The sequence below is a fragment of the Lonchura striata genome, chromosome 6 (genome assembly GCF_046129695.1).
Source record: "Lonchura striata isolate bLonStr1 chromosome 6, bLonStr1.mat, whole genome shotgun sequence".
Lineage (NCBI taxonomy): Eukaryota > Metazoa > Chordata > Aves > Passeriformes > Estrildidae > Lonchura > Lonchura striata.
Genome location: NC_134608.1, coordinates 16322604 through 16461209, shown reverse-complemented (window position 1 = coordinate 16461209; position 138606 = coordinate 16322604). Strand labels below are relative to the sequence as shown.

Here is a 138606-nt window from a genome sequence, read left to right as displayed (position 1 = left end):
TTATTTCACTGTTCGCAGAAGTGTGTTGTTTAATTACTGATAAGGCCCCTGTATGCAGCTTGCTGCTATCAAGTTACCCCGGCATTGCCATGCTCAAAGGTTTTTCAGGCTCTCATGGACTTCCAGTCCTGCCTGAATGGCTCTCCAGCTGCTGGAGTTGCAGTGCAGTAGCAGCCATCCACTGGGACTGCAGGTTGCCTCTCTGATGAAGGAAAAGACATTAAAAACAGTATTTTTGACAAGGCAGTTAGAGGAAAAAAACCAGTTTGCAATATGACCTTCCTTCTTGATCCAGGCAAGACTGTGCCCTGTAATTTGAGAGGGCCTATTAACACATCTCTGTGGCTCTTTTGACGGTTTGGGACACCTTTCAGTCTTTTCAGCTGCTTGAAAATTGGGGTTTTGTTTCAATAAGCAAAGAATTCAGCTGTGCATGGTAAGGGATGTGGACAATCTGATCCTGTGTGGATGGGGAGAGCATTACCGTCCTGTGATGTTTTTAGCTGGGATGGGAGACAAACCTCCCTCCTTCCTTAAAAGATTTTTGTTGCAAACAAACCTAGTCGAAAGATCAGCAGTGAAACCAATTTACCTCTTTTCTTGTCAGCTGCAAATATGATCTTCCTTCCCTGCCAGCCTCCAGGCAGCACCCAGAGTGCTCCATGCTCTGCTGTATCTCTCTGTAACTAAACCTTGCTTCAGAAATCTGGTGATGTTCCCTTGCCTCACTGACTCCTGCTGTTGGCTCCCCTCTCCTCTGGTGACCATTCCAGACCTGTCATTGCATCCACTCATCCTCACTCATTCCTGGTTCTCTGCAGCTGCTCTTGCTCCTCATGCTGCCTCCACTCCAGGCACCCCAGTACTCAGAGCAAGCTAATAAACTGGGCTGTTTTTGGCTGGCTCTGCCAAACCACAGCACTCTCAGCTCCAGAAATGCAGGGCTGAAATACTTAAGCAGACCCATGCAGGGCCAATAGAAGAGAATTTATTAGTCTGGGCTACGCTTCACCTCTCATATTCCCCAGTGAAGCCTGTCTCATCTGTTTTGAACCTCTGCACCACAGACTTTTTCACTTGCTGCCGAGCCTGTTTATGCTATTGGATTACAACTTCCCAGTATTTTTCTTGTTGAAAGAGAAGTAGCCAGAAGACTATAGAAAGCAGCTACAAGCAGGAGTCTGTATTATCATCTCTGGGCCTCAAGCCTTTAGGAACTGGACCCAAAGTAATAAAAACCCCATGTATAAATACTGACACAAATCTTGAGTAATTATTTACATCTGCAAACACTTTCAAACAGATTAAGACCCTTTTTCTTCACTCTGCAAATGCTCCAGTGAACAAAGTTTTCAGCAGGAATGCTGATGGAGGCTGCAGCTTTGTATAAATTCAGACTGAATTCTCCCACGTGATCTTTTGCATCAGAAACCTGATCCCACCACCTGTGCACACTTACTGACATGCCAATTTCCATGTTAAAAATCAAGATCAGAGGTTGAATCAATGTTTGCACAGAGTACACTTAAATTATTTAAGCACAAAAGTGGAAAACATAATTGCTTAGAAGTTCTTGCCTAGTTTATGAAGAATTACATTAAATTAAGCAGCTGATGACTCCAAATAGCTTTCCCAGCTCTCTCCCAGCTGAGAATCCTTCAGAGCAAGCAAGCATTTAACACTACTACTTATGAAATATTTTAGTTTCAGAAACTAACATCAAGTGATATACTTATGATCAGAGTTAAATTCCAGTGTATATTACAATAGCCAAGTGATGAGCTCAGCCATCAGGACCTAAAAGCAGGGTGTTATCAGGACAAGTCCAGCACATAGCCTACAACACCTCATAGCCAAACCCCGTGTGTAACCACTAAATAAGTTTTCTGAGGCAGAGACCTTTTGAGAGGAAAAAAAAAGGGTTTCGCAACTTAGATTTCAGTGAAATAGGGAGTAGTTTTCAGCTAAAGCCTCTAAGAAGTTAATACACCTTCGTTACAAACAAGTTTTGCAGCCAAAGGATTTTACTACCATTAAAGTTTTTTCAGCAGTAATCTTTGTCCCCTGAGGGTTTTTTGGGAGAAACATGAAACTGTTTCCTCATCCTCCTTGTCCTGCTCTCAGCTGGAGCCTGTTTTTCTTCCATTCCCATCATAACCTTTGGGTTTAGCTGACACCTTCCCTCCTCTGCTACAGATGATGGGTGTGGTCCACACACTTCATTATAGAAAGCTGCTATAATTCAGTCTGTGACTATTATTTTTTATTTTCTCCTTTTATCAAATGTATGTTTAACCTCACACTTTCTTAACATTACCTGCTGTAATTCTGTCCACCATCTGAGACTGCAGCCAGTTGCCTTCTCCCACAGAGCTGCAGAAGGACAGCTTTATTGCACAATGTCCAGTACCATTTGAAAAGGTTGATACAATGCCTAGACAAGCAATTACATGGAGATACTCTGCTGTTCAAATTAGACACTCTCTTAATCTCATTCAGATTTGATGCACTATGAATTTGAAAATAGATTTTCTGGTTTATTATGTTTTGCCTTATGCTGTAAGGCAGATATTCTTTGCACACACGCACACCGTTAATACATTATGATAATAAATCCAAGGAGGGCTCATCCTTTGTGCATGAGAACACTTTGGTCCTGTCTCTCCACAGCCAGTCCCACATCTGTGTGAGGTGCAGCAGTTGCTTCTGCACTATACAGTGGCCTTTAACATTGCCAGTGGCTGCTAGCCCCAAACTGTCCAAAGGTGGGGAAAGGTTCCAGGGTGGATAATCACTGAGGCACAAGGGTGCTGCTCTGGATAGGCCATCAGCTTCAGCCCAGAGTGATGAACAGAAGTGACTCTGAGTGCAGGAGCAAATAGTTCTCTTTTCTCCTCAGGAGACATTTCTTTCTGCTGATGATGTCTAGGGATCCAAGATGATGAATCCAATAAACTCAGGAGGGGTTATAAACCTCTATGAGTAGTTGCAAAAAGTAAGTAACAGAGCCAAGGCATGCTCCTTGCAGTGTTTTCTAATCTTATCCTTTTCTTGTCTGACTTCATTAAGAGCCAGATGCTCTTAATCTGGCACAGGTTTGGGAGGACATTGTCACACCTACTGAAAAAAGACAAGACTAAATGTTATCAACATACTGACATCCATCCTCAGTTATTTTCTATAGGTCTTATACCTGGAAGATTGTGGATAGGTGGTTCTAGTCCAGCTTTAAAATGAGCTTGCTACATTAAAAATCAGTTGGCATATCGAATGTATCATTTAGATCCAAACAATTCCAGTAGTTTCCTCATTGATTTGATGCTGAAAAACAATATTTTTATACAGTCTGCAGTTTAAAAATTAAATTTTTCAGGGTTCAGGATAAAAGAGAAAGTTAGAACCTTATCTGCCACTGATTTCAGGAAAGATGCAAAAGATGAATTATCTTAAATGTTACTGTCTACCTTTCAGTGCAATAGTTGGACTTAGTTCAATAACAGGGTTTCAGACTGTTCCCAAACCTTCATTGTTAAGGGAAAAAAACCCCTACAACAAAACAGGAAAGACCTGTTTCAGGAAAGGCTCTTGTATCACTGAAAAAGGGCCCATGGAACACCTGACTCTGAAATATGCTTATTTATTATAAATAATTTCCATGGCGTCACATTAACAAACATAAAAGGTCACGAACTCCTGTATTTGAAGAAAATGTGTTTGACATCTGGGATCTGGCAGAAGTTCCTCCTATGGGATAGATTGTTTGCGGAGAGCTTTATTGAAGAGTAATATTAAGAATGAATTACGAAATATTAGTGTAACCTAGTAAGAAATTATTGTATTTTACAAGCCAGAGACATAAGAGATCTAACAGAACTATTTCAGTTACATCTGATGTAAAAGCACATCAAGGAATCCTAGCTGTGACCAGTTAGCAGTGAGAATCTGTGGGGCTTAAGCACTGTGGTTAGAAATGGGCTGAAGGGAGAAGTCCAAATGCAGGCAATGGCTTGAGCGTTTGTCTGTGTTTTTGTAGGGCCCTGCTCTATGAAGGGAGCGAGGAGGGAATTGGCAGTGAGCCTCAGTAGCTGGAGAAGCTGAGGGCTGAGTGGGAAGCCAGGGCACCCCCTGCAGCCCCAGGCAGTGAGCTGGGCAGCATCCCCAGCCCAAGGCATCAGACACCTGCAGGGACATCAGGGCTGTGTGGAGCTGGCCACTGTCACTCCTACACTTTATCCTCTCTCCCCTCTCTTACCCGTGCCAGTGACAATCTCATAGGCACAGCCCGTTCCCTGCCTGGGGAGTGCTCCCTGGGCTGTTTGTTCCCAAGAATTTGCTCTCCCACTGGGCTGGGATCATGCCACCTCGTGGGGTACTTCTGGGATATCTTCCCAAACACTGTTACAGCCCCACTTGCTCGTGATGCTGCCCAGAAATGCCTTTCAGTGTGGAAGAGGGGATAGGAGGCAGCTCGCCCTGTCCTCCCAGCCTGCTCAGGGCCTGGGTCCCTGCCTATCCAAGCAAAGGGCAAACACCTGCCTGGGCCCTTTCCTCCCTTCTCTCTTTCTGGGACCTGCCCTGTATTTTCACACCATCCTTTCTCTAGAGCCTGCTCAGAGCCTCAGGGCTGGCCCATCTCCCAAGAGCAGACACAAGCCTGCCCGAGGAGGAGCAGATGTTCCTATCCCCAGGAAGGAGAGGCTAGCCAGGTGTCACCCGCACACAGAACAAGGGCAGCACACAAAAGATCCTTTCTGAAAGGGACTGAGTCAATTAAAAGGCCCAAAAGCACAAAAATATTTTACCGTTTCCAGTTGTAAAAACCTTTTTATTTGTCTTCTATTTTCAGGTGAAAGCAAAGCTCATTTACCTTGCTGAGAGGGGATGATGACAAAAAGCCATTTCAGAAATCACTGCAGTTTAAAGCCTCCTCGTGCCATTGAAGTGAGTGAGATGGGAATAAGATCAATGGAGGCCAGTGACTGGTTGCTCACAGAAGCTGGAATGTTATTCCATCAAAAATTGCTTGGTTCAAAAGGAGAACACACACTGACATCCTAACTAGAGCTTTGGGCATATCCCCCTGGGAAAGGCAAGGTACTTAAAACCATTCAAGAAATGACATAACTAGAAACAGAAGTTACCAGCCCACTCTACCCTAATTTTAACACTTTAACCCAGCTGCAGGTTGCTCTGCTCTGTTCCCGGGCAAACACACCAGAATACATCACACTTAAGGTACAGGAAATTAGGGAAAACCAACCTGCTGCCCACATTCCCAGCCTTCCTTGTGCTGCAGCACTGGCTGCTTCTCAGCCTTGCACCCAGAATCACTGTGATGTGAATGTGCCACAGCCCTTGCTGGTACCACTAGGGATTGTAGGGCAGGAGTAAGGATGAACTCTCACTGCAAAGGCGAGGATTTGCATGTTGAACTTCTGTTTGGCTGCGTACAAAAATGTTCAGAGAGGAGAGAACATAGAGCCCTTGAGAGACTGCTCTTCCAAACAGGCTGAAATGGGTTACATCTTGGTATAATTCATTGATACATCTGAATGGAGGGGTGCAGGTGTAACAAACCAGTGTTTTACCAGGAAGTTTAACATCTAAAAGCTGCAGGTTATTTATTGTTGGCAGTATTTTCTTCAGAGATTATTTTCAAGAATAATTATTTTCAGCATCAATAACTGTAGATACAAATGTTTGTTTGTGGGACACAGTATCTTTGCTATGCTACTTACCTGTATTCCCCAAGCCCAAAAGATTATATATGTATGACAAAGGCTGGCTTTCCATGGTGACCAAATACCCACTTCCTTCAAGTATTTTCAGTTGTCACTGTTGCTTTAACTCTTAGCTCTATTAAAAACTAGATTGTATGGTAGCAAGGAATTCAAGGGCAAAGGTAATTATTTCACTGCAGCTCAACGATTTAACTTCACATTAAAACCACATGTATTTGTATCCAAGCGACATAATGAAAAGCGTGGTGGTAGATGGAAGATGCAGTCATACAAGCAAGCAAGGATTTATTAAATTAGTTTTTCAAGATGTTAGAAAACCTGACCAAACACTTCTCAGCCAAAGCTGTGGCTGTTCCTTTGCTTAAACTGACATGGTGATCCCATGAGTGACAAGGATTTTCATTAGCAGGCAGATGGAGGACAGGAGGCCTTGATGATGATTTTGGGATGATATGGTGACTTAAGTGTGCCAGAGCCCAAGAAGGAGAAATAAAACAGGCTAGAAAAAGTAAAAATGGGAGTGCAGAAATGCTGTTAAAGGTCAGCAGCCAGCTACCATTCAGAACAGTCCTTACAAACAGTGGCACAGACTATAAACATCATTGTGAAAGAGCTGAGATCACACTTGCTGTCCTAATGAGTTACTGGCGTGAGAAAGTGTTCACCTGCATGAGACAGGGAACTGCTGTCTGACTTCCTGGAAAAAAACATGTAAGCTCATTTTTTCCATCACTGATTTGGGTATGTGCAGGCTGACACTGAGGACAGGTTAACAACATTCAGCAGTACTTGCAGGCCTGAGGAGGAACTGGTGCCACCAAAAACAGAGAGGGAGGAAAAAGCAGGAGTTCTGGTACACAGAATACAGCCCATGGGACTTCTCAAGGAAATACAATTCAGAGTTTACCCTTAGGGAAGGGCAGCAGGAGGTTAAAGCCCTGCAGGGTGTCAGCAAAACCCCATCTCTCCAGCAATGCAGTGTCCTTTACCAGCTGGTTGGATAGCACTGACACAAGTTTAAGTACAACCTATTTCAGGTTTGTCCACATTCGTGAGTCAGCTTTGGAGAGGCAATTTCCTTATCCACAGAGCTCTACTCCCTTGGCTGGGAGGACACTGTCAGAACAGGTTGGTCCTGCATAGTGAAAAGAGCAACAAACCGGGGGGCATCACACTATTCAGTCCCCTGTGCAACCCCATGTCAGACAGACATGGTAGCATGCATAATAACAATATAAAATGCAAATTCTAAACAACTAGAGAAAGAAGGATAAAGTGACTCAGGTGTGGAAAACCTGTATTGGGCTACTTCAGCTGTATGTCAACAGCAAAGTCAGAGCAGCTGTGTTTTCTGAAGTGTCCATTCTCTGCATTCAGTGGAAAACCAGCCCCTTGTTACCTGCACTTATCAGGCCACTTCAACCAGAGTGGACTGTAGAACCATAAGTCTTTGATCAAAGGTTACACCTACTTTCTCATTTTCTTTGAGTAGTTCTAGAGAGTTGTTTTCTACTTTTGAAGAGAAATTTTGTAACTCAGCATTCTGGCACTTGGCCTCTCCTCTTTCAGTTTGCATGTGTGCTCATTTCAGTGTAATTTCTCTTGAGCATGTGATTCAGAATTAATGTGTTTGCAGCGTAGTGAAGGGAAATGACGCGTTCTCGTGACACTGGAAATGAGCGGCGGCGCTTCCTTTGAGTGCGTATCAGCTTTCAGAGTGCCTTGTAAATCATCACAAGCCAGGGAATGGCGTATCACCTACCTCACTTTGCAGTGAGTTATTTGAGTGATAAGAATGTGAGAGAGCAACTGTGTGACATAAATTCCTTCGCTTTCCACGAAGCAAACCAGAGCCAGTTTTGGCTGTCCTTGCAAATTGCTGAAATAAGAACATTCCACCTGCAAAACACAAACCCAACCAATAAACTCAAACCTCATTAGGCATGGGTCATTGAGTATCATGTGGGTGGAAAAGCCTTTGTCATACTGAAGTCATAAGAAACGTAGTGGAGGTGGGAGTGAGAACTAGCCACTGGTTAATGATTTATATATGAGGAAACCAGTTCAGTCTAAATTATCTTATATTAACACTACTTGTTACAGAGACAAGTTTATTCTGCCAGTTGGTAGCCAAGTTCTGGCCATAGCTTCACGGTCACTGTACAAACCCCTGCCTTCACTGGTTCCAAAGACCAAGGACAACTGGGAGAGGGGTATGGCACCATGTCAGGCTGGGAGGAGAGAGCTCATTTCCTGGGATTCTCTGGGAATACTTCAAGGCATAAAGCCTGTACACCCTCCTGTACACCCTCCAAATGTGCTGGACAAAGCATGGCTGCTTCTTGAGGGTGAGCTGGCCAAGGGAGCCATCCCCACCCTCAGAAGCAGTGACCTTCTCCATCCTTCAGTGAAATTGCAGGGGAAAGAAATGTCTCAGATATGTCAAGCTGCTAGTACAGATAAAGTAGGATTACACAAAATGTTAATTTGAGCCTTACCACGCATAAACCCACCAGGAAATGAAGGTACACACAGGTACCTCCAAGTATGGGCAACTGTACAACATAAAAACTGTGAAAGAAAATTAGCCTCTGGAAAATTAATGGTGTTTTGCTTTGAAGTTTTTTCTACTATTACCTGTATGTCACTAGTATTTATGACCAGTAGGTGTACCAGTATCATTGATCCTCCTTCTCCTTGCTTTCCAAACAAGTTACATAATTGTCATGCATACTTGCAGTGATCTTGTATGAACACCACTAAAACTGTTAATGATCAAAATAAACAAGAATTAAATTATAATTTTTGTTTAACAACATATTTATTTTAAAAAACCCCTTTAAAATTGTCCCTATTGGTGCATTCAATGCAAAGTGTTCACAGGCTGTAGAACAATGCAAGACTTAAAAGCTCTTTTTCTACTAGAAATTAAGTAATGGTTATATGCTAAAGGGCCATTTAAACTATACTTTTCACATTACAGTACAAAATTATTATTTAAAAAAAAAGAAAAAAAGACTCAAAATATAACATGTTTATTAATCCAGACAAGCTGCAAGTAACAGGGAAATTACTGTTTCAGCAGCAACACTAAAGAGCATCCTTTGAGCTGGGCAGTGAGTTCTCCTCCTTCCATCTCTACTGACTGCAGGATAAACTCTTGGTATAAGGTGATACTAAATGTGCTATACCTAAAATTGTCCTTAGAGGTTTCTGGTATCTGTCATCTCATTAGGTGACAGATTAGCCAGGGCATAATTTTTTTGTCAACTGATTCTGCATTCAAACACATGAATGCTGCTGTCCTTCCCAGTGCCCTGCCACCCCTTTTTATTGAAGTGACTGTTCCGTATTTTCCAAGCAGAGCTAAAATGCTTCATACATCAAGAGAGATCTGTCTCAGAGATCCTGCACATTCTTTAGGACTTTTATATTATCTTGGTGTGTCTCTCCCTTGCCTCTGGCCATGCCTGCCTCTTTCTTGGCTCGACCATCAAACAGCCATTGAGTCTGTATCCTGATATGGATCAACTATGCTTAATCCTGCTGTGGGAGACAAGGATGCTGGAGGTCAAGGAGTGAATTCTTCCTTTTACAGATGTCGTCTGGGATGCCTTAATTTCAGAGCTATTTATAGGCTAAATGAGTACTTATCTTTCTAAGGAGATAATCTCCTTTTTAATATTTTGTTTCTAGTTAAATTTTTTTTCCTTGTCAATGACATCATAACGAAAGCACTGAAGGTTAACTAATCAGTAAGCTCTTTTTTATTACCTTTCTGGTTCAATTGTAATTGTATTCCTCTAATTCTCTTGCATCCATGGATATGACTACACTGCTGTCAACCAAATGCTGTCACTTACACCATTGTTAACTTGCATCAAATCAGGCTGGGTAATTCCAAGTGAGCACAACCCTGAGGGATACACTAAAGCTTCCTGCAGGCATTATGTGTGTGGTAGGTAACAGCTTGGACCTTTTAATTTTGGTAAATTTAAATTTTCTGTTTATACAGATGTATAAATGTGGTGAGAAATTTTATAGACATTATGATATAAATCTCCACTTGATATTATTCAGAAGTCAGTGAAATTACATCTCCTTCAACTCTGTGTCTCTATGAGCTTTGTTTCTTCCTCACTGACCTGGTGTGTAGACTTGTGCTAGCAGGTGTTTCTGGTCACTGTAGGAGCCCAGGGATCTCTGTTGAGCAGCTGCTATTGTTTTGGAAGCAGTCAGTTTTTCTGTCCTCCTACTCTACTTGAATGGCATCAGATGTCAGGGTCCAAAGGAATATTTTTAAATTATTAATTATATTTCAGTATTCTTAGGGATACTGATTTGAATAACAAATCTGTGTCATCTTGGCAGGCCTTCTTCCTCTTTGTTTGCTTTTCACGAGATCTACAAAGCAAGTTTACTCACCAGAATGTTTCTGAAGAACAGGAATTTCTCATGAAGACTGGGAATGCTGGTCCTGGATTTCTGAACTGTCTTTGCATTATGTGTAGGCAGCCAAGAAACACCATGCTTTAAAGATTTTTGTCAAAAACAAACCTTTGTAGCTATGGTTTCACATGTTGGTTGGAGAACATGTGCAGAAAGTTGCTGATGAACAATCTGCAGACTAAGGTCCCAGTCTGCACAAACACATGCACAGAACGCTGCAGAATCTCAAGGAAGTCAACATAATCCCTCATAGGTTATAGAGAGAAACAATTCCTATGAATGATGTAACTATGCAGAGGCTTGGGTGTAGCTTCATGTTTTAACAAAACAGAATCTAGTGCCTGGGCAGGCCTTTGAAGAGCAGGAGTGAGGAATCATTCATGGAAACACATCAATGAATGTCTTGAAATACCAGAAGAAATTTTGAAATGCTAAAGGTTATCTCAGGAAATCTCAAAAAACACAAATATAGTGCCCACAAAGAAAGAGATACTGCAATCATGCTATTATTTATTTACAGGAAAGAAGCTTTCAGCTCTACTCTAAAAATAATACATATCTGCTTACATTTATACCACTGACACTGAGATTTGAGACTTAAAATAAAACTGGACTAAATCCAGACTTGAGATGTGGTGTTTAGTGGTCACTGACTTCAGTATAGTGATGAACACATTTAACTCTCTCTGGCTTGGGCCACATACTCTGTTTGCAAATTGGAAGAGCCTTATCCAAGGTTTGTACAGCCTAAGGGTGTATTGCATAAACATGTCCTTATCAGACTTCTTAAAAAGCCTTGAGACTATCAAGCCAATATAATAACAGATGCCATTTCCAGAGAAAATCTGTAACTAGAAGAGCATCTTTCACCTTCAAAACTGAGGAGTTGTGGGGTTTTTAAAATCCATAAAATTCATAAAGCCAGGCTCAATCAGCAGGCTGGGCAATCCCTTTGGCCATTCATAACTAATACTTTGCTGTAAGAGTGCTTAGACTATGGCCTGCATCTCCAGTGAAACACATGAAAAGCTTGAACAGGTGGTGGCTGCAGAATAACATGGTGGGGAAATAATGGATCTTCCCTGAATGTGAGAAGTGTAATTGAGGTCAGTCAGGCCCTAGAAAAGACAAATAGCCTACAAGTGATCTCCAAACAGCAAGTGTTAAGTAGTGCCAGAAAAGAAGTGGAGCTCACTCAGCATGTGCTTGCAGTGCATGAGCATAAATGAGATCATTTGTATAGGGCAAACCACAAAAGGAAAATGAGTGACCTCAGTGATATGGGAAAGGGAATTGAAAGAGATTGATTATTTCAGGAGTTATTAATTGCTGTAGTGTTTCCTATAGATCCCTCTGATACTCAATACAGTCCTCAATTCTTACAATGAGGTTACTGCATCATTGTTTACTTCCTGGTGTAAAAGCAGTACCCAAACTCTCCCTGTGCCTTCAACAGTATTTTTTGAGTTACTCAGGGGAATCAGTTTGCAAACCACTAGAGGGATCTCAGAAGTTTGAGCTAAGAATGGGAATAGGTGGGATTTCCACAGCTGATGTGCACAGTTAAAAACTTTAGTTACACTCTGCGCTGAGACAGGTGAGGAAAGGGGCAGGTGCAGAGAGCAGTCAGCTATCACTGACATCCCCAGACAAATGTCTCTGGACCATTACACTCCCTGTGGCACTGCCCCTTTGGCACATGTCACCTTTCTGAGGCAGGCTTTCTGCAGAACTCCAAAAATCTACTTATGGCCATCATCCTCAATCTTCATTCATAGCACCTGCTTTGGGGTTGAGCTATTCAAAATTGGTTTAAAAACGTACAACAAAATGTAACAGGTGTAAATCACTTGTCTGGACTTGTGTCAGATGAGGATACAGAATTTGCTTGTGCTATGTTGCCTTACAGCTCTTTGACTTCCAAATGCAGAGCCACACCAACACTTCTGTAGCTTCTGTAAATTCTCCTGTATACAGATACAGACATGTGTGCAGTGCTTTACACAAATACAGGGAAGAGTCTAAGGACGCTTGTTCTCTTTTAATTGAAAAGCATCATTAACACCAGCTGGAGGGTTTGTCCATACAAGGATAGAGATTTATTTTGACAATAATGCCTGTCAGGATTGAATAACGTTAGGGCATACTTTTGTTCCTTTTTTTTTAAAACATCTTTATGTTATATTTTCCTTGTGCTCTCATACACCTACATGCTGTGAAAGATATTCAGTAGCATATTCTGTGGATAAGCCAGACTGGAGAACTTGCATGACCAGAAATTGTACTGATTGTATTTTTGTGCCAGCTCTAGACAGAGAAAAATTATTATACAACTTTTGCTGATGCTGATACCATGTTTATGAGAGAATAAAAGTTGGCCTTCTGAAGGCCAAGTAAAAAATAGGTAAATATGAATACAGGACCCCAACTGAAGAGAAGAGAGCTCGTTTGAATGACCCTGGACACTACACTCAGTGATGGTGAGTGACCAGGTTCTCAAAAAAAGTTGAGTTTTTTAACAAAGGTATTGTAGTCAGCACCAGTTGAAAAGCGATTCTGTGGGATCCAGGAAACTCTTGGGTGAAATGACATTTTGTTGTCTATGTCAAAAAAGTCAATTCCCTAAGAATATCTCAAAGTCAAATAAGGCACCTCTCTCTGGCACCTAACCCAACTAGCATGAACCAATTTTTTTATTTATCAAAATAGCTTCTCCTTCCCAATTACTGTGATCTGTATCAAAGATTACTGCCATGTCTGCTTTCTTTTACCTTTATTCCATAAATACCTTTTACCATATCTTATTTCTTTTACCTTATGGCAATAGATGTTGTACAAACACGAGAACCTGTGTTCAAACAGACATGACAGCTGACAGGCAGGAGAGACAAAGAGCTGTCCCTTCCCTGCTTGGCAAGGGAACAGCTCTGCCAGCCTGAGCAAGCAGAGCCAGAGGGAAGCCCCAAACACCCAGACAGGGTCTGTGCTCTCTGCTGGTGCTGCTCAGAATACTGGCCATTAACCATGGCAAAACTCTTCATGTTAGAAATCATCAGCAGTGGGTTAGAATAAAGAATCATTTTCTGAGCAGACCTGGAATTCTGTCTGCTATTGAGGAGTCCTGGCCTCAAAGAGGAACATGAATATATGCAGCAGTTGCATGTTTACATTTTAAACTTTTGTGCTGTAAAAACTTGACATGCGTAGTCTGTTTTTTTAATTTGGTGAGAATTGCTGTAATATTTGAGTATGCAATGGTCTATTGAAAACAGACCCCTGACTAGGAAATACAGAGGTTAGATGTTATAAACTGCTAGTAATTTATTATTTTGAGATTGGCATATATTTTGGCAAAGTTTAAGTTGGCTGGAGTGATAGTGAGTGATGAAAGATGTTATGGCGGTTGAGAGGTGGCTGAATTCCTTTGTTTCCAGACTTTTCACTTTTTGTTTAAGGCGTAGAATATTTATATAGAAAGTGTAATATTGTTTTATGAGTATTTGCTGGACCCTGCTAAAACCAAGCACTCAAACTTTACTCTTTTAACAAAGTGTTTTGTTATGGAATTCCTCTGGGTTTTGATGTTTCTAAATTAGGGTTAAATCAGGTTGGTATGTGGGGGCCATGTGAGAACAGGCCAGAAGTGACAAACTGTCTGATGTCTAACAGGGTGTACTTCCACTCCAGGAGGTGATGTGGTGGCAAGAAGAGAGGACTCCTCAACTGGACATGAAGAAGCTATAACACAAGGGCACAGAAAGTGGGGAAGAGGGGATTTTAAGCACTGGGAAAGCTGTCAGCATTTTAAGAGTTGGACATTTTCAGTGCAAGACCCTGCCTGCCTCACGACTGCTATCTGGTCCACCAGAGCCTGCATGCTTCCCATGTTTTATTTCCATCATCTGGAACAGGAGCACTTTTAGTCCCATGGTTATAAATTATCATTCTTCCTTCCTGATCATCTCTATTTTTTTCTCCAAGACTGTGGTACTTGATGAGCCATGATACACTCAGAAAACAAATTCTTGTTTCTGATATTTCTCTGCCCATTTCCTCTGCATTTATCTTCTCCAAGTCGGCTGCTCATAAAACTCATTGGCTTTCTGCCTTCAGCTTGGCTCACTAAACCCTGGAGTCAGTCTCCAGCCTTTTTGTTTTTACAATAAAGGACAGAGCTCTGAGACACAGCATCCTGGGATGTTGTAGCAGCAGAAAGAAAACTTTTAAACCATTAAGAAACGGAAGCTGCTAAACTCAGTGTTTCATTGCTGAGAGCATCAGGGCTTCCTTCAAGCTGAGTACAAGGAAAAAGAGCAGAATTTCTACTAATTCACAAATCTTACTAGGAACAAGAGGCATTTTTCTGATTTTATCATGCAGTCTATGTTGTAATAACTTTCCAAGTCTGTATTCTCCCATTTAATACTCCACTTTAATGAAGACCTTGCATTGCTACTCTACTTTTTGTTGCTCACATAATCTTTGTAAACCTCTCTCAAGTAGCACTGAGCACTTCCAGTTCTCAAAAGACAAGCAAAGGTTATCCTTCCTGTCCTAGAAATGCTAGAGAGCCAAAAAGCCAGTAAGGAAAAAACAAAGTAAAAGAGCTTGTTTCAAACAGATTTAAGAACAAGACGTATAAACCCTCATCCCTATTAAAATAAAAGACCAAAGTGCCGGTGGCTTCAACACACATTATACCTTCCAACTATATAATTTTAATTTTTTTTTTAAGCTATTAAACATATGTATAGATTTAGCTTAGCACTGAGAGGGCTCAGCTGGAATACTTTTCACAGTTTTGGGCACTGTGCTTCAAAAAAGATGTGAACCAACTGGAGAGAATCCAGATGAGAGCAACAAGAATGATCAAAGGTCCAGAAAATGTGATGTATGAGGAAAGACCAAAAGAACTGGGTTTGTTTAGACTACAGAAGAACAGTCTGAGGGGAGACATGACAACAGTCTTCAGACATGTTAGAGTGATGCAAAGGGGAAGATAAACTATTCTCAATTTCTACTGGAAGTAGGCTAAAAAGCAACAGATTACAATGGAGATTCAGATTAGACTTTAGAAGAAACTTTTTTTTGGTTACAGCAGTTATACCTGAGAAGACAATGCCCATGAAAACTGTGGGATCCCACTGTTTGAGACTGGGGTACTGGTATACTCTGGTCTGCTTTGTGGTAGAAGCATAAGACTGGTCCTACTCCTTTTCAGCTATTTCACCCCATGTTAGGAGTGTAGGAGAGAGACTGCAAATGAAAAAAAAAAAAAGATATTTTCTGAAGGAATTTGGACAGGTCTGACCTGAGTGGTCTTTCAACAGGAGATTAATTGCAGCCATAACTACAGAGTTAGTATTACTACCTTGTAGCCATTAGAAACTGTAACTATTATACTCAGGAAAACAGGGAAAAATAAAATTCTGATTTTTATCTGCTTTAAAGTTATGCTGCTCTAAACTTATGCTGGACACTATTCTGGCAGTGGAGGTCTGTGTCAAAGATCTTGAGTGTAAATAAGGATAAAATCCTAAATGTTGTAAAACACACCACCCAGTGATAGATTTCTATGAACTCTGTTATATAGGAAGATTTAATACAGAAAGGAACCCAAACATGTGACACTTTGTCAGAAAGCAAAAGATTACATAGTACAACACGTTTTTTGGAATGAATTTACAATTAATTTTAACTATAAAATAGAATGATAAAAACCAGGTGAAAGAAACTAAGACAAATGTAGGGTGAATTGAAACAAAGTGCCTGACTGATAATTCCAGAGATAATGGGGAATGCAAATTGGGACTTCTGAGGTCCCTTGTTTCAATGGGTGGTTCTTTTTGTTTCTGTTTCTGCTTGTTTGTCTGCTTTTCATTTACAATGAAAAAAAAATTTTAAAAAGGCAAGATTGCAAAAGCCAGCTTTTTCCTCAGTTTTTTTTTTGGTGCTTTCTGCTAAGCAGCCTTAGAGCTACAAAGGTTCACAGTCTTTCACGTAGATTCATGCCCTAGAAGTGTTTACAGTGAGAAGAAGAGTCCTTAAAATACATGACCACACAGACAATCATTGGGATCTTCAGATGTTTGCATCCTGGTTGGGACTGTGCATGAAGAGGCCTCTAGACAGACATAGGTCACCGGGTCTGTGGAAATGGTGATTTGGTCTGGAGCTGCTATAGGTACTGGCTTTTGAGGAGAGAGTTCTGCAGAGGAGGAACTGTCTCTTTTGGCTTAATGTTTCCAGGGCATAAACTCGAGGTTTAGAAGGAGTACTGTGATACAAATATCCTCAGCCGGATGACAGAGCTTCCTCTGAAGTTGATGACGGTGTTAACAGTGATCATTTCCAAGTCCAACTCGATAGTGCGGGGCCCCTTCACAGGCCGGGTCATCACCAGAGTAGCACTGATTGGTCCCGTTTGCTGTGCATAGAACAAGAGAAAGCAAGTGAGATTGCCAAAACTAGTTCTTCAAAACTACTGTCTCACTACAATCTTAGAGCAGCCAAAATAGGTGTTTTCTGTTTCATCATTTGAAACCACTACAACCGATGGGACAGAGTTTCATTTCAGCATTTGGCTTCTTTTCAGTGTGAGCTGTCACCTTCTACAGTTTGTAGAGCCTTTGGGAGCCCTGCACATTAAAGTAGCTACTGAGCATAGACACTTGCTATTGCCCAAAGAATTAAAAAATGAAAACATGGATTAAGGGTATAAACATATTGATACCTTTTTGTTTGTTTGTTTGTTTGAAGTACTCTTTAGTTTGATGTAAAGTTACTGTGAAGCAGCAGACACCCAGAAGGGCTTTTCTTAAAGAACCTGGAGAACAGGTGTTCCCATGTGAATGGGGTCTGGGTTTGTGGTATATTGTGAATGTTAATGGTACAAACCTTATGCTCCAAAGAGAGCTTTGAATATTCAATGGCACTTCAGAAAACCAGTCCTTTATTAAATGGAAGCAGATCTTTGCAATATCTGACCAGACCAGTGGATTACATGCATCTAAAAATCAGAGCTGCTGATGTTAAAACCAATTGCATTTTGTTTTCCATCGGGAGCTTACATAGGCACAGTGGATCCTGCTTTACCTATCCAGTTCTACCTCAAAACTGGGTGTTTGTTACCTTTGATCAGAGAAGGCTGACACAGCCATGAGGAGGTGCTAGGCATGTTGCCTGGTCCGTGCCAGGCCGGGTCCTGGTGCCTCAGCAAGTGCACAGTGTCCCTCCCAGCTGGCCATGCCCTCCCACTGCCCAGAGAATGGCTGCGTGGTGAATCACTGGAACATTGCTCGGGCAATGGGGATGATGCTGGGACCACCTGCTAGATCGGCCCAGATGAGGGCAAAAGGTCAGTGGGATCAGTAATGAATGACTTTGCAACAAGAAAGCTCTTGTGAGATATAAATGATTGTAATGGGACCTCTTGTCAATTCAGGATTTTGAAACATTTTCCTTTTCTTACAGTGGGCATCCGAGGTTCTTGTGAGAAATATGTCCTGGAATCTATCCCAGTACCCGTGTCCGTGAGGGATGGGAACCTTCAGTAGCCACAGAACAGGACTCAATGTGGATGTCAGAGCTAGGTTTTGTGTGGGGCTGAAAATCAACCTCCTGAGAGTCACATCCCTTGTGCATGTGCCCCATTCTCTGCAGACACCCCTGTAATCTCTACATGTTGGTGGTGTGCCAAAGATGACTGGGGAACACAGAGATCTTCTGAGGAGAACAAATTTTAAAATCTCAGGTAATTACGTTTTCTCTAAGATTGTTTACATAATATGTATGTTCTCAGTGAAAAAAAAATCATAACAAATGAAAGCAAAGAACCCAGAAACCTTTATGTTGGCATAAAGGGGTGGGGTTTTTGATTACTTTTTTGATTTTTGTGTTTTTCAATTTCCAATGAAAAGGTTTAATAAAACAGACAAGAAAGATTGAGTCTTTTGGTGAGAGTTGTTGATTGTCCATCAAACAGTTTGGCACAATAGTTTCTCTTGAGCTGAGGAAACCTGAGCTATTAGACATGGGTACAGCTCTGGGCTTTCCTAAACCTACTGTCTCATAGGAGAGGCATGTTTGCTTTGGGTAGGTTACTCTCCTGAGAGATCCAGCAGTTCCTGCAGATCAGCACACTGCTCTGCACATCTGTGTGTAAAAAAAAAAAACCCATACTGAAGGTTTAAGTGATAGTCACTAAAAGCTCAGTTGTGCTATCACACATTCAGCTAAGGACAAGATACTCCATGTTTTCCCCCAGTCAGCACTAGACTTACCCGCATGTAGAATTCCCTGCCCTCGTTCCCCGACTTGATTTGGAAGATGTAATAGGCTCCAGGGTAGCGAGTTGTTGCTTGCATCTGAAAAATATCCGAAGGCACAGACCTCCCAGACACCATCTCCATCACTCTGTACAGGATGGTGAACGGCTGATCTCGGCACCCAGGGTTTTCAGCTGGACACATGCAGCGGCTGGTTGTCAGAGATAGAATTGTCAGCAAGGTTTTTTTTTAATATTAAATATAAATGTTTATATTTAATATTGAATATTACATATTTTAAATATTAATGCTGTAATATTTGATTCTTTATATGCTAATATAGGTGCATAAATAAATAAACAAATAATGTTGTTGATCAGCTAAAAGAATCAATGAAACTTGTAATGCATTTTCTATATTGTTGTTCTGGCCTATATCCTGCCTCCTTTTTCTTGTCTTCTCGGCCAAAATACCTTGGCGTTCTCCTTAGATCACTCAAAAATGTGAACTTTCTTTGAAGCAGCCCTGCAGGTGTAGAATAGCCTGTACATGTTTGGTCTGATAGTAATTTAAACTGAACTGTCCTCAGAATATTATTAGATCATTTCACTGATAGTATTACATAAACAGTAGTGATTTTTGTTTCACTATATTTTGTATACCACATGAAAACATGCAGTAGACATCCTGGATCAAACCAAAGCTCTAACATCAAATGCAGAGCCTTAAGGAAGAAGAGGATACAACAAACATATGACACTTCTACCAACAGTCTCCAATTCATTGTGACTTAGGGAATCCTTGAAACAAAAATTTCTTCTTTCTATTTGTCAGCAAATAATGCATTTCTTATCCATTAGCTTTCCCAGCTTCCCACATGAATGTTTGGCATCCACAGCTCCCTGTGGCCAGGAGCCCCACAGCCCCCTTAATCTCTCTTTGCATGGACTCTTTCTGGCTTTATCTGATGCTCCAGCTGTTCACCTGGAAGGAGAGCAGTCAGCCCCTGCTCACCCTCCTCACCCATCTCAGAGCTTCATATTTGACCCTGTTCATGGCTCAGCTTTTCTAATTTGGCTGTTATCCACAAGGAAGATATTCCATACTTTTGATCATCCTCACTGCTTCTTATGAACCTTTATCCAGTTGTATTTCTTTTGACAGGAGGGGAAGGAACTGCACAGTCACAAAGATGTGGTACACAATAGCATGTGCTCCAAGGATATTCTCTACCTATTAACATTTGAAATTCAGATTGCTTTTCTGACCTCTAGTGAGTACTGCAGGTCATGGAACTAGAACCCTCAAATCTCAGTTTGCATGGATTATGATCAAATCAATGGTTCTTATTTAATTTGTGAATTTGTGATTTTATTTTTACTTTAAATTCATCAACACCAATTTTCATCATTTTTATTGTACAGTGCCTTATTCTGTAATATTTCTCTACCCACTCTTTTATCTACTGTCTTCAGATATTGTTGCAGACTTTGCCCATCTCATGGTTTATTCTTTTCCCCAGGTTGTTTATGATGGACCAAGTAGGTCTAGCTCAGATCTCTGCAGAAATTCAGCATTAAAGTTGACAATTCAACACTATCCTATGTTTAATTTTTATTTCTTAGCTTCTTATTCTTCTATTCCAGGGACTTTTCTCTGTTACTTATGACTGCCTAATTTCCATAATAACTTTGTGAGGGTCTTTTCAGAAGCCTTTAGAAATTCAAACAGACTGCATCAGTCCATGTGCCCTAGCCACAGGCTGGCAATTTCTTCAGAGAACTCTAAGGAAGTTGTAAAGCAGGATATCCCTTTATAAAAGCCATGTTGGGGGAATTTGCTGGGCAAGGGTCTTTTTCACTATTTTTTTCTATAACCTCCACTGCTGACATCAATTTCAGACAGTGCATCTGGCATGTCCCCATCAAGAGACTCCTGGCATTATGAACACTCAATTCCTTCCACAGAAAACATAGATGCAAGGAATTCACTTGGCTTTTATACTGATCACTTCTGGACATATGTCACAAATTAAGTGCAGGCCCATCTAGACATGAGCCGAAGCCACCAAACACAAAGCTCAGAGATCACGTTCTGGTGCAAGCTGCTCTGCAAGGACTCTGTAGCTGGGCTCTGGGGAATTTAGATACAGAGGATTCAGTTATTTCAAATTCCAGTCTGACTCTATCACCAAGGTAGGAAAACCCAGAACTAGAGAGATACTATGTGTCCACGCTTCAGCTGCCCTAGTTCAGAAAACAATGTAAATAGACTCATAAATTCTAAATGAAATAAGATAATTATTAATCTCCTGCCTTTCTATAAAATATATGAGGCTACCAAGCAATTATTTGGTTTAGTGCAAACATTGTGGATTAAATAATGAGGACTGCAGTATACTGTCTGGAACTGAAATATTTTGAGCTCCTGCAAATACATATAGATGTAATAGAAACAGGCTGTTTTTAGAAATGTAAGGTTATTGTTTGCTTGCTCAAATGAGTCCCAGTTGAGACAGTAACAGTACTAACAACTCCATCCAGACATACCCAGTTTCTGGGCAAGGTGGATCAGTCTGTGAACTATTCAGAACTTTTAACCTTTAAGCAATAAGATGTATCCTGCTCTAACTATCATCTAATATTTTAAAGTACTTGCTAGGCTAAACTAGTTGTGATTTTCAGGAAATATCACTACTAATAAACTGGCTGCATTTAAACATATATGAAGTCAGTTAGTAATGCATGTAAATGTCTCTTATTGCATCACAAGCCTTGCTGTTTTCTCAACTAACTGATAGCTGTTTTTCCAGTCTAACTTCACATACATCTGAGTATGATATATCATATCATATCATATCATATCATATCATATCATATCATATCATATCATATCATATTATATCATATCATATCATATCATATCAATAATATAATATCATATCATATATCATATCATATATCATAGCATATATCATATAATATAATATCATATATCATATAATATCAAATCATATCACATCACACCTGGTAACCTGGTAAGGAATTGCAATTTATTATTTTTATACAGCTTACCAGTAGTAAATTTAGCAATAGAATGTATGTATAGTAGACAGACTTCATGGCTGTAGTGTAAAATTGCAGCTTCTTTGGTTTACCTTAGATACAACTTTCACAGATAGAATTTGCTTTTGTGGCTGTGGGTATGTTACTCACTTCTCATTAATCTGGAGATAAGGCTCCTCACATCGTACTGGGTCTAAACATTTATATTCTCCTGGGATATTGAAACATGTTTGCTGTGAAGTGCAGGTGAAGTTTCTGATTTCACATTCATTGATATCTAAAACACAAGGAAGGAGAGAATGGCTAAAGCAGGGAAATATGTACAGGACATCACTCCTACAAGCTGGTTTCCATCTCAAAGAATTGCCCCAAAATTCATAAAACTCTTGCACTGTGAGAGATGACCTTTTTTTACTGTCCTCTCTTTTAAGATCAGTTTTTACTCCATTCACTTCTGCTAATTAGAGTGCTCCCACATGGTAAATGCTGCAAAAAGAAAAAAAAAAACAAAGGAAAGGAATTGGTTGCTCAAAATCTCTGACCTTATAGAATGGGAAAAGTAGAGGTGTACAGCAGAGGGGAGAACATTTAAGGTCTTTCCTGTGTAGCTGCTTCCTAGCCAATAAAATCTTACTTAAAACAACACACCAGTTCACCTCAGCAGGAATATTCATGTGGTGACATTCTTACCAGAATGTCATAATTGGCCCCTACAAGTATTTCACTGTGCAAGGCCAAGACCAAGCATCTCAATTCTTGAAAACCTTTCTAGACACAGGATCTACTTTCTGGTCCCCATGGGTTTTAATCAGCGCAGAAATGTTACCTTGGCAGCTTCTACTGTCGTCAAGCAAGTTATAGCCCGAAGGACAGGTGCAGTAGTAAGAACCAGGCCCGTTCACACATTCGTGCTGGCAGAGGAACTCTGAGAAGCTGCACTCGTCCATGTCTGCAGTGGTAAAACAAAAGCCAAAGTTCAGTAAAGCCTTTGGCTTCACTGGCAGAAGAGCAGTCCTGCAGGCATGTGGCCACCCAGACTACCTGCTCATTACCTCAGCTAGGCTGGCGCTCTCCAGCTCCCTAGAACTCTGCAGCAACCTGACAAAATGCTATACAACAAGTTCTGCATTGAACACTTTTTTTCTAAGGAAACCAAAGCTGCTGCTGAACACAATGTATGGCTTTTAATTATTTATTTTTCTTTTCTAATACCTGTCACCAGTTGGACATGTTTTCATTTCTGTTTTACGTCAGCGATAGAGATACTCTGACAACAAAGCTGCAACTGTAATTTAAAAGGAAAGACTTGGCAGCAGTTTTATTTTATTTTTTTCCCTTCTCTCAGAGAGCAAGCTTCACATTCCCAGGGCCATATGAGTTCCAGCAGAACTCCTGCAGCCAGCCCTGTTTGTTTCATGTTTTTTAGCCTCTAGTCAGTTACTTCCAAGTCATTCCACATCCCAGCCTGGGTCAGACACACTGGAAGGTCCGGCCCCCTCCCAGATACCTAGGAAGCTAAGCAGTCTGTCAAAGATCTGATTGTGCTCTTTCCCCCTTGCACTCATGAATTGACCAGTCATTGTGTTCTGCAGAGCTGTGCTCAAGTGAGAAAGACAAACTTCAGAGGTGCACATGGAGGCATGGCTGACTGAGGGGAAAACACATGCAAAGGCACTAGGCCGAGGGAGGCTGCCACTAATCATTTCCTTATTTCCCTGTTCAGGGGAAGAAAGAAACAAAGGCCAGAGCCCCAGCCAGGAACTCCCAAGTTCTTACTCCCAGCTCTGACATGTTGACTCTCCCAGGCAAACCACTTTTACTCTTCAGACTGAATTTCCCTTTCTTCTAAATTGGGCTCAGTCTATTTATCCACTTCTGGTGTTTTGTGCAGATGGATTGGAAAGTATTTGAAGTCCAAATATATCCAGGCAGCTTTAGGGCTGAAATCAGCTTCTCAAAAGGGAGATGAAAGGAACTCTACACCTATATAGTCCTTTTACTGTGTGAGTTTGTCCCTAATGAGTTCACTGAAACAAACACCTTCCTGAAACTACATGGACTGAGGGCTGACTCCATAAAGTGGCCGAGATATCAGCCACCCTCTGGCATCCTAGCCCAGAGCTCCAGCATGTTGGTGTTTGGCTGCTGTCAGGTGCTGAGGGACACTGAGCCCATGGTGTTCCTAAACATTCCTAGCATTCTCCTGACTGACTGTGTGCAGACAACAGGGTGGTTGTAATTTCAGAGCACATCTAATGCACTTGGAAGACCTCTGTGATTAGAAAATAATGATGATGTTGGGAAAGCCAGGTTGAAATCTCTGCCTCTCTCCTTGAATTGGGGCAAGAATGTCTCTCAGCTTCAAGGTAAGTTGGCTGCTAGACCATGGACTATCCCCACTCCTGTTGAAGTAAATCTGAATCCTGGGTGTCTCTTAAGAGTGTCCTCCTAACCAGGCATTCCCTTTTGAGACTCAGATGTCCAGTGATTGTGGTGAAGTGGAAGAAGCTCATACAGAGAAACTTGACCTGCTTTGTCAAACATTTCTTGCACAAGAATTGTCTGGAAAAGATTTTCTGGTCTATATCTGGCTGGTGGAAAGACCATTTTGCTGGCTTAGCTCTCAGACATGGATGAGGCTCAAGCACCACCTTATTGCGCATTGCAATGAACTTACTGGTTCAGACCTCTACGTAGCTCAGGAGGTGAACACATATAAAACATTCAGGAGTCTAACTTAGAAGAAGAAAATCCATCAGGATGCAGAACACTAAGTTAGGTGTTTAATTTTTAAGACCCTTTAGATATGTAATATTTGTTCTTCCCCTTATAACAAGAAGATTAGCAGGAAAAATATTTTGGGAAACACTAATTATGTACACTGCATCTCACATGTCTTCTGTCTCAGAAACAGCATATTACATCTGTTTACTGTAAATTAAAACTCAGATATCTTCCAGTGCATTTTTCCTTCCAAGAAATATTGGCTGAATTTTCTAATTTTATCAGGCTGATGGTACCATAAGCAAAAAAAATAAGTTTTTCCTTCAGTTAAAATAAAATAATAAAGTAAAAACAAAAACCAAAGAGGAAAAATTACAGTGACATAAGCACAATTTATTCTGCTGTGTGATGAACAGGTCAGCAATAACTGTACTAAGAAATCATATATTACTGCCTTGAAGTGAAGCCAGAGACATACAGGGGAAACTGAGGAAATTTTCAGGCAGAAGTGAGCAATCATTAAGAACAAGGGAAATACATGCATTCAACAGACAAATGGAAAAGTGCTTTATATAAACTATTTCTTTAATCATGGAAGAATGTCCTCAGACTATCTCTACTAGCTGTAATAAAGCTTCCTGTTCAGCATTACAAAGTGCTTTCTTATGTTTTGCTGTTACCTTGGAGCTTTTGAATATTTAGCTTATTTCTTTAAAACCATTTGTGGCTCTCCTCCATGGAGCTTTCCTGGGCATTTGCTGAGTGCTTTATCTGAAAAGACGATCATATGAGTTGCAGCTATCCTGATGCTACCGTGGACCAAGGCAAAAAACTTTTAAAAAAGTTTGTAAAAACAATGCCTTTAAAAAAGTAAACATAATAGGATTAAAGAAAGCAAAACAGTAAATAAGAGTTACCACTGCAGTTAACTCCATCAGCTTCCAGTTCATAGCCAGGTTCACAGCGGCAGAGAAAAGAGCCATAGGTGTTGACACAGGTCTGAGTGCAAGGGTTTTCACTTGTACATTCATTCACATCTATGGGAAACCAATGCCAAATTCATCAGTGACTTCTCCCCAAACTCCATTTTCATTTTTTCTGCAGAGCATTTCAAAGAGATTAGCTGTACAGACAGAACAATTTGTTGTGAAAAAATATAACCAAGTCAGTGTTGTTTGTTTGGATTCAGGTTGATGACTGGGAATAGCATGTTGGAAACACATGTGTGGAAGTGAAGCATTTTGGGAATGACTTCAATTAAAAAAATAACATGGAAGATCGGGATGAAATTTTTATTACAAATGTTTCTGTCCTTATCCTGCAATTTGAAAACCATTGAACCAATGTTATCATAACAGATCTGAGAAAAAATACAGCAGGATTTTCCTGAGAAAGATAATGCAATGATGAGGGGTCCTTGTGGAAACCTCAGGCTAAAGCAAAAGCAACATTTTTTCCTTGTAGGACATTAACAACTTCTGGTCATCATGAGCACAGACCTTCTCCTGCAGAATGTGGGAAGATGCTCTTTGCTTTGCTAGGGAGACTATGAAGAGGTTGTGTTGACTTTGAGGTAGCATATCACAGGAAAAGGTGGTCTAATGCTTAGGACTCCAGTCAGGATCTTGGGAGATGATGATTTACTGATCTGACAAAGGTTTCTTGTCTCAGTTGGGTCAAACAACCTCAGATTTTAATAATAAATTCAGTGCCTGAACACTTGGTAATTCCACTGAATTGAGTGAACTGAGGTTTGGGCCTCTGTGCATATTTCTCCTGATACACCAGTCATGTTGCACCTGAACCCCTTCAAGGTACTGTGAAACCACAGAAATATCTGACAAACCTGTGAGCATTTTCAAAACAATGCTGGGAAGGTTACTTCTGTTCTAAAAACCAAGCAAGTTTTAAGTTTTGAGGGGGGACCAAAGATTTCAGCCATGGTTTACCATACTCGTACCTTGGCACGATCTCCCGTCGTCGTTGAGGGTGAAGCCTGGGTTGCACGTGCAGGAGTAGGAACCGGGCACGTTGGCACACAGTTGCTGGCAGTAGCCGTAGCGACATTCGTCTATGTCTGTGCGTGGGAAGCACGGAAAGTGAAGTGGTCTGCATTTTCTCATGAGGTACAAAGCAGCAAGCACACTGAGCCAACAGCACTGATAACACAGAAATACCCCAGCACACTGGTCATGGATGTCACAGCCAAACTTCCAGGCATTCAGACATGGAGTTAGAATTAAAATATACCTCTCCCCAGCAGAATGTAGTAATGTGGTTTTATCCACATCTGGCATCTACCAATGTATCTGATGAATTGATTGGCATTGCTGTAACCTTCAGTTTAAATCAGGCAGCTTGGTTTGTTCCTTTAAGCAGGTCCCTCAAAGGATACCTGACAGCTGGCACAGGCTGCCAGCACAACCACAGCCAACATTGCAGCGAAATTTTGGCAAAATCAAAATAGAAACCTTCTTTGCCTCCACATATACCAAAGCTGCTCACTGGAACAGCAGTGTTTGTTACTACAGGCTTCTTTTTTGAGTGAGGATATTTTTGAAAGATATTTTTCCAAATAGTCACATTCCCTTTTTATATGTATTTTTAACTGACAAATTACAAATGACTGTATAAACAGTTAATTCAATGCCAAAATAGCAGTTTGGGCTGAACTGCAGCATTGTCAATGCATGCAACTGAGTGCTATGAGCACAAGAAAATGTGTGTAAGATGGTAAGTGCTAAAAGATTTTTGCCTCAGAATTAAAAACTAAAATTAAACACCTTGAATAGCTGTCCTTTCAAAGTCTTAACATTTCCTTTGGTATCAACTGGGTTTTGATTTATGGAGATTTTTTTAAAATGGCTGTGTTAAAGCTTTGAAGCCAAATTCATGCAATAGAAAACCCAGTATATTATATGCAGTCAGCAAGATAACCTAAAGGGCAGGTCAGTGGTGATGAGTACACCAGCAGCAGGCTTCACCAAATCCTGCAAAAATAACATGGGTTTTAAGTAAATGAATACCAAATTCACTGACACAATGCATTACATTAAGTACATTAAGTCTTTTGCAGGACTGTTATCTCAAGAGTGCTACATTTTGAGGATAAGGACTTCTACAGGGTTGCTTCTCTTGTGGGTTGGTCATGTCGATACTGCTGCACTGGCTTCTCTGTGTAAACTTCGAAGGATAATTACAACAGATAGAAGTGTAGGTTTTTGTAGTGGTGATTTACTAACAGTAATTGGTAATTCTACTGAATTCCACTGCACTACTAACAGTGCACCGAAAAAATCTGTATCTAAACCCCAACTTGGCCCTCTGATTACAGTAAGTATTGCTTTACTGTTTTATGGCAGGAAAAATCACTTTTCCAAAGCAAGTATAAAGTATGGAAAACTGGGATTTCTTTTAAATGTAGGGAAAAATATAGCAATTCTAAACACAATTTGTTTTTCCTTTTTCACATTACCTTGCAATAATCCACCCCATGATTACTTAAATAGGGAAATACTCTGATGTTATTCCCTATATTAGATAGCATAAGTGGGTACTCAATTCATCAATGCAGCCATTTCAGTTCTCTGCTATAGCCATCAAGCAGAAGAGTCTTTTAGATGTGTGTTGAAATCCTGAATGCTGCACACAACCCTTTCACTTGGCCTGTAACTGGGAGAAGTAAATGGATAATAGAACGCATGATACAGAGCCGGATCTGCCTTCCTTCCCTCCTTCATCACCACCCTATCACAAAGCTTGTACATTCCCCAGCACAAGCTTTGAGAAGTTGATTTATCATAGATTAAGGAGCAGGGGCCTTGGACACTTGTTATCCCAGGGGAAGTACAAGACAGCGAGTCCCTGAAGTGGCTATGGCTGCACAGACCCCAGCTTGGACGGGCTCAGCCTGGTGCCTGCCCGGTGAATTACACAGCAGCTGTCAGCAGCAGTTAGGAAAACAGCCATGAACTCATGGAATTGGTACTTGGGAGGAGAAAGATGGAAAGTAACTGGAGATGCTCCAGGGACAAATGGGCAGGGAAAGCCCATTCTCCTTCCAGTGGAGGTGTGACAGGATGGTCCAGCTCTGCAGAGCTGGCACCAAACAGCCTGCACTACAGGGAAAAAACTAATAATGGGAAAATTTTCTTTAAAAATAGTTGTATGCTGGTTCCTAGGTCCTACCTGTGTACCGAAAATTAACGTCTACATCATCATCCCAAGAACATGTCAAGTGAGGGGAAAGGGGTGGAGGAGAGGAGGGATGGAAGGTTTGTTTTGCTGTGCTGTTTGTTGAGCAATTGTTTTTCAACAGGACTGAGCTAAAAGGATGAACTGGACATTGTTGCAAGGAGAATAATAAAATTGAAATAAAGCTGCATGGAAGATCGTGAAATGGCACCCAGTTCAGAGGTAATTTTTTCTCACCCCCAAACAAAAGAATTGGTTGACTTAGGATTTACTGTCATTCCCATTTCTTGGTATCAAATATGGATCCCTTCAGGTCCATGCTGTCACAGTAAGGAAAGCACAAGTCTGTTTGGGCAAAAATCTTTTTGCACACATGCTTGCAATTGATCTTACATGGAAGGGAATCCTTCAGACTGGGAATATGAAAAGCCCAGTTATGATACTATTATGATGCTAGTCATATGGCATTTACATCTACAGTTTTGTTCCATGAGGGAGTCTCTCTGCCAAACCCCTCACTGGCATTTACAGAGACAAAAGACAGTTTCCACATAGCTGAAGGTTTAACCGTGTACTTGGCAAAAGTGCTTAGTGACATTAATTCAGGGAGTCACAGGTACACATACACAGATCAGATACTATAGCAATTGAAGATTTTACCTAAACACTGGCCTTCTAACAGCCAGTAGCCTTCAGTGCATGAACAGGTATAGCCCCCTTCAGTATTTATGCAGATCTGGGTGGGGTTACACTGGTGAGAGTCTGAAGCGCATTCATCCACATCTGCAACACACAAATACAGAAGGAAAATGTTAGAAATAACAGCAACAAAAGATTGTTCATATTGTACTGTCTCTTTGCAAGGAATCAGAGTTTGGAGTAGTAGGTAAAATGACCATAACCTGAAGAAAAATTCACAATAATAAATATCTGAGGGCAGTGAGAACTGAGGTTGCACATCAAATCTCTCAGTTTTGCAGGTGACCCAGTGTTTCAGTTTTTCTCCTCAAGGAAAGTCTCTCATTATCTTGAACTTTTTGTGATTTCTACATTTGCTATGTCACTGAGCTTGGATTTCTATAGGGCAGTGGTCAGTCCTAGGGACAGGCCGTTGAAAGGGTTGTGCAACCCCATTGAAAAGTAAGAGATGAAGGGGAGTTCGAGAGATGTACAAACACAACTCAGAGACATAAAAATAAAATTTCCTACCCCCACCAATGCAGACCATCTCACTGTAATTTTTCAGACAGAAAGTTCAACCAAAAATCAACCTTTACCTGACCAAAAAATGTATACTTCCCTGGAATCAATTTCCTGACAATAACACTATTTTATTTTAATTTCCACTTCCTCCCACCCTCCCATCTTTATTTGGTTTAATGTATTTGGGTTTTTATTGCAATTCCTTAGGGTGTTTTTGTTGTGGGCTTTTCCCCCCCCCCTCTTTTTTTTTTCTTTTTTTTTTTTTTCTGCAAAGGAGGTAGATAGCATTTTTACATTTATATAAGCCAGGACCCTGGAACCTAACTGATTAAAAATGCCTTTCAGAGTCAGAATTTCATTTTGAATCACGCCTTGCTCAATATCTTTCCTGATGTTTCAGGCATCAGGTTTGCTTCTAGATGTCAGAAATGGAAATGCCAAAAGATAAATTGTGTCATTTTTCCAGCCAACCTAAATTTCTATGTTTTACTTATTGATACCTAAACTATTTTTCATTCCAGCATACTGTGCACTGGCCTTTGCTGAAGCACTATATCATTCTAGCAATGCTACTCCCTTGATCCTCCCCAGACTTTGTTAGGTCATGACTGAAAGTGTCTCACCAATGCCCTGGGCTGGGGTAGGCAGCAGAGGGCAGGAATTAATCTCTGTATCTGCCCCCAAGGCAGCAAGCACAGCCTGTCAGCTGTACAATCCTAGCAGTCATGAAATAACTGATCCGGTCTACCACAGCAGCATGTCTAACATGTTCAGATATATAAATAAATACATACATATTATACATATGGAGGGAGTCTAGAGTTCTTATCTTGCCAACATCTCTACCGGGGCAATTTATGGTGAGTCAAAGCTGGTAAGATAACAAGAGGGGCACAATTAGAGGTAATTGACTCTGTCAGAAATAGGTTCCCATGTATTTATTGGCCAGATGAGGATTGACAAAATGGTTGGGGAAGTGGGAAATGGGTAAGATAACAAGTCTAGACTATATAAGTCATAAATATGTTGTTCAGTTCAGCTATTGCTTCTGTGATTGAGCTAAAAAATTTGGGTCCTCCCTTCATAGCGTATCACACATAATTGGTAGTATATGAACAGAGATTTTATCTAACCATAAATGTAATAACAATGACATTAATGTTTTCTAAATGAAAAAGCTTTCTATTTGTCATGCTTGCTTATTGTTTTAGGAGTGGTACATTGGGATCTGGCCAATTCTACTTTTTCTAGTCTGCGCTAAACTTAAAAAGGAGATTTTAATTTTCCATGTTCTCTGCTTCCAGTAATTTTAATAGGTGAAGCAAAGTGAAAACAAAATTAGGGTCATGGTCACGCCACATATGGTAGCAAGACAGTTTGAAGACAACAGATCCTCCACTCTTCTGTGGGGCATTTTCTTGCAGGGGTACAATGTCTTTCACGTAAAGCAACAGGTGGCTATGGGATTGATTTTGTTCCCAAGTCATCCTTGTAGCTGTTGCTTGTGCTCCACTCCAGAGAAGTAAGATGTTGATCCTCTTCCATTTGCTTTATAACAAACAGATTTATTTGCTTAGCTCCAGCCTTCGCCTTTTGTGGTGGTATTTGGAAGCATATTTCCATTTGAATGCAACATTTTTTACTATGGAGGCCTCCTGTGGAGTTTCTGCCAGAAAACCTGATGATCCTGAAGTTGTCTATGCAGAACACCTTGACTTCTGAATTTTGCACTGAACAGTACTTCAGTGACTTCACTAAAGAAGTTTTATGCAACCAACAGGTGTAAACAGCTTTAGTGGTAGCAGCAAGTCTTTTTTGTTGGGCCTGAGCGCACACACCCAGTTCTGTATTTCATGTCTGGCATTCTCTAAGATTTCCCCTTACCATGAGGTGCCATTAAACTCTTACTGACACAGCCAATACAATCAAATAAAGTGTTATTGCAAAGCAGCCTTCACAGTTGAACCAGGTAGTGTAATCCCAGGCTATCTGCCCTGGATTATCCACATTATATGGGCTCGCTAAATGGGAGCAGATATTTGTGCTCTGAAAAAACTATTGGTGCAATATTTGCCCAGACATTAAATATCTTCTTGAAGGATATCAGACCTGGGAGACATAGGGTGTCTTGCCCAGCCCATTTACACAATGCAGCATACAGTAAGAGCAGATGCAGTTGGTAAAGTCAAAACTAGACATTTGGCAGGGAAAACAATTAAAAAAAAAAAAAATCCCAAGCAATAGAACTACAAGAGATTGCCTATAATGGATAGACATAGAAGTTATATCAAAACACTTCCAGCGCATTTTTCTTTGAATGGAAAATTGCAAAAGGTTGCAAGTGGAACGTGACAATTTGTCAATAAGGTGTGAATAATTCCTTTGTCTGATTGCAAGCTTATTTCTGTCCCATTCAAGCATAAATTTTAGGTGTCTTCATGCTCTGGGACTTCAAAGCCCATTTGTACTACCTCTGCCTCTGTGACGGATCATACACAATACTTGAACAAAACTGTGATGCTAATTGTACATGGTAATAGATTTTCATTAGTTTTGTAGATTCAAATCAGATAACACAAATTCAGAGAATAAAAAACTGTAAGGCCTACTCAATGCAAGGACAGCACATGTGGCTAAGAAATCCCTGAGGTGCATTTTTACGAAGTTTGGAAGAGTGTGTCTGACACAGCACAACTTATGTCACAGTCTTCACCATGGACAGAAGTACTGCAATGAGTTGTCATCTGAGCCCCAAAGTAAAGTCTAATCAGCTGGGGAGCAGAAGAGTTATTAAAGGAGAGCATGCTAGCAAGAAACCCTAGAAACCCCACTGTCCTCCATGAGAGATGTTAACAAATTGTGCTAATGGATGATCTCAGCATCAGGGCCATGAAAGCATCAGATGCTGTCACCCATCAGTGATAATCCAAGGATGGTTTTCATTATACCAAATCTGCTTTTAGTATATTTCATCACCAAGATCCCTAGAAAATCTTACCTGCATCCAAACAACAAGTCTAGTCTGTAATAATAGCTACTGTTAAAGGATACCTTGTGTGATTTTGGCTAGCTGAATCAGTATATGGCAACAAAGAATTGCCGTGAGGTGTACTGGGAAGGAAATACAAATTAGATCTGTCCTCAGTGAAGATAGATTAAAGTACCTGGTGGTTACTGTGCAGGACAAGGAGCCAGCACAGATACACTGACCACATTGTGGTTCATGGACTGAGAATTTATCTTTTGGGAACTCTTCCTTGCTTTTCATCTTCCATCAACCTGCTTCCTATTTGAAAACAAGGATTACAAAATCCATAAAAATCCATTATTTCTGCCATAGTCCAGTCTCCCTCATTGTTTAATACCTAAAACTCTTCAGAACAGGGCTTGCCCTCTTATGTACAAAACCTGTTCACAATGAGTCTATTTTTATTTGATGCCTTCCAATTCTAATACAAATCAAACTGGACTACAAAACCCTGCAGTATCCCACTTGGTGATAAATTTCAGTGCACCTGGATTTTAACAAGGAAATTCAAGATTAAGGAATTAAAGGACAAGCCTGTGACCATTTAGCAAATGAAACAGGAGCAGGTGACAGACCTTTCTGTCTTGTAGTCTCTCATGCCCAACCTGCCCCTCTTATATGAACATTTCAAGATACCACTTTTTCAGAAATGTTATGGAGACTCTACATTGGCTAGTGAGATCTAAAATAAAAGATTAACCATCATTCTGAAAGCATTATGTTCTACTAGAGGACCTCGGAAGCATCAAAGTTTCTTTTAGGTAAAGTCTATGATACTTAGAATGTTGCTGTTCTACCCTAATGTTGCATGGAACCTCAAAGATGCCAGTAGTTACTGAAGCAGGAAGAGAATTATTGAAAATTGAAAGAGTTATCTGGCTTTCACACTTCTTACCCTGACAGACAGGACTGTGAGTGTTGCTGTGAAATTACATATGAAAAATGTGAGGATGTTAAAGGTCATACCTAATAAGTTTAAACAAATTCAGATATTCCCAAATAACTAGGCACTCTGGGTGACTCCTTTGAGAGAGCAGTTGTTCAGCACTTTGTAACAACACTAGAGAACCAAAGCAGGATAGATGGATAACTGTTCAAAACTTCTCTGGCCAAAACTGGTTCTAGTTGTTTCAGCATTTGAGAATCCTACTGTGTGCTATTAAATTAGTGGTCATCTATAGTCTCTCACCCATCCTTCCAGTTGCTGTAGTCACTTCTCTTATCCATCTTTCTAGTTGCTGTATTCATATTACTGCTCCCACAGCTAATTCCAAAGGCAGAAGTTCGGGCAGCACTCCAGACAAATTAAAATCTGACTTGAAGTGGGAAAGATTTACTTTGTTACTTCCCAGATGAACACTGAGAGCAACCACATGGCCTGTCCAGACCACTGCTCTCTGCCTCCTAAGAAATACCACCCACAATGAACAAAGCCTCATGGCTCCGAGCCATGAGATTTAAAGATCTCTGACAGAAGAAGAGAATAGGTACATGGCATCTCCATATCCATTTGTAAGGAAACGTGTGCTGCAAGAGCCAAAGCCTGAACACTCCAAAATTAACCACATCCCTTTCTCTTAGATCAGTGTGTTTGCCTTAAAAAAATTATGGCTGTGGTGGTTTGGTTTAGCAGCTCTGGGGTGTGATGTTGTCTTTACTTGACATTTTGACAAGGCGTGAGGTGGCTGGGGCAATGGGATTTCATTTGGGGATTGCAAGGGTGGAGAAAGTTTTTTTTTTTTTTAAATTTCTGGCTGGCTGCCTGCCTTTTGTAGGATGTGATGTGCTGATGCTTTGTTTTCATTGGTACAGACTGTATTTTTAATGGATGGCAGGATGCCTGGTGACTGGATAGATATCATTTACAATGTCAAAATAAATATGTGAACTAATGGTGTTTAGCATGCAAATTACTGGCTTTGTGTTTTATTATCTGTAAAAGCTAATATTAATAGATATTAGTAGATTCTTTAGAATTTAGCCATGTCATAGAACAATTAATTAAATTTTTAATTCAGGGCTCATAAATTAAAGAAAAAATAATTAAAAAGCCATCCATGCACAAAAAATGGGGCAATATATTAATATAGAAAGGAAACCTAGATGTGAAACTGCAGCACAACACTACATCTCACTAATTCATATTCATGTTCTCACTGACCCATGTTCACCAAGAATACAGGACTGAGACCACTCTTACTTTTATTAATAAATTGCAAGAACTGACAGCATAAAAAGAAAATCAGCACTCTAACCCTTTGAATTAAGACCAGATATATTCTGTACTTTTCAAACCAAAGAGACTAAGACTAGGAGTTCAATAATCTCAAGAGAGAATCATAAATGTAGAATTCTGTGGATCTAGTTTTGGTCACTGTTTTATCACATTTGTGATAATATACAGAGGATCACTGGTGCTGATGCAGTCAAGAACTAAAATGTGAAATGAAGTCTTATATGAAAGTATTTCACTGGGTATGGTGGGCACATTTGAAAGTGCTTTTCAAGACAGACAAATGCAAGGTCATATATCAAGAGTAAAAAATGTAGGTCAAAAAACCCCTCTGAGGTTGTTACAATAATCACTTGAACATGAACTTTTCCTGACATCATGTTTCTGAAAAGACAAGCATTACCATGAGAACACTGAGTAGACACAGGAAATAATTCTTACCACTGTACATTGCATTAGTGCAATAATTACTGAAATGTATTTTTGGTGTCAACACTTCAAAAATTATATTGCAAAGAGATACCAAGAGATTCCAAACAGTTATTCCAGGCCACAAAAATTTATCTTACAGCAAGATAATGCTCCATTTAGTAATCTATTTAAGAAAAGATTCAAGGTATATATGCCTGTGATCTGTAAGCATCTTCATGGAAACTGTGTTCTTATCTGGAGATGGTCATTACAGCTAAAGCAAAAGGCAATGAGATATAATTCAGTGTTTAGAAGACAAACTCAAAATGAAAACAAGACACATGCTTTAGGGCTTCAGATTAAGCATTTGAAAAACATAATAAAACATATGCTAGATGGTGCATGGAACCTCAAAGTTTCCAGTAGTTACTGAAGTAGAAAGAGAATTATTAATGTAGTCTCTGGCAAATTAAAAGAGTTATCTGGCTTTCACACCTCTTCTTACTCTTACAGATAGGACTGTGAGTATTGCTGTGAAATTAAATGTTCCTGTATTTTAGGGTCTTATATTTATTCTTTCAGACTAGTTGTAGTGAAAAACTGTGTCTTCAAAACACTATTTGATGGGTAAGGTTCTGTGTCCTGGGTCACAAAAATACAGATTATGTGGTCAAAGTGGTGTCTTAAAGTAGTCACTGAATTATTTAACACCTTTCAATGTTTAGTTATTTTTTTTTCTATATTCATAACCATCATACCTGAGATTTTATCTTTGTCTTACCTCATTTCCATTAGGAAATCTAACAGGCCAGTGAAAGTACTGAAAATTAGGATAGGAAATTGAAAAGTTCTTCCAAATTATCTTTCCTTTGCAAATATTTAAATATATGCATATGCACTTTTTTGTTTTTTATTTGTACTTTAATCAATAAAACTGATTTTTAGTGAGATAAATTGTACCTCTAATGCTTTTAGTAACTTCAGAAATATGTGGAAAACATAGAAAATGTTAATAACATTTTTTATGCTAGAAGATGTTAAGTCATCAGCCTAAATATGTTGGGCATACCAGCCACCTTCCTTTCAGTACACACAGCGTGATTGCTTCTTTATGAAGAGTGAACCAAGTAAAAAAGGAAGAATCCAAGTTATTACCACAGATAATTCATAGAATCAAGAGCCTCAAGAAGACTAAACAATAGGTTAGAGGATGTGGTCATGCAGGAAGTAGTAAATTTTTCAGCAATCTAAGTAACTTTACAAGTTGGCTAGCCAGGGAAAGAAGCCAGCAGACAAGAGGAGAAGGAGCAGAGGTGTTTGGGAACTGGGAGCACCTGCGCTCTGGAAGGTGTGGTTCAAAAACTTGGTAAGCAAAGACACTGCCTTTTTTCTGCTCAGAAAAAAAGAGGATTGTGCATGAACAAGACTTCATGCACTAAAGAATACAGAAGGAAACAAAGTCCTTAAGATCAACTCATCAGTTGGAGACTTTTCAGAGCCCTTCAAGTAGGAAAATATTTTCTTGACAAAAAGCTATTTCTAAAGGATAAAAAATAATCCTAGTACTTATGGGCATGTGGTTAAATGCCACATGACAGAGTGACAAGTTTACCAAGGCAGTCCCATCCCAAGGAGATGATTTGCACCTGCCCAAAAGGAACAAGGGAGACTATTGTCCTTCAGTGCATCCACTGGTGTTGAGTGGTGGGATCTGTGAGTGTGCTCATCCCTCCACAGGCATAGTCTGTGCTTGGGGCACTGTGACCATCCCACTCTTCCATGGCAGCTCCTTTCCCAGCTGGCTGACAATGGAATCACAGCACTAGAAGAGAGCTGTCATGGAAGGATGTGGGCTTATCATCTCTGAGCTAGAACCATGCTCTTGGAGACCATGACAATTAGAAGTGAAACTTTGCTTGGACTCTGTGATGAAGGGGGAAGCCAATGTGGACAGCAAATTTCCAAGACAATATGCTTTTGGCAATGTGTGCTGTTTCACAGATGGACTGTTACATTTTGTTCTCTTTGGAACATATTTAGCATGCATGACTTCCTTTCTTAAGTAATGAATTTTGATAATCATGCTACAAATTTCTATGGGTCACAGTAGTAGCTAAGGCTGCATTTCCTTCTTTTGGTCAGCCATTGACAAAAGTGAGTATGCTTTTGCCATCATGATTGTTTGAGAGCCACTAGCACCATGGGGTTCAACACACTAATACTGGAGATGAATTTGACAGTTGTGAGAGCACAGGTTTGCAGACTGGAAAACATTTACCATGGAAAATCTTCTTCCCCCTTTTACAGGGAGGTGTGGGGGATTTTGGGGCCCTATGTCTTTATTTTATTCTGTCTGTCTTTTAGTCCCACTGTTTTACTGTCACAACCCCGGGAGCTAACCTGGCTCTTAAGATGCAATGATCTGGAAGAGAGGCTCAAAGCTGACAGCTCGTTCCAGAATCTCTGTCTGCTCAAACACTAAAGCTCATTCAATCATTTATAGCCCTCAGGGCTCCATTTTAAAATAATACAAAGATTGGATGTCTGTTTTTTATAGGCATAATTGCAGGCCAGGACTAAACATCCGAGCTCAGTAACATGGGTATCAGGTCCAAGATTACTTGGAACAGAGCACTTTCCCCAAACTTCTCCCCCACTCCTTATTTGGACACTGAAAAATAATTTCCTCAGTAGTAGATTTTTACTCAGTGAAATCACATGTTTTCTCAAAACTTTTTTTTTTCTCAAGATAATTACGTTTGATAAGAAAAGGGAAGAAATAACAATGCCACATTCCTAAAGTGCAGACTGAAGCCAAATTCAAACTGCTGCTGTGTGGGGTCAGTGTTTTTTCCAAGGACAACTGACCCTGCTGAGCTTGGACACAATCCAAGATCAACTCCCTGAACACCTGTTTAATTGCATATTTCACTGTCTGAGGACTGGCCATTGATTGCTGAATTAATTTTCTATCTGCATCCCATATGCATTAGGTTATTGGCTGATGACTAAACAAGGATTAAAGTGGTTTTTTTTCACACAGAGGGTCAGTCTGGAAATGGATGCTAAGTAAGTGTAAGGCATGAATCTAATTCTGCTCCCTTTGCCTGGTATGAAAATTGCTCAACATGTGTCACAGGTTCTAGGTCTCCTGCCAGCTAGCTGAGCCTTTCCTTAGTGAGCACACTTTTCACATTACTCAAAGATGATAAACAACAGCTAAACTGTGAAGGACTTTGCTCTTTGAACACTGTTCTAGTCCCACTTTTGTGGCTGAGATTTACAGCACAGCCATGAAAAGAAGTGCATAGCAAGGGGACTAAAGGGCCCACAGCCTCTCCCCTCTCTGCTCAGCACAGACTTGTCTGTGGTTCATACACTAAGCATCACCTGCATGACCACAGATCCTCACTCCCACCAATTCCCAGGGCTCTCTCTTGGTACAAGACCACAGACACTTGAGTGGACTATTCCTGGTGTCCCACGAGAGCTTTTGCACGAATGCACAGTCAGTATGCTGACTCTGGGATCAAAAATAAGACAAGTTACTAATTTCAACCAAGAGCTTTGCTTAAAGATGGAAACTCCATGGGCTGGAACATAACTATTCCCTTGATTCATGATTTCCTGCTGCAGGTTCTGCACATGCATGATCAGTGCATGTGATTTGGGAACCTCAGCTATTTCTCTGCTGCATTTATTCTATGTCAAATAGCTGCAGTATGGCAGAACAAGAGTGACACAAATACCCCGTGGAAGTGTGGTAGACACATTGCCATTCACTGATGACACTGAACCTGCTGAATTAGAAGGTACAAAGGTTTTGCTCAACATGGTTTTATCTTCATCATAAGGAAATATATTTTTCAGCTGAATAAATGAAGTGTTATTGTGGTTTCTCAAAATTACTTATTTTGTATGACCACATGCTACACTGTGATCTGCTGGTAGAGTAGTAAGAGGAGTCAGCGAGTTTTTATTGAGAATACTCACAGCTGCTGGGAGGTTATCTAAGTAGCACTTTCTATTGCAATGGAAACAAAAAATATGCAGTCAGAGCCAGCAAATGCATGCTCAGAAATAAAAAAAAGATACTTACAATCATCAATTTGCTGCATAATATGAAATATCTCAGGCAAGAATCTCTAGAGAATCCTATAAAATTTTACAGAAGAGGAGTGGAACTATTAATAGTGAAGAAGTGAATTTTCTATGGCTGAATTGTATATCTTTTCTGCATTACTATGGCTTAGTTTAAAAAGACCCTGAAAGAAAGAATATATAAAAATATAGGTGTTTAAAGCATTACTTATAAAGCTTTTAAACATGTCAGCTAAATGTAATTGGCTTCTCCTCCAACAAAATTTTTCAAAGACTTTTCTGTTAGGGTACGGAACATGAGAGAACTAAAAGCAGAGAACTGCTATTCCCACTTTTGTTCCCTGGGGAACTTTGAGAAATCTCAAGCACAAATAGTCCAGCCAGCTGGTTTAGCCAATTGGTGGTCAGTTTACATTTCCTCTAATAAGTGAACCTCTTGACCGTACATTTTAACTGAGTCATTAAGAGCTCCTTTTCCAAGTGTTTTGGCAAGCTAGAGAGGTCTGGGACTGTGAATAAACTATAATAACTAGTAAAGAAGAGAACAGTCTGACTTTTAATATGGCAGAAGGAATTGATCAAAATGGATCCAGAAATTAAAGCTACAGTGAAAACAATGGGATACAAATATCCACCTGCAGTTTATAATAGAAACTTTTATTGGAAGGACTGCTTCTTTCACTAAAATGCAGCCACTTTGGATGTGCAACATCAAGTGTTGTGCAAAGAACTGAAAAAACAAGTGAGATTCTAGGTGAGAAATATATACATACCCACAGAGAAAATTCAGTATGAATGCTGCAGTCACTCTGACAGGATAACTTGAAATCTTCAATATATATGAAAAGAAGACAACAAGGGATCTCTACCATTGGATATCATGATAGGGATCCCTTGTATGGGATTTTTCACTAACTGATCTCTCACAAAAGCTTCAGCAATAATCATCAGCATCTCATTCAGTAAAGGACTGGATTTAAAACTGCTTGGCTTGAGCTGATGCAAGGAGGCACCAGCTGGAGGTGGCATGGCTGTAGGTTGCCTCATGTACTGTGTGAGTCAAACACACATATAATGGTCACTTTGACTTTCTCCATGAGGCTAACACCTTACTCCCTTAACACAGGCATTAAACCAGGGAAAAGAGCCTGGCTTGCAGAATGTGTGTCTGGAAAGTTCCTATAGTGAAGTAGAAACAATTACCAGAAATGTAGGAATTTTTTCTCAGTTTTTCAGTGAAATGAATCTTCAGTTTCATGGAGAGAAAATTCATTCAAGACCATCCAGATCAGAACTTCTGTTTTATGCTAGGATCAATACAGAGGAAGAATATCTTAATTATCTCGATTTATTGATTGACAGGTAGGGGACAGGACTCCTGCAAATGTTAGATAACTTCTATTAGAAATTTTCTTTGATGCAGTTTCAGCCTCACATCTTGTCCTGATTGTCTAGAACCTGGTCATGGTCCTGTTCAAAACTGGCAGTTCTTGGGGCTAAACAAAACACAACTTTCTGCCTCTAAAGGCTCAGCACATCTCCTTTGATAGCTTGCTATATCAGAATTTCCCAAATATAGAAATTTTCTGTCTTAATTTAGGCCCTACAGGTAACTGAAAGGGATTACTGAGAGAGAGAGAGAGAGAGGAAGAGAGTGAAAAAGCACTCTGAGATGAAACACCTCTTTTTCCAGGGAGCCATGAACTGAGAGTAAGGAAAGCAGGAAAACTGCCAGTAGACATCCACATCACACACTAACTGGAGCAAAGTAAACCTCCCATATCCCCACAGTTTTCATTTATCCAGGACAGTTTGCAACTCAGTTGGCTGGCGGTAATTTTTGGAACATTGCAAGAAAATGTGATTCAAGCATTATAAAGCAGTGAATGCCAAATCTGAGTTAAAGCCAGTTATTTGAGCAGGGCTTATAGGCATTTTCCAATGATCACCACCACTGAAATAAATAAATAGATGGCTTGCTATGTATACACTCAGGGGGGAATGTTGCCCAACATTCATAGCTCTTTGCTATTAAGAGTAATGAGGACACAGCTGTCTGAGTCTGGAAGCCAGTATTTGCAGAGATTTTTCTTCTCCACTGGCTTTATTCCACTACCCATTTTTTGCTTATAAAAGAGCCCAAAAGGTCCTAACATTTATACAAGAATTACCTTAGATTTGTGGCACTTTTGAGATTGTTATAAAACATGCTGACACATGGACAGACTTGAAACTGAGGTGAAATATGGAAAACAATTTTCTCCCCTGATAAGGTTCCCAGTGCCCCAATGCCAAGCATAACACTCTCTTTAGTCAATCATGACAGCTTCTGCTGGAGTTGGCAGGAGTTGCTGCCATGGGCAGAGATCTGAAGGTCTCCCTTCTTAAAAGGACCTCTAGTTCTCACTACAGACTCTGAGGTTGTGATGTGAGTTTTGAGTCACACTTAACTGGTTGGCTCTACACAACCTTGAAAGCAAATATAAAACCACCCCACTCCATTCAAAGATCTTACAGCACTTTAAAATCAGTGCTAAAACTCATAATCCATGTGACAAAGAGAATATCACTTTAATTTTATGGCAGCCTTCAATATATTAAAGACTTGAACCGGAATCAGACACAGGCTACTGCACTTCAGTCACTGCAGTTGCAGAACCATGGCACAAGGCATGTTGAAGTTGGCTTCTGTAAGTCATCTGGTCTCAGCCTCCACTCAAATCAGGGACAATTCAGTCAGGCTGCTCAGGGCCTTTTCCAGTTGAGGCTTGAAATTCTCCAAGGGCACAACCTTTAGCTGCAAAGTTTTTGAACCCCTGTTCCAGTGTTTGACCACCTTCACTGTGATAACATTTCTCATGATAGGTAATAAGAATTTCCCATGTTGCAACTTTTGCCCATTCCTGTCCACATGCACCTCTGAGATGGATCTGGCTTCATCTTCTCTACACACCCACATTATAGAGTGGAAGGCAGCAAGCAGTACAATTCCCTCATAAGCCTTATGTTTTTAAGACAGGTTAAATCAGTTCTCTCAACCTCTCCTTGTATGACATGTGCTGCCACCCTCTAACCACCAAGCACTCCTTTGCTGCATATCTTCAGTGTGCCCAGGTCTTTTTTATGCCAGGAAATCAGAATGATTGGGAGAATTGGGTGCCTTGAAGGCAACAGAAACTGAATTCTCCCCTGGAGGTAGTTAAGAGAAAATAATGCAAATGTGAATCTTTGCTTAATTTAGTAGCAATTGTTGAGGTTGGTGAACCATTTCATTGGATGCTGAACAAACACAGAACCAGACTGCATTACTCACATGTTCAGACCTGTACACATTTGTCCCAGGATCTCCAAGGTAAGCCTACCTTCCTTACACCAGATCTCAGAAATTCCTGACTAGTGATACAAACTGACAGGACTGGCCACATGGCTAGTGCCAGTGTCATAGGCAGTCCCACCAGCTCTCACACTATACATGAAAGCTCAGAAAGACACATGTCCACACTGAGCATTCCAAAGCCAAATAGCTCATTTTTAAGTGGCCTGGCCTGAAAAAAACCTCTCTGTTCTCTTTGAGTAATTAAAAAAATGAAAAATAAATAAATAAACAAACAGAAGAGACAATGTTCCCAACCAGCAGGAACATTTAATCTCTGTGATTATTCCTGGAGCAAACTCCTGTTTTTACTCTCTAGAAGGTACATCCCAGAGAATTTTCCGTCATGTGGGCCTGCTGAACTGGAAAGTTAATTTACATATTTTACTTTATCATACTACATTCTCTTATTAACTCTTATTGCCACAGGGTCTCAGGTCATACTGAGTCATTCAAGGGAGCAGTTCCATTTTAGAAGGCACAGTCTCAAGGACAGAAGAGGGCCTAGCAAATTCTTAGCATGATTAGCATTCAACAATTCATAGTCTTTCTAATCATCTCCAATCAGATACTTTAGACAGTACTTAGTTTAGCATTTCTGGTCACTCCCCAGGTCAAAGGGAATGAATGAATACATGGATGGATCATGTATTTCTGAAACAGTTTCATGTCCCAAGCTGTCCAAAGATGTCAGCTTGTGATTTCTGTGGAGCAGAATATAATAGTATTTTGTATCTAGAAGATTAACATCACTTACTGACATTCCCCCCCTTGCACAGCCCCCTGAATATCAGGATAGCCCAGAGGTCTGAGGCTGTGAGGGGAGGAATATCAGGAGATGGCAAAGATTTCCAAAAGAGGCTCTTACTCCAGATATGTGTTGGTGCAGCTCTCTTTATTCTGTGGTGTTTAAGGGGAGAGCGGGGCAAAAGAGCACAAACAGGAAATGTCAGGGGTCTATATAGACTTTGGACAGGGTGGGCTTCCCTGGCTCTCCGCCAACCCCGTTGGGACAGGAAGGAGGGTCCAGGGTTATCTTGATCAGAGTCACAGGGTCCCGGGGAAGGGAGCACAGAGTGCCCATGAGCTCACTGTAACAACTTACCAGCTCCAGAATGCATGTGACCTGCTGAGCCATAGATATACTGCAAATTGTCAGCTACTCATTATCTTTAGAGGTATTCTCTAGTCTTTGTAGGACACACCTATGCCATAATTCTCTGGATTCAAATCTCTATGTAGGCTTATTGCCTGAGAAACATGGAAATAAATATTTTATTTACTTTGATTAATTTCATGGACAGTGTTTGAAGTCTTGTGTTCAAACATGTAAAGTTCTCTATGTGCAACCCTGTAAAGTTCTCTTATACCGCTTTTCATCTATAACTAGTTAAACCTCTTGAAATGTTAACTAGAAAAAATTTTGTCCCAAAATGCAATGCAACACCTGAAAAATACAATACAGGTTTTACAGAGCTGTATCTGCAAACAACACTGATTTAGTGGGGAAAAGCACCTCCTTTCCAAAGTTGGCATGCTACAGTCTTTTGGGATGAGTGCATGAAATCAACTGATAGCTGTCAATGCACAGGTCTGGGCTATTCCATCACAAAGTCAGCCCTGCTTTTAATTAAAATAATTTCAATCTGCTTCTGAAATAAAGCTCCAGATGCAGTGCTTAGTGAATTGCTGGCAATGAGTGTTGTACATATTGCTGCAGTCTACCTCTGAAGAACAGGAGCATGATCCAAGGCTGCTCCAGCCTATGCTGGGTTTGGGATTCCCCACAGGGTTTGCAATAGCAGGAAATTAGCAGCATGCTATGGCTTTCAGATCACATCTCCTCTCCCTGGCCTGGTTCCTGCTGCAGGATTAAGGAGTGGCAGTCTGGCAAACAGACTCTGCACTGCTCCAAGATTCCTCCTCTGGAAAGGGGATGTCAGGCTACTCGTTCAGGCTCTCTCAGCTTTGCGCTGCTCAGCCGCAGTGACAATTACTGTTGTTTAATGGGTGGAGGCTTTTAGCCATGCTATGAGCTTTTCTCTGCAGAGTTAGGTAAAGCATGCTGTTTTCTTTTGTGCCTTTGCACACTGGAAGCTGGGGATATATCAAAGGACTCAAAAGCACAGCAAACTACACCTGACAATATCTATTGCACCCCCAACCTGTGTGAGACTCTTTCTTCTTAAAAATTTTTTCCATGCAGCTTTTAAATGACTCTACTGTTACATTTTGTACTATTCCTCCACTACAACATACCTAGTGTGTTCATGTATAACCTGATACACTGCAGCTCCATAAAGGGCTTTATTATGTTCAGTCTGAAAGTAATTTTCCTTCCTTTCAGCAAATTATACCCTATTCAGCAATAATCTTTCTTTTGTACCACCCACCATACAAACTTTTATTTCTGTCATTTACAGTTCCAATTACTGTCATCTTACCCTAAGTTTTACAATACACTCTACTCTTTTAATCAAAGTCAGCCTCAATAATGGCCCCAACTTGCTGCTGCTCTATACTGAAATTTCCATAAACTTGTCTACATTTATCTGGTAGTAAAATACTTACACCGAATGTCAGTAGGTTGGAGCCATTCTCAACAGAACATTCTGAAGTACTATTTGCTCTCTGTTCTGGAATGAGAAGTCTTAGTAACACGGCCAGAAACTGCCTAATGCTACACTGCTCTTGATATCACTGCCTTCTGTTGATCATCTTCCACCAGATGACCCTGTGTTAGGTTATCTTTTCACTTATTGCTGGGTTCCAGACCCTTAATTTCCTGATCACAATTGTAGCTTTCCTCGACTTCTGTTTATTACTGTTTATACAATCTTCCCATTCAGTGTTACCTCCAGATATGTGGGTTGTACCACAAAGCCAATTAATGCCTTTAATCCAACCAGCAATTTACTGACTCAGAAGTTAATGCTTCATTTACTTAGGGGGCTGAATGGAAAACAAGAATTTTCCTCTCAAAAAAAAAAAAAAAAAAAAAGGGCAAAACCCAAGAAAATTTTCCAGACAGAGTTATGTAGTTGTATGTTCAAACTTGCAGATGCTCAAGAGAAGACACCATTCACACCTCAATTTTCAGTAAATGCTAAAGGTCTCTTCCTGAAAATCCTGACCCTTCAAGGGTTTCCAGATGATTGCTTGAGATTCCTCAGAGAAGTAGTCAGCTCTGGAAGCAATAGTGAGCAAAGAAGTCTGAGGTTGTACTGCCAGCCCATGACAAAGGCTGAAGACCAGACCAATGGGCATTTATACACTAAACTCCCATGGAGGATGTAGGTCAGTGAAAGGAGGGGACTTAACCAAGCATCAGCGACCTGGGTCTGCATTTCAGCTGTCCTGACACATATTCTACTGCCTATCCTGTGCACCATCCTTCTCCTCACACTGCAGTGTGGTCTTATACCACAGAGCACCTGCAACCATGAGTTACAGCTGAAAGAAGAGAAGATTTTGCTGGTGTTAAAAATGAAGATGGATTTCAGCACATCTTGTCATCCCCAAGGGGCAGAACATCCCAGAAAAGAGGCAGAAAGCTGAAAAAATTGCCCTGAATTGGGCTGGTTGTAACTCACATTTATCTTCTAGTAGCTTTATTTGAAAAATTCTTTAATGTCATTGTAGTAGTAAAATAGGAAGGCAGAGAACTAGCAGATTAAGAGGTCAGAGTATGTTAAACTCCATGCAACATCTTACTCCAGGCAGCTCTTCTGTTTCTGTGTGGCAGCTCTGTCATGGGTCTGGTGTTTTAGGGACAGGACAAAGGAACAGTGCCAGCACATTATCACTTTCTATAGAGTCTGGCAAAACATATGGTCCATTTGGCTGATTTATACTGGCAAAGAAGATAATTCATATTTTCTATATATTTTGGCTTAACATCTATATTGTGACATATAACCATGGCCAATTTCAGGCTGGAACCAAATTAAAAGAAACAAGACTGACCCAAAACATATAAGGGAGAAGCCAAGAAAAATAGTGACCTTTAAGTCATTGAGAACACTGCCATCTCTAGGCATTGTGGGTGATGCAAATATATGCAAAAATTGACAGAGGCCTGAGTAGAGTGCTGGTGCTATGTAGGGCACTGAAATAAATCTGCCTTCCAGGTGAGGAGAGACTATCACATACTGAACTCTGCACATCAAGCCACAGGAAGGTAGAGAAAGTGCCACTCATGGGAAAATGAGAGAGAAACAAGCCAAAGAGCTGACAGACTGGGGCAGGGTACTCATGACACCTGTCAGTTTTCCAGCACTGTTAAGTGACTTGATGTTCTTTTAAGTCCTGGAATTATCTAGTTGGTGGGACTGTCTTGCATGACAGCTATTCCATAAAGGAAAGCTCATGAAATCTACCCCAGAGCAGACAGAGCTAATCAGTACATAGTGGCCTTAACTGATTTGGCACTGCTGAAATCCCTGGAAGCAAGACATAATAAAGGCAAGGCGACAACAAAGGCCCACATATCAAACCACTGCTGGCAGTGAGTCTAAGGAATCACTCTGAGATGAATGGCAGGGTGTGAGCCCCGCCCTGGCCAGCACAGGGCAGAGGATATGGCAGGCTGGGCATGATTACTGCTCCACTGAATTGAGTCAGATGTAACCTCCTGCCAGCCAGCTCTGGGTGACAGCTGAAGTCTTTGTATTGTTTGGCTCAGAGCCCAGTGACCAATAACCCCCATTTCAGAGACCAAGCATAATGGAGGTCATTAAACCAGAGTATCACTTGAACTTCTTTTCCTTGCATACCTTTCCCTCTGTAGTCTGCAGATCTCAAGGGAGATGAGATTCTTGGGTTCTTGCCACTTTGTATACCAAAGTATCATACAGTTCCAAGAAAGAGGGAAAATTGAAACACATCATGTGATAGCGAGGTCACAGTCTAGAAAGATTTCAACTTTCCTGTGTCTGGACTGTAGCCTGCACAGCTAACAAGACATGAACATTGTCCCTTCTGTGCTTATGCCCCTTCTCTGCACACAAACACATTATGGTTTTTTTTGTAACATGACCTGTTCTCATTCAGCTATTCCCTCAGTATACCACGGTCCTTCTCTCCTGGCTCACAGCTCAGTAAAAAAGAAACTAGAAAACATTCAATCACTCCCAAACAGCAGATGCACATTTCCACAGGCAGAATCAGTTTAGCTCAAGGTAAAGTTGAAACCAAATTCAAACATTCCTGGTGGTCACAATTTTTAATCATAAGATGATGATCTGACAACCTGTCTATCCTGACCTTGAAATGTCAAGGAATGCCACAAAATCTAGGAGGTATCAGTATTTTAGCAGGAGAAAAATATGGTACCCTACTGATCTTATGGTACCTGACTGACCATAAGATAATTAAGGTTAGGTTCAAGACAACTTAAGTTAAACCTAATAAATTCACTTCAAGAAGTGCTGCTTTAAGATCTTCACCAAAGTCGATAGGGACTCTAATAATGGGTCTAAGTGTTTTTGTCTCCAGTTGTTGTCCAGCTACTTACCCAGTATGACTGTAGTTTATTCAAGTTCAGTTGTGGCTATACTGTAGTTATATTTGTTGTGTTTTCACTTTTCACATCGTCACACATAAATACAGTCAGTAAGTGGTGCTTGAAAGGCACTGACATGCAGAATGATGGGCTTGCTGCTGCTGTTACACTTTGGATACTGAGGAGCCTACTAGTTTTCACTCCAGTGAAGAGTGCCTGTTTGCTTAATAGCATACCAGCATTATTGGCTTGCATGTTATATTTCTTGGTTCAGTTCTACTCATTCCTTTGTTAGTAGTAGAAGTTTCAGAAATAAATGAAGCACTTGCCTGTGCTTTAACCACTAGACTGTGTTCCTCCCACACTGCACTTAGAGAGGAATGAAAGCAGGAACAAGCCAAGCCACAGAAGGCTCAGTTTACTGTGCTACAGATCGATATGTACAGCAGCTTTTTCTATCAAGCTGACTTGTCTACTACAAATGGATTAACTTCAGTGAAAAGCAGCATTTCGACCCCCATTCCCCATGGTAAGATGGACAGGATATTTTATCTGATGGTCAGATTTTTGTAGGAATGATTCTACTGATGGACCCTACTGTAGTGGCTGGATGAGTCTTGCCTTTCTTCAGCCCCTGCCCATTCTCTGTGCTGGTGCAATGGTTTCCTGAAGGAGGAAGGAGCTCTGACTGTTTTCAGATGTACCTTTTAACCTGTGATTATAGTTAACTCGTGATTACTTTTATGAAGATTGTTGGGATTGTAAATAGATCAGACCATCAGATCTGAAGCACAGAAGCTGGATCTGAAAGTTTTATGGTTATGTTTGTCTGGAGCTGTATAAAGTGGGTTTATCCAATGGGGCAGGATTATGTTAAGTATGTCTGTACTCCAGGATGTGAATGATCCTTCTTTTGTTACGCTCCTGACTTATGGTCTTGAACCTCTGTATATATAGTTTACATTTTCCACATATTTCTTTTACCTGGCTTGTCTAGTCTCATTACATTAAATAATCAAGGGGAAACCAACTTGAGTTGTGCTAAATCATGAAACAAGTACAGCATAAGTAAAAGACAACTGAAAAACTCCAGGATCAAACAGATACAAAAAGATTTTGTAGCACAGATGTTCTTTGAAGCAAATTGGAGATACAGACAAAGGGCTTCCTCTCTTCTCTGATCTATGCAGAAACATAGACAAAGCTGGCCACTGAATTCCAGCCAGGTTAGTGCACTGGTGTCGTGGCTTAGGAATGGTACTTTCCAATTTAGTACTTCCACTAAAAAAACCACAAGCTGCTCTCCCTCCCCTACTCCTGCTGGAGGAGTAAAAGGCATCACAGGTTGAGATAAGAACAATTTACTGGAAACAGCAATGAGATAAGAAAATTAACAATAACAGCACTAATATTAATGACAGAAGTGTACAGAAGAGAGTGATTCACATGCAAAAATTTGCATTGCAGCCTGGATGAATTTTCTCAGCTGGAAGGAATCCCTTCTTCCTGGAAGACACAGTCCCTTTGCCCACCCCCAGCAATGACATGAAGGGGTATGGAATGACTTCTGGGTCCTGGCCATGCCCCCTCCAGCTATTACAAAAAATTAGCCCTGTCCTGGCTGGAACCAGGACAGCTGGGGAAGTAGCTGTGTTCCACATATGTCACCTTGAGCTTCACTGCTGTAGAATTATTAAAATGGACCTTTTTCTCCTTTTTGTGTATCTTTACATGATACTTGCCTGGAAGTCACTTCCTCACCCATCATTCCATTGTGAAATTAATCTTGGTATCATCCTGAAAATTAATATTATTTCACTTTAGCTTCAAAATATCCAGTACAAAATCACAGAATCACAGAATCATTTGTTGGAAAGGATCACTGAGACCATCAAGTCCAACTTTTGACTATGTTGTCCCCTAGACCATGGTACTGAGTGCCATGTCCAGGTATTTCTTGAGCACTTCCAGGGATGGTGACTCCAGGAATAGCATGCTTTATGGCAAAGCTGGGAACTGAACACAAACTCCTCCAACCCAAGCCTTAGCCACCAGCTATAAACTCTTGAGATGTTTGAGAGGAAACTTTTCTGTTGCTATGGCAGCATGAGGTCACAATTCACATTTCCTCCTACAAAGCCCATCAGGAAAACCATACTATAAATAAAAGCTACATATCATGACCCTTAATTTAATCAGGAGCTGTCAGCAATTACCTGTACTATCAGAAGTCTGAGCTCGGCCTCTCACAGAATCTGTTCTCATGTAATCTTTCCTTCTTTTTCTGGTTAATTTGGACATGATGGCAATCATTCCCTAACAGGGATCATGCATAACCTTGAGGAACTGGCCATCTGGACCAGCAAAAGATATTGTCTCACAGACCAAGAGGAAAAGTGAAAGACACAGAGCTGAACCAAATAGGGTTAAAAAAGGAAATAGTGGGAGTGGATTCAATTTTTATTTACTTTATACAAACCCTTGTAAGGCATAATCTCCTTGCTGCATTTCTCCACTTTTCTTCCTCCTGTTTCTGTATGCACAGAGAGGCCACTAGGAAAGTCATTAGGAGGAGGCAGCCTGGCTTGATGGCTAAGCCATTGGATAAGGAGCTCTGGGCTCTATCCCAGCACAGCCATGAGCCTGATGCAAGACCTGGGCACCTCCTTTCAGTTCTCTGTCTCTTCATTTCCCTCCCCTTTCCCCACACAGGAACATCTGGTTCCTTCATTTTACTTGAAAACTCATCTAGACTTAGGCTGCTCTAAATGAGGTTGGGCACAAGGCAGGGCAGCACAATTGCAGGCTTGGATGTGGGATTTAGGTATGCTTGCAATATAAATGATAGTGATCTAAAACCCATCTGTGCAAAGGTAATCTTTTGAAGGAAGGAGTTTCACTCCACAAATGTAGAACTGGGGACCCATAGGTGAGGAATGTAGGAGGTCGTGCCAATCTCTGAGAAATGGGGAAAGCTGAAGCAATAACTGCTGCACAAATGGGGCACGAAAAACAATTCTCTCTTGCACTTGGGGACAGCATCCTTCCATTTCCTTCTTCCTTTACCTTTTGCTTTAAAAATAACAGTTATGTTTTGTTGGTTTTTTAAAAATTACCTCCTATGCCCTCCTCCCTTCTCTCTGTATCTAGGTCATACTCATCTCACCTTGTGCTTGTACTTTTCCTAGCATTTACCTCTCTGTCTTTGAGGTCTGCTTTCTCTGAACTCCCTATTCAATCCTCTCCACCTCCATCATCTCCTCACATTGTGAGTTTGCACTAATTGGAGAGAAAGCAATAATAAGAGCCCACCCAGTACAGTTCTTTCCACAATGCCCAGAAGGATCTGTGTTTGAAGCATGTTTTGAAGATCATTGTAAATCAGGAAACAGCAAGGTGGAGTGAAAGGAAACTGGAAAGAGCTCTCAGCATATGAATGTATAATGCAAGAACACAGGTCCTCACTCCAGTAATCTGGAGCCAACAGTCACTAGACCAAGTTCCTTGTGCAAAAAGTCATTATTATGACTAACCCATTCTGTATTTATAGAGAAGTAATGTTAGAAGACAAACACTTCAAGCAGTGCTTTTGCACTAGATGTTCTTTGCTTTTTCTGTATGTGGTCTTTTATTCCAACATTAATTGAGTTATAAATCATTCCCAACCTGCTTTGGAATGATTTACAAAAAGTCTGTGCCGTTGAAAACACAGACCACTTACGTATACAAAATATAAAGCACTCAGCAACTCCAGGGGTAAAAAATACCATGTATTAGGAATCAAACCCACAGAAGACTTAAGAAGCAATTATCATTAAAACATTTCTCTGTCTGCTACCACAAATGGCTCCAGGTACTTCTGCAGTACACAGAGGACACTGGACTGAGCAAAGCCATCACAGACAGGTGCCTTTGAGAGGTACTTGACCCAGGAAAAGTTTTGTTTTCATAAAGGACAAGATCTGGAGATGAAAGAATCTTGGCAAGACTGAGTGGTGACCAGGACAGGGAAGGATTGTGGGCACTTTGCCACTGTCTATGACCATCCAGGCCAGAAAGAATGAGGCCAAAAAGCTTGAAAGGGAGAAGAATGGATAATATATCTTTTTTTGCTGCATGGAAACATGTCAGCCCCATGAGGGGGAAAGTTATGTGAACAGCCAGGGGTGCACATTCCCTTGAGAGCCAAAGAATGTGGGGCCTTGGCAGGCAGGCCAGGTGCCAGACTGGGACAGAGCAACCTTCTTGCAGCCTCCCTACATTTTGTGGAGTGGTAGAAAAAAAATAGAAAGAGCTTGTTAAAACTCACACAACTTTCAGATCAAATTTTTGTCCTGTTTCACTTTGGAAGTCTCTTGAACAACCTCAGTGCTTCAAATCTCCCAGTCTCACAGAAAACGCTTCTGTATTTAATAAGCTGTTTTGACTGAAATTCAAAGTGAAAGTAGATTTCTGCTGTCCTAGCAGTAGAAAATGTGACCCTGACCTGTAACTCCATATCTGACCAGACAAAAATGTGTACTCTGTTAAAATCTGCAGATTGCTTAGAGTTCACATTGGCATGAGAACTCTGGTTCTCCTGCTGTCCATAGCAGAAAATATTGTTATCTCTAATGGAAATACCTTTGACTAATTTTATTTGGAAAGAAGGTGCTAGAGGGTGGTGTCTGAACACCACATAACAAACATGTTACATAGTGGCTCAGCTACAGGGCAAAATTACTTCTAGTTCATTCTTTTCAACCATTCCACCACAAAATTAGCCCTTGGAGTGATTAGTAGCCCAAGAACATGCTGAATATGGACAAGGAGGTAAGCACAGAGCAACTGAAATAGCATTAACATGAGTGATGCTTATTGGCTTATGGGTGCCATAATCCTGTGGGTCAGACTTTCTTGAATGACCTGGATAAAATTTTGGTTGCTCATGAGGACCCTGTCAAGGCTCCCTGATGTCTTGCCTCCAAGGACTTCAAGCATGGCACTGCACATAACCCTGTTAACTGCTCCAGGAATCCTGACACACACAGATACAACAATAAATATTGCATCAAGATAGTGAATGTCTCCAGAGAATTTCATTGAATAAAAAATGAAATCTAACCCAGCAGAGACCCCTGACAGGTCTTGTTTTCTTTTAGTTTTGTTTTTCTTCCTTTGTCACATCATCTACACAAATTCAAATCTGATATAGACTTATACAACTGCTCCCAGCTTGCTGTGGTGCTCAAATGGTAGCCTGTCCTTTCCCATGCATTCTCATTAATATTTCTCATCACTAAACTTTTTTTACAATTAAATCCAAAATATTTGAAAGTTAAAATGACAGAAGTGAACAGCCCTGACTGAAAAAAAATATTAGTCCTCCCATTTCTGTCAGCATAGATAGGAACACATGTGCCCTTTGGAGGCTGGAAAGTTCACTGTAAATGTTTCCTAAATTTTCCTGTTTTGATTGTTCTGGTTTGCATGGAACAGACCAGACAGTATAATTCAGAGGTTTCATTTCCACTTTCATCTCAGCACTTCTTTTCTACTAACTACCCTATTTACTGAATCAACTACAGCAGAGTGAGCAAAATTGAAAACACTCCTGGAAATCTACAAATCAGTAGGTAAAATAACAAGTTGATCAATTTGCTAAGATGAAAAGGACTAGAGGTCATTTTCAAAGAATCAGATAGTAAAAATGCCTATTTTTACAACAAACTCTTCAGTGATCCTATGATTAAAAATCTCCTCAGAAATACTCCAGGGTTTATAATTTTCCTTTTTTTTTTTTTTTTTTTTTTTTTAATTTTCCAGTCAGTATTATTGTGAGTACTGGTTAGAAAACATATTTTTCCCACCTTGGAAAAGACAGTGATTCAAATACAAAAAATGTGTGCCAAATTTTATCTGAATTCAACTCTAGACTTTCAAAGCTCCTGTGAAGCTCGTGTGGTCTCCTCAGCAGGGCAACAAAGGAAGTGCCTCATCTGCAACCAAGTCCCCCAGAAATTTCAGACAATAGGGCAGAATAAGCCCAAAAGACAAGTCAGTTTTAGCTCTTGTGGTTTTCTGCAGCAGTTTTGAAGTAAGTGCTGTTCCTTAGTCTAAAGAGAGGCAAAATTTTCTGTTGAAAGCTCATGGCTTCTCTGGATTTGGCTTTTTTTCTTGTCAAAAACCAGCTCACACACAGCCAAGAGATGAATGAAGTTTCCCCAGGCCCCACCTAACACTTCAAATGAAGGGCCACCTTCTCTCTCATGGACAGAATCATAAAAGGCATGCTTTTGATGAACTGAAAAATCACCTGCCATCAGATGGTTGCTTATCTCATAAAAACATTACTTCTTTCATGAAAGTGGCTTTCCTGCTTAAATAATAGGACTGAATCATATCTTAGTTTGCATTGAATAATGATATGAAACATACAGATCATATTCTTAAAAAATGTTTGACTCCAAAATACTGGGCTTGACCGCAGCATTAACTGAAAGACAACTGCAGGACAGTGTCAGACAAGCTTTAATATAAATGAAAATCTGGAAGAAGGATCAGTACCACTTACCAGCACACTGATTGTTTTCATCCAGCTGGAAGCCGAAGCGGCAGATGAGGGGCCGGGTGACAGTGGGGTAGTTGGGGACGGGGCCGGGCGCGGGGGGCGGGGGGTAAACGTTGGAGTAGGGGCTCAGGTAGGGCGAGCGGTACACCGGGTTGGTTCGGGGCACGCACAGGTAGCCGCCGTTCTGGTTCACACACACCATGTCTCCCCTGCAGGCCTCAGGAATTGTCCGACATTCATCGATGTCTGCAATGAAATTGCAAAGGTTTAAAGAGTGATTGCTTCTTAATGGGACCTACAAAAAAAAACAGCCAGCATGATTTTTGCAAACATTGCAAATATTCCCCATCAAAAAGGCTAATCCTTCCTTGTGGAGCCTCACTTTGAATTTGGATTGTACTAAAACAGGAAACATCCCTTATATTCAACATACCCTGTGATCTACTGGTTTTACTCCACTATGAGAGGATAGAGGGAGAGGACAAGGCCTGCTTCGGTCTTCCATAGAAGTTTGGTTTAAACACTGATTTACACATGGCTGCAGTGTGCTACTGCCCGCTCCTGCTGGAGGGTCCTTTCAAACCACAACATGCAGATCAGGATTTCAGAAACTGATGGTTTGCTCTGCCCAGCTGTGAAATTTGGATCCTGCTTTGGAAGTCTCGAGTTCTGTCCCTCTGAGTTAAGGATGCTTGGATCTGGGGACACAGTTCAGGCCTCTTTCTTGCTTTGATCAAGATTGTTGCTGAATTAAATTTAGAAAGATACAACTGGTTTAGCCAAATTGAACATTCCCCTGGTTCTTGGGCCACAGAAACAGTAGGTTATAGCAGGGAAAACAATCTCCTGCAGGTGTTTCCCTTTCTGTTTGGGTGATTTTATTGCATGTAGAAGATGCTGCCCTGGAGACTTACTACCATTGACAAAAAGATGCTACTGGGCAAAGTGCACATTTCCTTACACTACCTCAACTCAGTTTACTTGGAGTTTCTGAGAATGGAAGACTTTATTTGAGCCTACAGGTGGAGACAGGCAACAAAGACAATAAATCCTGAGCTTGAAGGAGAAAGAGAGGAGGGTGAACAGCCCTTGTCCTTTGGCAGCTACCCTGAGCTCCTATCAAAATGCATAATTGTTGTTTGAGTAGCCCTGACAGCCTGTTAGTATCTCAACAATGTCAAAGATCAGTGCTATGTAAAGGCAAACACACACACACACACACACGTATTTATATATACACATATTTTTTGTATATACATGTATACAAACACACATATTTGTCACACAGTAAGAACTTTTCATCTAAAGCACAGTAAGAGCACCACACTGTTAACTCAATAAATTCAGGATTTCTGAACCCAAATTTAAATACATTGATTTAATTGAAGTCCTACCTAAGCATTGCCCAGAGGCACGGTCCAGGTCAAACCCATTAGTGCATTGCTGCTAAAATGAGAGAAAAAAGGACACTCAGTGATGGTGAAATAAGAGGTTTGCAGAATCAAATGCTCGTCTGGATTATTATGATTAGTACAATTGTTCAGCACGATATTTTACATCAAAATAAAGTCCCTTCCCAGAGGACAGCCAGCGAGCCGCGCACCCGAGGCCTCAGCGCCGGTTCCAGCCCCTCAGCTCAGGAGTGGCACCCTCGGGCGATGGCAGGGTCAGGCTGCTCCTCTGCCCAGGGGTCACCAGTGTGTTACGAGTACAGGGCTACAACGTGCTATGAGTTGTTAGCACAGAATTACAGTCTTCTAGTTTGGGGGTCTTCTTTTTGCCAGAACAGGGGGGTTCATCTCAAGGTACTTGTTACACCTCTCACAGGCTCTAAAGCTCCCACACAGCCCATTCAGCACACAACACGTCAGGCATTGACTGATCCGAAGCCACAGTGGAGACATAACAAGCTTAAAAAAATAAGGCTCATCTTGTCCACCAGACTTGTAATTTTTAGAGGATAGATCTTTATACTGTATGTTATAGGCTTTCAAGGTTACTGGAAGCCTTGTTCCTTCCTGTTCTCTGGTGTTAGTCATTATCAGGGCTGCGGCCTTGTGTCTTCAGTACCTCCTCAGTGACCTCAGCATCTCTAAATTGGTGAAAGTCCTGGTGATAATGGTTTCAAAGCCTGTTAAAATGATTCCCTGCTGCTCCTGGTTTTTGACTGGGCCTCCAGCTATTTAGCAAGGAGCCAAGCAATTGGCACAAGCACAAGATCTTCCAGTAAATAGGCAATGTAAGCAAGAGATATCCAGGAAACAGGAATCACTGAAGCTACCAGAGGGCAGAGGGATGGAGTGTGTTCAAGATTCTTCCTCTTTTTTTGTATCTTAAGGATAAAGACACTTATTTTTGGACTTTATGAAAGAAATGAGTGGAAGATCAAAGTACTTAATTGATGTTTGGAAAAGTAGTGAGTTGTAAATGGGAGACAAAGGGTTAGAGGGGTGAGTCAGTGGAAGTGGGTCATTGCAGGAACCAAGGACAGGACATGAAGGGAAACACATGGCACTATTTGGACTGCACCTGCCACTTGCACATATGAATACACAAAATCACTGCTAGAAGAGTCAGACACGTATGGAGGAATTCTGCTTTCATTTGGTTTGGCATTCCAAGATGTTTTGGTATCATGGAAAGCCAAGATAGTCTAATGGGAGAATGTGTAATCACCCTCATGTTTTGAAGAATGTATGTAGTCTACCTTTTGCTCTCCTTTTTGTGTACATATACTACACCTAGGTTAGCTGGAAAAGCTCAAATAATTGTTAACAAAATAATTTTGTTTTGGTCAAAAAATGATGATTCAGAAACATTGAAACTGCTGTAGAACTGGTTTCAACAAATTTCTAGAACTTTATTCTAGAAAAGATTTCAATATTGTCCAAATTACCAGTTTCAGTATCTTCAGAAAGAACTCACTGCTGTCGTTTCAGTTTCAAGTTGCTTTTTCAAAGCAACTTCAAAAATTAATTTATGCTACAAGATGTTTTTATAAAAATTCTAATGTAAACAATATTTTTTAAAGTATAAAAACAAACCCTTAAAGACATTTCAAAAATTTTCCAGGGGCATGAAAAGCATTTCCCATACAGATCCAATAATCACAAGAATATCAATAAGCATGACTTGTGCAGGAAATTTTCAATGTAATAGAAGAAAAACAACTACATTTCAGAGGCTTTTGGCAAAGGTATTTAGAAACACAGCTCTGGAGACTGAATCTATCTGGACTATCAACTAGAAATCCAAACAACATGCCTTTAGTAACAGTTTTTCCTGATTTAAAGTTACTTGGAGCCGAGCACACAAAGAACTAATGATTCTGCTATTTCAAGAACTGGACTGCTTTACTTCCATCCACCCTCTTGAACAGAAATGGGTTTGGACATAAGTGAAAATGAAAACTGGGATACAGTCATTCAGGATCACAGGCCAAAATTAAATAGTCTTGAGACTTGATCCTGCTATACACAGAAAAGATGTATTTAAATGAATGAATTTTCCAAATATGGATGTTTCTCACAAGAGAACTAAGCAGTCTCTGGTTTCATGGGATAGTTTTTCATATTTATTTTTCCAGAAGTGTTTAGTTTAGAGGCAGAATCAGATTTTCGGCGAGGTCCAGGTTTCTACAGGGATATTTTGCTGAGCTGGCAAGGATGAGTCAATAACCTCAATCCATGTTCAACTCCAGAATCCTGCTGGCTCCAAGTTCTCCCCTCTAAACCCTTAGACCACACAACTTCCTTTCCATGTAAACCCCAGACCACAGAGCTTCCTATCCACCTGCTAGCCAGTGAAGTTTCATGCCATACAGCACTTCGTACAAACCAGTACACACATCTCTGCATGCACCTCTCACCTGTGCTTTTCCAGGGCTTGAAAGGCAGACAGCCAGTGTGAAAGCAGTCAGTATCCTGTAATGCATGTAGAAAATAGGCTGAAAACCTTCTGATATCCAGGCTTATTACATAGAATTAAATACACATGGACAAATGAATTTCTAGTGACACTTCAGTGTATCCCACAGTTTTGCTAACACGAATTTGGCCTTTGGAGAAGGAGTAATATAACTCCAGATAAAGGCCAGATAAATCTCAGAGCCAGTGACTCTGATGCTACTATGGTTTTATCCAACTGGGATTGAAACCAGACTGTACATGTCTATGGACTAATTTAATTTTTATGACACCTCATGCAGCGGCTGTTAAATGAACAAGTGTGCAATATTCAATAAAGCAGTTTTTCCCCTCTATGACACCTTTCTTTTGCAAAAATGAAATCTTCTCTTGCACACTGTGCACGTTTTACAGATGGGTAAACCCAAGCAAGGGCCTGCCTAAGCTCACAGCGTGAAGTGTTGGCAGGGCTGCAGACGTGTCACGCAGGAGGTCCTGAACCCGAGCCAGCTGCTCCAACCGCTAAACCGCCTTTCATCCCCAGGAGATCTATCTGAGATGAATCCATTTTCCCGGGGCCAGATTCTGTCCCTTTACTCAGTCTTGAAGGAGACACAGTGTGCCAGGTCACCAGCTACCAGAAGTTGTTATCTTCAGTGGAGCCTTCCCCAGGTATATCATCTTCACATCTAGTGCTCCACTGCAACTGAAAGATGAGGATCCCTCTCTCAAAGAGACCCATGCCTGTTTTTGGAGCTCCTTACCTGGGGCATAAAAATTATGGTCAAGTAACCTCCCACCTCCAAATATTTACTAACAAATAGAAAACCATGAAAGCACAGTCAGAAACTACTTTTTTCTAGGTCCTGTGGATTTCAGTATTTTGCTGCTGATTTACATAAAACTTCCTAGTACCATTAGATCAATACCTTGCTTATCTTGGATTGTAATCCTAAATGGCAATTGTATACAATACATTCCCACAAAACCAGCACAGGAAGCAGGGGATATTTTAGGTAGCCTTAGTTCTGCTACGCATGTGAGCTGCCAACTTTCTCTCTTAGAGCTGTCCCTGATTTCCAGAGTGCAAACTGAGCTGCTGAGCAAGACCTACAAATGCATCAGACAAAACCACACACAATGACTGACACATTACAGCAAAGATAAGCTCTGAAAAGCAAACATAAACCCTAAAGAATGGTTGTTCATAGTGGTATGGAGACAGATTGTGCCTGTTGGCAACTTTTGAGTGACAAGGAAAGGCAAATTCTGCACAGAGTTTCCTTACAGTCCAATGTAAAGCATTCAAACTACAATTTTATCCATTTAGGCTTACACTTAATTTATTGATTCCTCAGATCTTTCTGAAGATATTTTAAAGTGTACACTTCTATAAAGACTGAATATTCATTTTGCATAGAGTGAGAAAAGCATTGGGAGGGAATACAACAGGTTATAGCAGAATACTGACATATGCAGCAACTGGGCTGTGCTGCACATTGCTTCAGGTCAGTGCACAATAACAAAATCCCCCACAAAACAGTGAGACAAAATGTAAGCGTTTTTAGACAGTCTTTAGTTTCCTTTGCTACAAGATGATATATTCTTTTCTCTTGGTGGGGGAGTGACCTTACTGTCTCATATGTGTTCTGTCTGCACCCATGATCTCAATTTGCTTGTTACTTGAGATCTAAAATCCCCTCAAGAATTATTAACAGACATGCAGCACAACCTATCAACACTACATGCAGCTGGTCACAGTAGCTTGCCCAGCAGGCAAAATATTTTAAACTAGTGATTAACTTCTGCAATAGTAACTAATTAACTTCAATCAATCACTGTAGCCAGTGGGATCGGTGCTGCTGCCGTTCAGCACTCCTGCAGATGTGCAGAGTATAAGCACAGAGCAAGAGGGAACTTGTCAGAGACAGTGCAGCTTTAATAACAGGCAGATCATCTTTCCCCACCTCTGACCACTGAGATCCCATCTCTTTGCAAATGGCTTTTGCAAGTGGATTGGCATAACATGTCCCTGCCACAGCTATTTTCCACAAGTAGGTTTCCCGTCAGTAAGCAAAGAAGTTTCATGCATACCACTTACCTTCTTAATCCTTGCATGTCCAAAACCGTTGGGGAAAGGTGGAAAAAAACCAGAGTCTGTGCTGATGAATAACTAGAAAGTTTTCCAAACATTACCCTCTGCTAGCACTTCAGTTCCTCTGTCATTTATAGTCCAAAGAATGAAATGGCAAGTAATGGAGAAGATCGGGAGCCGTCTGTACCTCCTCAGACACTGGAGAGAATACAGAGAAAGCACCTGGTTTTGCTTAGTTCTCTTCTGTAATTCAGCATTAAACCAATTGGAGGAGGAATGTTAAAAATGAACACTTCATTTTCTAAGTATGTTAAACAATGCAAATGGGGGCCTCAGCCTGGGACAGCTGGTTTAGATTACAAAGCTCACCAACTGGCTAGACTCCTCACAACAACCTCGAGGAGCCTGCCAGGATAAAACACTAACAGCTTGAAGGAAAGCCTCTCCCGCTGCAAACTTCACAGTTAAATGTGCCTCAGAGCAGAGAGCACCGTTATTGGACAGAAACCCTTATCAAGGGACTGGAGAAGGGAAGGGATTGTTTTCCTTGCTCTGAGAACAAAAAAAAACGTCAGGCTTTTTTGGAGGCCCTCTAGCTGGTGTCCTGGACAATGAATATGCAACACTCTCAGCTCTGTGCCAATGGCATACTGATGAAAGGTCTGACCCTCTGGGAGGTGAATAACTCGAATTCATGATGATCACAGCTACAGGAACTATATTGCTTGGGGATTATTTGAAAACAGGAATAAACAAATTAAACATTCAAAGGAAAACAAATGGCTCGTCTGCAAACACTGGCTCTTTTTAAACTGACCCCATGCTTAAGGGAGTAGTTTATGATATGAAATATTTCTTCAGGAAAAGCATAACTTGCAGATCTTCAGCAATGACTGAAGAGGAAGGAAATAAATTACTTTTTCAGGTGTTTTGTAACTTTGCCACGGGCAGAGCTTTAGTAGGTCAAGAAGAACATTTATGGGATGTCAAAGGTAAGCAATCAGATGCAGAAAAGATTATAGTAGATCCAAAGATGAACACTGAAAGTAAAGACAGACATGGACATTAAACAAGTACTTTGAATTTCTGTTGAGTGTCCCATTTGAAAAAACCCTTTATTTCTAAGGAACCTGAAATTATTATCATACATCTCTATGTAACAGATTGAGAAACAGAAGTACAGTTGCTAGAACAGATAATAATAAATTTTGCCTCTAAGCATTGATATCTAGCTTGAGATACAAGGACTGAGCTGCTTTAGAGGCGCTGAGCCCCCACAGGCTGTATTGGAGCCAAAGGAAAGCTCAAAGACCTCTGTATCTTGTTAACTGGCTGTAATTGTCCAAATTACCTTTCAAAAATGACAGCACCAGAGGCTCCAAGGCCATTTCTGACAGTTTGTCTCTCAGTGATTTTCTTGCATCATTTGCACTGCATCAAAAATTAAACACTCCCCTGGAATCATTCAAACATTGTCTATACATTTGCAGATAAACAAGAACCAACTTACTTACTTTAAATAAAGTTCCCAAAAGCCTAACAAAAACTCACACAAGGGACTTCTGAAGAAGCTGCTGGGCTTGCTGTGAAGTTTTGCCATGGTTCAGGAAACAGGCAAGAGAGGATAGAGAGCAAAGACCAGGAAAATTTTCATTGTGGCAAATGTTTAACAGTGAGTATTCTCACTGCTCCATACCACCTGAGTTTCTCAATACACTCAATAACCTGGAGAGCTTACAGATCTAAGAGTAACAGTGCTTACTGTATGTTGGAAGTGTGAAAAATCTACTGAAACAATGAGAAACAGCTTTACAGGAAAGAAAATGCTCTGTGCATCCAGCTGTGTGGATGACGAGCTTGCTTCATCTGATAATATTTCACTTGCTAATCCACTGAATTTTTCTACAATCACATGGCAAAATCATTGCATGCATGCCAGAATCACTGTATGAGTGCAGCACCAGTCTGCTCCCACATAGTTGCCTCAGAGTTCTGATCCATCAGCCAACTGGCAGAGGTGCTCCAGCCCTGGAGACAGAAGGTGAATCCAGGGGCTCCTTTAAGAAGAAATACTGTGCAAATGTTTTGATTTTTCCTGTCTCCATCTGACAGCTGGAGTGGATAAAAACCAGAGTATAAAAAGTGTACCAAACCACAACCTGGGCTAGTTTGCAGCTTGGTGACTGTTTTTTTGGGGTTTTTGGTGTTTTTTTTTTTTTCCCCAAAATAAAAGGACTTGATGTTGTGGCTAAGTGGAATTTCTGCAGTACCTTTCTGTAACTACTATTAGTCACAAGACAATGAGGTGCAGCCACAGCCTTTTCATAACTCTGTTTGGTATGAAGGGTTGTATAAAGGAAGGATTTTGTGGTGCATAAGCCCCCTTTTGTTCACCCTATAAAAATTAACAATTTGATGCATCTTTCAACACCCTGTGCTGACACCTGCAGCATTTATGCTTAAGATGGTGGCTAAACTTAATGTGGAATGGTGGTCTCATTTCAATGGTCTCAAATATCCCTCCGAGTTATAAAATCCATTACTTTATTTAGATTACCTTGACATTGCCTTTGTCTTCACGAAAGGTGCAGAACTGTCCCCAGTATAAAATGGGGCTCTGTTAAATAACTATATTCTCAAAGTTTGCTTTGTGCATAGCTAAGGTTGAAACCATATCTCCAGTTAAGACTTGGATTTTGAAAATTGTGTTACATATAATAAGGGGCACATAAAATGTGTTGTATAACTTTACTCTCTTTGGATGAGACAGCTGCACATATGAATTGAGCTATGCTCCTGCAGATAAAGTACAGCATTGGATTAACAGGAGCCCTCAGCACTGGAGAACATAATCTAACAGATTCTAAATGATAAGACAAAAGCTACAAATAGGTCAGGGAACTTAAGAATAGTTAATTACACTTAGCACCCCTGAATGGAAAATCTTCCTCACAGAAACAAGTAACTCTCTAAGTTTCACAACATTTCATCCCCCTTTTTAACTCTGATTTTTGTTCTTACATTTCTCCAGAACCATATCTGTCCCTTCTTGGATGTTCTTGTCATTTTTTTAAATTCTCCCACTCTGAACATTTTCAAGAAAATTTCAAATGCTGAGAAGAGTCAAAGCATACAGGTCTGTAGGTGAGCCCAAAGTCTTTCTACGTGACAAGTCATAGACATCTTTTAACCAGCCCCATAGACTTAAATTCATTAAAGGAATTTTCCAATAACTGACACTTTAGGCCCTACATGTCCAAGCTTTAGATACTAAAAACATTCATTTTGCTCCTACCAAATCTTATGGAACCAATGTTTTTACCAGCAAAAATGGTAAAACAGCAAAACTGCTGGGCACTTGCAGAAACAACTGCATTTTGATAGCATCTAAGCTTCATAAGATTCACAAGTGGAGCTTTTGCCTGACTGTGGAGATTGATTTAAGTATTCTTGGAGACTGCCAAGTAAGCAGGCTTTTGATATTGTCACATGTTAGTGTTACAACTCAGGCAGTGATTTGACATACATCTCACCCTACTTCCCCTTGAATAGCAGCACATGGGAAACATGGTCTCAAACCCTAATTCTGCTCAAGAAAGAGTAGGGCTCATTTCTTCCACCTCCCAAGAGAGAATCTAAGTTGCAAAATCCAGGTGTTTGGGGAGGGTTGCCTATAATTTTTCAAAGACTACCTTAGATTATCAGCTGAGGTCTGCTTTGTTCACTGTCTGAATTATAATTGCCATCTCATAACATGACTGATGAAATAACCTGTTCCAGATGGCTCAGGCCAGAAGCTCAAAGGCACAGTGCTACGTATATTTTCTTTTCCTAGCCAAACATAACACAAGCTAGAATCAACAGGGAAAATTAACATAGTATGTATTTGTAAAGACATCAGTAGTGCTAATTAAAATGTACTGGGAATGTAGGATCCCTGAGATGTTGTGGTGTTATGATCTGTAGCTCGCAGTACAAATTTTAGGAAGGAGAAAACATAACAGTTCCTGTTGTGCTGCCATCTCTTGGGGCTCAGCTGCCTCAACAGTTCCCACCTGCACAAGATATCCATGCAAACCAGAGCCAATACAGCACCCCTTCCTTTCTCCTGTACAGAGATGTCACTTGTCTGTCTGAGGCACGTGCTCCTTTGGGCAGAGCATACTCCTGATATCACTGCTTCCAAAGAGCAGCGTGCTGAGCCCCACTGCAGTGTTGTACCAGGTGGTCTCACAGTGCCCAAACACATGGAATAAACACTTAAAGTCCTTGGTTTACTCTACATCTCTGTCCTGGTTTCAGCTGGTTAAACCACACCACTCCATAGCTGTAGTCTCTTTACAGGTCTTTGGTCACTCTGATGCCAGTTTCTAACTGGCTACTCCTTTTAGGACAGAAATTACCAGTGGAAAGCCCAGGCATCACTGTATCCATTCTTAAATGCAACAACTCTAAACATAAACTCTAATATCTGACTCCACTTTACTGCTCTGAAAACATTACTTGTCCTTTTGGATAAGGAGTATTAGGATCTAGCAGGTACATACCAAAACCCAAACAATTTAAAACAGCCCAGTGAACTGCATCTACTGTAAGACAGAACAATTTCAGGAATATTCCCTCTAGTGAGATCAGGTTTGTTGTTCATGATCACCTGTTTAGGTTTAGTACTTTCTAGGAAGTACAAAAAGATGCCCGAGGCAAAAAGAGTAATATTCTTGGAAGAATTCTCTAGTATTGTTCAAGCTCCTTTTAACCCAATAAAAGTAAGGTAAACAAGCAAAATAAATGATTACTGTAACTTTCTCAGGAAAAAAACAGCCTTTCACAGCATTTTTGGTGTATGTGACAACTCTCAGCAGAGAGGAATAATTATTTGTGGTAGTAGTTTGCAACAGCCTGCACCATTCTTCTTGAGTTTTCAATCCTTAGATGACTGACATTTCTACTTTTAAAATATTTTCCTATAAAACATGTATGGAACATCATCCTCTACCTAAAGACAACAGATGTACTTGAGAACTCCGATCTCCCCCTTGGTTGCTCTGTAGTCAAGAACAAGATGCCCAGCCCATAGTTCATATTTTACTTCTTTTTCTGTTGAATCTCAACACAGTTCTGGTAATTACAGTTCAAATTTTGCCTGAAACAAGACAGATATTTTCGTTTGTTTCTGTTTATTTTATAGGATTGACATGTATATAAACTGGGCTGTAGCCTTCACTGCATTTTTGTCAAATGGTCTAGACAATGTGGTTGAAAACAATGCTCTTTAATCTTGTGACAAAATGTTTACCAGCCCCTTTTAACAGCAAGCATAAATTCTTTATGGCCTGTTTCTGCTAATAATGACCTTCCATAAATAAAGAACTAAACCTCTTAATACTTCTGGACCAAGACTAAAGTCTGTTTCACTGTTGGAGCAAGCCAACATTCAGTCTTCACAAGTGCCTGGGATACATAAACCATTGGGCTCCAATTACGACCAGACAGTTAGAACTATGCACTAAAACCCTCCTTAGAAATATTCAGGACTGATTTATTTTATGCTAAAATGCCTCAAGACTGCTGAGTCTTTTGCAGTTTCCCAAGCCCTTTACTAACACAAGCATCACACTGGGCACGTCTGGCAGGATCAGGCGGCACCTTAGAGCAGCTGACTGGAGACAGTGGTTCACCTTTACTGGTTAATCTGGCAGATTTCCCTGGCTGCTGGGCATCAGTGCCAGTAAAAAATCAGCTTCATCTGTGCTTTCTCAGCTCCCAGGTACTTTAATTCCACCACATGGAACTTATATTTTAGGTGGGTTTTATGTCTGGGGTTGTTTGGTGTTTTTTTTTCCCAGATTGAGTTGGGCATCCTTTCTCCTTTTTATTCTGCTTTGGCAATTCACTTTGTTTTTATCCAGAGCAAAAGATCAGCCACTGTAGCATTGAGCACATTCTGTGTTTTCCATTAAAACACTTCAGGTTCTGAATAAACCCAAACAAGTCTGTGGAAATGCCATCTCTCAACAGGGGTGTTTGAATGTTCACAAGTATGTGCACTATTTTTGTAAGGGCACCTGCCAGAACCCTGGTGATGAAACCAGAGTAGAAAATATTTGACATCAACTCTCTCTTCCAGAGCTTCTATTCTTCCAAGTGGTGGAAAACATTCCCTTTTTAAACATGCTTCATTCTCATAGGTGAATGAATACAATATAAGCAATGACTCCTGGCTTCTTTTTCCAATAAGACACTTGGCACATTCTTGGGTCTTTTCCGTATCTTAAGATTCTTGGGGTTATATGTTATATGTTAATTAAATACAGGAATGTCAGAAAGTTTCCCTATAAGGAGAGAAATAATTTTGACTGTTTTGTACTTTCTCAACTGCTTTCCTAACCCCAGAAGATATTTATAAACTTTTCTTTGATTTAAGAACTGCTATATTTAATTTACTTATTCCCACAGCAGGGATGACACCATTTCACAAATTACCTGTTTACTTCTGTGACCTAACCATGCCATTCAGAAGAATTGGCTGGGAAACTGGGTGGTAAACATGATGTATGTTGTCTGTTTGTTTTCAGACTTATTATTCACTTCTCTGCAGCAACAAGTGCTGCTGTAAGGCAGCAAATTAGCATGCTCAATGTAGAAATTCCACTGAACAGGGATGTACTCCCATTTCCTAGTTGTGCTGTATGTGCTGCAGAGCTTACAAAGAATGCAGTTTCTAACACAGTCTTTTTTTTTTTTTTTTTTTTTTTTTTAATCTGCTGGCCTTTGCCTTGAGTTACGCACTGGTTGCCACAGCAGAAGGAGATGAGCAGTACCAGGAGTTCCCCATTCAGAAGCAGCCTGGCCATGCCCAGGGCTCCCATCCATCAGGAATTGTGGGGTACCAGAACCTCAAGCAGCCATGTGAAAAGTCAGTGGATGGGTGTAGTTCCAACAGAGGCACTTGCACTGGAAACGGAGTCTGTTGCCAGAGCCTGATAAATCAATCAGTCCCCATTTTGTCCACAGTTCCATAACAAAATTCTAGAAGTTGAAGTTGTGCCAGATAAAGAAAATAGAAAAGAACAAAACTCTGACAGGTTAAATGTGAAAAACAGAAAGTCAGACCAAGAAGGTTTGAGAAACAAATCATAAGAAGCATAAAAGCTAATAATAAATTATTTTTCAGACACACCAAGAGCAGAAAAACTGCCAAACAGTCTGCAAAGCCAACAGATGAACAAAGTATAAAAATAGTGCTTAAAAAAGATAAAACCACTGTAGAAAGTGAAATATTTCTTCTTCATCTGCATTTGCTAGAGAAACTTCAAGAGAGTACCATGGTGGAATAAAAGGAAAAAAAAAAGGAGAAAAAGAAGTAAAATCAAATCCACTTTGGGAGAATATGTCTTAATTGAAATGCCAGCAGGAGAGGTTGTAGAACAAATCAAGAAAATAAAGAAAAACCATTAATCAGAACTCACTTGACATTTAGAAAATAAGTGTCGTTAACGGAATTAAATAAGACCATTTGCAACAGCTGAATTGCTTATCTGAATTGCAATCTCTCACAAAATTGTCTTGGTTCTAGAAGAAAAGTACCAAATACAATCCTGTATTTCATAGGTTTATATATAATGGTTATAATGGTTAATAAAATACAGAACAGTGAACCCAAAATATCCGGAAATCAGTAGCACAGGACAGGAGAAAGTGAAATTCAGGAAGAATTTAATCATGGAAAGGGTTGTTAAGGGTTTTTAAATCCTCAGTAAAACTTCCACAGCATTGAAATGGACTGCCTAGGGAGAAGGTGGAGTCACCATCCCTGGAGGTGTTCAAGAAATGACTGGATGTGTTAGAGCTATGGTCTAGTTGATGTGGTGATGATCCATCAAAGGTTGGACTCAGTGGTCTTAAGGGTCTTTTCCAACCTTAATGATTGGGTAATCTTTTAGGCAGAGGTTTTCTTGGAGACTGTCCTTAAGAACTACATCTCAGAAAAATAGCTCTGCTCCATAAAGAGGAATAGAGGTTTATTTTTGCATTTACTCTAGCTCCGTGCATTTGAAACTGGCTCTAGCCAACTCCATTTGAGTTTCTAGTGAAATCTTCCCTTTCATGAACTAGATTGCCTAGTCCCATTTGGCCAGAGCAGTGGAGGCTTCAGGTAGCCAGCAAAGCATGAAGCTCTTTAGTATCTGTACAAGGCAGTTGGAACATGATTCAGTGTAGAAGAACATCAGAGTGCAGCAGGCTCCTGGAATCTCCAGCCCTGCCTACTTGGCAGGTTCTGGGAAGCACACCATAGTTGCTGTTCTGTTCAGAGTCCAGTAAGGACAGGGGGACTACCAGCAACCCCTCTGCCTGCAGTGGTGCTCTGCAGGTCATCCAGAGCACTCTGCAGACAATGTGCTATTCAGTCTGCAATTGGGTCCAGACAGATCTGGCAATCCTAGCTATGACTCATTCATTTTCTTTAGAATCCTGTACTTCTCAAATTTTCGTAGTTTCATAAAGCCTTCTCTAAGTTAGCTGAAAACTGTTACATCTGTTACTGCTCCTATTGTCAAAAATAAGGCAGTGTTCTGTTTGCCTTCATTTTATTGGCACCCACTACTTAAGCATAGAGCGACGTGCAGTCTAAATATTTTCCTAATCTATTTCCAGAAAAGGTTTCAGTTTTAATTACTATTTTTCAATGCTCCAGTCTACCATTCAAACTACTTTCTTTACAATAGTTTTAGTTTTACAATTTGCATTGTATCCATGGTATGGCATGTAAACCAAAACATACAGGTGAACCAGAATCAACTCAGTAATTTACTTGTATTTCTGAAAATACCCTTTTATTACAGACAAAAGCATCACTCAAATACATTAATACTTTATAACAATAAAGAAAAATACTGCAGGAGATAAGAAAACACTTTTACATAAAGGTTAATTTTACAATCTGTGGTTTTCTCCATGACTAGCTGAAACCTAAATCCTGTATTTCCCTTTCTCTATGCAGCTTCTTGGACACCTGTCCCCAAACAGTGTCTGGAATCACTCTCATGGATCTCTATTCTCCTAAGGAAGTGACCTTATCACTCTCCAAAACTACCCCAAAGGAGGAGATAGCCAGGTGGGAGTCAGCATCTTCTCTTCCAGGTAACCAGATGAGAGGACAGGAGTCCCAAGCTGCACCAGGGCAGGTTCAGGTTGGACATCAGGAGGAATTTCTTTACAGAAAAGGGCTGTCAAGCAATGACATTGTGCCATGGTATGTTTGGTCAAAGCTTGGACTCGATCTCAGAAGTCTTTTCCAACCTAACCGATTATGTGAAAGAATGTTTGCAGCTTGACTCTCTTATACTTGTTCCCATTTAGAAACTAATATTCTTATCCAGATTTTTATTCCTGATTTACTCAACACTGCTACTACCTCCAACTGTTGCTCTATTTACATGCAGTTGCCACTTTGTTGCTTAGGCTAAATATATTCTTTTAGTCATGCTACACTAACTGTTCAGGAAACTCATGGATTCAGGCAACCTAAGTTGTACAAATGAGGGTAGCTTTATTTAGTTCTAAAACTCCAGCTGCCTCTGCTAAACTTAATGTGGGCTTCTGTCTTTCTCTGCAGCCTTGAAAAGGTCAAAATAATTTTCAAAACCATAGAATAACCTTAGCTCCCTACTCCCTAATTTACAAAAAGTTAGATTTGAAGTGTTGTAACTCTGAGCTTTCTGTTCTCAGAGGGTTGTGTCTAACAGTGCTTGACATTCTAGAGAGTCAGGAGATGCCACTGGTCAGCTTTTACTACCTCAAAATCAATCATCTGACTTTGCTCACCTTGTAGGAGAGCCTTGGCAGAAAGCTGCCAAATGACAAAATACGCAGTACTTGGAGTGTTACACACTCCTTTTTCTAACCCGTTGGACTATTCCATCAACAATTAGATACTAAGTGGCTGTACTATAGTGCTGGCTGGTAGCTACTATTTTGTAAGTGACATGAAATAAGTCATTCCTAGCTGCCTCAAATCTGTAAAATCTCCTTGGTCTGTACTCCCATACCTGATCATGCTGCCATTCGATCCACCTTGCATGACCATCTGGAAATTCACTGGGGGGAAATGCAGGCAGCATCTGATATCAAAAATGAAAACCTTGGGGTTAACCACACGGTACTGACGAGATTCCCTTTACCTTTGTGATACTGGCTGATATTCAAACAATATCCAGGCAGCTCTCTGAAGAGTTAAGATGTCCTTTCAACTAAGAGAGATAAAACATTCCAGGTTATTGGTACAAGGGTCAGCTCACTCATTTTGTTAACAAACACAAAACATGGGTATAAATAACTTGTTTCCCTGATACCATTGGTCTATGGCCTGTCAGTGTTTGTTGCAATGCCACATGTCACAGGGCTTCTAAACTCTATCAATAACTGGCAAAACCTTCTAATAATAGTTGACCATAATTCAAATATTATAATACTTTTTTCACTTTTCTCATGGACTATAGATTGAAAAAGGGTAGAGTTTCATTACATAGATTGAAAGAGGGCAGGGTTTGATTAGATATTAAAAATAAATTCTTCCCTGTTAGGGTAGTGAGACAATGGAACAGGTTATTCAGAGAAGCTGTGGATCCCCCTGCTGAAGTGTTCAAGGCCAGGTTGGATGGGGCTTTGAAAAACCTGGTCTAGTGAAAGGTGTCCCTGCCTATGACAGCAGAGTTGGAACTGATGATCTTGAAGGTCCCTCCCAAACCAGACCATTTCATGATTCTATGAAAATACCAAAAACCCAGCAGTATATCAACATAAGCAATAAGAAGACATTAATTAACTGTAAAGTCTTCAACAGATATAGTGTGAAATACTTACAAGGCAAGCATCTTCTATTCTGTCTCTTCTACTTTAGCCATCAATCACTCCAATACGCATTCCAGATTGCCTGCCTTATTGGTAACTACTTACACAAAACAGTCAAGAATGGCAAAAAAGAAACAAAAATAAAATGCAGGGGACTGGCACTTGGTAAAGAACCCAGTTATTTACACTGTCACTATAATGTGTGCAATTATATTGCTGTGACTAGCTGGTGTAATGCAGGAAAGTTTAAAAACTCCCAAACACCACACTATGCATTCCTTTACAGTGGCAATTAGAAACATCAACCAGTTACTTCCTTCTCTTTGCATGGAATGCAGGATAACCAAAGAACAGCAAAAAAATTAGAAGATCTAAAGAGTAGAAGAGAAAACTCTAACCTTCATTTTCCCCCACTTACATCAAGCTTGCAAAATGAATCTGTTAATAGAATTCTGTTACCTTACAACTAAAGATAACTGACAGGTTGTTAGATCAAAACTAGGAGAATCAGATACCATTTTTTCCTCACAAAAGCCACAGAAAACAATTATGTTAAATGAAAGAATGAAAAATTTCTGCTGCACCTTGTTCATAAATTCCAGAGATTTTTTTCCTCATGTTGCTGTGTGAAAGACCTACACAATCAACAGGACAGACTACATGAGTCACGTATGTACATGTGGGAAACTGGAAAGGCAACTATATATGGAATGGTTATCAAGAACAAAGTACATACTGAAGAAAAATTGGAGGAAAAATATATCTACTAATCACTCAATGAAAACAAAGCTTGAATGTTTCTAATGGTCTGTGAAACATTCAAAGAAGGAAGAAAGAAACAAAGTAATGAAGTTGCTCTATACTTTTCTGCAGGAAAGTACTGCCTGGAACACAGAGGCCAGTTGATTTCTAACAAAGCATCAAACCTCACCAATGTACCTGTAGAATAAGTCTTAGGAAAAGAAACCTCTAAGCCATGAGGATTTTCTCCATAGTTCAACAGAGCTCACCTTTGAGGACTTAAGGACTGAAGCCGTTTGTATCTCTGCTGTAGAAGATTTTTGTCTCCATCAAGGATCTTAATGAGGAACTCTGAAGTTCTTCAGTACCTCTGCCTGGTATTAGATTTCCCTCTTCAAACTCATAGCTTAGTGCAAAAACAGAACTGACTTACAGCATGCAGAAATAAATGGTCTTACTATGTTTTCTTTATTGGAATTTAGAAAGCTTCCTGAAAGAGAAATGTGTACATATTAAGTCCTCTGCAGTTCAAGAAGAAAAAAATGCATTAAAAAAGAACTGTTCAGTTAGTATCTTCAGAGAATTGTGAGCAGCATGACTCCATTTGTAATTTACAACACACAAGTCACATAATTTTTAAAAACTATTTCCTTCTGCTTTGGCTCATCACAAGGCAATTTCATTGCAAAGCGGTTATATACCATTAAACAGACATGACCACAAGACCACGAGAGATTGCACAGAAGCCATCTGATTTCACTTTTCCTTATAATTGCTATATAGAAAAAAAAAGGTAGCTGTTCCAGTCCAGTTTAAATGAAGATGTACATTTGAAGTATCTAACTGCAATATTCTCAGCTGAGGTAATTTGAGATTCTCATTACATTTACTACATAACACAGAATTTACTTTGGTAAATATGTGGCTGCTATCTTTTCAGAAATCAAACTGCCAAACTGTCCATAATTGGGTAAAAAATTTAAAAATCAAAATCCAATATGGTAGGTCAATCCAGTTACAAATTTGCTAAGTCTTCCATGAAACATTACTATACTGGACAAAAGGGTTTCAAACAGCTCTTAAAGTAAGTACAGCAAATAAAAAAACCTTTGCTAGGTTTCAAGGCAATAAACGGAATTCACTATATGACCTCTATATAAATAAATGCAAAGACTTCTTGCATTATTTTGGTTGATTCTGTACAAGTTCACTAATTAATTTTATTTAAATATAACTCTTACAACAATTTTATCCAGAACCTTAATGAAAATGAAGAAGATTGACAGTTCTAATATAGAACTTGCACAACAGTTATCTTAACACTGACTTAATAAGGAGAGGCATATAAAAAGACTTAGAAATTACACATTTTAAATTGAAGATGTTTTATCTCAGATTCACTATGAGGATGACACTTATTCTTTAGTATGCAACTTCATTTTTTACCTGTTAAAGTTATCACAGCAAAATTTACAGAATAATTGACTTTGGCCTTGGTTGTACAAAGACCTATTTACACATTTGAGATAAGCAAGCACCTTCCTCCCTTTTAATTCTATACATGTGTTCAAGCTTTAAGTTTATATTTGGATCTACAAAATCTTGCAAGATAAAAAGTCTCTCATATATACACCTTGGACCATTAGACATTTATATATGTGAATGTATCATCTGCTAAATTACCCATTCTTCACACGGAGGTGAAGCCTCACTTCCATAGTCAACTCCTTGGTGGTGATGGGTTTGACTGCTGAAAACAGCTGTTAGTCTGGGGAGGGTACCTTAAATCATTGTGCAAAGAGATTAACGTGCCTCAAATTGTCCCCAAATGCAATCAAACTTGTAAGTAAGAGCTACATGTCCAAAAGTACATTAAATAAACACCATTAATTGGGTGTTTGTTTTTTAGTTCTGTTTCTTGAAGGTAGGTGGCAAATCATTTTAATGGAAAAACAAATCTCAACACCAAAGAGTTAATGCTGTCTATTCATATCTGAGATAACCCAGTATACCTAAGGTTTAAAAATTATTTTATTTGTCTTGAGACAATCTAGCAACAAGATAGATTTTTTTTCTCAGATAAATATTTAACCCACACCCAAAATGAATGCCTGCTATACAGAAGGCAATTATTCATTCCACCATTAGAATTTCTGAAGCACTGATAGGTTTGTAAGTACAAGAAAAGCAAGGTACAATTGCAATCAAATACATGACTTTTTACAGAAGGCCTCATTGTGGTAAATTATATACAACATAGTGTTCTCATTTCCTTAAAGTGCTACCATCATTGTCCTGATACAAGATCATCTATTGTTTTAGGAGGTCTTTTAATACAGCACCAGCACTGGCATCAGGGGACACTGGCAGTGGTGTAAAAGTAGGCAATGCATCAGAAATAGGTTTCATAAGCAGATGTCCAGAACTACTAGCTGGAGTTATGAGAGGCACTGCTGCAGATCGAGGTGCTAAAAATGGATTTGCATCTGGTCTTCTACCCACTCCCGAGACTGGAGAATCTGGAATATAGAAAAACCCAAACCAACAATGAGAACACTTTTTAAAAAACATTTCTTAATCTATCCAAATTTTCAGCATTTGTTCAGAGAGATGTTCTAAAACTGCCTATTACTTACTTCTGCAACATTTAAGTCCTTGAAAACCTCCTTGACATGGACTGTAGACACCTTCAAAGAATTTCATTGTCTCTGACTACTCTCATAGAACCATAGAATCCTTTAGGTTGGAAAAGACTCCTAAAGTCAAGTCAAACTGTTAATCCAACAATGCAAAGTCCACCACTAAAACCCTGTAACAGCTCAAGCTGTGCACATGACCACCCTTTGCAGTTCACTTCACCTTTGCAATGCCAGACATGAAGTATGTCACACTGACTCCAACACTGTGCAGAGGTGTAAGGGCACATGCACTACAGTGCAGAGCACATGAAGGTTTCCCAACACATGGCACAGCTTCCCTAGGGTCAACCCCAAGAAAACCCCCATAAATAAACAGCACTTTGTAACATCTAACTATTTTAGTTTAATTGAAAGAGGGGTTTTTAGCATCTCTAGCTCTGTACTTACATATAATATGTAGGGGTTTGGTGTTCAGCGCTTTTTGTTTTAATTTTCTTTTGAGTTTACAGCTAAGTTTCAAACAAAACAAGCTTCTGCAAACCAGCAGGCCTATATTAAGGTGAAGTCTTAAATACATGTGAAAAAAATTAACAACAAACTGGACCAGCTAAATTGAAGATTTGAATTTTGAATTATTTGAGACAAAAGTACATCAATTTAACATGCATAATATAAGCTGAACTGTTCTCTGTCTTAGAAAAAGTCAACACTCAAAGTCAATGCTCCTGCACAGCTTACAGGGATTTCACACCAGGCCATACACTTAGCTGATTTTATTTTGGTCCTCTCTGAGCAATCAAGTTCTACACACCAGAGACACTGCAAAGTTGTATTACTTACATTCTTCACTCACTTCAACACAAGCTGATCAACAGGGATGCTGAAAATCAGGACTGGGCTCACTGCTACACCATATGAAGTTGTCTACACAGCAACTGTTTGGCTCTAACAGGTGCTGTTAAATCCTTCCTATATTAAAGAGAATTTGATCCCTCTAATCTTCTGTATCAAGAGTTTAGAAAGTAAGGTATAGATGCAGTGGGAAGGAGAGATAGGAGAAGAATTAAAATAAAAAAAGACAAGGGCATGGCTGGGGAGAAGAAATCAAGTTCATAATTTACAAGTGAGGAAGCACAGAAGCATTAAAATCCTCTTGAAAACTCTGCCTTTAGTTATTTATGTTCTGTGTAAATATTAGAATGTTACCTTGCATTTGACTGCTGGGTGGAGTACTGCTAGTTTTACCAGTTCCTGCTGCTCCTAAAGGTTTCATGTGATGAACAGGGAGTTTGGGTGGGGGAAGGCTTGGGCAAGATTCAGTTTCAAGGAATTTCACGAACAGTTCTGAAAAAGACTATAAGAAGCTACTAGTTATTATATTTCACTGATGCTCTGGTGAAAAGCTAAGTCAAAAATAAGTCAAAAACTAAGTCAAAAATACATATATACATAAAATAAAAAACTGTCAATGGCCTGCGTTTTTTTACTTGTACTTAGTACTAAGCAGTCCTCAGTGAGTGACAATGAAATTTATTTTCAAAAATACACTCTTAGTGTTGTCTTACTAAGAGGCATTTATATAAAATTGATAAACTCTAAAGATAACACGCATACTTCTACCATGGTTTCCATTATTGATTTAAGCCAGTTATTTCAAGAATTCTATACTATTACTGACATCACAGTAATATGATGACAGTATTTCCTTAGTCTTTGCTCAACCAATCTCTCCTCCAGAAACATATAAAACCCAATCTTTTCTCTTAAAGCCCATGTATGCTTTATTTCATGAAGAATCTAAAATAAAGGAAGCATGGAATGATTAAAGTGTCAGCAGCATGACAAGATAAAATTTGGCTTATAAAAGTGTGTACTATTCACACAAAAGCATTAATTTTTCTCTTTTACTTCTACAGCTAATCAGACCACAGACCTTCAGTGGCTTATGTGCCTGCACTATTTTAGGGAGAAAAAACCAATCCCTACACTTCAAGATGATTTACAGGGTTCCATTCTCGATATTTTTAGCTCAACTGAGCAAAAAACCAGTCAATGCAAAAACCCTAATCCCCCTTGGTCCTTGAGTACATTATTTACTGGTCTGCAAAATGGAAAGCTCCATAGATAAACTCATAGCATGATCCATAGCTGCCATGGATCATGCTATGAGATCTGTTGCTTTACACTATTTGAAAACTTAAAATTTCAGTTTTATATGCTGTACATAACAGGAACTAGCTGCAGCAGCTGAAAAAGCTTTTCAATTTAAATTTAAAGGACATATGGGAACAGTAATGAAAACACAATGTGATGGTATTCTATATTGTTGAAAATTGTGTAATTCCATACTCCCACATACATTTAACTTTCAGCATTTGTAGTTTTCAAGATGAAATCCATACTTTAAGAGTGATGCCAGGAACCAGTGGAACAGTAATTGTCTTCTGCATTAAAAGACAAGATTTATCACTGTGTAATTTTTAATGTCTAAATAATTCCTTAGTGCAGGAAAAAAATCTTTTGCCAAAGCAATTGCACAAAACAACACAAGATACAGAAGCACCAGTAAATGTAGCTCAATATACTGATGAACCAAACATGAGCATTAATATGCAACTTCCCCATTCTTCCACTCAAACCAAAAGAATGAATGATTAATTCTTACACTATTAAAAATGTTCTGATGATTTGGTCTCAAAGGTGTGCTAGGAACACTCTTTGACCCAGCTCCTCCACCAAGCCAGCCAGTCACCCATCTTGTAACTCCTCTTTGCTCTTCAGATAGTAACTAGAGAAATATTTAAAAAAAACCAAAGTTAGGAAACAAAAAAATAAAGCAGCACATAAAAGAAAGTGAATAATTATATGCTGCAATGCCACAATGTGGCATCTTAAGAGATAAATACAAATCTTTATTATTGTCAAAAGCATTTTCTCCACCTCCCAAAGAGGTGACAGTCTAAAAAATTGCCTCTTTATTTAAAAACATAAGCCTCACATTTTTCACAATAACTACTAGTACATATGTAACACGCTTACTTTTCTGTAACTGATATATTATAGCCACTCTACACAACAGCACAAAATCCTTTTCCTTCTGCATTAGCATTTCTCAGCAAAATGAAATCTACCCTATTAAAACAACAATATCAAAATATTAGGATCCTCATATAAAAAACATTTAAAAGTCCCACATAAAAAAAAAAGGTGAGATGAAAGAAGAAAAAACACACTTTCCCCAAAAAATGTGCAGGAACATTCAGTTCAGCAAGTTGTTCTGTTTTCAGGTAAGGATACTGAAAAAAGAAAGAAAGAAAAAGAAAGAAAAAAGAAAGCAAAAGCAAAGCAAGAAAGCAAGCAAGAAAGCAAGCAAGAAAGCAAGCAAGCAAGCAAGCAAGCAAGCAAGCAAGCAAGCAAGCAAGCAAGAAAGCAAGAAGAAAAAAGACAGAAAAAGAGAAAGAAACCAACTAGTTTTCTGCAAAGTATTACCTGATCAAGTTCCTCCTTTTTCAGTCCCAAGATACTGCCCATTAACCTTAACACTTCAAGACGTTTATTTTTTGGAGTATGAAAGTGTCCAATAAAGAGATTTCTCATCAACAATCTGCAGGATAAAAGAAGATAGTTATACAAGTTGCTATTGGGTAACAGCTGACACCACAATATTGATGCATTTATTCCTCATACTCTTGCCTAATTTACAGTAATACAAATAAACACATCAAATACAAATAACTAATGCGTACTTCACCAATTTCCTCTAAGTTGCTGCATGTCTTACACAGTGTGGATTTGGACAGTATTAGCAATATTGGAGGCAGTGAGGTGAAACTGAATGGAACATGAGCAAATCCGGATGTACATACTACTCTCAGGGAAAATGCTCATTCTAAGATCTTGATTCAGCAGAGCATTTAAAAATAAAGCTCTGTGTAGTCCCACACCAAGACATAATGAAGGGGGTAAGGGAGCCCATCTGCCTATTCCTGTTTCAGTTCTGTTGGGTAGAAAAGAAAAAAAAAGGACCAAGGAAGAGATTTACATGACATCCAGGTGATGCAGATACATGAAAAGGCTTTCTGTTCACACCCTGAACATTACAAAATATGTTCATTAAGAACTCTTATCTCCATTTGCAGAGCTCATGCTAGGGAAGTGCACTTCTACTTAAGAAACACATCAGTGAGCTGAAGTCACATATCTATTGGCTTTACTAATCAAAATGACTATGTACAACCACCAAACAATTGAAAAATAACAAAATTATAGTGTAATTACAAGGCAACATATAGAAGTACTACTACACCAGTGAGTGCCACATCTGTACATTGCGAGGAATAAACCCAAAAACTTAGACCAAATCTTTCATTAAAGACTTACTTGTCCACTTTTCCTTCTGTGCTGTTCATAAGGTTCATTAGTTTATTTTGCACATCTTCTAACATTTCTCTTTTGATCTCACCTATAAATATAATGTCACAGCAAAAGAAACAAAACCTTTGAAACATTGTTGCAAAATTGATCATGAATGCATACTTTCATAAATATTGCTATAGTGCTTTTAAGTAAAAAACAAAACCATAAAATCAATGTGATTTTTTTAAAAGGTGTCAACTTAGTAAGTCATTGCTGTTCAAAACCACAAGCTGAAATTTCATGAATGATACTCAAAGCTCAGGTACAGGACCACACATTAAATAAATCCATTGCAGAAATTCTGATGAACTGCTCTTTTCTATCTAAATAACACAGAACTAGAAAGTAACTCTTCAGCAAGGCCTGTGGTGGCAATCTTTTTCATAATGACCAAATTCCATGTTGGCATCAGGTCTTTTGGATCTCTGCCCATAACCTCCAGTATTATCCAAGCCCAGGTAATCTGTGTACCTACTATCAGGTTGCTACAGCCCTTGAAGCACCAAGGAGTTCTCAAGTTTCCTAGATGAATTACTGGCTAGCACAGCAACATCAGGAGCTTGTTGAGGGTCTGTTCTGTTTGGACCCTTCCCACTCCTGTGGCTGATGCAAGCCCTGGAAACAGCATGCTGGGAACACATGAATGCATCGTAGAAACACGTTGTGTTCTAGCAAGAGAGGCAGACACATGCAAGATTACCCACACTTTTGGGAACAAAAACATGAATGGAAAAGATGAAATGCCACAGCTACCACGAACCAAAAACAAGACTGAGAGAAAAATGGCAAGCACTTCAGTCAGGCATCATGGCCTGAAAGGTGAATAAATAGGCCAGAATTCTAAGTCAGTGAATGTGAGGTGGCCTAAGACCATAAAGACTGCAAAAGTGTCATCTCTCACCAAACAGGGGTTCTGCAACATACTACCTCTGAAGCCTAATAAAAGTACAATTAAGCCTTATTCACACACAAAGACTTGATAAATATACTATAACATGGACAGTCCATGTGAAGACCAAGTCTACCTTACAGATATAAGCAGACAGGAAGAACTTTTTCTCTTCTCTCCCTATGAGGTATAATGCTTACCTCCAAATCCTTTGGAAAAAATGCTGATCAACTTAGTTCTTAACAATTTTTGGCTCATGTTAACTAAAAATGTTTCATTAAAAAGCCACAAAAGATACACTTTTGTTTATCAATCTCGTAGTTAATTTTTAAAAAAGCTTCAACATCTTTGTAAGAAAAAATACTTCTAAGGATTTTTACAACCTTCAAATAATCTGTGGTACACAGAAAGGATTCCACTCATTTCCAAAACTTTCAGTCTTTAATAAATGCATGCCACAACTATGTTGACAAAACATGGTTCTCAATTAACACTAATTAATTCACTCCTTGAGAATTCACACAGAGATTTCACATATATACACATCAAAGAGCCAGTCTGTGAAATGGATACAACTTAATACGCCCTGTTCAAATACTCCACATCTTTATACAAACATTTTACTTTACAAATATGAATTCTAAGGAGTACAGAATAGAACAAACTAATGTCATGCTGGGAAAGTTCTTATTCACGGAACACACAGAGTAAGCTCCTAATTCAAAGCAAGTTAAAAACTAAAGCAAAATATGTATTATACAATAATGTATCCTGTAACAACTACATGCATATGCATCAAAATCCATTCCAATAATGTGTCTGCTCTTCAGCACTCCTCTCTCAACACACCAGGGTGAAGCAAAGGACAATTAATCCATGGTTTCAAAGTTTACATTTACCTAAAATTATGCTACTTTGTAAATATAGTTAAATAGAACACCAGTACTCAAAGGAAAACATAGGTAATATAACTGTAGAATGATACAGCTGCAGGAGCATACATAAGTAAGTTGTTATTTGGATGTCCACAGAAGGGAATAAAGAGTTAAACTACTAATGCCACAAAAAGATAAACAAGCAGCATTTGAAAACAAATTTCACTTAAATGTTACACTGTTGTTATTTCTCTACAAAGCAAGACAATTGTGAATTGCTTTTTCAATTTTTATTAATTTAATTTATTCATTTATGATGGATTTTAAAATAAAAGTATTAAAAACTTAAATGAAATTAAAAGTATTAATAATTTAAGTGAAAAAAACATTTTGTATCAAAGCGGATCAACTTTTCAGGAACACTACACAGCTATATTCCATCCACAATGATTATGCAACTTTATCCTTAAAAATATTTTTTAAATGGAACATTTCTCTCTAAAATATAACCTGACAGCTGAAAAGGACTTAAACATGTACTTTGGGTGTATGAAAAGACTAAGTAACAAAAAGGTCCTGAGCCAAAATACAGCATGAACTGCTGTAAACCAGACATTTACAGTCTCCAATAATTTGTTAACCATTTATGGCAACCCAAAAAACTTCATCTGGTACATCTTATACTTTTCCATTAAAATCACTTCTTCTGCCAAAAAAATCCATTAAGAAATCCTTCAAAAGATTTGGCTAACAAAACTGTGTCTGGGAATGTATTTGGCAAATTTGCACTAAGACATTTTATGTTTTCTTGTATAAACAGAGAATATGAAGTGTTATTTTTTTCTATAAAAATAATTATTTACTGTACATACAACATTAAAATGCTGTTTCCTTTATGCAACAATTCAATTTTATCAAGTAAAATGCTTGCCAATACAACACTGCTTGATACTCTGCTTTCTTATGCAAGGGTTTAACATCAAAATTAAACAGTAATGAAGAACTTCCCATTTAAGAATGCAGTATTTGCCTATGCCAAAGTTAGTTTCAACCCAGCATATTTGTGAACTTTTGCTGTGAATGTCAGTAGTGAGACATAGGTATACAGATCAGTCAATTCAAAAACAGATCAGTAGTTGTACATTATGCAGCAGTCTGCAATTAAATTTAGCTTATAAAATTAATATGTGAACTCAGGGACCACTTCTGTGATGCCCATCTGGATGCCAAATTGCACTTAAAGAGATTTAAATTTATGTATGCATTCAAACATGTAGCAGAAAAGAAATACACTCTTTTCTAGAGTTCTTGCTGGAATCTTGAAGACTTTCAAATGAGATCTCATACCACCTATCGGTCATAAGCAAGAATGCTTCAAGAAAACATCACTTATTACAAGAGTAAGACTTATTATCATTTATAAAGGTGTAGCAATAATTAGTTGCATATGTTCAAAGCATGAGTTACCACTGCATCTAGCAGAGATGGCAGTCACATCTGTGCAAGAGCTGCTGCCTCTATGTCTCTTACCAACTGCACACCTTTATCTCTACCTCACTGTACTCCTGTATCTATGTCAAATATGGTAGCTACTGTGGAAAATTTGACAACATTTGGTATTTCACCACCTTTTTTAAAAGACACTTACAGAGCTAAATCAAGTGTCTTGGTGTTTACACAGGGAAAAAAAAACAAACCCCAAAAAACTTCTACAGGTCTTTCTTTTGAGAAAGATCTCTAACAGAAGGTAAACATACTTTTTCATATTTCCTTTATAAACAAGAAGTCCTCAGAATATGGCACAGAATTAGTCTCTCATAGGATATGAATTTAGCTAAATTTCTAGGAATACTACATTGCCTCCTCAGCTGCTTGAAATATTTTAAGCAGAAATGAAAGAAATGTAGTTACCTTCTTTCTTAAGCTCTTCAATCTGCTCCTCTTTGATGTCAAGCTGCTCAGTAAGCCTGGATGCTGCATCCAGAGCAGCATTTGCCTCTTCTAAACTCATCTAAATAGAGGGTAGGAAAGGGACAAAAAGAGAAGCAGGGAAATCACTATCACAATTACCCTAATACCACACACATCAGACATAACAGAGATTGCAATTACTTGTTCTTTCCAGAAACTGGATTGTAAACACCCTCAAAAAATAGAGGGTCAGCAGAGAGTCAGGTACTTTGCTTGCTCAGTGAAAAATCACAATTTAGTTTCACATGGTTCAATTTTATTACTCGGCCCACCTGCAGTGATGCAACTTTTTCTTCTAGATTTTCTGCTTTCTTCTTCCATTCTGCACTCTGTTTTTGGTGTCTCTCCAGCTCAGCTGAATACATAGCTTTTTCTTCTAAAGAATTAAAAATTAGAGACAAAACAAAACTATCTTAATTTACAACATATAACTCTTCTTGGGACATGCAAAACCTCAGCATTATCGTATCTGGTCTTCATGAGGTAGAGATGGAATTTAAATTTCATAAATGCAATATTGATCAACAGTTTTCACATAATTGTTTTATAATAGTCAACAGATTCTGAAGTTCAGGCTATCAAAAAGGAAACTAGGTACTTCAGAAGCACCAAAATCTGGTAAATATTCCTGTTGCAAAATACTTGTTGCAATCTTTGCTACTTCTTGACAAACCTTACCCTGTTGGAACTGCTCTAGTACCATCTGCAGGTTGGCCAGAGACAGTGCATACTGCTTCACTTGGTCCTGGGAGATGGTCAGCTGCAGCACGGTTTCATCTCTCTGCTTGGAAACTAGGTTTAACTGCTCTTGCAAAGATTCCACTTGCAGACTAGCCTGATGACTAAATGAAAACAAGATACATTATTAAATAACAGAAGTTATCACAGTGAAAATTAAATCCCACCAAAAAAAGCTTACCAAGATTTTTGAGCTCAGTTTACAAAAATGATGGCATTCCTCTCACCCTGCCCTATTCCTCTTTAAAAACAAACAAAACCAACCTAGAAGGGGATTTAGAAGAAGTCTGGCAACAAAATTTTGGCAATCAAAAAAAAAATCCCAATTTACTTCTTTTGTTTGAAATGCGTTAGAAAAAAAATCCTAGTTTTTGTTCATTATTGTAACAGTATCTTCAAAAAACAAATCCCCATTTTCCTGATTGTTTGTTTCAATTACTATGAATCAAAAGGTCTTTCTACCAGTTTTTACTTTTAACCCCAGTCTCCCAAGAAATCATCATATCTTGCTACTTACTAACAACTGAATGCTCCACTTAATTTCCCATTGTGCAAAAATATTCTAGCCTCCCAGATTCTGCTACCCCGAGAAATTCAGTGCATCTTCGTCTATATGTTTATACTATCAAGAAGGAAGGTCTCAGCAGTGTGTCCTTCCCATGGTATCAGGCACAAAGTACAAATGTGTATGTGTCTCAAAAGCAATTCACAAGGCATGACAGTCACAAACAATGCACATCTGTGCATTGAAGTGTATAAAATAAGACTCTTTCAAACTTTTTTAACACACAAGTAAATTGATGGGTTAAGGATTTTTTCTAGTTCTAAGCACTATGGATGATGTAAGGTTTCAATAGTTGCTACTGAAAGGAGAAATACATTAAATTCTTGACAGTAGCCAAGTATATTTCAAATCACCCTCGTGATTCTGAGTAACAAAAGTTTGTATCTTTTTGTTTTTTCAAGTGCTGAGTATGTTACAGCATAGGAGCTCAGTGTAACAGAGGCATCAGCACCAGTTTAGTTAACTGTGATATTTAAGACTACCTGGCATTCTCTACTGCAGTAGATGAGGATGCAAGTTTTTCTTCCAAAATCAAAACTTTTTTTCTTAGCTTGACCTCTCTGTCTTCTGCAGCTAAAGCTTCTCTGGTGTACGAGTCTTCCATTTCTAAAAGGTGATTCCGCAGCCTCTCCAGTTCCTGATTTAGGCGCTGCTCCTTCTCATGCAAATGCTGTACCTGTGTAGAACATACCTTAAGTTGCTTGGACTACCACTTCGTACAAAAAAAAATTAAGCAAAAAATGTAACACATATCCATTAAAGCACACTGCAAGTGTATTAATTTTAAGTGCTTTTAACAAGTGATTGCTACTAAAATAATCAAAAAATATTACAGATGTAATTTCTTATTCTTTTTTCATTTATTTCTTGCAACTATGAATTATTTGGTGGTACCTCACTCTGCAGGGCACTGCTCTCCATTTGCTTCTGTTTGAGTGCTACCATGACTTGGTCTCTCTCTTGCTGAAAAGTAACAGCCTTTTCCTGCATTGATTTAACTTCATTTAACAGCTGATTCAATTCTCCTGTCTTGCCCTGTTGGAAACATAAACAAATATTTCAAACATGGCAAATAATTTTACCAGAGGCATAGTCTTTGCCAGGAAGAGTGTAAAGATGCCACTGATCTAACAAGGAAATGGGCAGGACATCTATAGCCTTGCAGCACAGAAAACAGAAACATATCCAGGAAGAATATTATTTTGAAATTGTCTAGTTTGACAAGATAGTTGTAAGTATGAACTTACATACCTGTTCTTTGTCTTTCAATAGCTTCTCAAAAGCAAGAGCTTTTTCCTTCATTGAGTGAGACTCAAACTCTTTCTCTTTCAGCATCATTGAAAATTGCATATTAGTCTCCTGAAGTGCACGGAATTCTGTTTCTTTTTCCCTGCACCTTGCAACTATTGTTTCATTTTCTTCTTTCAGTTTTCGAATATCCATTTCTAAAATTAAATTTCTTTCTTTTAGATTAGTTACAGCTTGCTTCAAAAGCTCATTTTCATTTTCTTTGTTACTAAGATTTTCACTCACAGAAAGTAACTGATCACTTTTAGATTTAATTAATATATCTTTTTCCCTTAGTGACTTCTGTAACACATCATGTTTTTCTTTGATCTGCCTCATCTCTGATTCAGTCCCTTCTTGACTCTTTCTTTCAATCTCTGATGCTGTAGCAACAGAATCAGATAATCGCTGATTGTTTTCCTGAAGAATCCTGATAGTTGAATCTTTTTCTTGTAACCTTTTTTTCAGTTGTTCCAACTCATTTTGAAGGAGTTTACACTCCTCACTGAGTACTTCAGGAGGACTGCATTGAACACCTGAAAGCTGTGAAACGGTGGCAGCTGTTGCCATGGATGGTGTTACCAAATCCAGTTTACTCAGGAGAAGATCCTTAGTGTTATAAAGCTGTCCTATGCTGTGTTGAACTTGTGCTAATTCCTGACTAAAACTTTTCAGCTTTTTCTCATTCTGTTCATAACTCTGAATCAAGCCATTATAATCTACCTGCAGTCTTGAAGTACTATCGCTTTCAACTGAAATTTGTGCTTGCAGCTTGTGCAACTCTTCTTGGAGGTGAGCTGACTCATGCTGCATGTTCTGGACCGTGGTTATTACTTGTTGTTTCCACTCTTCCATTTTCTTGACTTGCTGTTTTAGTTTATCACGCTCTTGGAGAAGTTCCTCAAACTGGTTACTGTTCACACCCCCTGCCCCATTATCAGCACCTGTACTGGATGTCTGCAAGACAGTCAGTAAGGTTTGGCATTTTTGACTTAGGGCATCTATTTCAATATCTTTTTCTCGAATGATACGGGATAGATTCTGAATAGTTTCTCTAGACATGTCTTGACTGCTGTTTTCAGACCTATTGGATAACCTGCGGTTCTCCTCTTGCAACCTCACCAAAGCTGCTTCTTTAGCAGCGACCATGTCCATGATATTACGATACTCTGTTTTTAACTGACTGTTTTCCCTTGTCTTTTCACTTAGAACTGCCAGTACTTGCTCTCTTTCCAGAACATAAGCTTGCAGCTGCTGCTGAAGGGAAAGAACATCCTGCCTGTAGGAAGCTGAGGAAACTCTAGCATTAAGAGCTTGTATTTCTAAATCCTTCTCTTGAATGATCCGAGTAAGTTTACCAACTTCATCCTTAGACAACTGATCAATCTGCTGACTTAGAGAAACATTCTTTTCATTTAATAGCTTAATCTCCATCTCCCTTTCCTTGATACCTTTCACCAGTCTTTCAATTTCAGCTTTAGATAAGTCATGCTTTTCATTTCCATTTTCTCCATTAAGAGTCTGAACTTTGGTTTCCTGAAAAAGATCAGAAGAATAAGTCTGAATAATCTGTCTCTCTTTGTGCAACTGAGTTTTAATTTGTTCAATTGTTTTCTGCAAATTTTTAATTTCCTCATCTTTTTCTAAAAAGAGTCTTTCATGTGTGACATTCATTTGCTCACATTGCAGTTTGGACTCGTCTATTTCCTTTCGCTGCTCCTGCAGGGACTGCTGAAGTTTCACTGTTGCTTGATTCTGATCCTCTATTGTTTTTTTGTGAACTTTTATTTCTTCTTCAAGATTATTCTTTATTACTTTTAACTGTGTTACCTCACTTTCAAGTTCAATAATAATATCTAAAGTTTTGGGCTCAACCACAGGTGTAGATCTACTTTGCTGATCCTTAAGCCGTTCGATTTCTTCTTTCAAATGATTATTTTCTTCCTTCATGACTGCAAGACTTCTGTCTTTTTCCTCCATGCTCTGTTTCAAGACATCCTGCTTTTTTGAAATTTTCATATATTCCTCAAGTTCCTGCTTCACCTGTAAGGCTTGATTTTTGTATTTTTCAATGAATACCTCTTTCTCTTTTATGAGATCTGTCAACTGCTTTTGTCCTCCTAAGCTAGTAGTCAACATCTCTTTTGTTTCTTGATGGTCAGCTTCCATCTGCTCAATGGTCTTTTTAAGTTCAGCAAGCTTAAAGTCTTTCTCTTGATGAAGCTTAACCAGGCGTTCATGTTCAAGCTGCAATGCAGTGGTATCCATACTACGTGTGTTTGATAACTCCTCAATAGTTTGCTTATATTTATGTGCTTGTTCCAAAAGCCTCTTCTCTGTCTCGTTTAATTCACTCTCTAACTGCCTTTTTTCCATTTTCAAAGCCTCCACAAGAGTGTCTTTTTCCAAATAAACTTTCTTTTTCTCAGAAATGGCATCCCTTAACTCCTGTTTTAGTTCTTCAATGGCTGCTATCAGCTTTCCATTTTCTGTTCTGAGATCAGACAGAGATTTCTGTAGATCTTCATTTATTTGTTTGTTTTTTGAAACATCATTCTGTAGTTTTGCAATTTCTGCTTCTCTTTCTTTCAGAATCAGATCTTGACAAGTGTAGCTAGATTCCTCATTACTTTTTTCTGTTAACTTGCTCAAGGATACATGAAGTTCCTCCTCTCTTTCTTTTAGTCTCTGCTGCAAATCTCCAATTTCTTTTTTACTATGTGAATTACAGTCCTGGGCTTGCCTTAATTGTTCCTGAAGATCTTTAATATTGTCTTGTAGCTGCTGCTTAGTTACATGCAAATCATTAAGTGCATATGAACAGTGGCTTAGTTTTTCTTTCTGACTATCTAACTCTTTAATAGTTTTCATCTTCTCAGTTTCTAATTCTGATACTTTCTTTCTTTCACAATCTATGTCAAGTTTCAGCTGTTTGATGATACTATCAGTTTCTGCGTGTTGCTTTGACAGCTGCTCTTTCAGTGTAATCATATGCTGGAAATTAACAAAAAACAGAATTCATCAGGGTAGCAAAATGAGCTTCACTATGCATTTCACTTCTATCCTCTAAACAATCAAAAAATGAGAGGAAAAAACGTTTCTTAGTTGCCAACATAAGTTGGCAAGTAGGATCAACTAATCAATGTTAAATTAATTAAAACCAAATATAATATAAGGACAGATTACATTTCACTACGAAAAAAAAAAAAAAAGGAAAACCATCCCTAAAAGAACCTTAACTACCTAAATAAAGAAATAAAAAGAGACCTACTTAAAAAAAGAACTGTCAGAATTTGTCAAGACATTTGTAATTCAGCGAACATCCATTGTTTAAAAAAGGATGGCATTACATTTAAATTATCTGTATATTCTATTTTCAACTTTTGTTTCAGCTTTGGATTCCTTTCATAGGTTATTCATGGGTAAATCAATAATTGAAAACACATGACTTGCAACTCAAATTTACAGGTCAAATATACTGTAACTCTGACAAAAAGTTATAATTGGTGACTTCGTTACTCCATGAATGCTCACATTACAAAGAACTTGCAATAAAGTAACTTAAATATTCAACATAATTAAAAATTATAAAATAAAAAGTTTCAAAAATCATTGTAGTGCATACTATCATAAGACATCTCAGATTATTACCAGGATAAATTTCATCAGAAATGTTGCAATGAAAAATCAGGGACTATTTAACTGGACTTCGTAAAGTAACATCTCTTATTGATAGCTGACATGCTGTATTACTTCTTTGTCTATAACAAGTGGGTTTTACTTGCACCTGTGAATTTCACATTGAGATGGTAAATATAGAGAAATACCGGCCCCAAGTATTTGTTTTTAGGCCTCAAAAGATAACTTATATTTCCCTGCTATCTATGCTTCAAAGATCAATTTGAAAGTCAAACACAAGGACAGAATTCAAAACATTTATTCAGCAGTTCAATAATTACTTGTAGTATTTATTACCTGAGTAGCTTCTTGATTCTGCTTGTCTAGTTCTTCCAACTCTGCTATTAATGTTTCTCTTTCAGCAACACTTTCATCTAATTCCTGTTCTTTCCTTTCCAAATCTTGTCTTAACTGATTTATTTCTGAATTCTGATCCTCCGTATTTGAAGAAATAATATTCTCATGTTTATGTTGTGCACTTGTCAGTTCCTTCTCAAGTCCCTCAAAATAAAAAAGAAATTGTAAATGTGTTTCTATAAATTCCACGTATAATTACAGAATTAAACTACAATTATTTCCTTCTAAATGACAATGTTATATGTAGAAATGCAAATGTTAAAAAAACCCCCAAAAAACCAACAAGCCACCAAAATGTGTTTTCCATCAGTTACTACTGTTATGAACTTTTTTGTTGGCTTAATTTAGAAATTGCTTTACCTGATTTAAATTGGAAAGTCTTGCTATTTCATTTTCTGCTTCTATAAAGGAAAATGAAATCAAATAGATAATTTAAAATTTTTCAAACAACAATAAAACAAAAACATTCTCCCATCTTGCCCAAATAGAACTCTGCTGCTCCAATGAGAATAGTTTCACAGCACTTTGTGGTGACACACATCAGTGTCATAAAAGACTCAAACATACCATCAGTTACCACCTCAAAGCAAAGTATTACTTTCACAACTCATCCCACATTAGGCAGACTTTGGCACTAGAGTTTATCATTATGAAATATTAAAATATTTTCCACCTACAGGTATGTTTCTTAAACAGGTATGTTAGTGTTTCCTTAAGAAGATATTAACAACTGAGTACATTCATACACACACATAAAAATGTATTTTTTGAATTTAAACAAACAACTTCTACTGAGGCTTACTTACTTTTAAAGAAAAAAACCTCTACCAAACAGTTGGCAGACATGATTACTTCCCTAAACAGAAACCCCTATGATAACCATGCTAGTCCCAACAACATTCTCTTTTCTGCTTCACCTAACTTCAACTGATAACACTTTTCTAAAACAGCAATACTTTAAAGGTACATATTCTCATATTCAATTTTAAATTCATAAAATAAATTTTGAGTTTTAAAAGTGAAAACCTGTGAAAATATACTAAAAATAAAAAATAATATTTAAAAAATCATAATCTTAGTACCTAACAATGCTTGCTGTAGGCTGACAACATCTTCTGGTAGTGATGTCTTTGACTGGAGCTGCTTCTCTTCTTTCTGGAGAGCATCTTGTTCTGTCACAGATCTTTGAAGCACATTAAAGTCAGATTTAAGCTTTTCATAATCTTGTGCTATCTGGATTTTTTCCAGCTTTGCAAATTCTTGCTCTTTCAGAAGATTTTTGTTTTCTGCTTTAGCAGCAGACAATTTGTGATTTAATTTTCTTATTTCATCTTCTAGGTCCTTTACAACCTGCAACTCTTCCACCTGTCCTCCACCTAGACTCTCAGTTTTTTTTTTCTGTTCAGTAACTTTAGAGTCATCCACAGCATCAGTGCTCACACCATCTAAAAGACAAGAGATTATTTGTAATATTAACCAAAACCATCACTCTAGATCTTCTCTTCTTTCACCTCTTCTCCTGACAGAGGGAGATAGACTAAAACAAAGACATGGTCATCATCAACAGAAAGCTTGGTTCAAAAGGTTTAACACTTGAAGCTGTGCTATACATATTACTGGTATGACAAGGAGCTTTTTGAATACTTTCACATGCCTGGCTCAAAATAATTTTAAATATAAATGTAGCAACATTTTGCTTGCAATTTAATTAGAATATACTCGATCCCCACCTCTCTTGGTGAGGAGATGACAGTCTAATTTATCAGGATTTGGAATCTCTCAATTTTCCAAGAATAATTAATCAAATCCCATTTAATTCAGATTGATGCAAAATCCATTTATAATTTAATTAATTACGTTTCAAAGGTTTGCCAAATAGTTGTTATAGGGAAAAATTTGTTCCAAATAATTTGCTGAATGATGCACAAAGGTTTTCAACTGAAGAAAAATATTTTTCAGAATTAACCTTTTTATTGATCCATCATACTGTCACAGTATAGTGATATTCATATTTCTGTACAATTGTCTATAATTGCCAGATAAATTGGAGACTACAAAAAGGCATCATTAGAAGAGTGCAGGAAAAAAAGTTAAATGAAAGTACACTGCTTTTGAATTCACTTCTGTGTCAGCTCAAACACTTGACACTGCCCTAGTCCCTATTATGTTATCAGATAGAATGAACAAAATAAAAATATAAAATACTCCAGTTCTTCAAAAGCCACAAGCAGTATTTATTTTGCAGATACGTGGTAATGTAAAAGATAGGAGACTTTTGCCTTCTACTTCCTTAAATTAGTCCTGCTGGTGTATGTGAACTGAAAAAACATTTTAACAGGTATCTGAGCTTAAGGAATAAATTCCCTATCAGTACTACCTTTAAAGTTAGAGAAGCTGTAAAAATAATCTTCCCTTCTTTTCAAGAAGGAAATAGATCTCTTGTTCCAAAAGAGAGTATATACTCTCTAGAAGTCCAAGTAAATATAGAGGTAAATATAGAGATCTATAGGAAAGAAGCCTCTCAAGAAGACCTAACTTTGCACCTCTCTTTTACAAAGAAGCCTCTCAAGGAGGACTAACTGACATGACTATTTTTAGGGAGGATGAAATACTTACAAGGCAACAAATAGTTACATGTGTGAACGACTGAGCTTCTACATTGAAGTTATGCCACGCAGTAAGGTGTGGTCCTTATATCAGTCATAGAATCACAGCATAATTTGGGTTGGAAGGGTCTTTAGAATGTTTAAAGGCTCTTCCACCATCATGGACAGGAATGCCGCTCACTAGGATCTGGTTGCTCAACTGCTATCCAATCTGGCCACAAACATTTCTAGAAATGGGGTATCCACAAATTCTCTGAGCAACTTGTTCCAGTATCTCACCAGCCAACCTTTGAGCTTTTGTCAAGTAACTCAATTGACACATAGCACTTCTCAAAAAAGTTATTTTTTGTCCTGTTACTTTCTCATCTTCAATTCAGTATGTCTTATCCCTACCTATATTCAGTTTAAGTGAAAAAAACAATCCAGAAAGCACAAAATTCAGAGCACAACAATTGGCTGGAAATGTATGGAAAATGACCTTCCAGACTGATACATGCCACAGATGAAATGGTATCATTCCAGTGCTCAAGCCAACCAGAGTGAATAAAAGATGCAGGACACGTTTCTTAAACATGAAACTGAACTGAAATTGAAACTCAAATTCTAAACATTGTGTATTTGATATATGTTGTATTGCTAAATGCATATTCAACATTTTAACTCAAATTCACTCTGCATAATATAAAACAGAAAGCATGTGGTAACAGAGACCTTGCTGTAACCGATTCTCAAGTTCTTCAATTCGCTCTTCATATTCACGCAGCTCTTCCCGGTGTCGACGACTTATCTCTACTAACTTCTGTCTGTGGGCATCCTGCAGCACTGACAGCTCATGCTGATGTTCATCTATTTCTTGACTTAAACTCTGTTTGAGCTCCTAAAAATATCATTAGAAAAACAAAATGCAAAATACAGCACAGCATCTTCTTATGTAAGAAATAATACAAGAGAAAGAAAATAAGTTTTCCCCAGTCTAATTAAAAGATTTATTGATGGATTTCTCACAGAAGTCAAGTTTCTTGATTTTTGATGACTGGGATTTTTTAAATGTGTGGAAAGAAATTCCTTTAAAAAATGTGTTTACACAAGTAGTATACTCTACACAACAACATATATTAAACCAATGTAGAGCAATTTTAAGTCTTACATACAAAGTGGATACACTAGAATGCATTTTTATTAACTTTCTAGGATGACATGTAAAACCCGTATTTTGCACCTTCAAAAAAAAAGGCAACATGTTTCTGAGAAGGGAGAAATTTTTCAGTGTATCTAAAATAATCTCATAACTCATCACCAGCTTCACAAAGTGATTTGCCCTTGTAAGTACTACTGTCACTATTTCAAGCTAACAGAATGTAATATTCAAATCATACAAACACCCTTTCTCAGAGTAACTGTTTTTAAATATTGTACTGCTAACTGAAGTGTTGCTATGCTACTACATGCCCCCGTGCATTTTTAATAATGTTATAATAGTGCTAGTTAAAATATTTACAAGTCATGTGACCATATGCAAAACCATGAAGAGTAAAGCACAAGAAGACAATTTTGTCATCTTACCTTAACAACATTTTGTAGCTTGCATATTTCACTTTGTTCAGCATCATGTGTGCCTTGCACTTTGGAAGACTAAAAAAACGCAAACCACATATCCATATGAAAATTGTGATAAACAGATGTATTTTTTATCTAAGTAGTTTGTCTGTTGATACTCAAAAGTGGAAAACAACACAGCTAACATGAAGCAAAATAAAAATCCACATTAATTTTCATTAAAAAAATACATTTTAATGGAAACATTTTAATTTTTCATGGATTTTTATTATTACATTACTACATACAATGGGCAAAAGTTTGGAGTGAGGGTGTTATTGCTCATAGTAAGACAACAGGATTGCTTAGTTTTGAGTATTTTCACATGGGAAAAGTATACCTCTGAAATCAGGCTACACCTGAAGAATGGTAACTCACATCAACAGCAGCTTGAAAGATTATATCAATTTCTGTCTCAACAGACAATGAATTATAACTGACATACGAAGGACTGAGAGAAAAGAAAGTATAAAAGCATGCAACTATCCATTACTTTGAACATTACTGTGCTATCAATAAAAATCAGTAACATAATCAAGAGGAAGGGAAGTATTTTTTTGAAAGGCTGAACAAAATCGAAACCCTAAAGTAGCATTCTAGGTGAATGTTCATAAAATCCTTTACCTAACTTGACAAATCATGCATAAAAGCATCACAAAAAAGCATTTGGAAGTTAGTCACTGAATGTGTCCTTAGTGATGTGACAGCACAAAAGGTTTCAGCTTTTCCATAACAACATGTTGCTTCTAGAAATTTTTCTTCATGAACTTTCAAAAAATCCATCAAATGCAATGATAACAGTAATTTGCAGGGGAGAGGGAAGGGCAATGTAGAAGAGAAACCACTCACCACTGCAATCTGCTTCCAGTGGTCAACCTCTGATTCAAGCCTGGAAACTTCATTGGACAATCTGTTTATTTCTTGTTGGGACCAGATTATATCTCCAAAATCCATGTCATCTCCTTCAAAACCTGAGGAATGTCTGACCTCGGGAACATAGGAGGCTGATGAAGTGGCTGCTGGCAAAACACCAGCTCCCAGCTGAGCAGTCTGAGCAGCTGTCTGTACTTTCTGCAGTTGTTCCTGTAGTGCATTCTGTCTGGCTTTCAGATGGCTGATTTCCACCTGGATATACAAAATAAAATGCATTGTCTGAATAAGAAGAATATCAAAATACACTCTACCCTTTGTGGCCTTATGAAATGTGAACCAAACAACATCCCCAGCATAAATAACTGATCACTTCCACTAAAAAAAAGAAAAAAACTCCAAACATTCTCATAATGGAGAAAAAAAACACCTTAGCTCAAGTGTTATAAAGTACCTCAGATAAAGACACAGGGGTTTCTTTAGCAGTAAAGTACACAAGCAGTACAGCAATATCCAGGCTAACCAATTATATAAAAAATTTAAATATATAAGAGGGTATTCAGATATGAAAGTTAAGCAACATATGATGATTTTCTAGTTATTTTTATTACATTTTATTTCTTTTATGCTTAGCAACTCAATGTAGTGAAAAATTATTTACAATAAAGTGAAATTAGCTGCACATAATTTTGTTTGTAACAAGTCTGTTATTGTATTTAACAAGCAGAATTTCAGACATCTCATAGTTCCACTTCCTCTAGTTCCCACATGAATTTGTGAACAAAGCAGAAATGAAACTCTTTTTTGTGCAAATCTCAGCATACTGCCAACTTTCTTCATTTAGGTCTATGAAATCTCATACAACAGGCTACAATGCTGATGCTTCCATCACAAAGGTACATTTCCCGAATTTTGAAAGCTAGCTCTGTGCTCTTTAATTGTATATTGTTAAGATAAACAATGATACCTAATAGTTAAAATAAATAATGATACCTAATGACAAAATAATTGCTTCAAATGGGAATTTGTTCCTGTTGCCTTCTTTTAAAGTAACTATATCAGAAATACAAAGCAGTAGAGTGTCTGCTTCTCACAGTGATCCCAGAAATAACAGAAATTCTGACAGCTGCATGACATTCCCAGAGCATTTTCTCTTGTCTCAACTATCTCCTGGCAGCTTGGCTTACATTACACAATTTGATGAAATATGTCTTAGTCTACATTAACAAACCCAGAAGCCATAGCTGTGACCAGTATTTCCACTGGAAGAGAACAGACACTAAATCAAAGGCATTAAACAGCACAACAGGTAAGTTTATTGGACATACTTACTGAGAAATTTTACTCTGTGTCCTACCTCTTTCTGTTGAAGCTGATTGCGGTACTCGATAGACAACTGCTTTATCTGCAGCTCTGCTGCTTCATGCTTTTCTTCTAAGTCACTACAGACTTTTTTCAGTCTATCATTCTAGCAGAAATGAGAAATGAATGGTGGTAAACCCAGAACAGTCCTTAAAGAATCAGAAAAGCACAAAGCTACTGGACAGCAAAGAAATTAAATTGTACAGATTTCTCATGTTACTTCATTCGAAACACTAACAACAATGTGTGGGCCCAAAATCACAGTCATGTCCAAGCTTTCCATTTTTATATGGCATGACTCCAGCTCACTTCCAGAAAAAAGGGCTGTGACAACCAGAGATAAATGCCAAGAATTAAAAAAGTCAGGGCTGAATCACATCTTAGCAAGATCCACAGGCAGAAATTAAGAACAATCACAAAGCACAAATTGGAGCTCTCCAGTGTTTTCCCCGTGACCTCAGCCAAGAGCAGACGGCAAGAAACTAGAAGGAAAACATGCAGGAACAGTTATATCCCCAAAATAATATCTTAACTTCACAATACTCTTGAGGCTTGAAGGCATACATGAAAGTTGTTTATTTAAACACAGAGAAAGTCAAAAGACCAACAAGTCCTTTATAAGAGTCAAGAAAGTGACTTTCCATGACGGTACATGAGATTTTTAAGTGATTTTGGAGAGGCATGAGCACCCTATGTCAGAATGGCCGAACAACAGAGAGATAGAACAGAACCAGGGAAAACACCCACTCTGTTTAGAGCAAAGCCTACTGCTGCAGTCCAAGTCCACCTGACAGGGCAGGAACAGTCACAGTTAGCAAAAGATGAAAACTTGCAGCACATGCATACACCAATAAACATGTCTGACCCTAAGTAAATGTTTATTCTTAACTGTGATGGCAGTTTGGCATAAAACCAGTCATATTCTAATACCACAGTAACCCTTGTTTCTGGATTTACCCAAGGACAAAGAATTTCATTGCAGTATTTCAACTTCATACAAAACAAATCCTATGCACTGCTTTTACTTACAAAATAGTGATCAAAAATTTCTTACTTCAAACTTTTGTGCTGCATTAATACTTTCTATTTCTCTGAGTCTAGAATTGGACATATGGAGTTCTGTTGCTGCATCTGAAAGAAAGTGAAAATTTTCATTTTAATTACAATCCTTTCAATCTGTTAATACCAGTTATTAACACATATCTTACTTCAGACTACTTTCATGTTAATTCCTAGGTAAATATCAAAAGCTGCTTTCATCAGAACACTGTAAGAATTATTTTTCAGTCTTTCTATATCTAATTCACTCATATTTAGACTTTAAATCAAATCAAAACCCTAACAGATTAATATGGATTTAAGCTTTAAAGTAAGGGAGATAAAAATGTTTTATTGACTATTTTGTGTCCCTGAATCTGTTTCTCTTTTCAGACTTGTTCCTGACCTAAGAGTTGTGTGTTTCTCTCTAATGCAATGTGAAGTTTCAAAACAAGTATTAATTCCATTAAATATATGTAAGGGTGACTGAATTTTCAGAAAAAAACCCAAACCACCCACACCCAACAAAACATCAATCCCATAAGACTCATTGTCTCTAAAAAGGTGATACATTTACCATCCCAATTTATCCCATAGAAAAAGCATGTAATTCCAGATACATTTTAATGATCAACCATCCTCACGTTGATAATGTGTACTTCTCCTATGTCCCACCTTTAATGGACAGAAACACCACATATCCTTTTAGCAATGAAAAATCATCCTGAATTGACTATAAAGCAACCTTGACAATACTTCCAAAATTTGAAGTTAGTACAACTTCCAAGTAAATACTTAATTCAAAATTTCCCACTTGCTGTTTAAAACTTAGACAGCTCAAGCACTACAGAAAAAACAATCTACACATGAAAACTGCAAAATGGAAACGTGGAAGTCCATAATCCACGAACAACTGATGGGAGTCAAAACACTGAATATAAGGGATGATATTAAAACCTAGCAAAGTTTAACCAATTAGGAAATTTAAAAAACCCAGACTGTAAGGAAGTACTTGAAAAGTGTTGTTAAGGCCACATAGTATTTAAAGGATTTTACAGAAGAGTACTTGGATGGCACTAGATTTTTACACCCTGGAGTCTAGTCACCCATATGAATGTACTACCCTGAAATTTTTAGGAGACTGAAGTTGTTCACAGCAGTATCCAGCAGTGAAGTACATGGAAGTAACTACTAAATATCAGTACATCTCTCTTGCACAAACTCTGGCACCAATATGTGAGTTCACAATTTATCTTTCAAAAAAGGAAAACAAACACTCTAGACGACTGCACAGCTCAGGAAAATAACTCTCCAAACTAACCTACTGTAGATTTTTAAATTTAAAACATTCCTAAGTGAGTCTTTCAGAAAAGTTAAAAAAAAATTCACAGTTGTCAGAATTTTTCTCTTCTGAGCATTTACCTGTGAACCAAAAAGGCCATCCATATGAGACTCCTTATATCAGCTTTCCAACAAGGTTTATACAACATATGTTTCTATAATATTCTTTCACAATGCTTCATAGATGAGAGATTGTAAATTAAGTAGAATTGCTTAATTAAAGATTAAAGTAAATAGTCATTAAAGATGACTATTCAGAAATCTTAGCTGTACTTTGTAGTTTCTATTCTTGACATTGTTTTGAGAAAGCTAACTTTAAAAGTAATTTATAGTTACAAGATAGTAATACTAGGGATATTAATCTATTGATACTTATACACATTATACAACTGCTTTACTAGAGTTTTCTTCAAAAATTTGCAATCAAAAGTCATTATTAAAAATACGAAGAAAATACTATATTCTAGAACAGATTTACTATTGGTTTATAGAATATCTTACTCTGATGTCTGTTTTTTTTTTGTTCTAACATTCTGTTTTAAAGATAAATCGTTCTAGCCTCTAATCCTTATAAAGTGAGGGCCATGTTCTCCTACTTGGCTGTAGGGGAATTGTAGAACTTGGAAAGTTGTTCTGGGCACAAATGAAATATAAACAAAACAACGACAAACACTGAACCTTTGCCTCTGTGACACGTCAGACTTAGATCACACCAGTGACAAAACAACCTGCGTACTACAACTCTGCAGGTTTATGGAACCGGTGTAAAAGCAGCTCATTAACAGAGTTTAGATAAACTAAGCAAACAGAGAGGAAAAAGAGTGTTGACTGCTGTCATTCCGGAGCCACATAACACTCCACGGAATTCAGACACCTCTAAATAATAAGTATAAAACAGGTTCATCTCCTATTAGAGCCTGAGACTACATTTGCGTATTCTCCAGATTCTGAGCTCACAAGAGCGGAATAAAAACAAAAACAAAGGCAGCAAAGCCAGCAGCATTGGCGAAATGCACCAAGCCGCCAGCAGCTCCCTCCGCCGGTGCGGCAGCGCAGGCCCCGCCGCTGCCGGCCTGGAGGAAGGGGCGGCAGCGCTCCCCGCGGAGCCAGGCCCACCCGAGCCCCCTTACCGCCCACTTCCTCCGCGCCTTCCAGCAGGATGTCCTTGGTGAAGCTGGAGATCTGCCCGGTGAGCGAGGACAGGCTGTCGCCCACCTGCCCCAGGGACTGGCCCAGCCCCGAGCCCAGCCCGCCCAGCCAGGACGCCATCGCGGCTCGGAGGGCTCCGGGCCTCGCTCGGCCCTGCCGGGCGGCCCTGCAGCGGCTCCGCGGCCAAGGGCCGCCCCCGCCTCCCTTCTCCTCGCTGCAGCGCTCGCGGCTCCTGCTCCGAGCTCAGCACGCCGCGCTCGGCAACTCGTCCGTCACAGCGGCGCGCATCCTCCCGGCTCCTCCTGCCTTGTCCCGTCCCGTCCCGGCTCAGCGGCTCCTGCCGGCGGCTCCGGCCGCTGCCACCTCAGCGGCCGCCATGACAGCCCTCCCAAGCGCCACCGAGGGCGGCTCGGGGCTAGAGCGCCGCCTCGCAGGCGGATATGGCGTGCGGGCGGCAGCGAGCGTGCCGGGACGGTGGCGGAGCGGCGGGCGGGGAGCGGCCGTGGCGGCGCCGTGTCATTGCCGGCAACTCGCCCGCCGGGGTGGATCCGGGCCATTAGCACAACAGTGCTGTGCACGAGGTTTGTGTTTGAATACGGGTTCTCACAACACACACAAGATCCTGAAGCCCCGGCTGCTGTGGATGTACACGGAGTGCACAGGGAAGGGAAGGCTGAGGGGACCTGGTGGATGTCTATTGGAATCTCAAGGAGCGGTGCCGAGAGGCCGCGTCCGGGCTCTTCCCGCTGGTGCCCAGCAACAGGACAAGAATTCTGCAGCGGGCAGAAGCTGACGCACGGGAAGATCCACCTGAATATCAGGAAAAACTTGTTTACTGTGCAGTGACTGCTCGCTGGAACAGATTGCCCAGAGAGGCTGTGGAGTGTCCCTCACTGGAGGTGCTCGGGAATCATCTGAATTCTGTGCCATGTGCTCTAGGACGACCCTGCTTGAGCAGGGAGGTTGGACCAGATGACCCACTGTAGAACCTTCCAACCTGACCCATTCCGTGATTTATTCCGTGCTTGTAGTTCCATTCAGAACCTCAAAACTACTCCAATTCAAAGTTCTTTTTGTTTTTTGATCAAGTGAGGTATTTAAACTTGGGACTACAACGAGTACTGCATTCTAACAGAAGAAGCACTTTTGTATCAATTAGAATGATAGTTATAAAAAATGCTGTTATAAATACAGGGAAATGTATTTATACATTTACATATGTATATATACATAATGTTGGAAATAAAATACAGGGCAGCTGGATCATTGCCCCTTTCAAATTGATAACTACATAAAAAGATGTGTAATTAAAGCACCACATGAATGGCAAAATGAAGCTGGAAGAGCATTTCACAGGTAAAATCTTTTTTAAAAGTCTGAGAATGCAGCCGGCACAAAACACAGGCTCTAGTTACAAGCTGGCAAACATTAGCAGACAGGGAACAACCTGCTTGTTGCTTCCCCAACAGGATCTTGCAGAGCTGGGTGAAGGGCTCACAGCTGGGCTGCAATGCTGTATTACCCTTCAGCTTTGCTGGCCTTTGCCACTCACAGGCACCGCTAAAGCTGGGCATAGTATGTCGACCAGGAGTTTAGAAGTTAAAAGTTCTCCAATAAAGAATGTTTTCCCTTTTCACGGAATGGTCTTTCTATCAGGTTTATACCTGATTTCACCAGTATATTAATTTAATGGCATACTTGTCACCTTTATGATTATCCACGATAAAACCAATCATGCACTTCAAATCAGCTTCTGGCTTAAAAAAAAAAAAAAAGGTGCCAGAATTGTAGGAAGTACTAGTGCTGTGATATAGGATGAAATGTAGACATGTACCTTTATCAGTTTTATTAATTTGCACTATTGGGTTTAATGGAGATGAAAAGTTTACAATACTCAAAAGACCCCTTATCACTGGTTTAACAAAACCCATATGGGTCCTCATGACAGTAAAGATGTGTCATTTGGTGTTTGGCTAAATAGTTTTTATGGGAAATTCTACTAGCATTTTTTTAACTAAGATCATGGATGTCCTGCAGACATTTAAAATATTTAGGGATGATAAAAATGTGTTCTATGGTGGTTAATTTTATAATGCCAAGTAAGGCACGTAGTCAATAAAGTAGCAGAGAAGACTTTTTGTACCACTTTTTTAATTACTACTCTTGCAAAACTAGAAACTATTTAGCATTGCAAGTAATTTTTTTTAGCTCAATGACATCATCAACTGTTAGTAAGGGCACACAGAAATCATCTAGTATACTCTGTTTTGACTAAGCTACAAGAGCAATGCATTTTGTCACAAAGAATGAGTATTCTTGCAGCAAAGTAGGAAACCATAGCTTTAAAAATTAGAAAGTATACTATTTTTAAAGATGTAACATAAGTATAATTGGCATTAACTTCCTTCCTTAACAGGAGTGTCTTTACACAACTTATGGAGTATCAATAGATGCAAAGACTCAGAGATGATGAAATGTCAGCAACAGAAAACTATTCCACAGCTCTCCAAATACCTCTGGTGCAAAGCCCGCTGATACCAGGGATGAGATTTCAATGTCTGATGATTCCATGTCCAATCCACACATAAGGGAAAGCACATATGCAAAAACTTAAGAGAGAAACATGAGAAGCTATAATCATATTTATTTAAAAAAGTGATATCAAATACAACCATATATATTCATGCCTATTTGGAGAGCATTTTCAAAATATCGAACAGTGCTGCCATTTTCCAGTCAAAACAATGACAAAGCATTTCAGCTTTCCCTTTTTAAATCTTTTCAGTATTCTATGCTTTATGTACACAAAATAGGCAAAAATTATACAGGAATCCAGAGTCAAAGATGTGATATGAGAACAGTCTTGACAAAAAGATCTTACTGAAAATTATTTCTAAAATACACAACTATTAGGTAAGAGATGAAAAATTATTCCAATTATTACAAAATCCTAACTCTACAGTGATTTGTACACAGGGGTTTCATGTAGCAAAAAGTAAATTTTTATCAAAGCTTACATGCTTTAAAGAAAAGATCAAGGTTTTTATTTTTTTTTTTCATTTTGCTTTTGCACTGTGGCATTTAAGTATTCCATCCCTTTCTTCCCTCCTGAAGTTCCCTCCTGAATTCACACAGTGGCTGTACGGAGTATGGGGGGGAGATTAAAAGAAAGGTGTAGTTATAATTATTTTCTTAACAAATAAAATAATATATAAGTATTTTGATTTGGTGAAAGCAGTTGAAACTAACTGTCTGAAGGACTGTAACTGGGGAAGAAGGTGACTATGGCAGGTTAAATACTCCAGCATTCCCTCCATCTCTGAAATGCAAATAAGGCAAAATGTGTGTATGAGGATTAAAAAAAAATATTGCAAAAGAGCTCATGCTTTTAAGATGAAAACCTGGATACAAGACAAAGCTACCAATTGTAAACTGAAGAAGTAGAATTTGGACCCAGCCAGTTTAAATGTATTAAGTATTGTTCTCACTTGAACAAGTGATTGTTTATATGGAGAAGGTATGTATTTATTATGCATTGGACATAATTTCTTTTTTTTTTTTTTTTTGGTAATGATTTGTGAATAATTATCAAGATTTTCCAGGACTTAAGTTTGTTCTATGCAAGACAGTAATGGCTTACCAAGCAAACAACATAATTTTCAATCTAAGCCCTTAAAAAAAGTTTCCTTGTCAGTTATTCTCTTCCTTGGATTCTTATTTCAATTCCTTTAAAAGTGAAGCACTAGTAATGTGAATTGCAAAAAAATACTTCTTTGTAAGTCTGAGTTCTAATTCTCTGATCCTATTCCCCTATACTGTATTTTTCTGTACAAAGGCCACATTTTTATGTTTTCATTATTATTTGAACCAATAATACAAAAAAAATTCAGATTTTAGAACTGTAACACGTTCATTTTTAAGCCAGCCAGTTTTGTAATAAGACAAAACAGCTTGCAAATGATGGTATTTGTTTACTAGACCTCTGCAGAAGCCATTTTAACCCCCCCACCATTCTGTAAGTTTGTAATAGAACCGATAGTCCAACATTAAAACACATCATAGATTTAAATTTGTATTGGTTATTTTCAAGCAGTCTGCAAAGTAATAAAGTATGACAAGTCAGAAGAGTACCTTAGCTGAAAACTACACTTAAATTTGCTGCAGTTCTTTGAAGGGCACAGGAAGCCCAAATGTTAAAGCAAGCCAGTATATTAGTTTCAGCTCTAGAAAAATGTAAGCATTTAAACAGGTCATATTTGTACTTGCTGTGCCTAACAAGAATTGCATGCAAGCATGACTGCGTCACAGCTCTTGTTCCTCCCACCTTCAGTGTAAGACCATGAAAGCAGTTTGCATAATTGTATTTAGAGAAGTAATTATGGAAGATATTTATTGTATCACTCACTCCCCCTGCCCCTTTTATTTCTACTGGCACTATAATTTATGTCACATGGAACATTCACTGGAAAACAGTAGCATCTGTTGAATGAATGAAGTCTGAAATTCCATCAAATAGAATTCAATAATTAAAAAAAAAAAAAAAACAAAAAAAACACCCACCAAAAACCTATGTCTGCTGCCTTACAATGGACTTTGGCCTAAAGCTGTAACATGGGAAAAACCCAACCCTTCAGCTTGACAGGGTAGGTAACACCGGAAGTACACTCTAAATCAGTAAATTAGAAGCATAGTTAAGTCACACTGATGACTGTTTATCATTGAAAAAATTAACACCAAAAAATTACAGCAGTGTTTTATTGACAGCTTCTTGGCAGGTCCAGGCATTTTGAACTTGAGACCTGGATTATAAAATATATACTGTCAGCAACTAGTATGAGTTTTTCCCTTTGGTACAGTTAAAAGAGAGACCCTGTCACTCCCTACAAGTGTTGAAAGGAGGTTGTAGCATGGTAGGTGTCGGCCTCATCTCCCAGGTAACAAGTGACAAGATGAGAGGAAATGGCCTCAGTTTGTACTAGGGGAGGTTTAGTTTGGGTATCAGGAAGTATTTCTTCCCTGAAAAGGTTGTCCACCATTGGAACAGGCTGCCCAGAGAAGTGCTCGAGTCCCCTCCCTGAAGCTGCTTAAAAGAGATGTAGCCGTGGTGCTTAGGAACATCACAATTAATGGTGGACTGGGCTGGATTAATGGTTGGTTTCTTGCAGGTCTTTTTCAGTGACAGAATTAAGTGAATTAACTTAAATTGCTCTCTTGTAACTGCTTGTCTAGATAGATATGCCTACATCATTCAATTTGACATTCCTCTAAAAATCAAACTGGCATTTGTCCAGTGACAGTGTTTCTCCATAGAATGGGAAACAGTTGGCCCTGTGAACACTGTCTCAGCTGTGCCTTTCAGGCACTAACATTGTATATTTCTTCCTTATTAAAATATTGGGGTGATGAAGTGACTTATGATGTGTCATGAAAGTTCAAAGGCAAAGTTCCATGTTTTAGTGATTATAAAATCATGTAGTTGGCCTGGGTTACAGTCAGCGAGATTTAAGGGGCTGGGTTTTTTGGTTTTTTAATATAGGGCTGCTAGAGCTAGAAATAATATTTTTCTTATGTTCTTATAATAGAGGATAAAAGGTCTGAGTTCCAAGTGCTGGCATCAGCTTGCCAGGCTACACCTATTTATAAAAATGAGTCTTATTTCAGAATTAGTTTATGGCACAACCAAGAAAGGAAAATTAAGCTGTGGTTAATTGACAGATGAGAAAAAAACCCCAGTGCTTTAGACACCTTTCTTGCTTTCAGTTTCATAGAAATTTCAAACTGAAAGCAAAAATCACACCCTGAAAAATACAGCATTTCAAAATGGCATACTTATACATGGACTTTTAAAGTAATTGTTTAGCTATATTAATTTGAGACATTACAAATAATTAAAATGTGGATGACAGGATTATTTTAAAAATACAAAAATCAGTTTTTAAAAAGTAGTGCTGTCTCATGTCAAAATCCGTATTGTGTAACACATACCAGTGGTTCTGATGACATTGGTGAAAATCCAACACATAGATAAGAAAAAACAGAATTTAGCCCAATTATGTATGCTATAATAATATCTCAAACTATCAGGAAACCATTGCTGTAAACAAATCTTTACTGAGAGGTAAGAGCCCTTTCATGTACAGTACTACGTGATGCTGAATGTGTATTTCCATCTAGCTACCATTCAATTCCTACTAATTTTAATTAAATGTTACTATTGTGCAAAGATGTAACTTTAGAATATTTTGATAAAGAAATTTGGGGTTATCTTTGAAAGATTCTTATAATGACTGTGCTAACTGTTAATGCTTTAACTGGACTACAGCTTATATACTCTATCTACAACATATTTCCATAGAATTTATATGTAAACAGAATTTGTATTTCAAGCACCATTTAGGAAAATGAAACATCTCTATTTTGTTGCACTGAATATCAAGGTCAGGTTTGGTCACCCTGTTACACATTCATCCTGGACATCAAAGCAAATGTCTTACAACCAATAGCCTAAGCTATCTCACATACTTTGCTTCCCAATTTTTCTCAGGATCAGAAACAGCATAATAAAAAATTGTAAGGTGCGTGAATAAAGGCCATTCCTGAAAAAACTGCAACATTCTGACAGACACTCATGGAAAGCATTTCGGAAAGAACATCCACACAGGCATAAATATTCATTCTTAAAAGAGCCACTTGCACAGGGGTCATTTCAGATTGCAGGAGTGCATTTTATGTCTGTGGCACTGACCTTATGGCACCTAAATTCCCCTCCTACTTTCTCCTACTTCTCTTCTCTACACTCAGTTACAGCTCTTTCATACTGAAAGGCCAGAATGAAGGGTTGAGCTTGAAGAGGAAAATTCTCTGGAAGAGGTAGAAAAGAAAACCTATTCAACCTACTCAACCTATTCAATACAATTTTGTAGTAAAAAGATAGTGGCTTTAACAAGGAAGAACGTAAGAAAACAATAATTAAAAACAAACAAGAACAAAACCCCAAGCCAAATAAGGCAAGTTATTTGCTAAAAGACAGTATGTTAAACATGGATCTAAAATTTTACAACTGGAATTAAAAGTAAAATCAAAAATTGTTAGAAAGCCAGAAATCACTGAAAGACTAAGGAGTAACATTATAGTCAACAATACAATTTTGTCTTGAATTGAAAAGTATTAAATTTACGGGTTCTTGTTTCTCCTGCAAAATGGATCATTTCAAAAGTGGACAGCAGGATCAAAAAGTTGACATTAAATCATCCATAATAAACAATCACAAAATAAATTATTTAAGATTAACGGAATTTAATTACTCTCCCCATTTTAGAGTGATCTATTAAAATAATTTATGAGCATAACTTATTACTTGTATCTGTTTTTCCATTAGTACTGAAGAAAATAATTTGATGCTGTTTTCAGCACCATTTGTATCTCCTATAGAATTCTTCAAAATAATTTAAACTTGCTTTTTTAATGCAAGCTTTAAAAGCTTTACTTTAAATTACAACTGCTACCCTTGTCTAACTTTGGATGAATGTTTCCAGTAATTTTAACACCACTACTCTTGAGAGCAGATGGTTTGTAGTAGAAGTTCTACAGTTCTCTAAATTAGTGCAATCTTTTTTGTATTTGCAGATCCTCTCTAAATTGACCTCTAGCAGCCCCCCTTTCATTCCTGCTTCCAGGACGCTGAAATGAACCCTGCTTGTGCAATATTCACACAGTAGAATTTTAATGGAGACTTAGCGTTTTGACAATAAGAGGGAAAAAAATGATGTTATTTCTCCTCTTCTGAATTCAAGTGGTTTCTGACAGACTCCAGGGACATATTCATGGCTGCTTGAAGCATGTCTTCTTCACTCATATCACCTCCTAAAGACAATACATGCATATGAGCTGTAATAAATTCACAGTTCTTAATTATAGTTAAATGTATTTGTTCCTTCTGTCCACACCCACCTTTTCCTACCCACTGACAAAACTGGTTTTGTTTTTAAAATCACTGAACATTTTGCAAATAGTTTTTCACCAACAGCAGTCAGTTTGTAACAATACACACCAATTTTGGTTCACCAGTACCTGACACTGGTAATGTCTACACGTGCTCTTCTGAAAACTGGTTCCAGTAATTTTGTCAGATACTATTCCAAGCTGTCATATAACTTTGAAAGTAATTTAGAAAACAAACAGTTTTAAATTACAGAAAGTAATTTTAGAAAACAAACAAACAGCTCTTCACTTTGAAATAGGATATTGACATTCAAAGGGAAACAGGCTTTTCAGGGAAGTGATCCTTCACTGCCAATACAGTAATGGCTGTAATGTACAGTCGGAATGGCTGCTGAAGTGACAAAGTAGGCAGACAAGGAAAATTAACAAACAACACAAAGATGAAAAAGACACATTTCAGTGTTGGATGTAACGTTAAAAAACAATACCTGAGCCAGGTTCTGGAGTGCTTGAACTAAGAGTTGCTTTGTCCTGTAGGTTTGGAGTCTGATCTTGCTGCTGTAGCTGTTGTTGCTGTCTGAAAGTGTTGTAAATTTGCAAGAGAATAAGATTAACACGAGCATGAGACATGAGTCAAGTTCATTTCATTGTAAGGAAGGCCAAGAGTCAGAAGTAGAAGCTCTTTGGTACAATAGCATCCCTGTGCCCAAAATCTCTTTAATCATTTCACCCTGCTAACCTTCAGATACCTATCTTCCCAGTATTATACTCCAAGCCACAAGACTATTCTCCCAGGATTCGGAAGCTCTGCATTCTTATCCTACCATGTGAAGTCTAACTCCTCCCATCCATAGCATTTCTCCTTGGTCTTTATTTTCTCTATTACTACATGACAGAGATAAGGAAAAGCTTCAATAACTCAACTGTTAAGAAGGTATACCAAAATAGTAACACAAAATATGTACAATGCTTTTATATGATGCACATGAGAAGCATCATTACCCAAAGCAAAGTCTTGGAGAAATAATACTTTTTGTTGGGAAGGTAGTTGCAGAAATTTCCAGGATTTCATTTAAAATACTTCTATAATGTATGTTTTCTTTCTTCACAAGACTTGCAGTAGTAGCAAGACTACTGCATTAACAAACACCCTCTTACTAGAGGTTTCTCTGTAAGAACCACCTGAGAATAGTAAAATTCAGGTACTGTTAGAAATCATATTAAGACAGAAAAGTTGAGCTGGACCTCAGTAAGAAACCCATCCACACCCCAAAAGCACTGTACTTCCACATGCAGTTTTCTATCAGCTACTTTACTTTTCAAAATATGCTTGTCTTCTCCTTCGCAGTTCTTCTGAAGAAAGGGAGTCTGTCTGACTGCTGTGGGACGACTGAGGCACATTTTGTGGTAATGAGCCTGAGAGCTCACTTCGACGGCTACCTAAAAGCAGAACATGCCATATCCTACTAATTATAGTAAAATTAAGTTAGTAAATAATATATAACTTTAGAAATGTCCTCAAACTTGAGAAGAAGAAAGACTTTTTGGAGAACTAAGCACTTAGAAGAACTTTGCTTGATAATTTCTCTTCTCACCTTAGGAGTGTTTCCCTTTCCTCCTGCTACCCTTAGCCAATTTGTTCTTCCTTCCTAATAATCAATGATGACATGCAAATTACAACTTTTCAAAAAGCAGGAGGGAGAAAGTTATGGGCAATCCTGGATTGTCCTTCCATGCCTCAAACCAGTCTTTCCACAGATACCGATACATGCTGGAAAAAGTGCCTGACAAACTGATTCCAGGAGCTGCTTAAAGCACTGTAAGAAATTTAGATGAGCACTGCACCTTGCATGCTGAGCTGAATGGCTCTGCGAAGATCAGCTTCTTCATCCTCCATATCAATTTCCTGCCTGCTTAGAGCCAGGGCTCTCTGAAAATTTTCTTCATCTTCATCTAACATGGCTGTTCCATCAAAAGGATGGTTCACTTCTATTGCTTGGTCCGCATCACTTCTGGGTAGCCTGTGAAATTCACACATTAATAGAAAAATTCAGACAGAAATTTTATTAGATTTTATTGTGAGGTTTAAATTAGTACGTTCTGCCAATTTAACTCTAGGTCTAACTTTGGGAAAAACATTTTTCTTGTGAAACTCTGTTACATAAAAAAGTATTTTCCTGAGAAATGAAGACGCACAGAAGGGCTGCAAGCAAACGCAGAGCAACCTTAACACACTGACCTCTAAAGCAATGCACATGTTGACACAAAGCTGTTAGACAGTAAATTGTCAAAAACTGTAAGGCCGCAAAAAGCCGTGATATGTGTTATTCAAACCTACTGCTTTTTAAACAGTTACATCAGCAGAAAAGAGTGCATATGGTCTCCTCAGGAGGCCTTGAAGGCCACACTAAAGCAACAGAACCCATGTAAACTGTACACTCTTTCCATGTTACTGCTTATTATTCCATCAACTTACAACATCAGTTTAAGCTTACAAAAAAAAAAAGTAATGAACACCTCTGAGAAGCCTAAAGCCTTTTTATTAGTATGCAATTTATTCACTATGAAAATTCAGTGAAATCATTGCAGAAGTTCATAAAGTACCAATTTTATATGCTTTCAAGGATGTTTTATATTAGCAGAATGCATAAAAAATGAGCAGCACCCCAGCGTTACAGTGAAATTATTACAAAAGGAATTGCTGTATGATTTATATGATGTGGAATTCATAGAGCAGTTTCTCATTCTTTTCTACTTATGACAGAATGCACAAACCAGTCTTAATTATAAAAGAATTACTATTAACCATAGTTTATAAGATTTGCTAAATAATTTTCCTCCTTAAGTCAAAAATCTCCACTATAATATGCTTATGCACATGGAAATACTCAATCCTTATCAAGGCAGCTTTTGCCCACTTAAAAATACACCATTTGTTGTCCATCAGCTTGCTTTTCCTGTGTGCAACAGCAGTAAACATTGAACTAAAGGCACTTTTTATTACTTCCAAATTACAAACCAATCATACTGAACATTATTGAAATAAAATCTTTATTTACCTTACCTCTGATCTCTTGACTGTGCTGCTTCTTCTCCAATCAGTTTTGGTCGCTGCATCTGCTGTACCCGAATCATCTGCAGCAGCTGATCAGCCTCACAGTCTGGCAGATCACCTTTTACTACAAATATGGAATAACCTGAGAAAAAGAAACTGTAAGTCTACAGCATTAAAGTGCAGATATAAACACTCTAAAACACACACTATATGGAATACAATAATGTGCAATTTAAGATGCAAGACTTTACCTTTCATTATAAGTACTTGAGTTATTTCACTATTTCAATCATCAAACTAAGGGTAGTTAACTGAATACAGAAGCTCTAAGAAATAATGATTATGACCTACTTTTAATTTATGAGATTTAACATATGCAAGTTACTATTACCTTCTTGTTGTAATTGAGCCAAGAAAAGTGCAAGATATGTATCTGATATTAGCTCTGGACCCATCAAGAGAGAGTTCAAGTTAAACCACTGTAATTAAGGAAAAAAAAAGGTTGAGAGAACAAATTAGCATGAAGATTACTTGATAATCCATTCCTGTACATTGTGGTAATTTTTTATTGTGAAATAGCCAAATAAATCTAGTAAACTAACAAATAAAAGTTTTTGAAACTTAATACCTATACCGCTAAAAGTTATTCTTCAAATACTCTTACAGGACATCTAAAGTGTGGAAATTATTGCATGCTCTGTCCCATTACTGAATACTGGCAGTAGGGAAACACATTAAAATAGATAATCTTTAATCATTGTATTTTGATTTATTTCAGACATCATTCTAAAATTATGCTTAATCCTAGTTTCAAACACCTGACTAATGCAGTAAGAAACCCTTCATCAGCTAATGCTATGTGTTAAGAAATTAATAGATACATAAGACAGACATTCAATTATTTCCATTAAATACTTTCATGGAACATTCCACCTTTAACTCATGATGCTGAAAACTAGTGTCTACCCTTCCCTCAGATAATTTTTAAACTTAAAAAAATTTTTAAAAATTACTCAAATCTAGTATACTGATATTACAACCCTGTATTACAACATGGAACATTTCATATAAACATACACAACTCATTTCTAGTTACCCAAAGACCATAACTAGTAATTTATAATACTTCTAAACAGAAGCAGTATTATACTTACATAAAACTTCTAGAGAGAAAATATATTTAATGTGAAACAAAATATTCTACCTTTAAACCCCCATATATATTCCACTTAAGCTAAATAACCTTTTTTTTTTTTTTACCTACGCATTCAATATTACTCATTTTTAACCAGAAAGCACCATCTGAGTTAGTGGAAAGAGAATTTTATCTCCATTCTCACAGAAATGCACTGATCTACCCCAACTTCCATATATGCACCCACACAATTGCAGCCAGGCCCATATAATAATATAAGTGACTATCTACCACCCTGTCATGCAATCACTTCATTTGCCACTAGGAAAGAAGATCAACAGTGTAGAAGAGCAGGGGAATAAAAAGTTCTGTAAAAAATTTGATGGACAGACTATAACAAATTTTGAAAGACATTATGGAGGAGAAAATTTTCTTAAACTAATTTTGCTTTAACTGTTACAGAGAAGCAAACTATTTTGTCAAATGTTCTCATTACCCTCTAGACAACAGACACCTTGTATTGTCTTCATGTGGTTACAAGCCAGAGGTAAAAGAGGAAAAAGACATCCCCCCTCTAGCTGAGGATGTCTTGGGTTAGAATGCTCTCTCATAAAATTCCACCCAACTTGGTTGCATTGTATAATAAGCATAATTTTAAGACAATATCCAGCCTTTTGGATATCAAATAAACAAAAAATGCCTGTAAACATTAGCCATACTTTTAAACTCAAGCAGAACAGTAGAGTTTGGTTTTCTCACTCACAGGTGATTTTTCTTTTTTTTTAATCTGGATGACAACATAAGTAGCAAGAACTTGCAAAAAGGAACCAAATGGGCAAACAGACTCCTGTCCCACTATTACAGACTCTAAAAGCTGTTTTCCATTAATGTTTGCTATGAAAAAAACCCTAAAAAAATCAAACACCAAATCAGCTTATGTATAAAAGCTCAAACTTTTATACAACATGAGCTGCAAGTATGATGCAGGAAAATGATTGGCTGCTGAAATAAAACACTGAATTGGTGTTGTAAGGGACATGGATATGAACTAAGTTGGTACATATGTACCATATACTAATATAACTATCCCTTACCTTTAATAACTATTTCCTGCTTAGAATACAACTGTTTCAAAGTTTTCTATAATAGCATAAAGTTGAGATTCTACTTCCCCAAACTTTATTCTAATAGATACTCTTTTGAGTATCCATTATTACCCATCAAAACCTTGAACTTTTCCTTATATCTACTGTTCATTTAAATAAACAAAATTATTTTACAATGCCAATATCTTACTGTATTAAAGTAAGTTTGAATTCTGTAGGGATCCTAATCTTTGTTCAGGATCCCCTACTCCCCCTGACCCCCTACTGCAACTTTTCTTCAGTATTTCATGCAGAAAAAAAAAAAAAAAAAAAAAAAAAAAGCTTAAGAAGTCACGTAAGACCCTACCAGAGCTGCAGCTCCCCAAAGGACAGATTCACTAGAGAATTGATCCTACAGTCTTTTCCCAGGTTAACATTTAAAATGACCTGCCTGGCATTTTTGTGATACAACAGACATTTACCTTTTTAAAATATGGGATACTATTAAACCAAACTGCAGCAAAAGCTTGCAAAAGAGAAGTACAATCTACTTGCAATCACTTTCCCACACCCTTTTCTGAAGTCAATTTTAAAATAAAAAAAGACAGTATCACCTGTTTTCCTAACTTTCGAACTGTAAACCAGTGTTCCTTATAATTACAAATAAATGATTTTTCATTTCTGTAAAAAGAAAAACAAAAGATATAAATAAAATTAAATACTCTAAAATCAGAGTACATAATAATGTTTAAGACCTTTGCTATCACTAATTTGAACTTAATATAATAAAGTTTCAGTAATACAACCATTGATGTTACATTACAGAATACACATACTGCTTTTATAACATTCAGCAGGTTGTCAATATCACTGAAATCTACATATTACTGTGATGCCACAGATACTAAAATATCATGAAGGCACAGAGGACAGATGTTCTCATGCGCCCCCAGAAAGAAAAAAAATCAAGGCCAGGGGGTAATACAAACATCAAAATGCAACAGAGCATAAAGCAGCAATTTAAAAGAAAAATATAAAATGCATATTAGCAGTATTTATACAGTAAAATAAAAACAAGGTGCTAAAAGAGTCTTACATAGGATCGATCCCAAGTCTCTGGTACTCTGGGCTGTTGAAGAGGATTAGTTCTAGACCCCACACTTTCAAGGCATTGCTTATAACCTGTCAAAAAAGAACACTTTTCATGAGTCAGACTAGTTCAAATCTAAATTCAAGCCATGAAACCATCTTAGCTATGCTAAACAATTATACTGTTTTCATAAACTTACATTTCAAAACATTGCCTGGAAACCTAGGAAATTATTCAAAATCATATTACACAAAATGCAGCTGTCATGAATCCACATGCAAGCATAACACTCATATCTTATCTAAGGAGAAGTAACAAAACTAGGGTTTAACAGAACTGTGTTAATGAGCATACTCCTCCAAACAAAGCTGTCATTTCACCTTTCACAGACACTTCGCAAGCTGTCATCTCTCTACTTGCAATGCACTGCTCTGCCCTTACTTCCCCCTCCCTTCCCCAGTATAATCTCAATCTTTCTTCACAGTAACTGCTGGAATTTTGTACCACTGGATTATCACACAATCTGAGCATCAACTCTTTTACAAACTCTTTAAAGCTACACAAAATAATGCTGTAAGAACTTTTAAGTTAACAATTCAAGCTCCTTTCAGCAAGCCAACTGTGCCTCAAATGATAACACACTGATAGGACAAAACAGCAGAACAAGGAAGCATTTTCTTTCAGCTACTGAAGCAGCCCAAAGACAGCCGAAAAGCCAAACTGTTAATGGTTTCTTGCTAAAAAGAAAAACAGCCCATTTGGCCATAAGGAAGAGAGGCTCTTGAGCGAGTCTGGAGCACTGAAAGCTTGGGAGACAGCCAAAGATACTCAGAGTTCTACTTTAGACAAAAGCCCCAGTTTGGCGTTCAAAACTTTATTTTTTGCTGTTGGTCTGGTTTAAGTATTTATTATTTATTAGTTTTCCCCTATTGCCTTTAAAAAACCAAAGACACCCAAGAAAAATATGCAGATCACTGATAACCCTGTAATCATTGCCAAGGGCTTTCCAGTGTATAATTTGAGAAAGCAATATGAATTCTGCCTTTTCACCTGCAGTCTGTGAGAGCCAAGGTGTACACCTGAAGTGCCCACAAGAAACAACTTAGAACTCAAGCTTATTGCCAGCAGGTATCATTTCACAGTTCCTGAATCCATGCTTCTCCTATGCACTTGAGGGCCCATGAACTGAAGAACTGCAAGTCATTGTTCTTAAAAGAAAAGCACTCTGAATCTTTGGAAGTTCAGCACTTAATCCCATTAAAGCCATAAAGTGGTAACTAGATTGAAAACCTCAATGCCACTTAAATTACATTAAAGAACCTTCGTTGCATAAATAGAAAATGGTGTCAGAAGAGAGCTGTGCTTACTTGAATTGAGAAGAATCCACTATCATCCATATTTACAGAAGGCTGCTGCTTGATGTTAAGTTGGGAGGAAGAAAAGGGAAAACTGGTATAAGCATAAAAGGTCAAAAATAATTGAGTTGAGCAAATAAATGTAACTGCAGATTCTTAAAGCAATGACTTATGTCTTTGTCTGTACAACTGATTACAATGCCCCAAATAAGCATTTTCATTTAAAACTCAAAGCTTTAGAGATGTTCAGTGCTTTAAGTGCAGACAGACATGGGAATTTCTGTTCCTATCTGACACTGGCTTACAAAAACAAAAGGTGAATTACTGATCCTCCTCATCATGCCTGATCTTTCTACTTGTGAGATGAAGGTAATATAACTTTTTGTAGAATTATTGTAAAGCTGTACTAGTAACATTTGAAAATGCCACATCTAAGATGCATAAATTAAAAGGCCTATAAATTTAAAAAACTTTAGCACTAGAAAATTAACCTTGTCTAGCTATGCAAGAATAGCAGGTCTGTGCCAGACAACATTTCATTTCAGGCAATATCATGCAACCGCAAATGAACATAATTTTACCTGTAAGAATGTTCTGTATTCTTCACTAGATACTCCTCCCTCTGCCATTCTCATCCTTTCTTCCTCATCCAATTGCTGTGCAATAGAGGATAACTCAACAGGACTAAAATATTCACCTTGCAGCAAATTATTCAGACAATGTTGAGCACACAGTGAGCCTTCTTGCTAATAATGGAAGAGAAAAATATGGAAAAAACAAAAAGAAAAAAAAGAAAATAAAACCACCCCAGGTTAATGCAAACTCTGTAAAATGACTCAACTGTTTCATTCTGGAAAACTTCCTGCCCTCTCCACTCATGCAGAATACCATATATTCTTTCAGTGTATTACAGTGCAAGCTATAGAATACAATCCTCCCATCAACTTGATTGGAGAAAACCCAACATCCATACCACCTTATTTCTTTAAGGGAAATAAATTTCATGTAAAAATTGTTTTTGAAAAGGCAATTAATCACACAAAGATTCTACAACCATCAGAACAATGGATTCTATCCTCTTCCAAAACATCAGTACATGAAAATCAAACCGTTTAGATCTCCACTTCCTAGAACAAACATTTTCTATAACAGACACTCTCATTATTTTTTAACTTTTCTTCCCTTCCTGGTGTGGTTATTGACAATCTGCCCTCCACGTTATTGCTGAGAAAGTGATTAGGAGCTGGAAGAACAATAAAGCTCCTTTTTAACATGAAATTTACATAGAGGAAGTAGATAAAATCATGCCACTAGTTTGAAAATCCTGAAAACAATTATGGGGAAACAAGAGAAAAATATTAAATTCAGCATATTAAACAACATAAATATTTTTTTTTATTGATAGACCATTCAAATAAAAAACACTCCAGATACTTGGTTACATATGCAACACGTTACAGGTAATAGAACTATAGTGTAAGATTTTTAAAACACTGGCACAAATTTTAAAAGAGTTAACTAACAATGTCAGTCATGATTTTTTAGTACAAATTCAAAAAAATCTCTGATCTGAATGAATGCATGACAGGCTCCAACATTTTCATATATGAGATACAACACTGTCTCATTAAAAACAAACCACAATATAAACCAAGCAAAGCAGTTTCTCATGAAAAGGAACCTTTTCCTACAAATAACTGTAACTACATGTGCAAGACAAGTAACATCAGTTTTAAAATCCTGCTTTTCTCTTTTGTTTTAATCAGTCTTCATTTCATTTTTATTTACATTAAGAACTCTCCTACACATGCTCTTCATTAAAAACAAAACCCCTCAAGAAAAAATCTGACACCCCTCCCTCAAGCCAGCCCCACAGAAACTAAGAATACAAAAATATGCCTTTGAGGAATATTCTTTAAAATTCCATAAAAGCATCATACAAATCATATGTAGAACTCTCCCATGATCTCCCTTACAGTTGAAACCTCAAAAGTTCTCTTTATTCCAGAATCTTCCTATGGCTTCATCGCTCAGTTGAACAATGAGTTACTGAAGCTGCACTGGCTGTACAGCCAGGCTTGAGTGGAATCCAGAAGCCTCCTCCAGCTCATGCCCTTCCTGCAGCAAGAAACTCAAGACTAAACACAAATTTCTGTCCCTCTGGGACCACATCCCTACTGCTGGTCATATGACCAAACTGCAACAGAAGAACAGAAGAACCTGCTCAACAATCACAGGCTTCCTCACTGGAGTAACATGAAACTGATAGAAAAAGAGAGAGATACTAAAATACCACTGGAATTAGTTGTATTACATGCTTACATACTAATTTCACTAAAAGGACCTTTCTGTATTTGTACAGCATTATCTGAAAGTAATAAACCTTAATTCTCATGTGTAAAAGTCATACACATGAAGTGCCAAATGCAAAAAAGAGATCCTACAGTATTTAACTGACATGAACTTCCATTGTTTTGTGCAGAGAACACTGCTTCTTTACCATAAGCTGAAATCCTCTCATTGAAACCTCTCCTGACATAAAATGCTGCCCTGCTTTCAATGTTTTTGATCACTTTTATCTTACCAAGGAAAGGACAAACTTTGCAGATTGGGACTCCTGAAGCCCCATACTTAAATCCTACTTTCTGCAACTGCTATTTGTCTCTAAAAAGGCCACAACGCTGGTTGTTTTATTAAATTTTCTTAATAAATACCATGTCCCTCGTGTGTTTCTATCAAAACAACTGGAGTATGCAGACTCAGGAACATGCAGTGCTTCTAAATATTCTGACAGCACTTGATGGGGGAAAAAATACCCCTTAAGAAAAAGAATAATTCAGTTAGATTTTCCCTAAAATAATAACAGAATAAAAATGTTTGGCTTTCCAACTTAAAACATGTTGATGTGCAACTTTTTAACTGTGTTACTAACTTGCCAGGGAGCAGGTATGTTTCACGTGAGAGACTGTCAACTCACCCTTCCCCAGAAGGCAGAGAAAGTACAAGTTACCATCTCACCTTGTAACTCTGAATGTATTATGCTTTGTCACTTCAATTTCACAAGCTTTGCTATTAAACTAGAAAGCAATTCAGTAATAAAAAGTTAATTCATACTGTGATAGACAAGGCCACGTAAGAAGAGTGCATCTGTTAAACTGTTTTCAAAGCCAGACTGAAGGTCACTGAAGCAGAGGCCATCACAGCTGAAATCCAACACTCGCCCTCTGAACAGCAGCTACTTAACACCACAACACTCGCCAAATTTTGCAACCCAAACCTACTCAGAAAGAGCACTCCCCAGTTTTTATGGATCTCAGAACAGCAATTTTTTAAAGGACAGCACACGGCTATCTTACTTGACTTCTTAAATAAATTCGACATAACAAAACAAAGTAACAGAACTAGTATTAACACAATAAAGTTGAAGAGACATTGGCAAAGTGCAAGAAAAAATCCAATTATACTTTGAACAGCATTAAAACAGAAATAGGTCATATTTGGGAACCTGGATAAAACACAGCAGTTCACAGCAGCATTTTCCTCCAAAACAGGAAATACTGCTCGGCACACAGAAGTACATTATATGAACTGCGATTTCTCTAGCGGTTCTCCCAGTCCGTGCTCATTACACAAGCCCAGCCAAGCCAGGCTCGGTGACGAGATGGCTCTGAGCGCACAGGGACAGCCCCGCCTGCCGCTGCTTCTCCTCGTACTCATTTCTCAGCCTTGCGAGCTCTCTCTCAGGAAAGAGAAGTAGCTGCAGCCTACACTTCCCCACACCCGGGGGCTGTTTCTGCAGTCCCCAGAACACGGTTCCCGTGCCAAAGAAGACACCGAGGCTCAGCCCTGACTGTCCTTTCCCTGGAGGGCTGGAAGGGACGGCAACGTCCAGCTGGGACGGGCCACAGGCACCGTCGCGCGAGGGGCCTGGCTTTCGCCCAAGGCAGAGGGCAAGCCACTGCCGGAGGTGAGAGACGCCAGGGAAGGAGAGCGCGGCCCGGCCCGGCCCGACACAGGCCGAGCGCACCCCGGGGCTCCGGGGGCTGCCCCGCGGGGCGGGAGGCCCGGGCACCGCCCCAGCGGATCCTCAGAGAGAGCTCGCGCGCCTCCCCCGTCTCGGCGGCCCGGAAGGCCACAACCGACGGCGCTGTACCCAAGGCGGGCAGGCAGCGGGATCCGCCCGCTCCTCCCTCACTCGCTCCCTCCCTCCCTCGCTCACCCGCTCGTGGAAGATCGACTCCATGTTTACTGTGGCAGCCGCAGCCCCCGCCCCACGTGACCCGCCCGGCCAATCGCAGCGCCCATCGCCCCCCGGCCGCGCAGGGCAGGCCCCGCCGGCTGCGCCCGGCCCGCCCGCCGCTCTGGCGCCCCCTGCCGGAGAGGAGGCCGGCGGGCTAAACCGTCGCTGGCCGCGAGCGCCCCCGCGCGGCAGCAGCGCCCGCGGGGAGCGACACCCGCCGCCGGCTCGCTCCTCTGCCGGCTGGCCCCGCACCGGCCCGGGACCGCTTCTATCCGCACCGGCCCGGGACCGCTTCTATCCGCACCGGCCCGGTACCGCTTCTATCCGCACCGGCCCGGTACCGCTTCTATCCGCACCGGCCCGGGACCGCTTCTATCCGCACCGGCCCCGCGCCGCTTCTATCCGCACCGGCCCCGCGCCGCTTCTATCCGCACCGGCCCGGTACCGCTTCTATCCGCACCGGCCCGGTACCGCTTCTATCCGCACCGCCCGGTACCGCTTCTATCCGCACCGGCCGGGTACCGCTTCTATCCGCACCGGCCCGGTACCGCTTCTATCCGCACCGGCCCCGCGCCGCTTCTATCCGCACCTGCCCGGTACCGCTTCTATCCGCACCGGCCCGGTACCGCTTCTATCCGCACCGGCCCCGCGCCGCTTCTATCCGCACCGGCCCCGCGCCGCTTCCCCCGCACCGAGCGGAGCGGCGCCCGGCACCGCTCCTGCCTTGTGCTCACCAGCTGCGCACTCCTTAGACCCTCCTGGTCCGCTCACAAAGCCTCAATAACTGCTTAACCACTATTCCAAACAAGCCTACAGAGACAATCCAGAAAGCAACTTAAGCAGGTTCAGTACCTGTCAAACACATTCTGGATTTATGGAAGTATTTCTTTGAAGGCTAGTTCATGAAATAGCTATAAACACACGGATTCCACACCATACACAGCAATACCAACATAAATGATTTTTGCATAGTTTATTCTATAATTCTTCCTCTCCTTTCCAGAGTAAGGAAGAAAATTCTCTCAATGCTTGTGGACTAATGGAACTCCTGAACATATATGAGTCATGTAATTAAATCATCTTCAAAAAGTAACACCAGATATTAAACTAGCACTGATGAACTGCAGATGTCCTTTACTGTAGTATCCTCTCAGGGTAAAAATCATATTCCTGTTCTTTCAATATGTAAGACGATGAATCAAACAAAAATGTCTTCCTTTTCATCATCAGCTTTTATTTCCAAGTTACTTCTTCACCAGGCTTCAATTCCCTGTGTAGAAAAAAACCCAAAAAACAAGAGGGAAGAGACTAAAATTAGTATCATTATTTTTAGAATAATTATTAATATTTGTGTTAGTTTACATTCAACCATACCTTCAATTTGAGATTTATGTAAAAATTTAATTTTCCTTGCAATTGCTGTCAGTTAAAAATCTTTCCATACTGATAAACTTCCTCCTTTCTTTCAAAAGCTTCAATGGATTGAGTCCTCTGAATTTCCATTCATTTAAATGGAAGCACAGAACAGCTGACTTCTAAGTAGTTAACAGACTTTTAACTGGATCCAAAATGAAAAATTCTACTTTTTTAAAATGTAACAATTCATTACTTTAGTGGAAAGAGAAATGTGAAAGAAGAAGGGATTTTTACAAGACACCGACATAGCAGCCCAACTTCACTAACAAATACATTAAGAAAAGTGCTAATGTATCAGGGGAGTGGATTATGTCAAAAGCTTTCTTTCTTATTCAAAATGAATTTAGGTGAGGCCAGAGGAGGAAAGACAAATCCACTAGAAAACTGATAGCTACTATCAGTTTCTGCAACATGACTTTTTTCTCTCCTCTTTTGTTAACCTCAAGACCTAATACAGAATTAGAACTGACACAGGTGAGTCAATGCCTGAAGTTCTCTGATGTAAATACTCCCTGAGGAACCAGAGCCAGAAAACCCAAACTCATCAGTGTATATAATCACATAATTCAGTGAAGACATAGCAGGTTGTATGTTAATTTTCAAGGACTTGGTAATTACTTTTAAGTAACACACATTTATAAAAAGAATTTTGTCAAAAAGCACTGTGATAATTTTAAATTTAAGAAAGAAAATAAAAACTCAAGCACTGTGTTTTCTGCTGAAGTTACAGAGAGTTAAAATAATGGTTTCCATATTTCATGACCACGAACTTGACAGCAGTTAATGATTCTTTCTTTCATGAAGATGATAGCTTCTAAAGATTCCGTTTTCAGAGGGTATTACTGACCTAAAACACTTCATGAATGCTTGATATTTTTAGGCCTTTCTTCCCTTTTTTTGGTTACAATCATGACTAAAAAAGAACTGAGAAGCACTTTGAATAATAACTATATACGTATACAAGAGGCATCATAAAGCAGACCTTTTATATAATAAGCTCTTGTTTCTGAAGGCAGACAATCTTTCATCATTCCATCTGTCCAAATAGCATCCAATCACAAATCCTAAGGGAACAAGGATGTGAACCCAGTGTTCACGCACAGCTTGGGCGAAATTCACCATGACTGCTAGAAAGAAAAGTGTAGGAGGTAAGAGGTACTAATACTTGTGCACTTGGAAACTGGTGCATGCTTGGCACCTTTACTCTCACTTATTAGGATTCCACAATTACATAATATACATGAAGGCTATCAAACACTTCCTGGGAGAAACATGCTGCTCTCAAACCCATACCCGGCCTTCTTAGAAATAATCCTAAATGTTAACCCTGGGAAAAAGGATTTCATCCTAAAACAGGAGAGAAATAAAACATCTCTTTAATTTACTCTTTAAAGCAATTCTATAGAAGTTTGCTACTCTGTAAAGCATTAGAAACACTTTCATAACCTAAACTTCTGTAGAAGGAGACTTCATTATCTGCGTCAAGTCTCAGAGACTGACAGATAAGAAAGGACTTTTCTAAAATCACAGAATGACAGAATCATTACAGTTGGAATGGACCTTTGGAGATCATCCAGTCCAACCTCTCTGTCAACACATCCTGGTGGTTTCTCAATGTCTCCAGATAGGGAGACTTCACGGCCTCTCTGGAAAGCTGTTCCAGTGCTCTGTAACCCTCAAATTGAAGAAGTTCTTCCTCGTCTTGAGGCAGAACTTCTTGTGTTTTAGCAATGGCTATTGCTCCTTGTCCCATTGCTGGGCACCAACGAAAAGAGTTTGGCACCCGTCTTTGAGATATTTACACCCATTAGTGAGATCCCCTCGCAGACCTCTCCAAACTATAGGGGCCCAGCAAACCTTCCCAACCCAACCAAAGCCTTCCAGATTAGGGAATTACACGGGATGGCAGTGAGGTCTGTCACACAGCCGCGGGCTCGGACCCCGGCCGGCTCCCGGGGGCGAACTCCGCCGCCGTTCGCGCCGCGGCCGCTGTGGGGCGGCCAGGCAGGCGGACAGGCAGGCGGACAGGCGGGCACCCCTGCGGAACCCCCGCCCCGGGCCCGGCCGCTGACTCGCGGCACGGCCCCACCACCTCCCGGCTCAGCCGCCTCCGGCCTGCCCGGGACCCGACCGCCGTAAAGCCCCACGGCTGAGGGGCGCTCGCTCCCGCCCGCCCGCCGCCGCCGTGTCCCGGCCGAGGCGCTCCCGGCAGGCCCGACAGCGGTCCCGCCCCGCGCCACCCCGCCATTACCGCCGCTCGCGCCGCAGCGGGACCGCAGCGGCCGCGCCAAGGGCACCGGGAACGGGCGGGCCGGGCCAGACCACGCGCTGCGCGGGGCCGGGGGAGGAGCGCGCTCCCCCCGGCAGGCTCGCGGTGGTGCCGCCCGCTACCCTTCCGCCCGCTGCCCCGCCTCCCCGCCCCCGCAAGATGGCGGCGAGCGCGGCGCGGGCTGGGGGTGGTTGAGGGCGGCAGGTACCGGCTTCTTCGCATCATCATCCTCCTCTTCCCCTTGTTCTCCTCGTCTCGGACTGGAGTGCGCGCACCGCTCGCCCCCGTGTCCCCGTCCCCGCCCGGCGAGAGGCCAGGCCCGGGCGCCAGGCCCGGTGGGGCGCTGGAGCCCCGGAGCCCCCGCGGGGCGCCCGGCCCGCGCTGTGCCCATGGTCGGGCAGGCCTGGGTTGGAGGGTCGCGGCCCTGGATGTGCCATCTCTGGGTGCCCCCATCCAGCTCCGTGGAGCTGCTGTTAACCGCGCTGCTCTTAGGGATCCTTTTTAAAATTATTCTTGATATTTATTGTAGAAAATTAACCCCACCTCTTTCTAATACCTGCAAGAGTAGAATGTTAATGTCTGCGACTTTAGCAGCTGTATTGAACAGTATTAACACCGTTAGCCTGCATATTTTCAGGAATATGTGAAGCTAGATCTAAATAACATCTAAGTGAAACATTTTGTCCCCCATTCAGATTAGTTCTTTTGGAGATTAAACACTTGGAGAGGAAAATGACATCGATTATCAAGTTGACTACGCTCTCGGGGGTGCAGGAGGAATCTGCCCTCTGCTATCTTTTGCAAGTAGATGAGTTTCGTTTTCTTTTGGACTGTGGCTGGGATGAAAACTTTTCTATGGATATTATTGATTCTCTGAGGAAGTAAGTAGTTCAGTTCATACACCTGTTAAATTAGGGCTTGGTCTATCTTAAAAGTTTTCAAAATTCCACGCAGTGGTATAGTGTTGCTAAATGCAAAATTGTTCTTTTGTTTTGTTTTGTGTATATTTTACATGAAGGGTATCACACTGCTGAAACATTTCCTGCAGAAACTTGGGATATTTTCCTTGTCAGTCCAATGAGTTGTGTCTCTTGACTGTAATTCTCAAACTGTTCACTTTTTGTTTTGGCTTATATGATTTGTTTGTTTTTTATTGTCATAAATGTGACACCTTTTAGGGGAGACTGACCTTGACTGTCAGCTAATTCAGAATAGTTAACTAAGTTTTAAATGGGAGAGGAAGCCTTCCTGTATGTAGGCTGGATACAAAGCAGTTCAACTCTTGGCTCTTGTTTCAAGTTGAATAGACTGTCAGGAAAACACCTTCTGTCAAGACACTAGCCCTGCAAAGGGAAAAAACCCCTCCAACCCAAAATCTACCCAGCCTTCAATACTGAACTTCTTCAGATGTACAACAAGGAGCTGTGCTGATTGCCAAGTTAGGACTGAAACATGGAAATTTAGGAAGGAAACTGAGCTTTTTGATACTAGTTTTGTAGCATTGACACACTTGCAATGTTTGAAATCTTTTAAGTGAGGATTGTTGAGGATAATTTATACAATTTTTTAAGTGTCTTATCTAAGAAGCAATTAGATAAAATTCCCTGTATCATAACAGCCATTGAGATGAATGTGTATGTCCCTCTTAGTATGCAAGGGAACAAAAAACTGTCAGTCCAGCTTGTATTTTCATTTGTTACATGTGTTTTATGCTCTCAAGTTTTTCAGTTATGATATGTAGAAAGGTTTTAGTCAGAGTTCTAATTTTATGCAACACTTTGCAAGAAAAAACAAATGTTTTTAAGAGTAATAAAATCCCCCAAACTGATGTGCTACTTTTCTTAAATTATATGTTTGATCTTTTCTGTATTTAAAGAAATATATTTTGATTTGGTCTTTATCAGTTTAAAGATTGTTGTGTCTTTGGTCCTATTACTTGTTCACTCCCATCAGAAGAAAAGTTGTAGTCTGTTTTGGGGTGTATAAGCAATTTGTAGCACATCTATACTGATAATATTCTTGGTCCTTCAGTTAATTTACTTTCTGGTGTCCACTTATATACTAAGGTCTTTTTTTATCAGGAGTTTGATGTGAAACTTATGTCTTCTGATCTAAAAGTTATGCTTTCTGAAGTCACTTGTGTTTTTAAATACTTGAACATTAGGAAACACCTGTAAGTTTTAATTATGATTTTTAAAACTGTCCCAGTTCTTGAAGGGTTTAAATTTCATTATTTGGCATTCAGATTGTGTATGTATTCTCAAAATATCTCTAGCAGGGGATATACAAAACCATACAGAGCTCCATTCAATGGCTTTTGTTGGCCCTCTTTTTATAGGCACGTACACCAGGTTGATGCTGTTCTTCTTTCCCACCCTGACCCTCTACACCTTGGTGCACTTCCATATGCAGTTGGAAAAATGGGATTGAATTGTGCCATTTATGCAACTATTCCTGTATATAAAATGGGACAGATGTTTATGTATGATCTCTACCAGGTATGTTTAAGTTGATACTTTCATACACATCATCTGTGATATGGTGGAGTGTTTGAATGCTCTGTACCTCTTTGTTTGTTTTAGTCCCGCCATAATACTGAAGATTTCACACTCTTTACGTTGGATGATGTAGATGCAGCCTTTGATAAGATACAACAGCTGAAGTTTTCTCAGATTGTGAACTTAAAAGGTAAAGTTGCCACCTCAAGAACTTACTTTTAGTGAAAGGCAACAGAGCAGTTAAGAGTTAAAGTAACTTTTTTAAAGGGACTGAATTCTGAAATACTGTGTTTTGCAGTGCTGAATTCATTAGCCTTATGTCAGTCTGCATTAATTGCAATTGTATCTAGAAATGGATAAAATTTTTACTTAGTGCAGAGGAGGTCATGCCAAAGAATGTTTAGGTGTTTGTTTCTCTTTCTTGTTTTTGTAACTTTTTTTGAAATTTACTGATGTCTGTTAAAAGTATTTACTTACGTCTAGCAGCAGATAGCTCAGAACTCTCTATAACCAGTAACACAAGGGAAGGCTTTCTAGAGCAGGTTGCAGAGATGAAGTTACAGCATGTGCATGATTTAATGGGGAGATCTTCAGTGACTCAGATCATACTCAGTGTAGCGTATTGCTGGAACATGTGACACTCAACAGCTTTCCATTAGTGTTGAATGTAAAGAGAATAAAACAAAAACTGTCTTCTTGGACAGAGATACATACAGACTGACCACCAGGAGTTTGTCTCTGTAGTGCAGTATTTTACAGGTTCATGAATAGTGCTGCCAAAAGACTTGACTTCTTATTTGGAAAATAGAGAGAGGATGTTGTCCTTGAAAGACTGTTGGCTCTTTTCTGAGATAGTTGTAGCAAGGCTATGTCTACCCTGGAATTTTTTACATCTAAAGAGTAATTTTAGCATGCAACTTTTTTAAAACAACTAACTTCTTTTATATTTAATGGAGGTGATTTGAAAAGACTCAATGGAGGCCTTTAAAAATATAATATATGTTTAATTATTAATTATTACTGTGCATATAATGCAGCAGAGTCAGTGAGTAATGGTTGTGAGTGGTCTCATTTTAATCTGACAAACATGCAGGCTGGTATCAATGACAGGGAGCAACAGTGCATTTGAAAAATGCATCAGGTGCTGAAAAGTTCTGTCATCCCTGACTGCAGCACATGAACACCTTTTCTGCTATGATTTGACTTGAGTGTTTGTCATTCTGGAAAGCTTCCAGATTATGTAATTTATGTAAGTTTTCCTAAGTACCTCAAAAGTGATTGATACAGTAAGCATTTAGTGTTGCCCCAGAGAGGATCCGGGCTTTCATCATTGTGCTTGCTTTCTTGTGATATGTTTTTTGTATAATTTACTGTTGTTTATGTCCATAGTTACAGCAGCTCTGCAGTGCCTCTGAGTATCAGTGGGAGGTGGAGGGAAGAAGTGATCTTTACTTTAGTTTCTTTATTCTGGAGGAAATATAAAAGTGAATTGCAAAATATTTTTATGTTACTGCTTAGGAAGGATGGATATTACTACTTTTTCATAATTCATTTGATTTTTTTTCTCAGTAGTAATTTGGGTTTTCAGTTGTTTAAAGTTACTATGTCTTGTTCAGAGTAATGGATTTTGATATGTGTAATCTACCTAAAATATTGAAAACCTTTGTAGGCAAAGGACATGGTTTGTCAATCACACCATTGCCAGCTGGTCACATGATAGGAGGCACAATTTGGAAGATTGTCAAGGATGGGGAGGAAGAAATTGTTTATGCCGTTGATTTCAACCACAAGAGGGAGATGTAAGTTCAACACAGTAATGTATAGCGCTTAGCTGTGTTAGGTGTGTATCACTTAGTGGGTGATAAGAAGATGTGAAAGTGCATCTAATAAGACCACTAATTTCATTTGCATCCAGATTAATAAGTTTGAAGCAAGCATTAGCTCTGGGTTTCTTTACTCATTCATTTTTATTTATTTGTAAATTTGAAGCAGGAAGCATTCAGCAGCTGAGTAGTTTGGTTTCTGTACATGCAAGTATCTGGAATCTAGCTGTCTTATTTTTTCTCATAAAATAGAAATGCAAAAAAGTGAGATTTTTCCTTTTTTCCACAGCCATCTGAATGGATGTTCCTTGGAAATGTTGAGCAGGCCTTCATTGCTTATTACAGATTCATTTAATGCTACTTATGTACAACCCAGGAGGAAGCAAAGGGATGAACAGCTGCTGAGTATGTATTGTATTGTTTGGGCTTCAAAAATATCAGTAATGTGATTTATTAGCCACTAAAAATTATTTTTCTATAAGAAATTCATTAGCATTTAAACTTAAGAATCCTTATTAAAATGTAACAAGTTTTGAATTACTCTTTTCTGGTGATACTGATCCTGCAAATTAAATGTTTTCCTAACAACAATGAACCATATTTGAAAATAGTATATTTTACCCAGTATCCTTAAATCTCTTCAGGAATTTTTAAATCACCTTCCTCAGCACTTTCCTTTTTTAAACTCCCATTTTCTGTTGTTTTTTAATTAAAAAAAAACAAACAAACAAAATAAAGAAATACCAAGGCAGAGAGATCTTCAGAGCTACTGAGGAAACTCCAGCTCCCTTTAATTGTGGTGGAAGTGTGGATTTGGATCTCTTTTGAAGTTTCATTTGTTTCTGTGTTCAGTACACTTTTGAATATGATTACTAGTGTGATACAACAAAAAAAAAAAAAATCCAAGCCACACCACAAACCTTCTAGCTTTGGTTAAAAGTATAAGTAGGTTTTTGTTTTGTTTTTAATTCTTCTTAGCTAATGTTTTGGAGACATTACGAGGTGATGGAAATGTATTAATAGCCGTGGATACAGCAGGCAGAGTTCTGGAACTTGCTCAGCTTCTTGATCAGATCTGGAGAACAAAAGATGCAGGATTAGGAGTCTACTCTCTTGCACTTTTGAATAATGTCAGCTACAATGTAGTGGAATTCTCTAAATCACAGGTTTGTTTTAATTTTAAAATCCAATTATGAAGAGTAAAGGAACATTTATGCAAAAGCTTTTCTTTTTAATGGTAAAAAGTGGCAAAATACTGGGGGACTGTCCTTATTCTGTACTGCATGTTTGTATCACAGCTCTTTTGATCAAGTAACACAATGTCCAGTTGTGGCAGTGGGCATGTTTCTTGATACTGATTTCTGTCTTTACAATAAGACTTGTTAGCATAGTTTATAGTTGTCAACAGAGAGCTTAAAGTACTTGTTTCAGTGTTGCTTATGCTCAACATTATTCCTACACCTGCTGAGAAATACTGATGTAATCATGGGCATATCGCATCATGTACTTCATATGAAGCTTATACTGTTGAAGAACTTGTATAGATAACTTTTTCTAATACGTATTTTAGGTTGAATGGATGAGTGACAAATTGATGAGGTGCTTTGAAGACAAGAGAAACAACCCTTTTCAGTTCCGCCACCTCTCCTTATGTCACAGTCTGTCTGATCTGGCTCGAGTGCCAAGTCCAAAAGTTGTTCTTGCCAGTCAGCCTGACTTGGAGTGTGGGTTTTCTAGAGATCTTTTCATTCAATGGTGCCAGGATTCCAAAAACTCCATAATTTTAACTTACCGCACTACACCTGGAACATTAGCACGATTCCTGATTGATAATCCATCTGAAAAAGTTATAGATATTGAGGTAAGCATTGTCTCTGTAGCTCCTGGTTTTTATTGTGGGTCATCTAGGGTTGTGTGGGCAAAACTGAACATAGTTTCCTTTTTTATCTTCTGGAAGTGCTTCTAGTGGTGGTGAGAAACCTGAAATCTGCTGCATATTTATTAGATTGTGGATAAATTTACATAAAAATAAGTCTCCTACTGAGAACTGCAAAATGCTTTTTCATGGCATGGCAAAATTAATAGAGCTGAGAATGAAGTTCCTTTTAAATATTTTTAGACAACTTGTTCCTTTGTGTTTGTATTACAATAGAAAAAAATCTGCTTGCAGTTGACGTACAGATCACATATATGATGGGTTGGTCTTGCTGGAAAATTCTCCCAGTTTTGGTGAGAGGAGAATCAAGTCAAATTAGTATAATATATCCCAAAAGGATTGAAGGCTAAGCAAATTCAGGAAATTGGGAGATAATTAATTGCTGTTCATGCTTTCAAATTGTTTTTAATAATCTGTACACCTGTGTCTACTTCTTTCTGGTGCGCACTGTTAATTTATGGAAGTCCTCTGTGATTGCAGTGATAATTTCAATACCGATGATGCAGCTTTCTTTTGGTTTTAGATTGGATTGAAAGAATTGATTTATAGTATTAGATTATTACTAGAATTCAGTTTATTCAAAGTGACCTGTACTTGGGAAACAAGAAACAAAATCTAGCATTGTTTTGCTAGCTAGTATGACTTTGCTAGCTTCTTCTGGTCTGATGTTAATGATAGTAAAACTAAAAAAACACTGCTCGTCTAAGAGTATTTGCCTTCACTTATTGGAGAGATATTTCCTGAAGACATTTTCAAAAATTTTTTGAAAGCTTAATTGATTTTAATATTTTTAGAAATGCTTTCATTTAAAGCAGACTGTACAAATTGATGCTATCATGATGTTGCCATGTCAAGGTACCACATTTTTGCCATAGTCTTGTCTTGTATGTGACATGCAATTTATACTTGCCCTTGGGGCCTAAGAACAAATATTCTTGTCAGCAGCATATAGGAAAAGTATTAACCTTGTGTCAGCTACTTACAGTAACTAATTTTAATTCCATCTGCAGTTGAGAAAACGTGTCAAGTTGGAAGGAAAAGAACTTGAAGAATACCTAGAAAAGGAAAAACTAAAGAAAGAGGCAGCTAAGAAGTTAGAGCAGTCTAAAGAGTAAGTAGGTTGCTCATTCTGCTGTTATGATCAGAGTTGAGATTTCTGTGTGATTATTCTGCTCCTTCAACTCTCTTCAGGCCTATATGAAAATCAGAGTTTCAGTAGCTTTGTGTGAGGGTCCTAAGAATCAGGAGTTGTTGTCTTTGATTTGTTGTTCCGATAGGCCCACTTTCATCTGCCATTTGACTGTGAGCTCTTTCTCAGGTACATAAACTGCCCTTGGCCTTGGTTAGGGTCATGTCAACTGTTGTTTTCTACTCAGTATGTTTATGTAATATGAAACCTGAAGGAAAAAAAAAAAAGTGCTAGGTGTTTTTTGAATATCATTTCAGGGCAGATATTGATTCCAGTGATGAGAGTGATGCTGAGGAGGATATTGATCAGCCGACTTTACATAAGACCAAACATGATTTGATGATGAAAGGTGAAGGTAGCCGGAAAGGAAGCTTCTTCAAACAGGCAAAAAAATCTTATCCAATGTTTCCAGCTCCTGAAGAAAGAATTAAATGGGATGAATATGGTGAAATTATCAAGTATGTGGTGGTAATGTATACTAACATAGTAGCTATGAAATAATCAAAAACTATAAGTAATTGAATTCACTGTTTTGTCTCTTTTGCAGCATTGCTATATGCTCTTCAAACTGCTAAGTCTTAGAGAAAGCTTATGATAAGGATTGAAGCTGCAGAGTGCTGATCCTTGACCTGTGTTTACACCTCTTAGGATGTATTTTCACTCCAGGCTTTTTTTTTTTTTTAATCTTCTGAGATAGAAGATTTTAAATTCTTTTAACCTGACTTTTCTCTGCTTTAAATTTCACTTGATGTTAAATTTGTGAGGTGAGAAAACACTATTCATCCTAACAAAATTCAGTGATATTTGTCAGCTTTGCATAAGGAATTCTTGCTTGAAATCCTCAATTTACTAGTATTTCCTAAGTTATTCAAGTTCTTTTTTAAGATAGGGAAGTTGTATTTTCCAAATCAGCTCTGTTCAAGTGTGGAAATGTTTGTCAGGTGTCGTAAAATTGCTGGCAATAACAGTTAAAAAAATCCCTTAGTAGTAATAATCAACACTGTTTGTTTTTATATTAGGTAGTGCTTTGGTTTTACTCTAAAAAGCAAAATGCCTTTCATTCTTTAGACCTGAGGATTTTCTAGTTCCAGAACTTCAAGCAACAGAAGAAGAAAAAAGCAAATTAGAGTCTGGTTTGACAAATGGAGAGGAGCCTATGGACCAAGATTTATCAGATGTTCCTACCAAATGTATTTCTGCAACAGAATCCATGGAAATTAAGTGAGTGACTTTGTTCTCAATTCTGCTACAGTGGCATGGGTACAGTGCAAATTGGATAAAAGGCTAACTTGGATTTAAGAAAGTGGGAAAGGACTTGATTTTAGTTTATTTTTTTCCCCAAGCTAAGTTGTATTTTACTAGTCTTTCTGGGAGCACAGAATAGTCTTATGGTTCCCCGCTCTTAAAAAGTTTGGTTTGTTTCCTGCCTTATGGAGACAGCTGGAAGAGAGGGAAGAAATTATACAATAGTATGTTAGCATGGATACTTAAGTATGCTTTGTTAAAAGGATAACATTTAGTTATGCTTGTTTCATGGATGACTTATTTTTTTGATAACTAGATAAGTGAATTTTGTGAATGCATAGTGTTAAATACACACACGCTAATATTTGACAACTGTATTTTACAGATCCATAATATACCTTGTGCTGACAGCTTTTGTTGATGTACAATAATTTAAAAATATCTTAACAAAGTATTTGGAGCACTCAGAGGTTTAATCTTTTAAACTAAAACATATTATTCTTGCGTTTTTAATTCAAACTAGAGCCAGAGTTACGTACATTGACTATGAAGGACGTTCAGACGGGGACTCAATTAAAAAAATTATTAACCAAATGAAACCAAGACAACTGGTGATTGTCCATGGACCACCTGAGGCCAGTCAGGACCTTGCAGAATGTTGCAGAGCTTTTGGTGGAAAAGATATTAAAGTTTACATGCCCAAACTTCATGAAACTGTAGATGCTACAAGTGAAACTCACATTTACCAGGTAAGGTACTGCAATTTTTTAGTTGTGTAACTTCTATGGACTGTACTAGAGCTGTATGAGCAGAATGTAATTTGCCCTCTGTCCTTTGGGAGAGGAGAGGTGGTATCACCTATGAGTTCAATTAATTTTGTGTGATCAAGGCATTAGTTGTGTTCTTCTGTCTTTTAGATAAGCATTCTCCTGAGGCTTATTATTCATAAGTTTGGAAAATTTGAATGTGATATCATTGTGTTTTTACCTGAAGTGCAAAAATATGCAAAAGGCAACATTCATGTCCACGGAGGCATAAATTTGCTTTATTGAAGTATTTTCACATTCATAATGCCTATATATAGAATACCATTGTATAATAGCTGTAATTCAGCATTCTCTTTGGAATCTCAAATGGAGCCTTAAAGAGCTAGAATTAAAAAATGCTTCATACTTAAATAGTACCTAAGAGTAAACATGTGAAATTAGGAGCAAGCTAATGATAAAATGAGATACCCATACCCCACAAAAACTTAATGTGATGATTCTTGGTAAGTAACATTATCATAATGTATTGCTGTGTGTTAGCCATGAAAATTAAATGCAATTGATTAAGTTCTAAATAAGAAAGCTGGAATAGCTTATGTGAATTCTGTGTAGATTATGTATGCTCCAAATTTAATTTTTGAAGTTGTTTAGAGGAAAGTCTCTCACAAACACTTTTTGCAGTAATCCTTTATTCCTTTGTTCTTTTAAAGTTAATAGAAAAACATTAGTAGAATTGTTGAAAATTCTGTTTCTTTCTAGAGAAAAATCTGTTCTCCTCTAGTAAGTAGAAAAGTCCAGTTATTAAAAATCATCTAGATATGGCAGCCTTAAAACAGCGTGTTTTCTGCATGTGGTTTGTTTGTTGTTGGGATTTTTTGTTTGTTTTTTAAGGCTATGAGAGTTGCTAGTGTGTAAGAAATGACCCAGGAGAATTGCAGTGGCGATGTTGAATTTGAAAAGAATAGATGTGAGTGAAGTGTCAGTGTCACAGTGTCATTTGAGTGGGCTGTGCTGCACATGGGCGGGTAGCTGGAGGTTCTTTCACATGGTTGTAGCCTTGATTGCACTATGGGAATCATGGACCTTCTAATGTGGATAACAATCTGTAAGAGTAGAGCTTTATTTAAAGGATTAAAGTCCCAGAATCCACCAGAGGAATCAGGGTAAGGGCACTTAAAAGCCTCATACTACAACATAGTTTCTTACAATAAAATAGTAATTATAATTTTTTGGAGAATTTAAATTTTTAACTATTAATCAGTAACCTAAATGTATCTATAGGAACTTCCTCTGAATTTGCTAAGACCAACTGAGGAACAACTTGGCTGCAAAAAAGGTTTCTGGTTTTTTAAAAGAAATTATTGCTCTTGCTGTACATTTAAGTCAAGTTTGCAGTTCTATAGGTTCTTTTTTAATTTTAGCAAAGATGAGAAAGGTGTTGATGTCTGCTGCTTTTTAAGTTGCAATACAAGTGTTACATATTTTAAATTTGAAAGTATCTTGCCTTGGTGATACCAGTTCCATCCTTTCTCTCCAGAAGAGTTCATTAATCAAGCCAATTGGAAAGATGGTGAAGAGAAACTTACTAATCTTTAAAACTTGAAGTAAGACCTCTGTATTTTCCATGAAACCAATAGTACTTTTATTTTTTGTGCAACCCAGGTCAGGTTGAAAGATTCTCTTGTCAGCTCTCTTCAGTTCTGTAAAGCCAAGGATGCTGAGTTGGCTTGGATAGATGGTGTTCTGGACATGAGAGTTTCAAAAGTAGATACTGGAGTTATTTTGGAAGAGGGAGAGTTGAGGGAAGATGAAGACTTAGAGATGCAAGTGGATGTGCCTTCTTCAGACTCAAGTGTGATTGCACAACAGAAGGCCATGAAAAGCCTCTTTGGTGACGATGACAAGGAGATGTGTGAGGAGAGTGAGATCATTCCTACTTTGGAACCACTGCCACCTCATGAGGTACAGAAATGATGCTGGTCTGGATTTCTTTTATGAAGACCTCTGTATTAATTTTTGTTTTTCTAGTGCTTAGAGGTTGATATTGTGATCTTACTCAAATGAAAGCCTAACTGAAACTGGGTTTTCATGTTCCAGTTTCTTTTTGTTAAACCTGGTGCTGTTCTTTGTTCAGCTTTTATGCTTTTCAGTGAGGGTGATCTTTTGCATCCATTAACAGAGCCATATACTTATGAAATAAGATTTTCATTACTGTGTGTCATATCTGTAATTAGTACTTGCAGATAGAGAAATCAATTGGTGTTAGTCACTTCAGGATTTTATTAAATTTTGTCAATGATACTTCAAAGATACTTCACATACTTGAGATACAGATCTTTGACATTCATACATCTGCTTCTGTAGTAGTGATTTGAGAATTCATTATGTTTATCTTTGCGATAAGTTTACGGTAGCTCTTAAAATACTTTGCATTTTAGAAGATACTATTTTATCTTTCTGTTGAATTATTCCAGTACCTTTTAATCCTAGAGATGCTTTTTAAGATTCTCTGTTTCACAGTCCTAAATGTAGTGTGTTCTGGGAGCTAGGGAATTATGGAGACAGCTCTAAAGTCTGTTCAGATTCATGGCAACTGTCATAGCACCCTGTACTGATCAGCAGTACACCTCACTGCAGCTTGGTCCCTGGCATAGCATGGCTTGGAAGAGGGATCTTCATTGTAGCTTTCTATTTGTACTCAATATGTGAGCAAAGAAAAACCTTTTGCTTTTTGTGATGGGTAACTTCTACAGGTCTTCTGTCCTGAAGATGTATTGCTGCAGGTGAACAGAAATAGAACCAATTTAGAGTCCTGTAGTTTTGGGCACACTGCTGCCAACGCAATAATGAGCTCTTTGGAAAAATGGAAGGTGTTAAATAGAAGCAGTAAAATTGTGTATGTTGTTTTGAAGGTTCTTGGGCATCAGTCTGTGTTTATGAATGAGCCAAGACTGTCTGACTTCAAGCAGGTTCTCTTGCGGGAAGGTATACAAGCTGAATTTGTTGGAGGAGTGCTTGTGTGCAACAACCTAGTGGCTGTCCGCAGGGTAGGTGCTCTGTGTTTTAATCTCTTTGGCAAATAATATTATAAAAGAATATATATTATTTTAGTAATAAATAAAACCTTATTTTAGTAATAAATGAAGTTTCTCATTAATGTAAAGATAATAAATTGAAACATATCTTTTGTTTCAGACTGAAACAGGGCGTATTGGATTGGAAGGCTGCCTCTGCCAGGACTTCTATAGGATAAGAGACCTTTTATATGAGCAATATGCTATCGTCTAAGAAAAGTGCTGCGAAGGTGTTTTCACTTGAACTTTTACAGACAATGGAGGTTTCTCCCAGTTTCTGACTTTTTGTAGTTTTCTAATTTATACAGGGAAACCTAATGCATAAAGAACAGTTAGCTGCCATGAACATGTGAGTAACTGCTACTGTTGTTCATAAATCTATTGGTACATTCCATGTAGATGACTGTTAAACTGTTACAACTTGGCATCTCCCACATAACACATTATAAATGAGTTTATGACTATGAATGCTCCTCAGGAAAGGTTCAATTTGTCAGGGCTTGTTTTGGTTTCACAGATTTCCCGTCAAAGAATACGAAACATGTAAAAGTCCTTTGTTCTAAAATAAGATTGATAAAGAACTATGATTTCTTTGGTTTTGTTTGTTTTGGTTTCTGTGTGGTTGTTTTTGGTTTCAGTTGCTTGGGGTTTTTTTTTAGTAAGTTTGATTTGGGGAACAGTCTCAAATATCTCCCTTTTTTGTTTTTAAACTGAGGTTAGTTGAAGTACATTATTAACAGCCCACTTAAAGCTAGACTGCCTAAAGTTTCCCCAGTGTTAATCTGGCTGCATTTTAACACTGTATCAGTTCCATCTTACTGGTTTCTTCTGGAACAGCATTTCATGTTCTAATCTACAGGATAAAAAATTTACTTAGGCAATTAATCTAAGAAGATTGGATTATATTTTCAGGCATTTTAAAATGCAGTAATTATGCTTCAGAGTAACTTCTGTGCAAACTTACAGAATTTGTAGCTCCTAGCTCTTCCAAAATTATGCCAATTATAAAACCTTTTCTAAGTTCTGATTTTAATATTTTTCAAAGTCTAAAGCCTTTATGCATGCACTGTTGTTTGTTCAGAGTGCCATGAGCCAAGTTCAGGAAAATCTTTTCTCTTGAAATCTGAGTTCACGTAATGTATTTAATGATTTTCTGCTATGTTCTGTTCTAGATGACAGTATGAATTATTGTAACTGCTGATGCTGGGAATTTACCTTACCTTTTAGGTAAGGATAAACACAGTTTTGAGTTCATTAATTTCTCAGAAATTAATTTATAAAAACAAATAGCCTCTCAAGTTTATTTAATCCTTTTCTCCCCTATCCACGTGTGAAACACCAACTTTGGCAGTGGAGGGTTGTTTTCTTTTTACATAAAACTATGTAATATATGCTCTTTGTGTGTATGCTTAAATAAAACCTTTTGAAAAAGTGGCAAAAAATAGCCCTGTGGGCTATCAATGGAAAGATAATTTACTTTGCAATTAGTTCTCAACAAAAATTTTCTATCTGATCTACAGACTATTCTGTTTAAAATTGTAGCTTAAAAGTGAAGATTGTATTAAGCATTTGATAGAACTATACACTAGAAATGTAAAAAACTTTAAAATATAATACTGAGTGAGAATGTATTTTCCTACACAAAATCTAGGGATAACTAGATAGCTCAGTGTTGTGGGTTTTTTCTTAACAGTCTAGAAAAATCTTTATTTCCCTTATATTGATAACCAGAACTTCACAGAACTGCTCTGGTTTTGTAGCAATGCTATGTAAATCTATATGATACTGAATACTCATTCCTGAATACTATTTTATTACTACTGTTGCTGATACTAGTGAACTTTTATAAAGTTAGTTACTTTGTACATAATCATATTGGCAATAGGACTTTAACCTGGAGGGCTTAGGATGGGAAGGGATCACATATGCCTGCATGGAATACACCAATAAAGAAAAAAACCCTTAGGAAGTCAAATTAGTTCTGTTTTTTAAAAAAAGGATAAAGCCAGCACAGTGTGATCATAAACCTTTCTATCAGTTTTGTTTGTTTTTCTAAATTACTGATACCAATTCAGCTAAGATCACAACGTTTCAGTGTTACCATTCTACATTCTAGCATGTGCTGACAGAGAATCCCACATTAGTGCTATTACTGAGGAAAAGACTCAAGTATAAGCAGAACAACTTCTTATTTTAGTCTATTCAGTATAAGAAGTGTGAAATCAGACCTAGAAAGCTGATATGCAAGGTGAAAGTAGTCAGCTGAGTGCTGGGACTGGAGTTCTGGATGTCTGTAGAGAATGTATCAGGCTGCACTGGTGCTGTGGGCCAGGTGTGCTCCTCAGCTGGGCATGCAGTGCTTGTAAAGCAGTGTGCACCTGAAGCCAATGCTCATTCATTTTGCCTATTCTGCTGGCAGTTCCTTGATATGTTCTCAACTAAGGTTTGCTTTAGACAGTAATTGAACTTCTCTGTGTGATTTTCAGAGTTACTAGTCTGGTTCTAGTTTTTACCTGAACCTAAAAGATTGATTTCCCCTTACCTTCACAAAATGTCACTACTGCCGTGATCCATAAGTTGTGTTTTCAGGCTTCTACATTTTCTTCATTAGCAGTAAAAATGTGGCAAAGAGTACCATTTCTTATTCTGTGCTCTGTTGCTTCTGAGGGTAAGAACA

At 38.8% G+C, this 138606-nt stretch overlaps 5 protein-coding genes across 10 annotated transcripts; 1 reads left to right on the top strand and 4 right to left on the bottom strand.

The window, feature by feature from the left end:
* Positions 1 to 16135: 16135 nt before the first annotated feature.
* Positions 16136 to 61286, bottom strand: FBLN5 (fibulin 5). The gene is made up of 11 exons (XM_021531954.3): positions 60849 to 61286; positions 58711 to 58765; positions 56237 to 56288; positions 54846 to 55088; positions 29101 to 29223; positions 26207 to 26323; positions 25164 to 25283; positions 22349 to 22471; positions 21673 to 21799; positions 18473 to 18668; positions 16136 to 16617 (listed from the first exon to the last, which is right to left on the bottom strand). Exons 1-11 carry the CDS (start codon positions 60938 to 60940, stop codon positions 16456 to 16458), a joined length of 1410 nt encoding a protein of 469 aa, XP_021387629.1. The 5' UTR covers positions 60941 to 61286; the 3' UTR covers positions 16136 to 16455.
* An 11597-nt stretch (positions 61287 to 72883) lies between these two features.
* Positions 72884 to 100238, bottom strand: TRIP11 (thyroid hormone receptor interactor 11). 3 transcript variants are annotated; one of them, XM_021531946.3, is made up of 20 exons: positions 99793 to 100238; positions 97338 to 97414; positions 96279 to 96389; positions 94901 to 95176; positions 94019 to 94087; positions 93167 to 93332; positions 90932 to 91294; positions 90210 to 90250; positions 89790 to 89993; positions 85779 to 88808; positions 85422 to 85562; positions 85010 to 85203; positions 83903 to 84066; positions 83497 to 83600; positions 83165 to 83264; positions 79454 to 79535; positions 78563 to 78677; positions 77739 to 77861; positions 76280 to 76427; positions 72884 to 74953 (listed from the first exon to the last, which is right to left on the bottom strand). In XM_021531946.3, the coding sequence occupies exons 1-20, from the start codon at positions 99929 to 99931 to the stop codon at positions 74745 to 74747; spliced, it is 5856 nt and encodes a 1951-aa protein (XP_021387621.2). In that variant the 5' UTR covers positions 99932 to 100238; the 3' UTR covers positions 72884 to 74744. The 3 variants fall into 3 exon arrangements, 1 of the variants encoding a protein (XP_021387621.2); XR_002465575.3 differs by having other exon boundaries at positions 74845 to 75190; positions 75914 to 76427; XR_013340146.1 differs by having other exon boundaries at positions 74921 to 74953; positions 75071 to 76427.
* Positions 100239 to 102435: 2197 nt separating this feature from the next.
* ATXN3 (ataxin 3) lies at positions 102436 to 119742 on the bottom strand. 2 transcript variants are annotated; one of them, XM_021531948.2, is made up of 11 exons: positions 119692 to 119742; positions 116054 to 116218; positions 115485 to 115529; positions 114124 to 114209; positions 113642 to 113708; positions 111199 to 111286; positions 110817 to 110949; positions 109598 to 109773; positions 109069 to 109192; positions 108241 to 108329; positions 102436 to 107674 (listed from the first exon to the last, which is right to left on the bottom strand). In XM_021531948.2, exons 1-11 carry the CDS (start codon positions 119713 to 119715, stop codon positions 107580 to 107582), a joined length of 1092 nt encoding a protein of 363 aa, XP_021387623.1. In that variant the 5' UTR covers positions 119716 to 119742; the 3' UTR covers positions 102436 to 107579. The 2 variants fall into 2 exon arrangements, with proteins under 2 accessions (XP_021387623.1, XP_021387624.1); XM_021531949.2 differs by having other exon boundaries at positions 109069 to 109188.
* Positions 119743 to 120670: 928 nt separating this feature from the next.
* NDUFB1 (NADH:ubiquinone oxidoreductase subunit B1) lies at positions 120671 to 123477 on the bottom strand. Of its 2 annotated transcripts, none has more exons than XM_021531957.3 (3): positions 123380 to 123477; positions 122111 to 122255; positions 120671 to 120982 (listed from the first exon to the last, which is right to left on the bottom strand). In XM_021531957.3, exons 2-3 carry the CDS (start codon positions 122248 to 122250, stop codon positions 120946 to 120948), a joined length of 177 nt encoding a protein of 58 aa, XP_021387632.1. In that variant the 5' UTR covers positions 122251 to 122255; positions 123380 to 123477; the 3' UTR covers positions 120671 to 120945. The 2 variants fall into 2 exon arrangements, with proteins under 2 accessions (XP_021387632.1, XP_021387633.1); XM_021531958.3 differs by having other exon boundaries at positions 122111 to 122252; positions 123380 to 123474.
* A 57-nt stretch (positions 123478 to 123534) lies between these two features.
* Positions 123535 to 136516, top strand: CPSF2 (cleavage and polyadenylation specific factor 2). Of its 2 annotated transcripts, none has more exons than XM_021531950.2 (15): positions 123535 to 123601; positions 124093 to 124278; positions 125736 to 125895; positions 125980 to 126085; positions 127565 to 127694; positions 128008 to 128123; positions 128697 to 128884; positions 129289 to 129579; positions 130665 to 130765; positions 131101 to 131301; positions 131912 to 132064; positions 132612 to 132837; positions 134518 to 134817; positions 135768 to 135902; positions 136051 to 136516. In XM_021531950.2, exons 2-15 carry the CDS (start codon positions 124130 to 124132, stop codon positions 136141 to 136143), a joined length of 2349 nt encoding a protein of 782 aa, XP_021387625.1. In that variant the 5' UTR covers positions 123535 to 123601; positions 124093 to 124129; the 3' UTR covers positions 136144 to 136516. The 2 variants fall into 2 exon arrangements, with proteins under 2 accessions (XP_021387625.1, XP_077640110.1); XM_077783984.1 differs by having other exon boundaries at positions 132612 to 132842; positions 134523 to 134817.
* Positions 136517 to 138606: the final 2090 nt, after the last annotated feature.

Coding starts and splice junctions, on each gene's coding strand:
- CPSF2 (XM_021531950.2), top strand. CDS start 124,130: ATGACATCGATTATCAAGTTGACTACGCTCTCGGGGGTGCAGGAGGAA. Junction 125,896..125,979: donor TTATGTATGATCTCTACCAG/GTATGTTTAAGT, acceptor TGTTTGTTTTAG/TCCCGCCATAATACTGAAGA. Junction 130,766..131,100: donor AAGTTAGAGCAGTCTAAAGA/GTAAGTAGGTTG, acceptor ATATCATTTCAG/GGCAGATATTGATTCCAGTG.
- FBLN5 (XM_021531954.3), bottom strand. CDS start 60,940: ATGTTTGGAAAACTTTCTAGTTATTCATCAGCACAGACTCTGGTTTTT. Junction 26,324..29,100: donor GTTAGAAGGCCAGTGTTTAG/GTAAAATCTTCA, acceptor TCCCACGCACAG/ACATAGACGAATGTCGCTAC. Junction 18,669..21,672: donor TATCTCCAGATTAATGAGAA/GTGAGTAACATA, acceptor TCTGACAACCAG/CCGCTGCATGTGTCCAGCTG.
- TRIP11 (XM_021531946.3), bottom strand. CDS start 99,931: ATGGCGTCCTGGCTGGGCGGGCTGGGCTCGGGGCTGGGCCAGTCCCTG. Junction 91,295..93,166: donor TGAGAATCGGTTACAGCAAG/GTCTCTGTTACC, acceptor CTTGTCTTTTAG/ATGGTGTGAGCACTGATGCT. Junction 85,204..85,421: donor GCAGTGCCCTGCAGAGTGAG/GTACCACCAAAT, acceptor TGTTCTACACAG/GTACAGCATTTGCATGAGAA.
- NDUFB1 (XM_021531957.3), bottom strand. CDS start 122,250: ATGGTGAATTTCGCCCAAGCTGTGCGTGAACACTGGGTTCACATCCTT. Junction 120,983..122,110: donor AAGAGCTTATTATATAAAAG/GTCTGCTTTATG, acceptor TTTTCTACACAG/GGAATTGAAGCCTGGTGAAG.
- ATXN3 (XM_021531948.2), bottom strand. CDS start 119,715: ATGGAGTCGATCTTCCACGAGCGG. Junction 113,709..114,123: donor AGACTTGGGATCGATCCTAT/GTAAGACTCTTT, acceptor TTCTTTTTACAG/AAATGAAAAATCATTTATTT. Junction 109,774..110,816: donor GCACAGTCAAGAGATCAGAG/GTAAGGTAAATA, acceptor TGAATTTCACAG/GCTACCCAGAAGTGATGCGG.